This window comes from Astatotilapia calliptera, chromosome 7, assembly GCF_900246225.1.
Source record: "Astatotilapia calliptera chromosome 7, fAstCal1.2, whole genome shotgun sequence".
NCBI classification, from domain to species: Eukaryota; Metazoa; Chordata; class Actinopteri; order Cichliformes; family Cichlidae; genus Astatotilapia; species Astatotilapia calliptera.
Genome location: NC_039308.1, coordinates 39,965,383 through 40,082,359, shown reverse-complemented (window position 1 = coordinate 40,082,359; position 116,977 = coordinate 39,965,383). Strand labels below are relative to the sequence as shown.

Sequence of the window (116,977 nt, the reverse complement as noted above, 5' to 3'; positions counted from 1 at the left end):
GTTTGATTTATTTTCTTAAAGGGTCTTTATGCTTATCAATTACACCGCTACACCATATGCCAGAGTTTTTCTCTGTTGAGCTCTACGGAGTCCTGTGAGAAAAACATTTAAAAATCATAATGTTTATCTTTTGTGCGTAAAAGGTTTTTTTGGGTTTTTTTGTAGCCTGTTTTTTTTGGACTGGCACATCAACTCCATTCATCATCCTGTCCCCCGATTTTGAATCTAAGCGGGTTTGGGCATTTTTCCTGTGGTGTCTGACATTGGTTAAGCGTGGAGTGTGAATCCTCCCACAGCTAGCTCCTTCTCTGCGCGCGTCTCATCGGTGCGATTTGAATGAAGAGCCCATCAACTTGGACCACATCTCAGAGGTGCGGAGCTCCGGTCTGGACACGGGCCAAACCCGTCTGATGTCAAACCAGCCTGAACAGATACTCTCAGACATCTCGTTTCTTCACCTCATTCCTGAGACGGGACTCTGCCCACTCCTTGTGTAAAGCAATCTGAACCTGATAGCACAGCATCCGCGTATCTCCCCTGAGAATCTGCTCTGGACTATTAAGACAGTCGCTCTTAACCTTTTCTTCAGAAGCGCTTTGCCACTGTGCAGAATCCCAGCCAGCCATGACTTTTACGAGCAAACCGTCTGTCCTCCGACTGTCTTGTAATACATTTTTAAAGCGAGTTTAACTCGGCGATTCAACTTTCAGCTTCTGTTTTATTAATTTTTTCCTGTCATCTGTGGAAATGCTCCGTCCAGACCCATAAAGAAACAGAGTTTGGTTAATATGCACTTATTGCCAAGCGGAATATGTTTTTATTTATCTGTAGCAATCTGCTGGCTCACAGCTGAGATCGATGCGTCCTGGTGGTAAGTATTATTATTATTTAACATTTACATATTTGTTTAAATGAACGCTAGTGTAAGACTTTGTGCACGTGGGTTATGTGCTATTATAATAATCTTTCAAATGTGTTGTCTTATTCTGTCATCGGTAAATTATTGGTTTAAAAAAACAGTTCCATATGCACCCTTTTATCTTAACAAAAATGTTCCCACAGTGAGTGACTAAATTCCCCCCATGGCTTGCATAATTATTTTTGCAGCTTGTTGAATATTTGGACAGATTAGTTTCCAGGCTGAAGTCATTTGATATAATTTAATTTCTCTTTATTTGCTATCCTTCTCTTGAATCTCTAATTAATATTTGCAAAGCTCCTGTTTCCAAATTCCTTACTTCGTACCCTGTGATACTGAGATGGTATTTGAAGAGATAATTCCTTTTTTGTTGCTGCTGCTTTGTGTCTTTAATCTTCAGTGCAGCCCATCAGTCTTTCATCATCTTGTTCTGCAGGTAAAAGGGAGTGTGGACTTGTTAGGAGTGATTCCAACAGATACCTCTGAAGAATACACCCTCTAGCATTCTTATTTTATGCATTAATATAAAGTAAAGGTCTTCAATTACCTTACAAAGCTTTAAAATATCCACAGCTGCCTTTACACACGTTGGGTTACATACAAAATTATTCGATTTTATCCTTTACTAAAGTGATCCAGAAACATCCCTGCAAGTACTCATCTGTCTTGACATTTACCCTCCCACTCTACAGGTACATGGGCACCCTGGGCTCCCAGGTGATGTGCGACAACATCCCTGGACTGGTGAATAAGCAGCGCCAGCTGTGCCGCCAGTACCCCAAAGTGATGCAGGCCATCGGGGCTGGGATGAAGGACTGGATCTCAGAGTGCCAGTACCAGTTCCGCAACCACCGCTGGAACTGCAACACCACAGCCAGGGACCACAATCTCTTTGGACGTCTGCTGCTACGCAGTGAGTTTCAGGAGTGTTAAAGCCAAAATACAGTAGGACCTTCATTCTACCTTAACATGAAAAAAGTAACATTTACATTTAAAAAAAAAAGTTTCGATATAAAGTTCAAAGAAGGTCCAGGGGTTCTGCCATGAAAATGAAGGTTACATGTTGATTAGACGGCTGAGAAATTAAAAATAAACTCACAGTTTAGTCTGTTTGGACCCACTTTAAAAAAAAGTCTTGTCTATTTCTCTTTGTGCTACTGAATCCATCAGGTGAAAGTTAAATAAAGCTGTGAACTAAATAGTTTATCCAATGTGGATAAAAGCATAATGTTGGTCACAGATGTGATTTTTTTGAATAATTATTTCTTCTTTTTAAAAATATGATTATCTTCTTACTATATATATATATATATATATATATATATATATATATATATATATATATATATGCTCATCCTTATATTAATCATTATAAGATACAGTGAAGAGGGTACAGAGAGTTTTTATAGAGTATCAGTCTGACGGGCTGTCTTTCCCGTAATCGCTGCATAGGTAAGAACACTGAAGCAGAGTGCCTGCTATAGCACATGCAGGCTTACATTACCAGGTCTGCTGGCACTCCCTGAAGATGAATCGCTGCATGATCGTGTGTTACATCGAAAACATGTTTGACATATGTCTTTAAATTAAAGTGACAAATCTGCACAAACAAAAGTTTTTAGAGTGTCGGGCAGATTTACTGCCACTCAGAAGATTTCTGGAAAACTGATAGTTGCTCTGCAGACATGCTCCTTTTTGTCGACAGAGGTGGATTGCATTCCACACCTCGTCTCACTTTACAATCGTGCATTTCTCACGTCACTGCAGCCAACTGGTTTCTCCCTCATTTTCTTGTGTTGGGTTGCTATCGTGTTACTCAGTATTTTGTTTAAGGCCGGTGGACAAATGTCCTACTAAAACAATTTGCCATGGCTGGAGAAATGTATCCGTAATAATTCTGATATAATAATTCAAATAATTTATTCAACAAAAATGTCACCCAGTAACTGATGAGAGAGAAACTCCAGCTTTTATCTCATTTGATTGGAATTTTAATTGTTAGGTGTGTGGTTTTTTTATTTATTTATTTAGTATACAAGATTAATCAGTAATAACTAATTAACTTGTTACAGTGTTATGCAGATTTCAGTGTCTGTAGAGTCAGTGACTTCATGACTGATTTGGTGTCATCACAGTGTTTTGGTGTCCCTTCGATTCCCTTGGGCTGCTGTCTGAGCAGAGCTAATTACTCTCCGCTCAGCTCGTTCAAATGACAAACTGCAGAAATTTTAGACTTTTTTGAAATAGAAGTAATCCCACCACTTTCAAGAGCTACTTCAGTTTATTAGCACTGTTTATCCTCTCTGGTGATTTGCTGGAGAAGACACTTGATTTATTGAGAGTTTCAGAAATCCAGAGAGGACACAGGCAGTTTTTCCTCTTCATGTATTTCTGGTGAGAGTGGTGGGTGTGGGGAGTATTACAAATGACTCTTCCAAAGCAATAAAGTGTGAACAGCGTCGGAAACCAAGCGGTGAGTATCAGTAAGCTGCCTGTCACTGTTTGTTACAGATTGGAGTCTGAACAAAAGCGTCCCGTCCAATTTGTCATGTGATGGCAAATCTCAGCAGCTAAAATCAGTCTGTACCTCCAACGAGGGCAAGCTGAAACATCTTCTTTCTTGTTTTTTTTTAAATATATTGCCTGTGGAGGATCATCAGGACCTGGCGACCTGATGTTCCTCTCCCATGCCCCGAGATTTAACCTGTGATGCGGATCCTACGACTTAGTTTTATGTCTGGGCCTCTAATCAGCCATGTGGTATTTGGACCTCCCAGCCAGGCGCCGGCCATGTCACACAGCATTATCATGGCACACTGAGGCCCCGTCTGAAGCGCCTTCTTGTCAGTGTCAGTAGGCTAATTTCAAACAATTACACAGGAGCTCTCCCTCCCTGTTGTCGTGTTCTCTCAGCGTCCTCCTTATTAACTTTGTTAGGCACGCTCAACTTATCTGCTGGACCCAGACACCCACATACTGATATCACAGTGTGTGCTTGGCAGAGCTGGGAGCTTCTTCTTTTTTTCTAGTGCTACTGTGATACTTGAGTTTCATTAGTCTTACTGACTTTGTTTTAACACATTTAACGTATTTAGAGGAATCCCTTATAGGTTAAATTAATTAGAATTTTCATAAGTGAATGAATTAATTCATTGCCATCAATGATATAATATAAAATATGATAACATATCTAACATTGTGTTGTTAACCCACACAGGCAGAAAAGGAGCTTGAAACAATGTCAAGAATGCTTTTTTAAAAATGTAATTTATCAGATGAAAACATCAAGTTTGCTTCTTTACATTACATTTTTTAATAGGGGGGGAAATAAATTGTCTTTATTTTAACAGCTGTGTACCTGAATGCTGTTTCCTATATTTATTTCTCTTACGTAGCAGAAATGTACTATCTTAGATGGAGCTTGAAGGCTGTTTTTAAATATTTATTTGAAGTGCACACTGATGGCTCTAAATGATTATACATTTTAAGTGGCTTGTTCTTGTAAAAATAGGCTTTCATATATTTAGTTTGGCCCTGATTTCTGTCTGCAGGTGTTCCTCTCAGCTGTGATGCTGAGATCATCCTGCATTTAATTCAGCAGGTGAAAAGTGTTTCTTTTGACTTTGAGGTAAAAGCATCAGGGTTGACCTCTTAACATTTAGGAAACTTAAGCTTATGGATGTGATCAGTAGTTGCAGTTCTAAACACGTCACAAGTCCTTCTTTTGTGAGAATCACTGTGAGAGCATTCATGTGGGGCGATCGTGGCTTAACAGTTGGCAGTTCGTCTTTTAATTGGAAGGTTGCCGGTTCGAGCCCCGGCTCGGACAGTCTCGTCGTTGTGTCCTTGGGCAAGACACTTCACCCATTGTCTACTGGTAGTGGTCAGAGGGTCCGGTGGCGCCAGTGTCCGGCAGCCTCGCCTCTGTCAGTGCGCCCCAGGGTGGCTGTGGCTACAATGTAGCTTGCCATCACCAGTGTGTGAATGACTGAATGTAGTGTAAAGCACTTTGGGGTCCTTAGGGACTAAGTAAAGCGCTATACAAATACAGGCCATTTACCATGTGTGTTACAAGTCCTTGGCAGGGGTTAGATGCAACACACACCCTTTCCCCACCTGAGCCTTTGATCCTGCTCGGATCTTTCATCAGATACATGCAGAAGGAGATAAGAGCTCCTTATCAGGGCACTGCTGGTAAATGTTAGCTGTTTATCCATCTTGGAGATGACGTATTTTTTTCATGCTTTGAATAAAAGCCTATAGCAGACAGCAACAGACACGGGTGTAACAGGTAGCAGTGGCAGCCAAACATTTAAAGGGTTTTTAGATTTGTTACTGTAACTGTGGCATCAGTGAGGTTTATTAGGAATGGAGAGAAGCATATCTGCAACTTTTTTTTAATGCTGGTCTTTTGACCCTGTCAGGATTAATTGCTATCCTACCATCTGCAGTTTCTGGGAAAATACATAGAAATTTTGGTGCATGTGGATTGATCATGTATCGTATATATCGTACCGTATATGCAGTAGGCGGCTGACTGATCCACTCTCAACAATGGGGAAAAATAACAATTCTCAATTATAAATGATGTTACTGAATGCATTTGTGGCAGATGTGTAAATGTCAATCGTTTTAGGGGCTAAAAAATAAAAAAATAAAGCTGATGCAGAAGTGTCAAAAATGCAGTCTGAGGATTCCCCACAGACTGTAATATGAAAATTCTGAGATTTAAAGAGTAAAAATATTTACAGCCCAGTGCAAAAAAAAGGAAATTTAATTAAAGATATGCAGAGAAATTTTTAAAATAAACTCAACTCTTCAAATTGTATTGAGAATAAAGGGCATTTCTAGTATTACTCATCTTTGACAGGTGTTTACTTGTTTGTGCTGAGCATTTGATTATATTAAAGGAAACTAAGGACAATTTCATTTTCACCAATCAGTAAATTTTATTTTACAGTAAGCCTGTTTTTCCACTAGCCAATATTGGCGTCTTATTTGCTATTACAGTGAATTACAGCTGTACCTTGCTAAACTAGCTAGTTTACCAGCACTAGTGTTAACTGACAAATGAGAGACTCCCACAAATAGCTGAAATCAACAAGGTTTTTGGCTCCTGTTTACCGGTATTTGGGTAAAAACTGAGTAATTAAACTTTTTTTTTTTTTTTGCATAATAAAAAAATAATTCTCTCTGTGAAGGTAGCCGTGAGGTGGCCTTTGTCTACGCTATCTCCTCAGCTGGAGTGGTTTACACACTGGCCCAAGCCTGCAGCCAAGGTGAGTTGGATTCTTGCTCCTGTGATCCCACCAAGAAGGGCTCATCACAGGATGCCAAAGGCTCCTTCAACTGGGGAGGCTGTAGTGACCATGTGGAGCATGCCATACGCTTCAGCCAAGCCTTCGTGGATGCCAAGGAGAGGAAGGAGAGGGATGCCCGTGCACTCATGAACCTGCACAACAACAGAGCTGGCAGGAAGGTGAGGAAGCACTGAATGGATAACTGACTTTAAAGTCCTTCAGTTTTGCCGGAGACACTAAAATTACATAACTTTTACATTTTCATCCAACATTTTAAGAATCTCAGAAATAGAAACACATTGATAAAACGCTGAAAATGAATTTGACTGTTTTTAGATCTACATAACATCATTACATTTGTATCTTGGGCTTTAAAATCTTAAATTAGTACCATTCACTCACCAGTTCTACTAAATCTGTTTACTGTTGTGCTCCCCAGGCTGTGAAGCGCTTCATGACACTGGAGTGTAAATGTCATGGTGTCAGTGGGTCATGCAGCATCAGGACCTGCTGGTTGGCCATGGCTGACTTCCGCCGCACAGGTGACCATCTACGGAAAAGGTACAACGGTGCCGTGCAGGTTGCAGTGAATCAGTATGGCACAGGCTTTACGGCCGCTCACACACACTTCAAACGTCCCAGCAAGAATGACCTCGTCTACTTGGAGGACTCACCAGACTACTGCATACGGGACCACGAGTCAGGTAAACACTGACCTTTACCATTTGGATCTGTTGGATCCCAGTAAGCAGTGAGTGGAAAACGTACCTGTCAAAGACACATAAACATCCAGTTCAGACCATTTAGAGGTTTGTTTAATCACTTCCAAATTACATGCTGAAAAATGTTGATTTGTAATCTGGTCAAACAAGCCTAAATGCTCTAATTTACTCAATTTAATAAACCAGAGTAAATACTCTGGAACTTAAGTGCATCACTTGAACAGCACAGCTGGTTGGTATCCTTAAAAGAGGAGGTGGTGTGAACAGATTTTCATATGCTTGATTTCAAGAAGCTGATTGAACTGCATCTCTAAAACACTTCCACTTTGCTGGCATCTCAAACATGTCCATCTTCTACTTTTACTGTCACCATTGTGTACCAGAACGTGTTAAAGTGGGTTTTTTTGTTTTGTTTTGGGGTTTTTTCCCATGACTTTTCTGGGACCAAAGCACGCACACCTAACAAACCCACCTCCACCCGCACCTGTAGTCCCAGTGGACCACTGTTCACACCATCACACTGATCACACTGGATCGAATGGTGCATTTGATCCAGTTGGAAGTTAGAAATTTGAAAGCTGGCAATTCCAGCTTTCAGAATGCGTGAAACATGCGTTACTCACACTGCCAAGTCTAAACAGTCCACACTGGTGAGTGTGAAAAAGCACTCTTCTTTTGGCAGGCAACTTCTTGCCATGTCAGCAGTACCATACATGTACTGACAAAAACACACTTTGAGTCTTTCATACACAATATACAGCCGAGGACTGTTAAGCATCACGTGTTTCATAGACCCGCTGTCTGTGTCAAGCAGTCACTGGGATGTCAACCATTGGTTTCGAAATCTGCTTCAGTGTTAGGTTTTTGGCTACTGCCATGTTAACCGCTAACTCTAATTAGTACACTGAGTAACAGACTAGCAGTTTTCCATAATTGTAGTGTAACTTGCTACAACTGAAAACAGATTTCTTGGGTGGGCTGCACCGCACGGCAGACCTTATTATTTGTCAGATAATTCCATTACAAATACTCCAGAATGAGCCTCTTCACCGTGTTAGTGCTCCAAAGGCACAAACGGGCTGTAAACATGTTTATTTCTGTTGGTCATTTTAACACGGCGAGTCTATGAGCACGGATTACTTTTGGAGCCAGATTCAGAGGATCTTCTGTTTTTTGCAGTTTAGGAATATTTTTCAGCCACCGAGGCTGTTAGTGAATGTTTCAAAGTGCAAAAATGTTATTTTGCTGTCCTGTTTCTCAAAACTTCAAGGAAGCAAAAAATGTTTTTTCCTTTGCCGTTCAGATTTGAAGAAGCATCCACACTGAAAACTGATCTTTAACTTTAGATGACATAAAATGTAGTTGTGTTTCAGCAACTACGGTGGCTCTGGGTGTGTGTGTGATAAGCGTGTTCGTGTGAGGGCAATGTAAAGCTACAACAGCAGAGCAAGCGTGAGAAAGAAAATGTTTGCGTTTGAAAAGCTTATGAGAGAATGAAGATAAAGGCCATGAGAGAGTGTCTTGAGGTGGAGGTGAATGCCTGACAGGCGGCAGATGATCCGTGGCGATCGGGTGTCAGCCAGTTTAAGACCCATTACACACTTCTGTAGGCTGAAATCTTAGAGGACTACACATCATTATAAATCACCAGTGCTGGAGAAACACACGCACGCACGCACACACACACACACACACACACACACACACACACACACACACACACACACACACACACACCTGAGGGCATGATTGGCCTGCAAAATGGGAGAGATTTCAGTGGCAGAGCACCAAACACACACATTTTAGAGGTGTGTGTGTGTGTGTGTGTGTGTGTGTGTGTGTGTGTGTGTGTGTGTGTGTGTGTGTGTGTGTGTGTGTGTGTGTGTGTGTGTGCCCCGAAACACTCCACCCAGACATAATTTCTTTCTTTTTTACAATTTAATCATTCATTGAGAAATTTAGAAGTGAGAGACTTCCTGGGAGGTAGGAGCAGTGAATATTCTCATGAGCAAAAACATAATTTTTTAATCTCACTAAATCGTGAAAGTTTTTTTTTCTGTTATTTTTGTTGTGTTATTTGTTTTGGGTTTTTTTGCTTTCTGTTAGTGACTGATGTTAGCTGTAACTTTCACCACCATGTGGCACTGTTTTTGAATGAGTGCTGTTGTTTTATCCATTTCCTCAGAAAGCTTGGCCTTTGCTGCCGCTGTAAATACGAGAGTGTTTTTGTTAACTTGGGCGGCTGAATCTCTCCACTATTGGTGGACAAATTGGTGTTACACAAATGTCCAGCCGTGCTGTAGTGATTATTGTAAAACAGCTCAGTACATCTGTGTGCTGTATTTCAGCCCAGTGGTATTTTTGAAAGTTTTAAGCTTTTTAAGATTTTCACTCAATTCACATGAAACCACCCAACCTAGAAAAATAAAACAATAGTAATAAAAACAGTTTTGTGATGCTTTAGCACAGTGACATACCTATTCCATTATTATTTCTGACTAATGGGATCTGCCATTACAGATTTTTGCAGATTCCAAAGAACTATAATTGACAGCATATACTAAGAAAAATGAACTTTTATCATAAAATATAATTTCTGCCCTCAGAGAAATAATTAAACTGCTGTACATCACATGATCGTCTCTCTTAAATAACTGAAAATAAAGAATAATGAGTTTTACCACAGCAAACAAAAGCAGGTGCAGCAGATTTAGAGAATAAAACAAATGCAAGTGGATGGATGTGACAAACATCTTATTTAAATACATACATGCACAAAATGTTATGAATAAATTATTATTGCATTCTGTCAGTACTTTATATGAACCTGTTATCACTGAAAATCATTCAGAAACTGCTGTCGGATCGCACAGTTTTTGGCTGGTGGGAATTCAGAGAACATGGCACATGTGCGGTTAATTTCTCTCCAGTAGCATACAACACAATAATAACTGCAGCTCATTAACAGCTGTGCAGTCTATCAAGTTTTAAGTTCAGTTTTGGCTTCACAGCTGTTAATAGTACAAGGTAACTGAGTTTCGTATCTCAGTGATGCTTTTGATTTATGTCTGCCTCTCTCTAACAGATCAAACTCACCCTCGGCTGGGCTGTGATAGTTTTTGTTCACAAGAAGTAAAAAATGAAAACTATGAAGTTGTTCTTCAGAAGATTAGATTTCCTATTGATGCTTATGTGAAACACACAAAAACCTTAGATGGTCTGTAGAACTGTAGATCCTCTGACTGTGCACAGGATCTTCTAGGAATGGTGATTCTGTTTTCCAGAGAATTGATGGGTCAGTGGTTTTGAACATGTTGATATCTTCTCTCAAATATAAGATACTCTTATTAGATCTGTAGTAAAAGTTACAGTGGCAGGGTACTCAAACAAGGCATGAACCACTTTCCTGACACTGAAAACTCAGGTTTAAATCTGAAGTTACTGCACTAAGCACCTAATCCTGCTTTGTCTAAAGCCCCCTGGAGGTCTTATGCCCTGCTTTTGGGAACAAGTTGAGGCATTACAGCAGACATGGAAGTTTTATGGGATGTGTACATGTAAGCAGGGTGAGGTTACACACACACACACACACACACACACACACACACACACACACACACACACACACACACACACACAGTGGGCCTCTCATGAGAACGTAACATACGCCTTCTTTAAAGACCAACTCCCATGAGACAACCACAGACTTACAAACTCGCTCTCAATCATAACATGTACTGTATGTAGAGTCACCTGCTCCCTCTTTTTGGTTGCACAACCATGAAAAGTAATCAGCCTTTCTCCCAACACACACACACACACACACACACACACACACACACACAGACAGTGGGCCTCTCATGAGAACGTAACATACGCCTTCTTTAAAGACCAACTCCCATGAGACAACCACAGACTTACAAACTCGCTCTCAATCATAACATGTACTGTATGTAGAGTCACCTGCTCCCTCTTTTTGGTTGCACAACCATGAAAAGTAATCAGCCTTTCTCCCAACACACACACACACAGACACACACACGTGCACGCGCTCTGAAAGACATGCAAACTCGCCTTCACTCATGGAAAGAAACAGACTAAATCTGTTCTCACACACAAACCACAAACAGGCTCGGGGCCCACAGAGATAGCGAGACGGCCCCTCTGTGCCTCTTTAAAGTGTGAAATCAATTTCCCTCAGCCCTGAGGCTCAGGTGCTAAACTCATCTCTCGGCGCCCCCTCATCTTAATTCAATAAGCAGACGCAGGGCGATCGAGGGCTGTGAGGAAGACTCTGGCCGTGATGTCACCCCTAGCAGTGCTGCATACTTTGGATGACGGGCGGGCACGCTGCCAGAGAGGGGAGGGCTTCGGGTCATGTCCAGACATATTACCTGGCGAGGGAATGGTGCAGAAGGAGCGTACACGCAGAGCGAAGCAGAATGTAAACACGAGCAAATTCCAGAACAATGTTTGAGATGGTACTTGAAGCCAATTTTTTCTAAACCTTTATTTATACAGGAGAAGTCAGCAGAACACACACATGCATTCTTTTTCAGTAACACTTGTGCTTTACAGTCAGACAGTAACAGTCACACCTGCCCAGCAGAGCAGCAGTCCTCTGCTGGCTGAACATCTGCAGCTCAACAGCACTAAAGTTCAGATGTTTCACAGCAGCTTTATCAAGATGTTGAAGTGAAAAGGCTGTGAGATTAAAAGCAACGAACGACTGCAGCGTTATCGGTTACACCAGAACTACTTTGATCATAAAAAGCTTTTTCTCAAGCCTCACATCAACAAAATCTAGATTGTGGAAACGATCTTTTTTTTTTTAAAACCACCAGTAAATGGATCAAACATAAACAATTTCAAAAACAAAAAAGTAAAGTAAATAAAGACTTAAATGCAAGCTGTTTGAACTAGCAAATATATGAGCACCATGTTCTTCAAGGACTTAGTCATCAGTTTGTTGTCACTCTGGCAGACGAGGGTCCTCAGGACGATGTTACTGCCATGCAAAGGTGCACATCCCCTAATGGCTGTGACCTCTTTCAGCACATACGGTAGCTTATTGTTATAACAGTCTTTTCTACTGTAATATGATCCATCAGGTGCATGTGTATAAATAACCAGTCCAAGATATCTAATATCCCCAGGTTCAGCTCCTGCCAGGACATGGCTCATTCCATATAAAATCAGTCAAATCTGAAAAGATTCATTCATGACTCTCTCAGAATATGCTCTTCATTCTGCTAATAATTAGAATAATCGACACATTTGAAGAAGTCACACAATATTTTAGCCTCTGTCCTGTAGACCTCTGTCAACCTGCATAGGGCTGGGTTGAAATTTGGTACTTTTTCCACTTGATTTTTTCCAGCTTTTTTGATTTTTTTTAATATTCTCAAGTAGTGTGTCTTTTGTGCTGTCTCCATCCCTTTTAGTTTATTCAAAGGGGGGGACAGGTGGGGGGCAGGCAGTGATTTTCCATGGAATGACCTACGTGTCCAAGACGACTCAGCTAAGAGGCATCTGGGAGGCATCGTGGTCAGATGGCTAAACAACCTCATCGGGCTCCTTTCGATGCTTCGACGCTGAGGAGCAGCAGCTTCACTCAGTCTCTCCTGAATGACAGTCGTTCAACTCATAAAATGAAGAAAAGATGTGAATGAGAATTCAGAAGGAAAGGCTGATTGCACTTTCACTAATGTGTGTAATTATGCAACAAGATATTGAACAGAATTGTAGAGAAGAGTTGTAAACTGCACATATCTGACAGATATATGGATGCAGCTTCTTCTTGGTAAAGTTTGGGGGGAAGAAAGGCAAAAAACAATATTGTTACACAGAAACATAAATATCTCAGTCAAAAAGAGAGATGAAGTCTTTCTCTCAATACAATACTCAATACTCCCGAACTCCGCAAATCCTAAATGATGTTATTTGGATATTTTGAATAGCATTACCAGCTCTGTGATGACTCATTAAAAAGTCGATATTTTATAAAAGCCAGGCCGTGAGAACCTTGTTACAATTTAGCGCTCTGAAGGCTTCCTGGACGTCTGCTGAGCATGAAATCAAAAACCGTGAAAGAGTATGACTTCAGCGCAGATTGTGTCACAAAAGCGTCCATTCCCATGTGTTTTATTTTGGCTGAAATCATAGGGATGATCCTTTCCCACACCCGGCGCATCTGTGTTTGTTGTGCTGCTATCAAAGAGAAGTTATCTGGAGATCTAGACACTATAACCCAAACGCTCTGCTCACAGCGGTTAGATAGAAACGTGTGAGATTCTGTTGGGCTTGATCATCCAAAGCAGACTGAAAACACTCCTGTTGCTCATGTTTAACATCAGTGGATCAAAGCTGCTGAAACTGCTAAATAAAAGTCCCTCTAAAAACTCCTGTGGATGGTTTTGAGTCGAATCTGCAGGCCTACACAGCTTCATCATAAATTGAGCTCCAGCTATTCCTTCTGCATACAAAGCTCGGGTACGCTAACTGTGTTTGTGGCGACGTAAAGTGTGTGTGTGGGTAACCGGAGTTGGGATTCAGGAGAAAGTGAGTGTGTACAGTATCTCTGTGTGTGTGTGTGTGTGGGCGATGGATGTCTCCTGTAAAATGAACAGCTGATGAAGTGTGGGAGTGCAGGCTGATGGCTCCTATCATCAATCTCTCATCTCACTTTCGTTCATCTTACTTATCCCCCCCCCAAATCTCATCTTCACCGTACTGGCATTATACTCTGCTCCTATTGGCTTCTAAAAACTAATAGAACCGTTCTAATTGGCCAAATTGTGGCTCAACTGCTGCCAAGTCACATTCCACGATGCTATAGTCCATTTTTTAAGCATCAGTACCATTACCTTCATGAACACTTTTCCTTTATTCCTTTAGGACGTCCCAGTTATTTCCCAGCAGGGTTGTCACTTCTTAAACTAGAAATCACAGGCAGTGTAGGTGTTAAACTGTTCCATCAGTAAATCTCCTTTTGGAAGGAAACTACTGAAACATGTTTTTGCTTTTAGTGAGTATAAATGTCATTCAGTGGAAAAACTGCAGTAGGAAGTGATCAGAAAGGCAGATCCTTCTACTGTAGTATGATAGATTAATATACTGGTGAGAAAAACACTTTTCAAGGTAAATACAGACTTTTCCTCATTTTTTTAAGAACCTTTAATTACGAAGTAGACTTAAACTTGGCATTTTACACTATGTAGCGATAAAGCAGAATAAAGTTTACATCTAATGATTATAATTTTGATCATGTCCATGTTTTTAGTTTCAGCGCTCGGGAGCAGCTCCTTGTCTTTCTCTTGACTTATAAGATCACATTTTGTGGTCAACTTGAAAGAAAGGCTGATGTGTAATATAGAAGTGAGGTCAGAGGTCAAATGTGACATTTTAAATCTTTATGCCATTCTTTCTATACGTTGACACAGCACACTTGTAAGAATCATAGTTTCTACAGCTTTTTGTCAGTTTTCTACCAATAAATCATTGAGTTCACCTTGAAGACTTTGGTGGAAGTATTGTTAACATGTCCCCAGTCTACCTCCCCTAAAAAGTATCAGAGTTGTCAGAATTAATTTAAAACTTTTTTAGCTATCGTGTTTACAGACAGAGTGACATGCACACACTACGCATGCTGTCAGAACGTCCTGTCCGTCGAGGCGTGGACTCCGCTCTTGCCAGGTGGGGCCTCGATGTATCAGACTTGGGTGTCCGGATGAGACAGATGAGATCTGAGAAATTTGGAGGCTATGTCAACACCTCATACTCATTGTTGTGCTCCCCAAACCATTCCTGAAACACTGTTAAATGACCGAGGATGCATTATCCTGCTGAAAGAAGTCACAGCCATTAGGGGGGGGGATACCATCATCTGCAACCATGCTTAGGCAGGTGGTGTAAGACCCACATGGATGGGAGGACCCAAGGTTTTACAGCAGAACATAGCCCAGAGCGTCACACTGCCGCCACAAGCTTGCCTTCTTCCCATAGTGCATCCTGGTAGCAAGTGTTTCCCAGGTAAGTGACGCATATGGACCCGGCCATTCACATGATGCAAGAGAAAAACCTGAATCATCAGACCGGCAGCCCATCACCCTTTCTCTAGTTTGCCAAAGTTCCTTCCTTGGACCAGTTTTGGTAGATACTGACCACTGCAGACCAGGAACACCCCACCAGAGCCGCAGTTTTGGAGATGTTGTGACCCAGTCGTCTACCCATCACAATTTGACCCCAATACTTTTTCCTACCTCTAACACGTTAGCTTGGAAGACAAAGTGTTTGCACTCTCTACTAAACTAGTGTTCAGTGTTTATGTTCCTTTGATACATTGTCTAGGTTTTGATTTTCCACTGTTAATAACTTATGTTCTCACCATTAGGGTGGGTCCCACAGATCAAAAACTCGTTTTAAATTAATAGTCATACTGTGCTAAATTTATTCTCACTGACCGCGTCTCATTTGCTCTCTCTCCAGGGTCGATGGGGACAGGTGGGCGGGTCTGCAACCGGACATCCCGAGGTGTAGATGGCTGCGAAGTGATGTGCTGTGGCCGTGGCTACGACACGTCTCGCATCAGCCGCACAACCAAGTGCGAGTGCAAGTTCCAGTGGTGCTGTGCAGTCCACTGCCGTGACTGCCACCAGCAGGTCGACGTGCACACCTGTAAGGGCCAGACGTGACCTCGCCACCACTAAACTTGACTGACGCCTCATATCGGGCATCCAGAGTCCCCCCCGTTCCTCCTCAGCTCTACCTGATGTCTTGTTACGACAATCTAACTGATAATCTCGAGTCTGCCTTTAGTTCCGAGCCCTCTGAAGGTCTGTTAGGTTTTCAGACACTTTTTTCTTTTCCTCACCAAAAAAATTCACATCTTTTTCTTCTTTTGGATGCTACGTGGAAAGAACTTCCAGACTCAGAGACATTTAAAGCCTGACTGCTGAATGTCTGTAGCTGTTACTTTGAGAATGTATCAGTCAAATCATGCTTCAGATTCCTGCTGAACCAACACAAAAAAATACTATTGAGACTAACAGGCTAGCATTTGATCTGCTGGCTCCAGTTGTGATGGTTTGGAGATGAACTGTTGCTTAAACAGGCCCCAAGGACTGACCAAGTATATACTGAAATATAACTTAAATTATGTGTAATATCTTTTATAGTTTTGTTGAATCAACATGCATGGAGGTTTTTGGTCTGCTCCTGTGAAGCCTTCAACACCTCTAGTTTAACACATAGCAGCTCTCCACACAGTTTATCAGCTTGTTGTTTAGATTTGTTCTCGTGGCACCTTACACTTGTCAGCAAACCATTTACAACATAAAGTACGACCAGCGTTCTTTTCCCCTGCGTGCTTTCAGTGTAAGCTGTTGTCACGCCAGTCTCATTCAACATAGCGTATCACAAGCTTCTCTCTCGCTTTCTGTCTGCTCATTAGAGGCTTTCTGCTCCAGAGGTACCACCATATGCACAGAACATGGTCCTTCAGCTGTTTTCTCTCTCCATCATTAAATCTCCTTACTTAGTAGAAAACAGCAGCTGGAAAATGAGTGGACACTGTCATTTGACTCAGAAACAGTGCAAAATTAATGCGGGCAGGACCTACAGCAATTTCACTGATGTCCTACATTAGTGCCATCTTCTCCAAGTCTTTTAAAAAGGCTAGAAGTAAACCATAATGTTGATAACAGACATAGCATCTTACTGTATTTATGAGGAAAGTTTTACATTTATGACCTTATATTTTTAAGTATCTACAGGGATTCTGTTTGAATGATCATTTTCTTTTGGGTGCTCCCTTTAGAAGTCCTAACAGAAGATCAGCATCATCTCACCCTAACTCTATCATTCTCTTCTGCAACCATATCCTCCTTCACTACATCCATGAATCTTCTCTGTGCTCCATAGTCAACATTCTTCATCCAGTATATCCACCATCTCTCCTCTGCCCATGTCCAAACCATCTCAACCCTGCCTCTCTAACTTTGTCTCCAAAATGCTCAACCCTCTGATATAATCGTTTAATCCTGTTCATCCTGGTCATTCACAATGGAAAATATTTCAACTCAACCTCATTCAGTTTTACCTCCTTTCTTGTTAGTCCCACCATCTCCAAACTGCATCGTAGTAGGTCTCACTACCTCCTTGTAAGCCTGGGTGATTTGTATCCCTGTGTTACAAATCACCCAACACTTATCTCCACCCTGCCTGCACTCTCTTCTTTTGCACTCTATTGCTTTGCAGGCTATTTAAAGCAGCTTCACTGCTCTACCAGTTCCCTTTTCTTCCACACACTTGGATTCTGTCTACTGACTTTCATCCCTCTTCTCTCCAGCGCATACCTCCACCTGTTCCCTACTTTCACTACAGATCAGTGCCATCTGTCAACCTCTCCATCATCACTGCAAACAAGAAAGGGTTCAGTCAATCCCTGACCTTGAACCTATCTGGCACTCTTACAGTCCTCCTACGTCCTTCACCAGCTTCACATAATCCTCTGACACTCCTCGTGCAGTACCACAGTGCCTCTCTTGGGCCCTTATATCCTTCTCTAGGTCCACAAAGACGCAGTGCTACTCCCTTCGACCTCTATACTTCTGTCAACACTCTCAAAGCAAACATATTTGTAGTGCGCTCTCTCAGCAGAATGCTGCTCACTCATCATTACCTCTCTTCATAACTTAGCTTTAACAACTCTTTCCCATTGCTTTGAGATATAATTCATCAGCTTTATCCCTCTGTGTTACAGCTCTGCACATCAGCCTTGTTCTGGAAAATCACTATAAGTAACTGATCATTAAGATAGTCTAAGGGGTATTGTAGTCAACATCTTGTTAAAATAAATGCTTGAAAACAGTTAAAATATCTAGAACTAGAAAAAAATAATCAGAAATGCTTTTTCTTGTAGTTAAAATGCGCATTTTGTCATTGTTTCTTAGAAATGTGTTAATAACTAGGACCTCTGTTTACATTTCACTGTTATTGTGCCTGCTACCAATATTAGATTAAGGAGCAATATTCAAGCAGGACTCTGTGAAATCAAACATCATCAGTGACAAACAGGAGAGGCGGCGGCCTGAGCAGTCATTATACACTGAGGAATACAAGTAAAGCAAACTAGCAGCTGTTCTCACCAGTTGCTTCATTAGATGTAATACATGTCCTGTCTGTAAATTGCACATCTGCTGTGTAAGATTAAAATATAAGCCTTACAACTGAACTCTACAGAATAAATGGTTTAAACTTACACTGTGTCCAGATTTAAAGAGTCTCATGAACAAAAACACATGAATAGATTCTGATTTCTCTGACTAGTGTTCTGTTAACTGGACAAACTTCTCAAGCAGCTTGTTTAGCTAGATTAATGCACCCTGGTGATGAGGTCTGAGTCACAGTTCATCATTAAGATGCATTGCTTTGGCACCTTGTGGAAGCTGGTACACATCCAGACATGCTTGAGCATTGCTTAGGTCGTTTCTGTGGGAAGGAAATCGCAGTGGAGACAATCTGCATAACTAATGACGTCACCAACCCTAAGGGACCAGCAAATCCTTGAATGGTGCAAATATGCAGAACCAGTTCAGGACTGGGCACTGGGTTAGTGGGAAAGGACCTGAGTTGTTGACTTGTATTCAGAGCTATATCTGGGATGTCTAAGTCAGACAGCACATGCAAGCTTGGTTAGCAAGCAGTTACTATTAAACATATCACTTCACAATACCTGCAACACAAACTTTTTACACCACACTGAAAGCCACAACAACTGTCTGATAATTCCATCAAAACGCTCCAACAGTCACCAACAGTGAGTGGACTGCAAATGGAAGCAGGCTTGCACAACAGCTTAAGCTTCGCTGTATAAAAGTTGTGGGATCCCACAACTTTTATAAACTATAGAGAAATAAAACTGTTTGTTGTACCAGGCTGTGAATGTGTCTTCTAATGCTGTTTAGTTGAGCATTTTACCATCAAACTCGATGACGATGGACTTGCAATAAGCTGACGTGGAGCTTCAGCAGTTGCAGGAACAACTTTTCCACTGTGGAGTGAGCTTTTAGTTTGAGAATGAACGCTCCAAATATGTGATGGATCCTGCAGAGAAACAAAACCCAGCCGGTTGTATCTGGTGGTGCTGGTATCAAGGTCAGCTGATTTCACAGTATGTGGGACAGCCAGTAAAAACACTGCATTTTTGCAGCAATACACAAAAAGTCCTTTATTGTATTTTTTTTCCTTTTCACCTTTTTAATGATGGCAATTGATCATCTCTTTTTGTACAACAAAAGAACAGCTTTAAATGACTGATAACCCAAAGAAATGCAAACATATCAAATAAAGTCAAAACCAATTTTGGGTGTTGTTTAGCATTTTTGTTTCGCGCCTCTCCTCGGATTCCCATCTGCTCTCGGTTTGGTTTGAACTTGGCACAGAGGCGCGTCAGTCTAGTCCACTGCAGTGTTCTGGATTTCAGTTCAGCTGTTTCTGTCCAGATAGAGGTCTGCTCTTGGTGCTGGTCCTGGGTCTGATTCCTGGTCCGGTCGGCCCTTCTGTCGGTCGGGGTCAGATGCGGGTGAGCTGGTGCCAGAGGCTGGATGGCAGGATGCTTTCCACCTTCTCCATGATAAAGTTCAGAGGAGCAAACAGTGTGCTGAGGAACTACAAAGAGAGACAAATACAGTCACACAAACAGAATGTTAACAGGGCAGCCAGCATCTTTTCCCTGAAATACACCACGCTGCATTCTGGCTGCAATGTGGCCACAGGAACTGACTGCATCCAATTCTACCAGATGGAACAAAACTGTATCGGAGACACGCAGCAGTGTATCGAGCCACCACTTTAAGCGCTTTTTTTGTTATCTAATAAAAGCAATTTTACATAGGTGCTGCATCCCTCACAGAGCTGTGGTGTGTAGATGGAGTCAGGTTCATACTATCTGATAACATGTCTCCCTGACTGCTGTTTATAAATGGACAACTGATAGCAAGACTCCCAAATTAATTTATATTAATATTTGGTTTGTAGACAATGTGCTATTTATCTGGATGGTTAATATAAACTTTGAACTGACATTTAAAAAACAAAAAACATTTTAAAGAGTGCCTAAGCCGGCAGGATAGGGTGGTGGCTGTGTATATCACCTGTACATAAAAGATGAACACTGCTTCTCAATGTTGCAGTACTGTCTAACAGTCAGCAGGGGGCACTCCCTTAACTTGTGACATCAACAAACACTTTCTTGATGACTTCCTGGTTTCAACTGGGGGTTTCAGTACAAGCTGAGCAAAACATGGAGGTAATTTTGTAAAATATGGACCACATTTGATAAAGACGGGAAAGGTCAGCAGCTGTCGATGGCAGGTCAAACTTTGACAAATAAGAAAAAGGCTGCATAACCGTGTGTCTGAATTATCTGAAGGTTTGGGGGATTTTCCTTTATTTTCAGCTGTGAGAACAAATAAACTTTCCACTTCTGCAGCATGAATCCTCCATCAGTGCAATTCAGGCCTCATTCTCAGATTGGCAGTCTGACAACAACTAGCAAGGAGGAGGTGAGGGGTGATAGGGGCTCCACCTGAGCAGCTCACGGAAGTTCCTACTGTCTTAGATGTCAGATAAAGGTCACGAAGAGGGTTTTTTTTTTTTTGGGCGGGGGGGGGGGCAGAAAGAGACTCCACCTGCATGTGTGAGCTGGGCAGCTGGTGGTTTGAGGATTGCTTCACACATCAGATCTCACATCTCCATTTTAGCTTCAAAGAGCACTTCAAAGTAAATGTGTGTAGTAGTGTTTGAACAGTGTGGGCGGCAGGGAGAGACCTGTCCAAGACACCATGTTAGCATGAAGTTTTATTGGTCTAGGGAATCACTGGTGACTTATACGTTTAGCAGCTCTTGTGCTGCTTTTACATTCAGTCACAGTGGGAACCCGACTTATTTACCCAAGCAAGTTGATGTACTGATCATTTCATCTATTCAGATATTAAAATGAATCATTGAACAAATGTGGAATTTAAATATCGATCTATGAGATCAAAAAGTAAACGTAGCCAGTAGCTATGTATTCTCCTTGGAAGCCACCTGTTAAGTTTTTCTGGAGTCAACTTTAGTCGGAAAACATTCCAAAAACTGTTAGAAAGGCCTCATCTGTCCATTCAAGGTTCCCCATAAAACATCAAGTCTGCAGTAACCACCAGCATCTGTGATTAGCATTACTGTGATCTGGTATGTCTTAGTGTTTGAGCAGCATACGTTTTAAAATACTTTTTATTTATGATTTCAATAAATGATTTAAACTAACATAAGCAGGTATGTAATTATTCCTGGTTTCAGACTCACTGATAAATACATGCAATGTGTTCCTTGCAATGATCTACCTCTCAGCAGGTAGATGGTATCTGCTGATAGTGTCACATCAGGGTGGAGAGATGAGCTCACCCACATTCCAGGGGAGCAGCACAGAGCTGCAGGCTTAAAGGAGGAGGCAGAGGGTGGGCAGCGCCCTCCACTGGCTGCTCATATAAAAGATGGATGTGTGAAGGTTGCTCCAGAACAACAACAATTGAAAAAAAGTACATGGGGGAAGATGTTTGGCTACTATAGGTGTTTCTATCAGTTGGATCCTGTTGATACTTTCACATAAAAGAGACCGATGAGGTGAGCATGTGAATCAGATGAGGGGCAGAGTAAGTCTGATTCCAGGGTGCTAAGGCTGGCTACTAGGACACTGAACTTCACCTCCCTGGTGGAGTCTGGTGAGGTTGAGAGATACTGGCTCGATATACAGTAGCAGGGATCACCTCAATCCATGGGTGGAATGAGCTCTGTCTAAAAGCGAAGCTGACGATTCACCGGTCAATCGATGTCTCTGCCCTGACCGTTGCTCACAAGCTCTGAATAATGACTGAAATAACAGAAATGAGTTTTCTCTGAAGGGTAGCTGTGTTTAGCTGTAGAGGTTGGGTGAGAAGTTGAGTCATTCAGGAGGAACTTCCTCACCCTGGCCATTTCCTCCAGCTGGATGGATGGATGGATGGATGGATGGGGCAACTGCTGGCAGTGTGTTTGAAACTAGTTGCAAGACAACACTTGTGGAGGAGAGCTCAAAACTGTGAGTAATTCTCCCACGTTTGTGATTAAAAATAGATCCAAGAGAACAGTAAAATGCACATTGTTTTTAGGAGCATGTGCAAATAACACATAATATGTGAGCATGGTGAAGTTATCACATGTATAGCTGTTGGTGGAGCTGAAGCATGTTTCCTCTGATGGACATGCAAGAGCTGACACCAGAAGTGTGTTACAAACCACATGTGTTTAAAAGCCTGTAAGAGTCATTTGTCATGCTACCTTTTCCAGTGTGGTTTGAAGCGCTCTCTTTTCACTCACAGCTAAAACACAAACTGCCTGTGTGCACAGAAACTGTTTGTTTACTCCATGACCTTTACATCTTTCAGATTTCTACTCTGTTTTGCTGCAGGCTGACAGCCATTGCTGCCCCTTCCTGTCACTGTGATACCTGTAGCACCCAAGGATGAGTCCAAACAGGAACCACAGGGTGTAGTCCACGACGTTTATTTTTATTATTTTGCACATCATATTAAAGTTTCATATAATCTACTAATAAATTGTGCTATAATGTCCTAGCTTAAGCTACCAAGCACTACACAGTCATGGGATTTATTGTCTCCTCTAGCCAGTACAGTCCTTACCCCATTGGTCCACGACACCCATTTAACCATTGAACTGTGTGACTTCAACAGATTCTTTCTATGTTTCTATCTGTGATAAAAGCCTGCACGTCTAACTCACTGTCAAAAAGAATGCAGCCGCTGAGGGTAGCACAAGCAAAAAGGTCAGAAGTCATCCAGTATGTTATTTCACCCGGTAATTTGTTTTTTTAATGAAAATAAAGCTATGGAGAAAAGGTCAAAGGTCACCGAGTTATTCTCTGAAGACTCTTCACAGAGAAGGACACAGTAATCTGGACATTATCTGTGAAATTCAAGTTTTCTCCTCATTTTTTCCCCCTGTGTGTGTGTGTGTGTGTGTGTATACACTTACAGCTTTAGCAAACACTCCCATAAGTTCAGGGAACTGGTGTGTGAGCAGAGCCAGCATGGCAGTGAAGGAGCAGAGACCAGCTGTGAAGAGGATGAAGAAGGGCAGCTCCTTCTTCGGGTAGACCGACACCTCGTGAAACACTGCTTCCACGCAGGACGGACACACAGAAACACAATATTAGTTCAGAGTACGACATTTACATCTCTTACTCCTCAACACAACCTTCACTGGGGGCTGATTTGTTTATTTTCAAAATCAACAGTAACACTCTCTTGTGGTAGACATCCACCAGCATCTTCGAGGATCGCGTCAGTTCTCAGCACTAGATGCTTCATGACTAAGCTACCAAACGCTGCTTATTTTAAGTTTCAAAGGAGCTCATTAAGTGTCCTACGCTTCAACTTTATCCAAGACGTGGCAGCCCTGACACTAAAAATGAAATGTAGCTATATCAAATGTGCACATGTGGTTACGAACCCTTAAAAGGAGCAGACAGTATGGGCATGTACCAGTCAGACTTACAGTCCTCCCATCACATTACAATCGGTATCACAACTCTCCATGATGTTCTCAACCAAATCATTTTTTCTAAAAGCAAAGTTCATCTTTCTGGCTTTTACTGGGTAACTATCAACAAGATGGCAAATTTGAGGGCAGGTATTCTAAAGAAAAACAACGAAGGCAACCTTTTCTGTTGAGGAAGTTTAACAAGGTCAAACATCTCACAAAGTCTAACACATAGCATGCTGTCATGTTTGGCACATTGATTCACAATTTAATTTCTTATTTATGTTCAATTTTAATTAGCTGAAATAAACATGCATGTCTTTTCAGAGACACAGACAGACCACTGTGCTGCTTCTCGTGGCTGTAGGCCAGCTCAATCAATGAAGGGTTTGTGAGTGAAGACAGACAAGCTTCTGGGCAGACATCAAGACAACACTCACAATCAACCTCCCACACACACACACACACACACACTCTGTGAGCCAAATTCTCAAATTAAAGTGTAACTTTAAAAAAACAAAACAGCTTTTTCAGCACAGATGTTTGACATGAAGCATTTTTTTCTTCAAAGTTTACAAACTCCCAAAATTAATTAAAGGGATTTAAACACAGAAATTTACAACAAGTTCCCTAAAAAATATATATAATATAACATTTTTGCCCTGACTGCATTGCACAGTGTGCGCGTGCATGTCAGAGCGTCTCTTACTGGGTAGCAGCTCTCTGTCTGCCGTCTCTGTACAGATGGGGTAAGGATAGAACAGGTGACCCTTCTCCAGAGGATATGGGATCATTCTGAAAGCTACAAACACACAAAAACACGAACAATTAATAATTAACAACGAGCTCCAGAATCATTCGTGTTCAGAAATAATCACCACTAAAATTTTAATACTGTCAGTTTACAGTATTTGTGTGTTAGCATGTACTTACTGCCCTCCCAGGTGCAGTGCAGAAGGTTGAGTGCCCCCTCCACCCTTTTCCAGTGCTGTAGGTGGAAGAAGGCGTAGGCAATGGCCTCGCTGTCGCCTCTTTTCAGAATGTGTTCTGGAGGAAGAATCAGACTCTTCATCTCAAGCAGGTACTGATGGGAACAAGGAGCAGGAGGAGAGAGGAACAAAGGAAGACAAGGAGAGAGAACAAAGAAGACATCTGAATGAGAAAGGAAATGAATTAAAAGTATCTCAGCATATCCATGAATAAAGTTCAATACTCACATTCAGCCCACAACAAAGCATGACACAGTTACATTATTACAATTCAATGCACCAAGTGTGAACACCAAGCTGTTTGACTGGGGCCAGCATACTTCCTGCTCCAACATCATTCTGAGACGGGGGTTGCTATTAGCTTGTGTTTGCTGTGTGTTTACAGCACTGGATCCTCATTTATGACCTGGGATCACTTTACATGCACATTTATTTATTTTTTCCCCCAGTTATAACATAACACAAGGAATAACGTTTTACATGGACTTGGTCCACCTCTTTTAAGTGAATGTATAAATTAAAGCACTGGCAGTAGCAAAGAGATCACAGCACCCACCAGAAGTGCCTCATAGGTGAACTACATTTGGACAAACTGTCAGTAAAGGAAGTCAATCCTGGAAGAGAAGATATGCTCAACATATCCCACTTTAAGATTCATCCCACCAAGCTTAACTTCTCATTATGTATTGCTTGAATTTGGTTCTTTCGTTTTTTATGCTGAATGTTGTTTTGTGTGACTCACACAGGGGCTACACGTGTAAATGAGCAGTTCTGCTATGAGCTGGCATATTTACATCTTTCTTATCGACACATCTCTGTTTAACACAAACAATCTGCGTGCAAGTGTGTGTGTGGTAATCTCAACTCACTTTGGGGACATGAGGATTGAACTCGACCGCTCTGTGGATGGCTTCTACTGCGTTCATCTCTGCTGTGCTCAGCCCTCTCCTGGATGCGGCCTCTGGAGAGAACCTGCACGTGCACGCAGACGGTCGTGATTCTACATCATGAGGTTACTTTGATCCATACCTCTCATGAATAGATATAGTAACAAGCAAGAACCAACATTTTACGAAGTGTTAAAAACAAACTAAATTTAAGCAGCTGCAGCATTTATTATACATGCCACACCCTGAACAATCAGGCAGAAAACTCACTTGTCACAGTAACAGCGCTCAAACCTTGGGGTGTCTCACTCTTTCTACATCATCGCCATTCTCTCATTGATACTGAGCACCTCCCTGGAGCCATTTTCAACCCTATCTTAAACTAAATAGCAGTACAGGAATGTCAGATCCCTGAAGAACTGTATGTGATGAAAAGCAATACTCACTTGTCCGATACCGCCCTGGCTTTGAGCAAGGCTGCTGTGTAGCATATTGTTGCAGATTTAGGTAAGCTAATATCTGTGGAGGAGACAAAAAGACAGACAGAGACAGAAAGGACAGGGTGGAGTTTAATGAATGTGGTAAAAGTTTGGAATTACAGGTAACAGTTCGAGGGGAGGCCTGTATTTAAGAATACTGCAGATGCCCACAGGGGGTTGTGAATGAACTTAATGAGTTTGGGTTTCACCTGTGTTTTGTTATCACATCTTAAACTTTCTCTAAGTGTGATTTGCTCTCTTTTTCCAGTTGTGTCATATAAATATCTATAGACAGGAGTAAAAATGTAGTTTCAGAACATGCTGGGCATCCTCAGATAACCCCATGCATACTTCCTGTGTGCGTCTGTGCTCTAACGAAGGCAGAAAAATGATCTTATAAACAACACCTGGCCAAATGCCTGTAGATGGTGTAACACCTGCTTTACAGAATACATCTTAACAGATGCAATTTTTACTTGCAAATAATAATTACATTTTCGCCTGTATGGATTCGGCCCTGCTGTATAAGATATGTGGTCAGAAATGGCCCCGCTCTGGCATTTTAGTTGTTAAAATAACTCGGGCTGCTTGAGGAACAACAAACACTCGACAGGGAATGTGGCGTCTGTACTCGGCTACCTTCAAGTAACTAAATACAGCTTTGTTAGTACAGTTACTGAGCTGCTCACAGGTGGCTGAGTGTCGCTCACCGTCATACTTGGCCAGAACGGCCTGGACGTCGGCGTAGTTCTGGAGCTCTAGTAGCGACTCCAGCAGGTTTTCGTGGATGTTGAACATACTGAGGAGAGGGAACTCCTTCATTAACTGGAAAACACACAACTGTTGTTACATGTAATACCAGACAGGGGGAGACACATGCACAATCAGCAGACATGAGCTTTGGGTCATCACTGTATTACCTCAAAATACTCTGTGACTGTTTATACTGAACCCATTCAGAAATGAATGCACAACACTGTGTGTGTTTCGGTTTGTGTGGGTTTTCTTCTGGCAGGTTGTGTACTTACATCTCTCATCATTTTAACTGCTTCTCTTGTTCGGCCGAGCTTTCTGGAGCACATGGCCAGCCTCCTCTTTATATACACCAACACATTGGTGTCCCTTCCTGCAAAAACAGAACTTAGCTCAATCAGATCACGCTTACCGTCCTTTTTATTAAAATGCAACAGAGGCTGAGATGGACCAGGACTACCATTCATACTGTCGCTTGATTATTACTGGCTTAGGAAAAGTGTTAAAGCATGGATTACACTCACTGTGCTGGGCTTCATATTGTGTACCATGATGTTGGAGCTGTTGGCTGCGGCGGTAGCAGCCCTCTCCAGCTTTTAGCGCCTGTTTAAATAACCGCTCAGCCTCCATGATGGTGGTGGCCTCCTCCTCTGCCAGCAAGATGTACGCTGTTGCACAGCTGTAGATGGGGATGAGAAGAAGTCAGGGAGTAATAACTAACCTGCTGCATAGCCTCTTATACACTCATTAATTCATTTACCGCCTCTCAGCGGGGTTCCTCGTTTGCCGACAAAGCGCAGCTTCTTTGAGACATAAAAATGCTCCTGAGCCTTGTGTGCTTGTCAGCAGCGTCTGACAGATCACTGATCAAAGAAGTTTTCCTCTGAGTCAACCTGCAGTCACGGCCTTGATACAAGCTGGGAGCAACATGTAGTGCTGACACAGTTCCTCTGCACTGTCTTGGTTGTCACAAATGCTCCTAAAAATAAACCTGAATTTCATGAAAAGAACTAAAGCTGCCTTCCTCTGAATGATGGAAGCACCCGGAAGGCCAGTCTGTGATGAGAAGCTTCAGATCCGCCCTTGACACAAACAAAACCTGCAGTTTACAGTTTTCCAATTTATTACAAACTGATGTGTGTGGACCTAAAAGCAACAGTAGTGTTTGGGACTTGGGGTCTGATTCATGTTTGTGAGCTACTTTTTTGGTAGAAGTTCATAGTATTAGTTTTGCAAAAGCATATTTGGTTGTACGGCATCTAGATGGGATTATGTAAATACTAAATATTAAAAGATACGATCAGCTCTTAGTTTTGATTTTCAGCTTCCTAACTGGAGTCAGCATAAAGCCATTATCAGTGATTACAAGTTAGAAAAATAAAAAATAAAAATGTATTTTTACCGACATTTCATGGTTTGAGCTCGCAGGCCATTGTGTGCACACCAACACTATTGCTACTCATAATCCTTCTACTTCCTCACTGCACCTTCATCCTCTTCCCCAAACTGAAATTCAAATTAAAGGGTCACAATTCTGGGTGGAGATCCAGAATCCAACACAGATGCTTGACTGAAAGTGGTCACAGTGAAACTTCCAGGGAGAGATGTATAAATAGCAGCCGCGCTGGAAGCATCACAGTGGTGCCCCAAGACACACTGCTGAAGAGAAGACTGGCCAAACTCAAATCAGATGTAGTACTTATGGTCTGCTCATTTGTTATTATTTTTTATATAAAGGTTCCTTTGATTTCATCTGGTATGTGCACAACATATGTTTGGAACAACCATCAGAAAAGCACCAGTTAAATACAGCTGGTCAAATTGACCAAACTCAATTTGATGATAAGAGATTTAATTTGGAAAATTCTTTTGACTAAATTTCTAGCTCTGACAAATATAGGTAAAATATCAAAAAGCCTTCTGAAGGAATGAAACTGAATTTGTCAAAGTCTTGTCATATGTTCCAAGGATGGCCTGATACATTTCCAACAGAGCAGCAGAGCACTGCAGTGCTAAAGATACCCTTCCCCTGCTGCTTTGTTGTTAAATGTATGTAATGTCTCTAACTGATTTCTTCTTTGTTGTGGTTGTATTTATTTAACACTGTCCACGGACATAAAATGAATTTCCAGAAGGATCATAAACTAAATCGAAAGAGAGCGGACCAACAGTCAAATCAGGGGAGATCGGGCTGTTGAGCCAATCCTGTTGTTGCAGTTGTAAAGTCAAGGTTAATGAGAGATTCAGTTTCATGGTGCTGATTGTGGTAAAATGTAGGTTGCTGCTTTCTTTGCTAGACCGTATCCTGTTTTCAGTGCTCTGTGTGGATGAGATTAACATACTTATAATTTCTGGAATCAATACTGAGTTGTTAAAAAAATATAATGTTCTTAAACTGTGTGCATCCACAGTAGAAATACAACTTGTGGAGAAAAAAACCCCTTTTTGAGCGACTTATTAGATTTTACGAGTAATTCTACACATTAGTTTTGTTTTAGTCTTTATTTTCCCTCTTCTGTCTTGTATGATTTAGTTTTATTTCTAGTGGTTTGCCTTTATCAGTCTATACTGTGTGCCATTCTTGTTTTGTTCTTTTTTAATGACTACTGATATACAGACCATGGCTCTCTCCAAATTCATTCAGACATGGATCTCAGAAAACTGCCTTAATATCTACCAAGAGGGCTGCAGAGTAGCTAGACTCTCTTTAGGATTATTAGAATTTGCTTTTATTAATACCTTCAACCCATGACATAATTTTAAACTCACTCTTCAAGCTCCAGAGCTTCATGTGCTGCAGAGATGCGAGCCTGTGGGTTCCTTTCTCTCCACGCCTTCTGCATGACTGCCACCACACAGAGAAACACATTAACATATTAATATGTCAAAGGGGTCACATTACGCCCTCCGCACTTAAATCAAATCACATGGTTATAAACACAGCATATGTATGAATGTGTGTTTGCTTACTGGCATCAGCAGGCCGGAGGTGGTCTGAGTCACAGGTGAAGAAGGTTTGATGATCTTGTGCTGACAGGTTCATGTCATAATATGTCAGCGGCTCTCGACCTGTTACCCAAGTATACCTGGACACCAGCACAGACAGAACGACACGCTTTAATAATAAGCTACTGACTGGCACATTTTTGACAAAACACAGAAAATGAATGACGCGTCTCTGCTAAAGCTCAAACAGAAAACAATTCTGAGTTTACAGCTGAAGAGAAAAACTGGATAATTACAACATGAGGAATCAAAAAGTGGGGGATGACTCAACAGAAGGAACACAGGCAAAGACATCAAAAAGATAACAAAAGAAGAATGGCACATAGAGACAGACAAATCAGTAGGGGGAAAGACATAAAAATAAAATCACACAAAGGCACAAGAGAGAAAATAAAGACCAAAACAAATCTGATGACACTCAAGAGGCAGGAAAGTTGACACGAGAAAGACCTGAAAGACTGGAAAAGCAAACAAGAGAAGACACAGATGAGAAAGAACGATGGAAAAGTCAGAGGAAAACTGACTCCAAGTGAGCTGGACTTCAGATGCAGGTTGCTTTGCTGTTGTCACTCACCGGTTATATTCGGCTCCGCGGAATAAATTCAGTGGATTTCTCCATACTTTACATTCTGCAGAAGGGAGACACAAAGAGCACAACAGTAGTGATGAGCGTCAAGGGCAAAGTTGGCACTGAGCTTACTCGGCACACTTCAAAGGGTTCGCCTGCGCATTCTGCCATCTCTACCCTGCAGCTCCATGACTGGCACGTGGATCTATGTGAGAGCATGGCTGACAGAGGAAAGGCCTTCTAACTCCTCAGTGACCAAACAGGTTCCTGCACAAACCTACACTGCTGGCAAGCCTGTGTTTGAGCTGATGGCACTGAACACATCGATGTTGGTACAGGGCTTAACTATATGGGTTTTTATAATATGTATGCACCAATAAGATGTGTGGCTTACAGTGCGCTGATATCAAACATCAACATGACAAGTGCTGCTCAACCAACTAAAAGAGCTCTGCGTGAGCTGAGACGTCCCCTCACTGTGTCACTCAGGATTCAGTTTTGAGAAAATTATGAGAGCAAAAGTTTCAAATGTGCAGTAATCCCTGGAAGCCTAAAGCTCAGACTGCAGACTGACTGCTTCTGCCTACTTTTGGATCTTTATGATGTCAAGATATGAGAGGAGATATCACTAACATGGTCATCTCAAGCACAAACGCTTAAAAAGTAAAGAGAAAATGTCTTCTTTCACATAGTGGATGACCTGCACCAAGGCCCAGCAGAAGATAAATACAGATTATTTTGAATTTTGAGTTATGCAAAGCTCCTCTTGTAGAGTTTAAGAATAAAATAAATTAAGCTGGAAATCAGAATAAGGAGCTCACTTAAATTATTTGATTGCCTTTTTTAAAGAAGATGCATAAAATATCCATGAAAACCCAACACACATCGCAAAACTCATATTCTATTACTAACGACTTAAACAGAGAAAATTATTTCTTATGTGTTTATTCACTGATTTTTGTACTAACTGAATAACAAACTGTCCTGCCTAAACAAACAAAAGCCTCTCACTGACAATAAAACCGAATTTCAAAGTCAAATTAGAAATAAATCAATACTACGCGCACAAAATTCACGCTTTGCCACATTCAATTCCAGAACCATGACTAATCAATCACGGGTCTTCACTGAAAACCCATCTGTGACAAAGACAAATATTAAGCTGCGACATCCATCTCTGAATTGAGCTGAGCGATTTTCACAGAGCAGATTATTAGCCAGCAAACGGAGGATTAGTACACTTGAGCACACATAATCCTATTTCACTCAAAGTTGTTTGGCTGAAAACAAAAGCGGCTGCATCACGTCTCCACAAAGAGTTCAATGACCGAACGCTCGAAAACACGCCGTTAAACTGACTGGGTGAGCTCATTTAACCAAACTGTCACTGCAACTCGTATTTGGTTCTGATTCTTTAATAGACAGAGGCTGTCTGGACTAAAGCAGGCTGGGACTCATGCTGCATTATGTATATGCTTATGTAGCATAAACGTTTTCCCTTATCACTGGCAAAGGAACCAAGGGAATTATTCAGCAGAGACATTTTCCTCTTTTGAAATGAAAGACTTCACAGACGAGCAAATATACATTCAACAGATTAACCAAGATCAAAGCATCACTAATGGAGAAGTCAAGACGCTCACACAGCTCACTCTGGCTGTGGAAGATGCTTCTAGACAAGCTTTAATTTCTTAGACTGCCTTGTACTGCTTACAGTTCTAACAGTACATTTATTTAAAGAATTGTATTTTTCCAGATCTTAATGCATCTACAAACAAATCCATTTTCTGCTGTTTTTCCAGGTTAGTGGAGCAGCAGTCTAAGCAGATGCATCCAGGCATCCCTCTCCTCCACCCCGCTCTTTCGGTGGGAGACCCAGTCACCTTTTTGCAATCTTTTTCTATAAGCAGATCACAAATGTAGCTCTTACCAGACACACTTTGCCGACTGGAGTCAGCCTCCCCATTACTGGCGTTTGAGTTACTGGGAGAGCTGCTGTCCACTCCTCCCAGCAGGGGGCGCAGGTGGCTCACAGACACCTGCTCTATGAAGGAGGTCCCATATTTTCTGAAATACCACCACTCGAAGATCTGAAAGAAAGAAAGACAGAAAGAAACTCATTCACTTAACTGCTCATTCAATGAAGATGATACATTCAAGTGTTCACATTTTTTGTTCACATTCTTCTTAAATTAGCACCTCTTAAAATAATTCTCTCTTTAACCTGCTTAAAATGGGAGTAAATCTACTTTCAATGCCAGCCACACGATTTTTAATCAGAACAAAGTAAAGACAATTACTAGCTAGTAAAGCTGAGACCTCCAGCAGCTAGCTTAAATAGTCGCTATTCTCCATCTGTTTTAACACATCTTTATTACAGTAATCTGAGTGTGGGCTGATTAACACTGTATCAATGGGAGTCAAGCTTGTGCCACAGAGGCCCCGGTATACTTCACCAATTACCACCTTAGGCCAAAGGAGAGGATCCAATCAGTGAAACCTGCTCTTTGATTGGATGGAATTTAGCAGACAAAACATGGAACTCAATAATAAAATAAATTTAAAAAAAATAACATCGATTGGAAAATTTAAATTTAACTTGAGTAGTGATTCTGTACACACAGTTGTGTTCCAGTGACTAACGACCAACTCAGTTTAGATCATTCAAAATAACTCAAACAAGTGCCTGAAGGCATTTCCATATGGTGAGATTTGCTTCTAGAAGGACTCCAGTATTGATATCTAAACGTGATTATTTTACGAGTTGTACAGACTGCCGACTGCTAAAGCTGATGTACTGTGGAGCTTCTGCTTGAAGGAGGAAATGACAAATTTTGATGGGGCTCCTACAGGAATCTTGGAAAACGAGCAAATTGGAACATCTCTCCCACTTACAGAGAAACGAACACTATTGCTTCGATGAAACCAACTGGCGTCCACATTTCTAAATAATTTCACAGAGCATGTGCAGAGCTCAACACCATTTCCAAGCAGCCTACGCACACTGGCCAATCGCCCGCAGGGGAAGAGAGAGTGAGTTAATTAAGAGAGGGGCTATTTTAAACTGCGCACCAACCACTGTTACACAGTTTGCCGTCTCTGTGAAGAACCTGAAAAAGAAATGAAATACTTGGAGCGTCTTTTGTTTAATGCACAGCAATAGAGAGTTCTATTCTTATCTTTTTCCACATCCCAAACAAAACAACCCAGCACGTGTTCTCGGTAATTTAAAAAGCACAAAAACATTCAGTGTGTTGCATTCTGATGCACCAGGCAGCAGAATAAACACTGATAGTGCAGGGAGATAATCTCATGGAGGACCAAATGAGGTTTGATATCCTTTCATTTCAGCTTTATATGACCTGTGAATGTGTGATTAAAGCCCTAACAAATTATATCCCAGGCTCAAAATCACCAGGGGGCCACCTCTGAAAATTAATTTTCTCCTTTTAACATGGAAGAGAATGTCAAGTAAAAGCACACAGTGATTAAGTTAGATTCATCAAGGATGTGATTTTTGCTTTAAAAAAAATAGATCCATTTCACAGCAGGAGGTTTCAACACCATTTATATTTGATATTTGTATGCTTAAGTATAAACAGGGCAGCCAACTTAAACATTCACACTTTGCAAATAAAAATTACTGCTTTATTTATAATAAATTTAAACCAGTATCAGCTTCAACAATCAACAAATATAAAGAATGAAGCACATCTTACCAATATGAGTCCTGATATGAGGGAGGAAGTACCTGTCAGGGCCACGTAGAACTTGGGCGTCAGGGTGTTGAGAAACATGCTTACTACAAGGAAGACACAGAAAGAATAAAGACAGATTAAAAAAAGGCCTCCTCTACATCACAGGGGAGGTACTTTTGAAAATATATCTTTGAAATGTTGAATATTCATAAAAAATAGGTCATGTCTATAGAGAAGAAGAATAAAGACGGTAAAGACAGACATTAAAAAGACTTAGACATTTATGGTTCCAGCACATGTCATCCACATGCGGTGTTTGGCATTTCCCAGAGAACCCTGCTGCTCACACTTGAAATTACACAACACTATGAAACCCAGGTAGAGTTTAACTTCAGGGAAACGGAAACAAAACTGAGCTCAACTGACAGCCTTAACAGAAATACCATATTTTGAAGCATTTTGCAAAGCTTTGCCACGGAAATGTTATTTATAGCACAAAAATGGAACCCTGGATGATGTCTAAATAACTGTTAACAAGGTTAATATAGTAGAAACAGAGATCGATTTTCTCAGTGTGGTCATAAACTCTGGCTATAGATTCTTAAAGCCTACATTTTAGTCAGACTGACAGAGCTGATTATAGGTTGAGATTCTAGCGAGAGTGCACTGCTGGAAGCAGTCCAAGTGGATTTATTTCAAAGTGAATAGTTATAAATTTTTTACAGATTAAAAATGCTGTACAGTTTACAAAGCTAAGCCTTTACAAATCAAATGACATTCCTCCATTTACTATAAAGAAACTGTCAGAGGTGCATACAGAAGCCTTCATTTATCCAATATTTATTTTTAGTGCCTGGGAAATGCCTCTACTCTGAATCGCGACATTTAAAAGCAAAAAATAAATAAAATCAATCAGTGTTTGCTCTTATTCCACTATCACACAGAGCCCTTCACACAGCGATGGCCTGAAACAACCTGAAATATTTTACTAAAATTTGCAGTTGAAGCATCTGTGGATACTCCAATTACTGTGATTAAATATGGGAAAGTTCAGTTCAGTTCAGTTCAGTTCATTTTTATTTCAAACATTTCAAACATGTGCCTTCACAATCATTACAAAATATCATTCCATTATTTGTTTGAAAAGGAGTAGGCTGAAGTATTTACTTATTTGTCCCTACCCCCTCGAAAGGGGAATGGCTAGAACCGCATGCACCATAGTTTTCTACTAGCAGCAGATTTGGAAGGAATCTTCAACTACCTTACCGAAAAGATCAGCAGCGTGACCTCTGTGCAACTTCAAATGCCTGATGATCTTCTCTGATTCTTTTAAATGTTTGGCCAGAACACTGACTCGAGAAAGCAACAGAGAGCTGTCTGCAGAGCTCAGAAAGAAGCATCTACATTAAAATGATAAAGGCTATTATGTTATTCTTACAAATATAAGGTTCATGGGACTGGGTCAACCTCCTATGATGTGGAAATGGAAAGAAACCATCCAAAACCATTCAAGCTGAACTCCAAGGTCAACATACGTCATTTCTGATCACACCATCCATCACATTTTAAACTACACTTGGTCTCCACTACTGACAGAAAAGACACAAGAGCAAAATGCATGTTGACAAGCCCCAAAGTCCTTTGGACTGATGACACAAAACTGGAGCTTTTTGGCCACTCAGATCAGTTCTATGTTTACAGGTGGAAAAATGATGCTTTAAAAGAAAATAACACCTCACTGTTGAAAGGGCTGGGGGTGGTGGGTTTGGGGCATCTGGCACAGTGAACCTGTGCAGGGCACAATGAACGGCCAAGGCTACCAAGGTGAAAAATACTGCAATGGGATAATGGTCCAAAACCAAAAAAGCTAACAGCACTCAAGAAAGGCTGAGAAATAAACACTGGACTATTCTTAAATGGCCCTCCACGAGCCGGGATCTGAGAATTGCAGTGTGGAGACACTGTCCCTCAAAAGAGCACTTGACAGTTACTCAGGAAGAGTGAGCCGTGTGAGCAAATGCAGACGAGTCATTGTGAAATACAGAGATCATTGTACTGGAGATCACTGTGGTCTGATTTGTGGAAGGGTATCAACAGCTTTGTCCATGTCTGTATATTTGGGGTGCACTGTATACAGTAAGTCATTTCAGATTCACTGTGTGTAGCACTGATTTTCAGACACAGTTTCGTTCACATAAATCCCTCAGTCAGTCCACAAACAAGTGTTAGCAGCCATCAAGCAAAACAACACACCCTGATTACGGTTTAACAAGACAATGGCCACACTGCCTGAATCCTGATAGCCTCCAGTAATATTAGTTTGTTTTTAACTATAGTTAAAAACTATAGTTAAAAACGAACTAACAAAAACCAACTGAATTTTGTTCTTACTCTTACATCTACAAATCTTTTCTAGCCTCTTCTCTCATGAAATGACAGCTCAATGGGATAAGAATATGGGCTCAAAATGTGGTCATAAATATTTTGTACTTGTAAAAAAGATTTGTATGTGTAAAAAAGATTTGTGTGCGTAAAAAAGATTTGTGTGTGTAAAAAAAGATTTGTGTGTGTAAAAAAAGATTTGTGTGTGCGTAAAAAAGATTTGTGTGTGCGTAAAAAAGATTTGTGTGTGCGTAAAAAAGATTTGTGTGTGCGTAAAAAAGATTTGTGTGAGCGTAAAAAGATTTGTGTGTGGACTTAGAAAAAAAAAAACCTGCAAGTTACAAGTACGGATTTTTGACCCTATTTTTCTTCCCTTCATCTGATTGGTCAATGTCATGTCAATCACAAATGTAACAATCCAATCAGAGAACAGATGGGTTTGGCTGTCGGAGGGGCGCTGTTTTGAACTGCAGGTCCTTGAAGGGTGATACCGTTTGAAGCTGGAGGATCGCTATATAAATATCTGATAGCAGCTAGGTCCCCTAACTTTCAGTAGCTGTTGAAAGGATAAAGTTGTGGTATATCAGTGGTTAGAAATAACATTATTACTTTAGGATTAGTTTAACACAAAGTCAGGGCTGACCCAGGACCATTGCTGTGAGTCACAGTGCGCAGCATAAAAGTCCTTTCACATTGGACGCAGGATACGCTGCTAATGCTAACTGCTAACTAAAAGCAAAGGATCCAGAATTTGTTGCGCTGGCTGCTGAGCTCTGTGGGTTTTTGCAGCAGCTCTACCTGTACTAGATACACCTGCTCCTTGTCTTTTCTATCTCTGACTTTATGTCCTCTACAAGAGTTTGGTTTTTTTGCTAGTTCTTCAAATGTTCAATAAAAACATGTATGCCAATTCATAACGAAGAAAGCTTTGTAATGAAGACTGTCATTTCCAAAACACTGCCCGCCCCCACCCCGCGGTCCGCAGCGCTGTTGAAAAGGCTGTGGAAGTCCCTGTATTAAACACGTAGACCTGTGACACAAAAATCACCAAACTCGGACGACCACAGACTGTTTTCCTTCGTGGTGATGAAGGAAAACGCTGGGTTGGCATGTAAAAGGGCATTTATTCCCTTCAAAGACCTGCAGTTCAAAAAAAGCGCCCCTCGACAGCCAAACCCATCTGTTCTCTGATTGGATTGTTACATTTGTGATTGACATGACATTGACCAATCAGATGAAGGGAAGAAAAATAGGGTCAAAAAGCCGTACTTGTAACTTGCAGGGTTTTTTTTTTCTAAGTCCACACACAAATCTTTTTTACGCACACACAAATTCTTTTTACACATACAAATCTTTTTTACAAGTACAAAATATTTATGACCACATTTTGAGCCCATATAAGAAGGCTCGATTTAAAAAGAAAAAATTGAAGAAGAGAAACATTAGAAAGCAATATTTAATCATGTGTTTCGCCTGTATCTTACAGCACAGCTTTCCACCATCAAACTGACTGCACATAAAAACTAAACTAACCATTACAGCTGTACCACTTTAGGATTGGGCTCAAAGAAACAGTGTGTTTTGTGCTGCAGATTTCAGCTGAGCCACTCTTGATGCCTCTGCGCTCTGTCTGAAACTTTGCTTTTACTGGTGTTTGAATTGAAACTTCAAAATGACAACACAAATTTTGTTCTTTGAAAATAGATGTTGTCTCATGGGCAAATGGGAGGTCTCACAACTCCGCTGAAACCATCTACCTTCAGTATAAACTTTTCTTTCTGGTGTGTTCTGTGTTAGCTTGTTAGTTTGCAGGTGCTGTCGAGTGTAACCGCAAAAATGGAACCAAATATAGAACCTAAAGGGAAAAGCAAGCTGAATTTTAAATTTTAAAGGGTTAGGATTGGTCAACGAAAAACCCTAAGAGTCCTCTGCCTTCTGTTTGCAATTTTGTTCTGAGAACGGTGTTACAGTACAAAAGCGACAGCTGGTATTGTGAACTGTGACATTTCTACTCACTCATAATCCTTAATTATTTTCACTGGGCCTTCGTTTAGCTCTTCAGGTCATCTACAGGCTAAAACAACCCTTTTAGCTCCAATCCCTTAATAAGCTACCTTGAATTTAAGGCAGCTTCCTTTTTATATGCTGCCCCTCACAAACAAAAGACAAACACGAGGTAGGAGGACCTCCATACTTCAGATGATCATATCAAGTTTCTACACAGACTGTCAGAAACTGAGCAATTACTGCAGACTGAAGCTTGGGCTCCTGGATCTTGGAGAATACTTGTACTGAACTCATTATTTCTGGCCATGTTTAATATGAGCTTCCACCATTGTAATGGTTTATATATGACAGCGCAGAGGAAAATAAAAAGGCAAATTTGAGCTGGATCATTGCAAAAATGAACTCAATGGAAAAAAAAATATTGAACTATTTAAGGAAATAAGTGCTAACTGGGTGATGCTCACAAAATGGTAGCGAGTTAACACCCCTTAATTAAAAATCTAGCACCTTTAATTAAGGAGCAAAAAAGCCAGAGGCCTCGGCTATGTGTGAAAAAGGTTTTTTTGGTTAAAAATTAAATCCAAGAAAAGGAAACAGCACTAGCCTCAAGCCAACGTTTCAGACATAAAATAATGATTCACTACGGAGTGGCTGAAGATTATAGGTAAAGTCTTTCCACACAATCAGCTGCTGACTTGCTCTTTGTACAGCCACTCTGCACGCATACTGAAGTTGATGATTAAACAACATAACAGAAGAATTAAAAAAAATAAATAAATAAATCATATCTCAATTATTCTGTTTGATACTGCGATCATGGATACTCATAGAATTTGGAAAAATTGTGCACAACTTAAGAAAAGATTGTCATTTAATTATTTATTTCCACAAACTTGCATAATGATAAATGATAAATCACTCCCTGCCGCAGCCTGGCAGGGAGTGATCGTGGACTTTAGCTAAAACTAAAGGGAAATGGCAAAACCCGGGGACTTACTACAAAACAAAAATTATTTAAAGATCGATCACCATGTTGATTATCTGTAAATAGTTGGTAGAAGTCAAGGCTGTAATTAAACACTGAATGGCAAATTTTCCAATACCATCCTGTTTTCTGGCGACAAAGCAGGACATCTCCCTCGTGCATTTGGTGTAAAGTTTAGAGATCTTATTAGCTGACGTAAACAATGCCATACTGGCAAGGTACTGTATTTTGGTTGGGTTGTCATGTTAATTTCCTGTGAATCACACGGAGGATAAGAAAGGCAGACAAAAGATTCAGAAACCCAGCCTCATTTGCACTCAGAAACACACACGTGCATAAATTAAGTGCAGCTGGACAGCTATTCATTGCAGTGAAGTGGAGGCTCTCATCCCAGCAGAGAAGCTCTTTCAGTTAGGTCTATGGAAAAACAGGCTTAGCAGCTGCTGTAAGTCTGCAGTGTCTGGTCTCTCAACCACTGCTGTCTGGCTGGAAAAGCACTCTTCATCCAGCCAATAAATCTAGCCATAACTAATATACAGTGTTAGTATATTCATAATCCAAATGTCACACATTCAAACTCCCAAAACAATTAAAGCTTGACATCAGAATACAACATTTATTTATCCCTGTTTTACATCATTCTGGATTTGGATTTATTGGCTGTCAGAAACGTGAAATGGTTTTTGTTACCGGTAACTAAAGGGTAGATCTATTTTTAGTTTGTACAAAAACTCCCCAACTTTTCATAAACAGTAAAAACATATATAGTTCATATCGTCTAAAGGGCTTTAAGTGGCCTAGAAAAGCATTATGTAAATGCTGGTATATTTTGATTTACCAAAGTCTAAAATGATGAGATCAGTGCATTTACAAGTAATCCTAAGTGTGCACTCTGTAAGGGAGCAGATAAGAGTCAGAGTCCACGACCACCTGCTGTTTAACCTTTTAGTTTGTGAGGGGCGGCGAATCACAAGAAGTTCATTTAAAGGGAAAGGTGCTGAAACAACTTATTTCAGACAGAGGATGACCTGAGGGTTATAGGAAGCTGCTGTAGTCAAGTCAAAGAACAAAAAGCTGAGACAGAAAAGAGCTTTTACTCCTCAGAAAATGTAAGAGTTATTGTGACACTGATTTCAGCTAGCCAGACTCACATTGCCTCTGTTTTAACAGCTATTTAATTTGATATGCAGAACAAGGTTCTCTCATTTACATGGCTCTGCAACTAACTACAATCATGAAGCTTGACTGAAATCATGCTTAGTTCACCAGTCCATGCGCTCCACGTCCTGCTGGGAGTAAGCGCCACATTATTCCAAATTCATGTTACTGAATTGAATTTACAATGAAAAATGGCTTTGAGAACCTACCATGTTTGACAAACTTTATTAATCATCAAAATCCTGCATACTTAAACTAATGGTTCAATCTAACGTCAATGTGAGGAGACAATTCTTCCACACACTAATTTTATTTGTTACATTGCCATGACCCAACCTGGTGACACTTCATGCTCTAACTGCACTTTCCTTTAGCCTCGTTGGCTGCTACAATTACTACCAAGAGTTAATACTAGCCAGAAAATAGCGAGAGAGTCGGGTTTGAGAGTAAGAAGATGAATTGGAGAGACAAATTCTATCAGGCAGATTCAGGACTAAATGTCACTGGAGACAACAAAAGATGTGACCTTTACTGAAGAGGGGGGACAGTCGGCAGACTGCTGGCCTGACTTGAATGATAAAAGACATGACGTGAGACACACGTGAACACACCTATTCAGACATACACGCAGTCTTCTATCTCATATACGCACATACACAAAGTGTGTCCATCAGTTACAAGAAAAGAAAAAGTAAGACGTCAGTTAATTTGTGTTTTAAATAAAAATCACTGATCCTTTTTGAAGGATGATAATAAAGAACCACTTCCAAATGGTCAAATACATTATAAGCCTCCAAGTTTGATGAGCACTGTTCATCAAAGTGCAGCTTTTGCAGCACCTTAATCTCATGCAAATATTTTTGTTCTCTCCATAGTGGTTTGTCTGTAGCCAAACAAGTTACCATTTATTTAAGTTAATGAAATGTTTCATTTTTTTAATTGATCCAGATCCAGGAAGTAGGAGGTATTACGTCTCAGATCACCTTTACTTTCTGTGCTCCTAGTGAACTATAAAAATCATAATGTACACTACACAGTCTGATCATGACATCAATAAGGAAATTGATTCAGATCGGCGCATACAATCTTATCAATATTCTGTCCTTTTAAAATACTTTCAAAACAGCATGGCTGATCCCTGTGTCGACAGATAGCTCTAATCCCATTCTGATTCTTTGAGTAATGCATTTATTTATGACATACAACATACATTGCACTAGGAATTTTAATTTCAACAATATCTTTTCTTCCAATAATTTTTATTTGAATAAAAAATTTGAAAATTATGCAAAATTTGAAAATTATTTGAAATTTGAATTTGAAAATTTAATTTTTAAAGCAATATCAAGATAAAACTGTCATGTTTTTAATGTATTTTTGTGTACAAAGCTCTCAAGTTGTCTTCTCTTATCTTTGCATCATAAATCAAGAACTCCTATTTCCTCTACAATGCTGGCTCTTTTCTCAAAGACGCAATTTAGTTCAGCTTGATGACAAAAAGAACTTTTGGTCAACAAAAATACTCCAGTAAAAGTTGAAGTATTGAAGCAACTTTACTCAAGTAAAAGTGAAAACATACAGGATTTACACAACTGAATTTAACAAGACGTTTTGTAAGCCATCCTGGCTGCTGTCCATCCCCTACACTGACACTATACTGTTTATACTGTCTTTAACTAGACAGTATACAGTTGGTATAAAGGTGGAATTCAGTGAATGAGTCTGAGCATCATCAGCTTAAATTCAAGTTCATTTCTGCTACACTTGACATAGCCTAGCATAACCATGAGGACCACACCCACTGTGCATCAGTCCAAGACAATGCTTCAAACTCACCACAGTATGACAAGCTGTGCAATCCAGCACTAAACTACACAGTAGTTTTGACATTTGAGTAACGCAAAGTTAGTATAGCTTACTTTGTTTACAGGACATTTCACAATATTGAAACTACATCATACAAACTTCACTGTTCAGTCCTTTAAATCTAACCTTGCTTCTCACTCCCCTGTCCTGTCTAACGTCTTACATCGTTTGTCTTTGTGACTAAAGTTAGCTTGAATTCTTTTCTCTCCCTGAAACATACAGCTCCGCACCTTCACACAACACAGCGTGCAACAAGCTTTGTTGAGCTGATTGAAATGTTAACTTAAAAAAGCACTATTTAGGTTCTGAAGTACTTAAACCACAACCTAGAGTAACGAGCCTGTTTGTAGATGTAAGTAGAAAATAATTTTTAATATGTAGAAGTAGAAAGTACAGCTTTTTGTGTAAAAATGTAGGAAGTAAAAGTAAAAAGTTATCTGTGGTATAATAAGTAGAGAACAGATACCTGAAAAATTCTATGTAAATGCAATAGCATTGTATTTGTACTCTGGTCAAAAAAATCTTAAATCACCAGCTATTTCATCAGGTACACCTTGCTAATATTAGATGGACGCTCCTTTTTGTAAATAAATAAAGAAGTGGCAAGTTTCTTGGGGACAAGCTTTACTGCTCACATATGGAGCTGAACTGTATCCTACGAGTTTCTTCTTTCATGTTGTTGAACTGCTGATTACATTTAAAACGTTTAAAGAGCTTGGAAGGGGTTAAGGCGCACAAATGCATATTGGATTAGCACTGGGAATAAAAAAAAGCAATACAGACACATTTTCAGATAGTTTAGTTGACTTAATCTACAAACAGAGCTGTAACTTTCAGCACTGGGAATAGGTTGCTGTAACAGGGTGATGGCTGTGCTTAAAGACGTGCATTAATCTCGTGTTTTCTTGTAAGAAGCAGTTTGCGGGTGGCATGAGACAAAGCTAGGAGGGTCTTGGAGGCTGCCTGCATCCCAATGTATGTTGTAAGTCACTGCAGCTCAGCTGTTCATGCTTGAAATGCTAGTTGGCAGTGCTGATTAGGCAGGGCCTCATAGCCTGGCTCATATTGCAGGCCCTTGCTGATTGGGAAGGAGAGCCTGTCTTGGTCCGACTACCTCTGCTGACCTTTTACTAAGATGGACATCTCTCACCGCAGCAAAAGTGCATGTGTAACAGGGTCCATGGTTTTGAGATTTTGGCTTTACCTTCGTGTAAATGTGCAGGGTTGACAACATGCCTTTAATGCAGAAAAAAAAAATTCCAGGCTATATGAATAGCTCAGAGCTTATTTAGTGTTATTTCTAACAAGGCTCTGTTACTTATTGCCAAGAGAAATGTTCACAGTAGCTACCATTTGCGCACACATGTTAGATTATTATCAGCACTGAAAAATTAATGATCTTCAAACTTAAGAACTGTGTTAACCGAGGACAGAGACAGTTAAAGTAACTCATCTAAACATACGAGGAATTTATTTTGGGTATCTATGGAAACAGTTGAAACAAAGAACGTAGAGCCAAAATGGTACTTTTCCCTTGCGCGGAAAAAAGATCTAACAGCTAAGTCTCTATTAATCAGAAGACAGACTGTATCCATATTTGTATTGTATAATGCTCAACATCCAAACATAAATATAGAACCCGTTCCAGGACAAAAACTGAGAGTCTTCTGCAATTAAGGTGCCACTTAAACACAGCAGCCCAAAAATATTCATCTAATTTACAAGTGTGTAATCATAATATCAAAAAAGCCAATAATTTTAAATCAGAGAAAGCATAATTTACACGAAGACTAGAAAGTAAAACAATAAAAACTTCCAGAGAGATGCCAGCAGAAAATCTGCTTTTTAAGTGTCTTTTTAAGCACCTAGAAGATCATTGTTTTACAAGATTTGTTATCTTCATTTAAAAAAAGATTTAAAATAAAATGCAACATACAAAACTGCTTTGGGGAGGCCTTAAATGCATTGGCATTAACATTGCGTTCCGTTCATGTCAATAAAGCAACTGGAAAAAAGGAGAATAACTGATGGACAAGGCAATTGCTGTTGTAATCTTACAACAACTGGGATTTTGTGCAGGAGCTTTGTAGATGCTGATACAATCAAAATAACCCTTCTTCCCCATTTAAAATATCTTTTTTAATATCATTAGAGAATAAAAGCAATACATGAAAAACAAGCACAGGTGGCAGAAAGAAAAAACACACAAAAGCAAAAAACACCAAACAAGGCTTATTAAGCCATCCACAACAGGCCACTTTGTAAACACAGATATCAGCAACAGCTCGCATATTCCTAACACACAAGCACACACAGATACACAACTAAAACATAACACACACACACACAAAATCAGCAGGCCTTCACCCACGCGCTGAGCAAACAGTCCACTTCATGAATATCAATACGAAATGTACAGGACCACCTGCTATACAATATAAAGGCCGTGTGCAAAGAAAAAGATCAGAAACACGGCTGCCATACAGTTCCTGACTACACATAGCCCGTCAGCTGCACACCAAATAAAGCAGCACCAGATAACTTACCCTCCATTCCACTGACATATCCACTGGAGCCACCAGCACACTAACATTTGCTACTTCAAAAAAGTAAAAAAATATATATATATTTTTGGTTAAACCTGATGTTTTGTTGCTCTTTCAAAAAGAAAAGGAACAAAAACCAAAGCCTTTGGGAGTCCATATCAATACCCACATCTAATCAGAAGCTAGTCAACTTTCATAGAGCACATTTATTAGTGAGGGCTCTGGTTTGGTCACGTTTTCTTGATTGGGGCCCGTCTTTGAATGACAGCAGGGCAACACAACTGTGAGCCAGTTCTGTCCTCCTCTTCCTCTAGTAAACCAGCAGAATAAGTACAAAGGGGAGTCTGAAGATGCCAGTCCAGCCAATCAATAACATGGATTTTAATAAAGGGAGGTGGGGGAGGTTTGCTACTTAGTCTCCTCCTGCAGAGGTAACCATGACAACCCCAAATGACCCTACAGGAAAATGGATGAAGCAATCTTTTAGAGATACGGAAGACCCTTCAAATCTGTTAATAATACAAAAGAAATTATTATTTTCTGTTAACCTTTATTTAATACAAATTAATTTAAGCAGCAGCCTCTTTGACACACACACACACACACACACACCCTTTTACTTTTAGCCTCAGCCAAGTATCATGTCATTTATCAAAATGTCCACTGACCCATTTTAAATGGAGAAAACTCAGGTTTAAATATTTTTGTCCCCACAAAGCTGTTGAGGGGACGGTTTAACATTATCATCAGCTCACGTCAGAGGCATAATTTCTCACTTGATCAATTTATTAGATTCAATAACATTCGGGTCATGAGGCACTTCCTTTCTTCTTTCAGCCTGCTGAAACACTAGAGTGATGATGTGGAAAGCAATGGAAAATTAAAAGGCTGACAAGATTAGCTGCAATATCACGTTTATGGTTGAACAAGATGATGACAAATGCAGCAATTTCCTCTACAAGATGCTGCTGAGCCAATTCAATTATTACTGTGCTTCCTTGAGGATCCACAGAGAGGAATGATTAAAAAAACAAAAAACAAAAACAAAAGATAGCAACCGCCAATGATTTAGTAACGCACTGCTCCTTTACAAAACACGAGCAACAAACACTACTAAGCGTAATGAGAGTCTGATTAATAGTAAATGGACTAGTACTTGTACAACGCCTTTCCACTCAGTTTTGAGCACTTAAAGTGCTTTCACTACAAGTCTCATTTACTCAGTCACACACATTCATACAGTGCTTTTATATATACACACCTAAGCATTTTTATGTAATATTCACACACACTCACATGGATGAATTGGAAGGCCGTATAGCTTATGGCCATACTACCCTGATGATAAAGAGGATGGAAATACTAATTTTACCACAATTCTGAGAAAGAAAGAAAAAGCTCCACAAAATCCCAAATGTTTGGGAATGACAGCAACTAAGCCATAAAGTGGTAGGCTACATAAAATCACAGAGCAGGGTCAGTGGACGCTGAGGCGCATAGTCCACAGAGTCAATCAGTACTGACCTCCAAACTTCACGTGGCCCTCATGTTATCATGCTTCTCTGTCTGGCAATGCAACAAATGTGTCTGGGTTTGGCGGTTGCCATGAGAATGGTACTTATCTGTTTGGTGGGGGGTGAGGGGATTATAGTGTGTGGTTGTTTTTCAGGAGTTGGACTCGGCCCCTTATTTCTAGTGAAAAGAACTCTTAATGCTTCAGCAAGACATTTTGGACGATTTCATGCTCCCAACTTTGTTTGTTTGGGAATGGGCCCTTCCTGTTTCAACATGGCTGTGCATCAGTGCAAAAAGCAAGGTCCATAAAGAAATGGATGAGGGAGTTTGGTGTGGAAGAACTTCACTGGCCTGCACAGAGTCCTGACCTCAAACTGATAGAACACCTTTGGGACTAAGGACACTGTGAGCCAGGCCTTCGCCTCCAACATCAGTGTCCATCTCAGAAATGTATTTCTCAAAGAAGAGTTGAAGCTGTTATAGCTTCGACTCTGTCAGGGTGGGCTGACATATTATTAAACTCTATGAATTACGTATGAGATTTCACTCAAGTTCATACATGTGTTCCTGCCTAGCTCTGGAAACCCTGGGTTAATTTAGTGAGTTGATAACCAGCTTCTCGTGACCGCTTATCCTGACTGGCAATGTTAAGGTAATTAAATAGAGATAAGGTAAGTTAAAGGATACCCCGGTACGTTGTGAGTCTGTTCTTTTAGTGGCAGACAGCAAAGCTCCACCATGTTTACCTGCCCCTTAAGTGAACTGGTAAATACTCTTCACACAGACTGGTATGAGATTCTGTCCATATCATTGTGCTTCAAGCCTTATTCCCATTAAAGCTCATTCTGGTAACCTAAAAATACTTTTCATCAGCAGCCAAGCACACATAATAATTATGGAGGAGGGTGAACACCAAAAACAGTCATGTTATAATGCGTCATCTCACCCACCAACAGCATAGGGACCAGCTTATCTCATTAAATTGACTCTGCTTACACTGAACCTGCTTGGTTTTTGAGGTTAGTTGCATCCTTCGGAGTTCTCTTGGAGTAATTACAGGTGAACGTTATCCAGACAAGCAGGGATTTGGAGGGATAAGAAGCTTTCAATTGGATGATCACCATGGGAATTTGAACGCCAGTACTAACACTGATAGTGTATGTCAATGTTCAGAATATTTTATGCTTTAAACAATTCAACTCTTAACAACTTATAACAAAGAAATACATCACCACTTAAAATTAATATCAAGGATACTCTTAAATTATCCACCAACTGTAATTTAAGCCACAAATGCACCAGCAACTACCTATCTTGTGACTCTGGTGGGAATCAAATTTGCTGACATACCAGAGATGAAGGCACTTTAAGCAGGTTTAAATATTTAAACCTGCTTAAAGAAAACATGAAAACAAACATAGTTAAGTACTCAAATAAATTCAGCAATATGCAAAAGAGAGCAGGGTGAGAATAAACTAAAGAGATGCAGAATTACCTCACCGCTACTGGTTCTTGCCAAGTCTCTGATTATTAAAGCTCAGGATATTCAGCTGTGTTTCTGTTGGCACAGGCTATGCAATGCTGAAGTTAAGGATGGCAACAGCAAATGGCCCGGGAGCTGGTCCTGTCTGTTGAATACATTCACAACCAGCCTTAAATCCATATACAGATATTTAGTAATGTGATAAGGTTGGTAACATAACAATAGATGATGTATCTAACAATATCTTGGATTTAGAGAGGACCGTAAAAATAGCCAAGACTGTTCTCCGTGTATTTTAAATTTAAAAAGCACAATAACTGTCAGGGAATAGGAAGTTCTGACATTGGAGGGTTAATAGAAGTATTTGCTGTTGTGGAGATTTTCCATAATACTGATTTTCCTTTATTTCTTTGTTTGCCTTGATTTGTCTGCAAATGTACATTTTGTACAAGGCAGAGAGAGAAAAAATAAAGCAGCTATTAAAACAGCAAGGTTAACACTACTGAGGAAGGCCAGCTTGAAAAAAAAAAAAAGAATGGTTAAATTAATGCAATTAAATGGGCTTTTTACACAATTTCACGCACCACGTAGTCAAATCGTTTAACAATAGACTGTGGTCATTTAAACTTAGTGGCTCAGATATATGTTTCTGACAAAGCATAGAAGTGTACCAAATGGCAGTTCTATATTCTAATTCGTCAACTGGAGACATGTGTGCTGAATATGACCTGGAAGTCCAGAGGTCAAAATGGCGAGACAGAAGATGGCCCCTAGGGAGGTTGAGAACGACCAAGCTAAGATCCTGTGGGACTTCTACATATAGATGGACAAACTGGTGATGGCTAACCAACTGGACATATTAGTGGTGGACAAGCAGAGGAAGACGGCCATAGTGATATATGTAGCTATACCGACTGATAGCAACATCAGGAAGAAGGAACACGAAAGCTCAACAGAGAAGGCAACAGTGATCCTAGTGGTAATCGGAGCACTCAATGCAGTGACTCCTGAGCAAGGCAATGGCAAATGGATCCAGCAGATCCCAGGAACAACATCAGAGTTCTCTGTCCAGAAAAGCACAGGTCTAGAAACAGCAGATATACTGCGCAGGACCCTCAAGCTCCCAGGCCTCTGGTAGAGGACCCAAGCTTGAAGGATAATCACCGCCTGCAGGGGCGAGAGGGGAATTTTTTTTATTTTGTTTTGGGTTTTGTTTAATAAAAAAGATAACTGGATGTCTGGTTCTAATTTCCCAGTGTGGCCTTTAGAGATACAATCTCTGACACCCCTGGGTTAAGTCTTTAGTATGGGGTCTCTATGGCAGTACTGGATAATCCCTCTTTTGTAGTGCTGGCTGTACAACAGTAGGCAATAGTTTACCACTGGGCCTTGCACCTATTTAGTAAGGATTTAGGGTCAGAGGTCATGATCCAATCAAATACATTAGTGTTGCTTTCATGGTATATAAGACCTTACTGAAAGCCCATTAACTACAATAAGCCTCATTTTTAGCTCTCTTGACTTCCAGCCACTATATAAGCTCAGAAGACCAAAATAGCAGTAGTCAGCAGTTACCACAGAAACCTGATCACTCTGCCGTCTTGCTGTTCTTACGGGGGTTACCACAGCAACAGAGACAGCTGGTTGCCGTCAGAGTGCTTTCATCAAATGGCCATCTTCAGTAAGCACCTTATTCTGCTCTTGGGCACGGACAATAGAACAGCAAATACAATACACAACCTGAAGTTTCCTGAGGTTAAAGGCCATTGGTGGCTCATCCCTGCACTGAAAGATAAAGTGACCCTCTCACGCAAACAGCCAAAGCAATATCCAGCTTTAAAAAAAAAGTATTCCAAAATTACCACTGATGAAAGAACATACACTGATGGATTGGTTTGACTAAGGTATGGCCCAAAGCAATCCTCCCACAATGAAAACATACCTACATATGCCAGCTGCATTCCCATGAGCTCATCCTTATTAGTAGGGATATTGTTGGCAATTTAACATTAAGCTTCCAAAGAAATGCCATAGACCATGCTGATCAGGGCTTTAAAATCCTACTCAGTGTTTTTGCTGCATGCTGAAAAATACTGCTGCCCCTTAAAAAGCAACAGACTTAACTACACATGGAACAGTTATCCTCATGTGGGGTGTGCTGCATTACACTCCAAAGCCAGGGAAAAATAAGAAACAACAACAAGAAATCTGTGATTGTTCTGTTCTATCAGCACAATACTAAGAATGAGACATATGTTTATATGTTGACAATGTTTACTTAAAGCCAATGAATTATGTTCATCAATTACAACTGGCTCAATTATTCACTGTTGTACCCTTCTGTTGGTATAGGATGTCTTAATTTTGCTTCATGGTAAATGTTAGAAACAAACATTCCAATGAAGAGAGGAAGTAGTGAGATTTGAAATACAAAACACATTTGCTGTTTTGTAATGTACCAGTCGCTGGCAATTGCCGGGGTGCCAAGCAGACTCTCACTCTGACAAATATATTTGTTTTGTTCTATTACCAGCCACCCTACAAAAGTACTAGTTCTTCAAATGTCTACACAGAGTCAAATAATCAGTCTTGATCAGGTTATTTGAAACAGCTCTCAGAGTAGAAAATTCTGATAATTTTCTGGCCCTTGATTTTACTTGGGGGGTAAACTCTCTCACCAATAGAGGATCATTGTTAAAAAGTTTAGTGGCTGCTTCCTGGACTAATCAGTTGGGTGGTTTCCAGGATTTGGGTATAGTGAGGGAAAATCTTCAGAATGCAAAATGAGAGCAAATGCAAAGCTAAATATTCGTGGACTTAATGACACGCTGTCCTGATAGGCTGGTGACGGGCACTGGCCACTTCCTGATGCGAGTCGCACAGGCAAGGCTACACCATTTCTTTTCATAGGCTAGTGATTAGGTGACGTTGAATGTTATAACATATGGGATAAGGATGGTTTCCCCACAATAAAAATACTGGTGGCCAGCAGTACTATCCCCCAGCCTCCTAGCAAATGGGATTAATTTGAAAATCCGAGGTGATATTCTTCTTGAGTTACTGCATTCATAAGATTTTCAGAAAATTTGATCTCTGACCTTGACCTTGAGGTCGAAGTCACTGAAACTCGTCCAAGATTTTTAGCAGATGGTATGAATTTCAAAAATGCTACATGGTCTTGTTCCCGAGTTATTGCCTCTACATACTTGGGTGTCCATGGTGTCCACGCTGTCCGCCCAACAGGATGACAACAATACTCCATCAGCGTTTTATATGGCTGAGGGGTAAAAAGAAAAAGAAAAAGAAAAGAAAAGAAAAGAAAAAGAAAGAAGCTATTTCCAGAGTCCATAACAAACATAGGATTATGTTTGGGTGGATAGCACTACATAAAACAAAGGATCGACGCTCCATTGACAATGTGACCCAAATTATTACTGATAAGTACATAAACAGAGAAGATTCATATACGTGGCTGCTTGCTCTGCAAAGCTGTCAGCTGGGCTACTTGCCTAAAAGAACAGTTACAAGTCATTATTACTATACAGAAGTTGGTTGGAGGAGAAATACAATCAGTGCAGAGAGAGACTCAGAAGCTAAAGTCAGTGCAGAACAGGAAATCAAACAGTTAAACTTACATTAATAAATATTTTGTGAATATAAAGTAACACTGTCTGCTGGCTTTTCATTCATAAAAGTATCCGTATCTTAATAGATGGGTTACTATGCTATTTAAATTGCTGCACAGGCCTGTCCTCAGATGTCTTGACTGACAGAGAGCCAGTGTACTTCATTAATATCCACTGATGGATGCAGGAGCAGTCATGAGGGAAGCTATTATGTTTCTGCGACACCACATTGACTAGAAAACAGAGAAATTTCAACAAACAACAGAAATACTCCAACAGATTTTACTTCTTGGTATCATAACTTCTTGATCCCAAATGTATCTGAAGTCCAGGTGATGATTATTGATTTCAGGCAAAGCAGGCATGTGGCCAAAGAGTGCATTATGCATTATGAAGGGGTAGAAATGGTTACACAGCACAAATATTTTGGTAGAGATTTTAATGATTAGCTTCAATTTTATAGAAACACTGAGGTATTTGTGAAGTGGTAGCAACACAAAATTCACATTTTCCCTTCGTGCCAGTCTTTTATCAGTGTTTTATACAGAGGCTCATGTGTTTGTCCTTTATCTGCTGGTTTCACAGGCTTCCTTTAAAAGATAAAAACTGTCTGAACAGAACTTTTAAAGAAATACTGGTTTGAAACCAGCAAATCAGCATTTTGTGGTCATCTATTTGAGGGTGAAATTATTCAGCTGGCATCAGTGTGTCCTTAATAAATTAAAAAAAATGCTCATGCCTTCTGCAATTCAGCTACCATAACACTTCAAGCCATTTTTCCCCCATTTGTTTTTTTCTGTAAGTCATCATGTCTAATGGTTATCCCTGTGTTTTATGTTGAAGAAATGCTCCAAACAAACAGCTGCCAAGGTTCACAATTCACCCTGAAAGTATTTATCACATATGAACTTAGATCGATAAACAATCAATTAACCTGGGAGAAAATCTTTGCAGGCTTAATATGTTCTTACAGTTAGCATTGCATGTATGCTACTTATGCGAGACACAAGGTAACGTTACAAATGTTCGAAACATAGGAAAAAAGATATCTGAGCATCTGAACAAAAAAAAAAATATATCAAGAGGGAAAAAGTTATCTATACTGTGTCATAGTTACTTATAAGCATATCCTACATCTACATGTTTGCTTGGTTTTTTTGTTACATTCACTGTAATATTGACCAAAAGAATGCCCAAATCGCTCTTCTGCACACGCCGTAATGGAGCGAACACTCTTTTGAAAAGGACCCAGAGTCTCTCGTCTACATCAACACAAGACAGCCAGTGTTAGTTTATCTACACTCCTGTTTCCAACAGTTTGTTCCTTACATACCGTCACAGTAACATACCAGAAATGTCACTGTGAAAGCTAGCTATAATTGGTGTAGTCTGTCAACTGTCTCTCCAAGTCAGTGATGGTGAGCACAATACTCCATATGGACATCCATGGAGATTTAAAAAAAAAAGTTGTAAACAAGAATCACTGTTTGTCCATGGTTTCTGTGTCCACAGAAAAGTAAGTCTCAAGACATTTAAGAAGTAAGAAGTAAATCAGAATCTGATTCTGATTTACTTCTTACTTCTTAAATCCAAGGACTATTAAAGTAATAATAACGCCAATAGAAACAGTCCTATGCCACTGTTGATTTCTTCGAGTTCACATCCATGATAAGATCATCATGTCCTCCTAAGACAGTTTAACACCATACAATAATTAGTCTCAAGGCTACTGAACGAAGTGATACAATCTAGAAAGCTGTACGTACTGACCTCAATTCTGATCAAGTATAGACTGACTGTAGAACTACTGAACCACTTCCTCACAGCACCCTACAACAAACAGGCCAAAATGAGAGCAAAAAAGGAAGGCACAACACAGTTACATTTACCTAAAACCTACTTTGCTGAAAAGAAGGGGACAGGAAGGTAACAGCTATTGAGGTCAAACGTATGTACAAATGAGTCCCATCTGTGTGTGTGTTTATGACTGTGACACAAGGTAACTGTTCACAGAAGTGTGCAAAGTGTGCAAAGTTTAGAAATCCAGGTGGATGTTGAAAACTGAGAGGAATTGCCAGTATATTTCAACACTTCCATAACACCTTTGGGAAAATTTAATTCATGATATCAAAATATTAGTCTGGTTAAACAGAATTCTGCTGCATTAGCACATATTTTATCTGTATTTGTTCACCTCTTATAAAGTCACATTCCTTTTGCTCAACTGTAAAAATAAATAAAGAAAAGAAAATTGTTCAATAAGCAGATACAGAAAAATTACAGCTGTCACATCCATATACTATCCTACATGTACTGCCAAATTAGTTCTACTTTATATAACAAGAATCAATAAATATGGTGCACATTTATCTTTTGCTGTACTGAAGAGGACAAACATGTTGGAAGTGACTTCCCAGGCTTTTCTCTCCTGCTACCATCTGTCCTTATTAGAAAGAGAGAACAGATTTTAGAGCCAGAAAGCAATTCGGCACATTTCCCACCAAACCTGAACACCGACCTACAATGTCAATGCTGCACAGAGCTCAAAATAGACTAGTCACTCTAACTGCGATGTCTCAAAATATAGCTCATTTTAAAACAGTAAAACACTGCAAAAAACAAACAAACAAACAAACAAAAAAAGGATAAAGCCATTTACATTTGAGCTCTAAATTAGGATTATCTAGAAGTTTTTGTTCCTCTTACCTTCTACACCTACTTGAGAGGAGATGATCTTCTGAACAATACGCAAATCAGACACCCCTGAGTTCTTTCTCACAGCCACACAGTCTGCTGCGAAAGCTTAGCAGGACTTGACGAGCCTTATGAAAGCTTCATCTAGCCCCAAAAATAAGAGATAAAGTAAGATATTCCATGTATAGCAGGATGGTTTCCTATAAAAATTATCTTACACAAAGGATTTCCAGAGACGATTTTAGTGTTTCGAATAAACACTAAAAATTGCCATGGTTTGTTTCCTGTTGCAGTGTTTGTTGGACCCAAGCCGTTTTCACAACAAAGCTATTTCAAAGGATAGCCTATAAAAATGGGTCCCGCTTAACCATGTCAACAAACACTGTTGAGTTTATTACTTAAACCTAAAGAGCCAAATGAACGTTGTGTTTTTGTAGTCTGTCTGTGCTTATTGTCAGGAAACACCCAAGAAGTCACGAATGACTTCCTGCAAAGATGTGCGGAAATAAGAATATCCACATCCAACATTACATATACACTGTGTTGGTGAGAGTATTGCTCAAACAAGAATCAGTGGGATTGGCCAAATTTTGCATGATAGTACTTCCAGTTTAATTTGCCAGGTGGCCGAGTATGATGACCACAAGGAAAGCACAACAGTTAGTAAATGTGTTTGTTCAAGGCATGTTTACGATCGCGAGCTCTGACTTGTAATTTTAAAAACGTCAGTCAAATAAGTGTACATCCTTTCATAAAGAAATGCAAACACTGTGCTCACGATCTCCTATAATCATATCCTGTGAACTGATCAGAACTATACTCATACTTGACCTCCTCTCGTCTGTGTTATGGATTTGCTGTAGATTTAATGCAGCATTATGTCCTTTGAGTTGCTGTTTAATAACAAACAAAAACAAACAAACAAAAAAACCACGCAGTAATTCTTTAATAACCGACCTGTATCAAACTGCAGACATGACAAAATGGAAAGACTGGCAGGCCTGTGTCAAAATGGGACAGAACTCAGAATAGCGGGCAGCGAGGAGAAGCTGCCAAATAAAGGTCACAGGTACCATCTCTGCTACAGCCAAGTAGAATGGTGTCCATAAACAACTGTGCATCTGATATAAAATTATTATATCTAATGAAAAAGTAATGAAGCACAGAAATACAAATTACTATCTAAAGCGGGAGTTAGCTACAACACCATTTAATTTGAAATCAGACAGTACTACTGCACTACAGGGCTTTTCCCTGGATGGAAATGCACCATCAGGAGTTGACTATGCACTAAAGCATGACTGGTCTGTACATCTTTAAAGCAATGACTAGAGTGTTATCTTATTTATTAACTTTTTTTCCCTCCACTGGAAAATAAGTGTATTTTCCATTTTCATAACCCCATTTTGGATGCACCACTTACTTCCTCAGAGGATTGTTGCCAGTTAAAGACGTATTGCCATTGTAACCTGGAGTCATTTCAGATGAACCAAGCACTGATAGTCATGTTTGTATTATTTATTTAAGTGGAAATGCAGATGTTGGAGTACGCAAGATGTCTATGCTTGCATGCACTAACATTTCCATTAATATGTTTCCTTGGAAATGGCGTGCATGTTCAAAGGTAGGTCAGACATGTTAAGCATCTAAGCACACTTTAAACTATTAGCAGGAGTTGTATATTTTACACAAGTTTCATCTAAGTTGTTATTGCTTCTTTTCTGATTCATAAAATGACTGCCTGCAATTGTAAATCTAAAGATCTCCACTTTTAATTTCTTTAAAAAATAAATAAATAAAACTCCACCAACAACAACATTAAGCCATTACAAGATATTGCACAGTGTCATCCAATCAGCTGCACATTTCATAAACAAAGATTAGGCTCTAAACCACTCCTGGTGCAATTGCCGGTGTGCATGCTAGCTATGATCCCACATCAAAACAAGTTAGTTTTAGCCTCGACTGTGCAATCAAGACAGGATCAATGACATAAGCTCAGGCCTTCTGAAAACAATGAGCAGGTAGTAGAGTGAGCCATCACAGTATTGATCTAAGCAAAAAGGATTCCTGTAATGGGAGAAACAAGTACACTGGCTCACCTTAACGTCAACACTAGTAACACTTCAGAGGGAGGTGAGGGGCTGATTGGTGTCCAAAGACACACGTGCATACATATAGAAGAGCAGTGTGCTATGCTTGATTCAGTAGCATTTAAGACAGGAAATGCTAAGCTCACACCTCGCAGCGATCTGACTGAGCCGTAAGAAAGAAGCAGAGCGCAGACTGATGCTTCTGGAGACGATGCAACTCTGGTCAAAGCATCCATCTTCTGACATGCTCACTCACATAAACATGCACAAGAACACATGTTCATTCAAAGAGCAAGCTATTACTATGAAGAGGACAGAAAATGCATAGAGACGGGAGGTCCTTTTTTTGTGGTAATTTGAAATGCACACACGGTAAGGCTCAGAGAGAATACAGGGTAGGCGGTTCAGTCAGCATGTCCAGCTAGCTTGTAGTGCCGACCCTCTGTGCTAAAATGGTAGATCCCAGATTTCTCCCCATGCAATCTGCCACCAGCAACCATGGAGGCAAAACAGGAAGAAGACAAGAGAGGAGAGGGAGATGAGGAAAGATGGAACGCAACAGAAGAGGAAAGCTAGCATATTCCCTTTCCTCCTCATCCTCAGAGAAAACACACACACAAGAATATAAAAGGTCCATAAACAAAGACAAACACAGGGCAGACGGAAGGATGGTGATGGTACTTACATGAGGACTCAGTGCCGAACATGGCTGGGCCGGGAGCTGTGATGGAGAGAGAGGAGGAGGAGGAGAAAAGAGAGGAGAGAGAAAGGGGAGGGTGAGAGAGAAAGAGAGAGAAGGGAGGTTGATGAGCAGGCAGCTACACAGCGGGGGTCATCAAAGCAACACAATGCAGCCAGCCGGCCGTCGCTGCCTCCCAGACAGCCAGATGCCCCAGCTCCGCTATCCGTTGCTGCTTTAAAAGCCCTCCTCCAAACACACACAAACACACACAGCTAGTGCAGCTGCCAAAAAAAGGAGGCTTTTGGAGGATTAAATCAAGTACTAAATAAACATAAAATAAAAACTGGCAGAAATCCTTCACAGCCGCAGCAAATCCAGACACAGAGAAGTGGTTGTGGCTAGCTACTGCATCTCTGCTTTTCTGCAGTCTATATCCTCCTCCTCCTTATCCTCTCCATCACTCTCTCACTTCTCATTCCACTGTACGATTTACTAATGAAGAGAGAGACCGTGAGATTGTGGGGGAGAGGGAGAGTTTTTCCTGGGGAGAGGAGAGCTAAAAGGAGGGAGTGAAAAAAGAAAATCTGGCAAGGAAGCTCCTGCCACTGTTACTGCAGCCGTTGTAAGACAATAGCTATGCAAACAGAGAGTGACGTCAGGACAGAGGAGGGAGAGAGAGAAAGCTGTCAAAGACTGACTGACAACTACTGCTAGATGGAGAGAGAGAGGAAAGGAGGAAAAGAAAGGGGGGGGGGGGAGAAAGAAGGAGAAACACAAGCAGACTGGATGCAATAAAAGAGCAGATGAGAAAAAGATAACAGAGGAAAATATGAGAATGGACGAGAAACGGGAAAGCAAGGGGGAAGCATATTTAGATGATAAAAAAGAGAAAGAGAGAAAAGGCAGAGGTAGGGCTACAGATACAAACAGGACACACACACACACACAATGAAGCAGCGAAGGGGGCTGGGGGCTTTCATCTGTTAGTTCGACAAATTGAAACAAGTATGAAGCAGAGCATTGGAGACTACTGTGTATTTACTTGCTATTGACACACACACACACACACACACACACACACACACACACACACACACGCACACACACACACACGGCCATCAGCGAGCCAGAACAAAAATGTTCTGCCATGATCACAACATCATCAATCAAACTTGCACAGAAGACTTTAAGATTAAATCGCAATATTATCAATAATGTGAATTATTTTAGCAATAATAATAACAATAATAATAGCAACAACACACAGTAGATAGTTATGTAAGATTACAATTAAACAGAGCAACTGCAAGTGGAAATTATATAGAAGACAGAAAGAAACTTAATGGTAGCGTTACTCACCTGCTGTCATGAGACTGCTGTACAGTGGCATAAATATTGGTGTTTGCTCTGTTTGACAGTTATAGGTAAGCACGTATCTAAAGCACTATAAAAATTCATAAAAAAATTTTTAAATAAACAAAAACCTGCATTGTACCAAGAAACCGTTTAGTCAGTGTATTCAGGACACCATGATCCGCCTCTTTTAGGACACACATATACCCTGAGGTGCCAGTTATTGCACACTGTAACACCTTAATGAAGACTGGTACTAAATGTAATAAAATAAACACAAAACCCAGCAACTGTGCAGCGGCAATCTGCCCTAAACCTGCTTTAGGGAAATGAATAGATACAGTCTGCACAACAGCTTCTGTCCAACCAGCCTACAAACCTAAATATATAAATGGTCATCCAGCCGGACACTTTAATGGCCCCCACTGTGAATACGATGAAGACAGCTAGCATGTGGATTAGCTCAGCTGCTGAAGAGACGAGCGTGTACTGTTGGAGGCCTCTCATCTTTTGTGTCTCATACACCCACCTCCTCCTCCTCCTCCTCCACCACGTCTTTGTTCTTCAACCACAGGCAAGAGACCCCTTCTCTAACCCTGCTACTAAGTTAAAATATGTGAAATCAGCAGTACTGAGTCAAAACATAGTTTTCTTATAAGGAAAATCTGGTGTTAGGTTAGGATAATAAAAAAATATTTTAAGATTTACATCTTATATGAAATATAGCTACATATTTACATCTTAATCTATCATTTCCATGAACCCTAGCCACACGCTTACCTCTGGGCCCACCTACCTACTAATGGAAGAACATAGCGCATGTGCCCGTTCTTAGCACACAGAGTTTAGCCACATATCACTATGCTATTTTTACATGTTAAAAATCACTGCTATCCTGTTACACTCTACAATCTACGTCCCACATAAAAAACACACTTATCAAAATGAAACTCCTGTGAAAAATGTGCTACCTCGAGTACCAACTGCCTCCTGGTGTTCTACGGAGAAAAGCCATTGACCATTAAAACTCCAACTACCATTCAATAGTCATAAGTGATAGGGTGCTTATTGTGTTACTCTTAGTTAATATCTAACATCCTAAACATGTTTAAATCAGGGCTGTTCTCCTTGGCAGGTGTACTGTATATAGAAAGCATAAAACACCAGAAAATGCTTAATGTAATTGGCCTCCACAGTTTACTCTTCCACACTAACATGCTAATACTGCTGCTCCACCATCACCACTTGTCTCAAAGTTGCACAGCATATGCTCTGCTGACCTACTAAACCCACCCGCCCCCAAGAGACTGTCCATGCTTTCTTCCTGTTGAATGCCAGATTGAAATTTCAGTTTTCTGTTGTGCCCATATTAACACATACTTTTTCTATTATCAATAGTCTCATATATGTGCATGTCTTCCAGCCCAATTGACATTTAAAAAAAAACCAACCTCCCTAAATCCCATTGTTTTAGATAATTGCAGACCCATTTCCAAACTGCCATTCTTTTTAAAAAGCCTTGAGAAAGTTGTCATTCATCACCTCTTTCAGTTGGTGAAGAGAAACAATGTCTTTGATAAATTCTGGTTACCGATGAAACCACAGCACTAAAACTCTATTACTGAATATATAAAAGGAATGTTTACTGTTCCTCCACTACCTCAACTCATCATCACAAAACCTTATTATTATGTTACATTGTGTTTTGCTTTTTTTTGTCACACTGTCACTTGCTGCTCTTGTTTGCACATTTGCATGTGCACTTTGTTGTCTGCTGTCTGATAACAAAAAAAAAAAAAAGTCTTCCTTAGATAGTTAGATAGTTTTTTGTTAATTTATGTTGTAATTTATGTTAGGTCAGTCTGTCTTGTCTCTGCTAGCCAGCTAACTAGGCCTCTTAGTTAGCTAGTTTAGAGTTTTCTGTTAATTTATGTTGTAAATTTATGTTGCATGTAGCACCTTGGTTCCTGGAGGAACGTTGTTTCGCCTCACTGTGTACTGTTAAACTGTATATGGTTGAAGTGACAATAAAGCCAACTTGACTTGACTTGACTTGACTTGACTTGACTACTAATGGCAGTCTTATACACTCGGATAGAGGTGAATATTCTTTTAGTCCTACTAGACATCTCTGACCATGCCACTATATTAACAACAGTATTTTCTCATTCAGTGCCTCACTCAAATTCCCTCCATCTCAATTCTGGCCTAAAACTGTGGTTCTTAGCAACTTGGTAGCAACTTCTTCAGAGAGGTCAGTCATTACATCAGCTCACTCACTAGCGATATCAAAACATATCAGAATCAGAATATGCCAAGAACATTGGCATCATTTTGGACATATCACACCTTGCTTCCAGCAAAATTCAGAAGTCACTTTAAAATTCTATTATTAACATATAAAGCTCTACATGGTCAGACTCCTGTTTATATAGCAGAGCTACTGAGACATTATTACAGCAGACAGCCCCTCAGATTATCTGATCAACATCTCTGTTTAGGGCTGAACGATATATCGCATTTGCGATAATATCGCGACATGATCAAGTGCAATTTTCTAACCGCAAAGGCTGCGATTATACTCTGGACATGTCCAAATTCATGGGCTGCATCCTCCTGAGGCCGCATTTGTAGACCGATTACGTCACAGCGACGCGCCGAAGGCTGTCCAAATTCGTAGACTCCTCCGAATGTAGCCGACAAATGCGTCCTCCTTTTCCCCGAATTTGAAGGATGGGTCGGGTGTGTCCTTCGTGGCCTACCATATCCCAGAATTCATAGCGCGGCCCAGCCAAACTCCAGTTTCCAGCAATGGCGGCCGCTACTAAGTTTTAAAATTACTCATACTAATCTTTCTGGGTCACAAAATAAACTTTTAACATATTTTCAGGCGAGAAAGTAGTTGTGTAAACATCAAATATCTGCTCGGTTTATCAAGATATCCCATATTTGCAAAAGTGCTTTGACGTTTTCAGAGGCGTCTGCTACCCACCAGCTCGACAGCTAGCCGGGAGCTCGAGGGTTACTGATGCGGCCGAGAACGGCACAACTCCCGGCACATCATTTTCAGATCACCGCGGAGTTTCGCTGCTCGGGTTAAACGTAATATATAAGTCACTTAGACGACCTAAAAATGTTATTGTTGGGTTTTTTTCAGTGTTTTGTTTGTTCGTGAGTAAATCGGTTTGGCTGAGATTAAAGTTATTAGATTAGATAAAATAAAACTTTATTAATCCCCCGGGTGGGTTCCTCCTTGGTTTTCACACAGCTGACTAAACGTCAAACAGAAAACTTATTAAACAGAAGTATGAGACAGTCGAGAATTTACTCCAGTGTCTGGTTATATTTTAGATAGCAAGAAGCAGACGGCCGAGTTTATTAAACTCCACCGAGACAGCGGTGACGCTAATCAGAAGGCTAGACCGTCCAATTTCACGCCTTTAAATTTTAAAGGCGTGTTTGTGTGTGTGTTTATACAATTGCTATTATGTTTGCACTTTATGTGTAATGTTACTGACTGCAGAGATCAGTAAGATGTGTGTATTTTTTATTTATTCGTTTTATTTATTTAATATTATTTTTTAATTGAATGACTGTCTAGTAGTTCACAGATGTCGAAAAACTGAGTGTGGTAAAGCCACTGATTTTTTTTATGTATATTTCTGCAATCTGCACATTGTACTGACTTTCATTTTAATGTTTACACCAGGGTTCCTTGTCAGCACTTTATGCTCAGATGTTTGTAAGCTAAAAATAAACTATTGTGTATGTTCAAATATACTGTTGTGATTGAAGAAGTTAAATAAAAATGTCAGTCATCAATTCATGCATCACCTCATGTCATCATAACAGAGGTCTGTCTTCCAGGAAAGAACAGTTTAAAATTAATGTAATATCTCTGGCCATACTATATGATGTATTGCTTGTCTTTGTTTAATAATACAGAAGACAAAGACCTTAAAAAATAATCGCATATCGCATCGCAATCGCAATATTGGGGCAAAAAAATCGCAATTAGATTATTTTCCATAATCGTTCAGCCCTATCTCTGTTCCATCCTCTTATTTTAAAACCAGAAGACACTCTTGGGGTTGTAGCACCAATATCCTGAAATAGCCTTCCTCAGTCCAGCCAGTCCAGCTGAATCTCTAGTTTGTTTTAAATGACTGCTGAAAAATCATTTTATAGGTTAGCTTTACTTTAATCATTCTCCCATTACTTGTTGGTCATAGGTTTAACTATGTCTGGTGGAACATCTATAATTATCTTTAATGAGTGGCTTCTATTCAAACTGTAAAACACTTTACACTTTAAAAAAAGTTCCGCGACCCTAGGCAATGATCATCAGGTGCCTGATTGGTGTCTGATTAGCATCTTTGAGCATGGACCCTGCAACAGCATTGCAACAGCATGCCACGTTTGACTGATCTGACACAGCTGTAAATGACTCTCATACTGAGCTAAAATGAGAATAGTGAACAACCCCAGTACGTTTTTTCCCCTCGAAGAAAATCGAATAATCATATACAGTAAGCTCTATGTTATATTGAAATATTAAAAGTTTTGAGAAACAGAGTAGACTTGATAAGATGAACAAGCTTTGCAGTGCACTGACAATCCTTCCACTCTTAATAAAGACTCCTGAGATTCTGTTAATTACACAAGGGGCAGCTTGAGAGAGCTGCCCCTTGTGTAATTGGAGAGGTGAGGGGAAGCAAGCTGGGACTTTACAACATGCAGCGTGCTCTGCTCTTATGTCAGATCAGCAAGGTCTGGTATTAGCATGCTAAACAAACATTCTTTGTTTTTACATTCATCATGTCCCAATCAGCCCAAATAGCAAAGAGAAGGAGTTTGGGTGTTAGGAGGTTAAAGAATTTAGATTTCAAGAAATGGAGAACAAAGCAAAAACTTACTGAAGTGACTTGAGGTTCTTTCCATACGGAAGTGTTGCAGCTGGGCTTTTACATTAACATTTTGTGTGCCTTACTGTTTCCTCTCAGCTCCCATTTTTGTTTCATTTAGTGTGGATGCTGATTAAGCATCCACAGTATTGTTCTTCCACTTTTCATCTTACCTATGTTTTTTGTACGCCATCTCCTTCAACACTGTTCAACCACTGTTAGATTCCTCTTCTTTTAGACATGTGTGCTTGTATTTTTCTCATTTTTAACTTTTATATTTTTTAAATTTTCAACAAACATTTACAATGTATTTCAATGGGAGAATCTTCAAATTCTCATTCAACTTACTCCTCTTTCAACTCTAACTACTTCCACATACACTGACCGACAGACACCATTCAAACTGTAAAATGAAGCCACAACATTGAACTATTCAGCTTGTATTTGTCTTTTTAATATCTTTTATACTTTTTCTTCAGGTCCAGTTTAAGTTTCGTGCTTTTTTTCACCCGTTTCAGAGTTTATAATGGGTGTGTATGGGACAGAATGTTAATGTGAGTGAGACAGGTCAACTGCTTGAGTGGGAGCAAGGGAAAAATTTATCTTAAAATCTTCTCTTTAAACTGCTGCGTTGTCCACAGCGTTTGGTCTACAACCATCATTTTACCCTCAAAATATCGGCACCATTGCCCTCTTTCATCCAATGTTATTGTTATTGTAAAGGATGTTATGGTTCTTTCATAAATGCCACCAATGCACAGTCTCCTCCATGAAACTTTTCCATAGAGTCCAATGTTAAAATGGCTCCCAAAATTCGTCTGAAAATCAGAAGTACGGGCTGCCTTTACACTGTCACCACGTCCATATAATAAATTCGACAGACATGAGAACTGAGAATTCTGTAGACTGGACATTGCTGGTGCTCGCAGTGAAAGAATTTTGTCAATACTACTTGTAGTTTTCTGTTGGGAAGTAGGCCTGTGCGATATGACCAAAATCTCATATCCCGATATAAGAATTCTATCGTCCCGATAACGATATAAATCACAAAAATGTAACATTTTCTGTAAATTCTGTGAATCTCGGGCAGCTCGTCTTGCGGGAAGTGTTTCCAGCTGCGCGTCCTGTAGCTGGAGTCGAGTGTTTTAACAGATGCATGAAACTATACATTTTTAGACATAAGTTGTAAAGGCCGCCGTTTTCTTTGTGAGTATTTATTACACGGTGTGCTGCGGGGAAAAGCCTGTTCTAACGTTTGAGTCTAAGGTTTGTTTTTTAGCACCTGGCGGCTCTTTTTTAATTCTCATCCGTAAAAAATCTGCTCTTTCATCCGTCTGTAGTGTGGTTATATTAAATATAAGAGAAAGAGAGAACTTTAAGAAATTAATATAGCCACCACAGTGACCATCAAAACGATGAAAAAATATTGCCGTAAACAGTTTATTTTGCGACACCACGAAACAAACGATAGTGTAAAATGAAACGATAGACGTTTTTATATCGTCATCCGATATATATCGTTATATTGAACAGCCCTATTGGGAAGCATTTGTTTCGGAGTTACTTTTCTGTTTATTTAAACCAGCAGCAGGCAGGCACGTGTTTGTGTGGGGTGCCATTGGCTGGAGTGGCACCCCACCCCAGGTGGCTCACACCTGCCTGCTTAATGAGCTCTGTCTGTCACTGCCAAGATTCATCTTAAAAACTTATTTTTCAACTGCCACTGTGTGCACAGTGCTTGCTCTACAGCAGGCATCGAGGGCCGGTGTCCTGCAAGTTTTAGATATCACACTGGGTCATCACACCTGAATCAAATGATGAGTTCGTTACCAGGCCTCTGAAGAACTTCAAGACATGTTGAGGAGGTAATTTAGCCATTTAAACAGCTGTGTTGGATCAACGAGGCCTGGAGTTCGACACCTGTGCTCTACAGCCATCATTTCACCCTCAAAACGTAGACATCATTGTTCTCTTTCCAACAGGCTGTCTTTCAAAGCCCAAAGATGTAAACTATTTGAACTGTGTGGATCCAAGTGATGGGAGTATGTTCTAAGTAATCCATAGAGATGCGTTTTATTTTCAGATGTATTTTGGGAGCTTTGTCTGACTCCAAATGTTGTTTTGTCATCATTCAGCTTTTTCTCATCTACATTTTAAACATGTTCAGCTACTTTTCAACTTCTTCTGTGTGAATGTCAGCTTTCAACATTTCTACACTTTTGTTTTCAGGTGAAAATTTCTTTATTTTTCAGCTCATTCAATATTTTTAATTTAACATTTAGCAATTATTTCATTTCAGCTCAAAACAGTCAGCTATCATCAGCATTCCCACTGCAGTTTGTTGAGAAAATGCATTTTCTAGTTTTAGTGTTCTAATGAAAACTACACATTTTGTAATAAACTGCCATGTCTCCAACAGCTTTAATTGAGTCGCACTCATTGGGGAGACTTTATTACACTTGCAGTGAAGTAGAGTGGTGTTGTCAACATGAAAAAACTTCATATTCCTTTCACTTTCCTCTGTTTTCTGTGCAAGTGAAACAGACATAAATGGTGGTAGTGAAACAGAACAGAGAGAAGTGAAACTAGCACAGCTGTAAATGACAGTAAAAGGCAGGGGGACTCTTGTACTAAGAACAAATGAAACAAGTGCATATGAATAATGACAAAAACATATGAATTGTTTTCTTTCATTTAGTTGATTTATTTGACAGTGGCCTAGCTCACCCAACCAATGGTAATTCGAACACTTGTCAGGCATTGACTAAAGGAACAATGACATCTTTCAATGAATGCTTTACTTTAAATAGTGCTCCACACGGCCTCTCTTCAGTGGAACTGCATTCATGAGCGATTAATTCCTGAACAGTACACACCTCACCTCGCCTCCGGTTCCACCACAAAGTATCACCCCAAAAAAGCATCTCCTTCTGGTTGCTAAGCAACTGAAATAAGCGTGAGAGGAGTGTGGCCATCCTTCGGCAAGAGAAAAATGAGGAGAAGCATAAAAGGAGGAGAAGGATGCTCCAGTAGAGTTGAATGTGTTGATAATGAGGTGAAAAAAAGTATGAGCTTCACAAGACAAATATTAGAAAGAACCAAAACATTAGAACAATGTCACCTGAGTCTCATATGCTATATGCCATCCCACCAATATACCATTTTTTAAAAATTACAAGCAGAACTAATTATAAAAAGAATTAGGTACATATCCCAAAAGTGTCTGAGACAGAATTGGGGCAGATAAGCCTTGTTAGGTCAATGCATCTAACACCTATTAGAATTCACCCCCTCTTTTAGCTTAGCAGACTTTAGGACGAGACCAAGACCTTCCAACCATGGCTGGTGTCATTTCAATGTTTCTACACTAGAGCAGGGCGATATGACCAAAAATATTTATCACGATATACATTTGAAAATTCGCGATAACGATATAACTGACACTAGACAAAATACTTTACAACTCCACAACTTTATTATTGCAAAAAAAAAAAAAAAAAAAAAACACATCAATGTGTTTTCACTTAAACAAGGAGCTGTTTTTTTTATGTGCATTAAAGTTATATAAAAAATTATCAGTGCAAATGCAAATTCCTTGCTGACAGTTTAACCAAAAGACATTTCCACGTTCCACGGCCGACATATCCTCAGCATAACCATGTATAATATCCACAAAACTTAGAAAGTTATGTTGAAGCACAGTATGTATCACTCCGCGAGGCTCCTGCCTACAATAGCCGCAATCCTACGACAATCCATCAAGCGGTGCGGCTTCGTAGCTTACCAAAGTCGTACTAAAACATTTGACAGATTTTCGAGCGCCGTGTACCACATAAAATCGTTTTGAGGTCAGTAAACACAACCAGAATTCATACATAAGGCGCACGGGATTATAAGGGGCACTGTCGATTTTCAGAAAAATCAAAGGATTGATTTTAAGTGTGCCATATTTTCCAAAAAACACGGTAATAATGACGGCCCGCTAGCATGCGCTACCAAAAATAGTGCTTTGTTGTGTATCTGACGGACGAAAGCTAAACCAGTTCCACACCACTGAAGTTGCAGCATTTTTGCAAACCAGTTCTGGTTCGTCTGTTTCATTCCACGATCCACTTTCGCCCTTCTCATTCTCCGTCACCGCCATGCTTTTTCCGGCATGTGCGTATGAAAACAAAGGCACTGCGCATGCACTTTTACCCATATTCTATCGCGATATTTCATTTTCTTATCATTGCCCAACATTATACTGGTATTACCGTGAACGGTATGATATGGCCCAGCCCTAGTTGACACACCATCAATCCAGCATATCAAATTTACCATTTGAATGACAAGTTGAATAGAAAGTGTTGGGTTTTTCTGGCCTAATGAGAATTAATTTAGAGCACTTCAAGTTAGCTAGTATGAGATATGGACTGTGCCCACTGGCTCAAACACACAACAACAGAGTCTTTTTTTTTTTTTTTAAACAACCATGTCCCCAGCTACTACTACCAGATGCTCACACGGGACAGGAAGGACGGACAGTGTAGTTTTCATTACCTACACATGGTCACTGTTCAAATGCAGTGATATGTTTAGCTAACTGGGTCAGAAATACTTTGTGTGACCTGATCTAAAGTCAGGACCATCCTTGCCTTATAACGAGCACTGATAAATGAAACTGGAAGGTCAACAGGACATTGAGACTCAAAGAAGTCTTAGCTATCTTCACAACAGAAAAATGAAAGACATTTTTATGATACTGAAGACACAAAATAATTATTACAAGATGCATTGGATGCATTGCATTGGTTGATTCGCGCCCTGCTGCAAAATCATGCATTCACTTTTATGCCCGCCAATAAGGAGTAGCAGTATTCTCATGACTGATAGCTGTCACCAGATACTATCGCCACATCAGCACTGATACTGAAAGAGACAAAACACAGTGCCTGATGCCCCCCCCATCTCTCAGATGGTTGTGTTTAGTTTTACACAGAGTCTTGCTAATTTTAATCAGTTTGCATAGATTCAAATACATGCAAGAAGTAAAACCTTAACAGCATTTAAATACACACCACATGCCATGTCATTCATCAAACTGTCTCTGTATGTAAAATAGGAAGTCAGAAAGAGGAACAGAGGGTGGGGAAATAATCACTTGCTTCATGTTGTCGTACTGTGGCTGTTAGTCTTCTCTGACGAACGTCTGCCTTTGGCATGTAGCAAATAGTAGTATAATAAAAAATAAATAAATAAAATAGTTTATTTAACATTTAGATGCTGGACCCAAATCATGAATTCAGTGCTCTTGTTCTTATGTTTCATTATTCAGCCAGCTATGCTGAGAAAATGCACAAATCAACCAAACCAACCACAAATACAAGTGGTTAATATGTCAGCATCTTCTGTATGTATTATCTGTTTGTATGTAGTATCTTTATCACACCACTACATCCTGTATACAGAGAAGCTAGTTTCTTGAACTGCTGCAAACACCATCTGCTGCACAAATGTGCCAGTATAACATGATTGTGGCCACAGTTGATTAAGTGGTGTATTTTATAAGGCTGGTATCTTAAAATCTAAACAGTCCAACTTCCATTTTACATACTGATATCAAAAAATATGAAAAGACTTCCGTCTACTGAGCTACAGCAAGTTCAGGAGATGGAGTCCATATTCCAACTTTGGGAAGAAAAACAAAAAACAAACACTTTTTAGCTTCTATGACTCTCTTTACCCTCCCTACATCTTTCATCACACCCTTTCCTTCATGACTGCTATAAATTCTTTGAGTAGATTCATACAGGACAATGGATTTTACCTGCATTTCCCTCATCAGTGTAAAGGCAGTGTACCTACACAACAGTCCAAAAGACTTTTCTCATTTGGCCGGGGCAGTTATAGACATGGAAGGTCAGATATTAACCAACCAGCTGTTAGGCTCTGAAGTGTTCTTCTCAAATAACCCTTCAGTCTAAAGGGTGATCAAGGGTTTCTGATGTGAAAGTTCTCCCTGTGTATAGCTCTGTGCAGAAAACCACTCAGCCTGTGGACCTTTTCAGGCAGGGCGGAGCTGTATGCTCTGTCAAAGGTAGAGCTAACTTTTCTGGCTGAGATCATGTTACCAGTGTGCTGCACAGGTTCTAAATAAAGGTTTCTGACCAGTCTGATCTGGCTTTGTGGTGAATGTGTGCTGTGGTTGCCAGTGTCACGTCGCACAGCTGACTCAGAGCATTTCTTATATTCTTCATTCAATCTGAGACAACTTGATTTTATGCTGTAGTGTTTAGTGTGTTTAGTAGAATGGAGGTGTGTGTGTTTAATTTCTCACTACACATGTCCAAATAAATAAACATATGTAAGAGCATATTTGATGTATTTTTGTTGGTATCAGAGTTGTGGACCTTCCTCTCAGTACAGAATCATCATTTCTCTATCCCAGGCTGACATTTTTGAAACATTTTCACAGTAGGAAAAAAAATTCAGTCTTCAAAGAGATTTTATTTCTGATGCATTTATTATTTCTCTGGGGAATATGAAGCTTGGGAAAAATGCCCTGAAGAATGTGTCTGAATCCAAACACAATTTATCACATTATCAGCCTGCAAGTATTCCCCACACAAATTGTTCAATTATAGCTCTGCTGCATTGGTTAGTAAGCAATGTTACACAATCAAAAAAATGGTATGTAAATCTTCCCTTTAAACTTCAATTTCTTATACTCTGACATTTTGAGTATTATAGCTGTGCATCAAAATGACGGTGCCCATTCTGGAGGTCAAGGCAGTTTCAACAGCTTACTGTTGAGGGCGGTCCTCATTACCATTGTTTTTACACTGTGGATTGGTTAGTAATCAACAACAAAAAAGGCATGTGTCCATCAGTCTATATTTTAGGTGACTTTATTTTACCACTAGTCTAAGTTTTTTCTTCCCTACCGCGGATGTACCCAGTGAATGCGCCAAGCAATCTATGAAACCATCAACTCTGGAGATTTCTGGAAGAATCAGGTTGGATATTCCCTTTCTCACACATGGAAAACAACAGAAAATTGCCCACTTCAGACACCTCTGGAAACACCAATCATTGGTTTAGGTGAGGGAACTGACACGACCCCCACTCATTAGCTGTAAAAGACCTGACTATTATTTTCCGCTGTCACAGTCTGAGATCACACATACTCTGTAAAAAGAAGCTGGCAGAGCCTCCATTGGGTCCAGATAGAGTGAGAGCTGCTGCGTGTGCGTGAAAAGACTCAAGTGGTTGGATAAATTATCATTAATGAACCAGATACTCAGCACAAAGCCGTCTGCATAAGCAAATCACGAGCTTGTTGAAAGCAGACAATAGTGTAGTTTTGCCATCTAATACACACAGTGAGGAGAAGGCCAACATGAGCTTCAATTCAGTGTAATCTGCATTAAAATATGCCTCAATAGACAGTTTGGTATACTATATGAGACGCAGGTTTTACTTTTGCTTAACAGAGCAATTTATTACCACCATATTTCGTCATCACGAAAAAAAAATGAGAACATGCATCTTATACTGTGAGACAATTCTGCATAATGTTGCTATAAAGTCATAGTAACATTTGTTGACCTTCTCAGGAAAGTCAAGCAGCAGAGCTGATTAGTGTGCCCTGCATATTTACCAAGCTACCAAGTTTGAAAGAGTTGAATATGCATTAAAAATAAAATTGGTAGAAACTTTGTCAGGAGGTTTTGTTTTTGTTCACAGAAGATTTCCTGGCTTCATCCAAACAGAGGATTTAGTCACAGCAAAATCAGCAGCACTGTAATAAAATATTTCTCTAATAAGTTTATAATTAGGGTTTATTCCACTGTATACAACATGTTTTGTAAGCAGTCATGCAGTTTTGTTTTTTTTTATATTCAAGCGAACACTATAATGAAATAAGATGCCCTTTATCAAAACATAGAGCAACTACATAACATGTTGTCTCGCTTTCCTACCCACAAAAGGGATTTGTTGTAAAGTTATTGCTAATCACTTTTATCACCTAAGGAAGATGCAAAAGGACAGGTTTAATGAGGAGTGACGGCTAACTAAATGGAGATTAGATGAAGTACCTTGGCCAGTTTTAAGGGAGGGAATCCCACAAGCTCTTATTTCTCATTGTAAAGGAGGAAATAAGAAGAAATATTATAAGCATATACTGGTGTCAGCCAGGAAGAGGAAGTGAAACTGTGTTATCAATTCAACACCTTGCATGATGTGTCCCATAAGATCAACTGTAAGAAAAGGTCAAGCATGACAAGCTGTTGTGTGTTATCATCTCTAACTGACTGCAGAATTTTTTTTATTTCAAACTCAGATATGTAACAGCACGATGGCGAGGGCACATCGTAGCTGTGGGGTTTCAGTTCCATTCAACGTCCCCACTGTGAAATTTAATGAAATAATATTTACAGCCAGCTGAGACTGTATGTATGCCATTAGTTAAATCTAATACAATGAGGATATGCCGAAAAGATACAAAACCCATGTTCAGATATCCAGTTTGGCTTGACATGATTTTTTTTTTCTTTGACCACATTTAGAAGACACCAATGTCTGACTCACTGAGAATTTTATACATGCTTTTCATAATCTATTGATTGTTCACTTCAAAACTTGCTTACATGTTCTGCAAACGAAGACATTTTTCAGCTACCAAAAACTCAAATCACTTTGATTAAGACAATAAAGGTGACATAATTATTATTATATCCAACTGTTTTCTTCCTAGCTTTGCATGATTTACATTTCAAACTAATCCTTTGTAGCAGACAATTCGTTAATTTCCTGTCTGAAACGAACCATTTTAGCTACTCTACCTTTAAGCCAACTTTCTTCTGACTGGCTGACTCTGGCAAAGAGGAGGTTTAAACCACAGACTGTATATAAAGAAGGGATATAGTTTCAGGGTTTGCAAAGGAAGCCAACACAGATGTGCTTTAAACCTGCATTTCTTCCCTTACAGATAGAAGAAACCAGCAACTCTGGAAGGAAGTAATGGTCAGAACTTCAATAAATGGTGGATGGAAATTACTGATGTAGATAAGTAGACTAGGATATAAGCAGCTGCTTAAAAAGCTCGAACCAAGATTTAACATCCCAGGGCTAAAATTATTTTCCAATTTCAATTTCATTATACACAATATTGTGAAGCTAGTGAAAAGTGACCTGGCTAAGTCATTTTATCTACTGTTAAACTGAAATGCTAAGTAGTAATTTTACAATTTTACTAAAACACTGTAATTTTGTGCTTATATTTGACTTACTGTTATGGGGGTTTTTCTAACACATATATAATTGCAAAGTTTCTTGAAGTATCATGGCATAATTTTTGGGGCTACATTGCACACCCCTAATGCCCAGCTGTATAGAAGTCTTTGGGGAAAAACAGCCCTTTACTTATTTCTTTTTTGATGCCACTTTGATGCTGCAGACAAAGTAGCAAAAGTAGTGAAAGTAAAAGCGTAGTATGAAAAGCATTTCATGAATATGTGTATCCTTGAATGCTTTGGTTAGTAAGACTAGAAAAAAGTTACTCTAGCTCAACCCATCTTCAGATGCTGATAAAAGTGCTGATTGTGCAATTTAACAGACTTGCTAGTGTTACAGTTGTATTATGAATTGTGTAAGACAGCGGTCGTTATCGTTAACTCGGTTTTCCTGGGTCTTTTCACGTGTGTTATGAATAAATATTCTTTTTTTCGGTACCGGTACTAGTTTTATTTTGTTGTATTTATCCGCGACACCTTAAAGGCCGGTCCGTGAAAATAATGTCGGGCATAAACCGGTCCGTGGCGCAAGAAAGGTTGGGGGCCGCTGGTGTAAGACATTTTAGCCTTATTATTTCATTTGGAGCCCCGGTAATGTTTAACTGTCCTGACAGCAAGTAAAGAATAAAATACCAAAACGGTATTCAAATGTCTGCTTAGCCTAATTACAAATATTATACCGTATTTTCCGCACTATAAGGCGCACTTAAAATCCTTTAATTTTCCTCAAAAATCAACAGTGTGCCTTATAATCTGGTGCACCTTATGTATGAGTTTTGGTTGTGCTTACTGACCTCGAACGGATTTTATATGTGGTACATGGCGCTCAAAAATCTGTCAAAAAATGTTTTAGTACGACTTTGGTAAGCTACGAAGCCGACCACTTGATGGATTGTCGGAGCATTATGGCTACCATAGTCAGGAGCCTGAGTAATCTGGGTCTGAAGCTCTGTCCGCGTCAGGTCCTAAAGTCAAACAAACACTGCGGCATCACTGAGAGTTAAAAACTGTCTAAATTCTTTCATCTGTAATAAAATGATCAGTGTTGCTGCTTTATTAGGTGTAACAATTAAGTTTAACATCCAGGCATCCATGAAAACAGAATTTATTAAATTTAACAGAGTTAGAAGTTAGCAGGAAGTTAGCGCACTAGTTTCCAGCTAAACATGATATAGCATGTTCTAACTGAGAGATTTCTGAAAAAATTAAACCGTACAGCTCTGCTGTCACTTCCAAGATAAATGGAGAGAGAAAACTAAACAGCAGGGACGTTTGTAGGGTTACTGAAGTTGGACTAGCTGGTAGGGCTGGGCCATATTATACCGTTCACGGTAATACCGGTATAATTTTAGGCAACGATAGGAAAATGAAATATCGCGATAGAATATGAGTAAAATGCGCATGCGCAGAGCCTTTGTTTTCATACGCACATGGCCGACTGTTGAGTGAAACAGATGAACTAGAATTGGTTTGTAAAAATGGTGCAACTTCAGTGATGTGGAACTGGTTTGGTGTTTGTCCGTCAGATACACGACAAAGCACATTTTTTTGCAGAACATGCAAGCGGCCGTCGTTATTGTCGTATTTGTCGGACTAAGATGCTCTTAAATCTGCGAGTAATCTGGGTCCTAAACTCCGTATATTTCAGGTCAAACGAACACTGCAGCATCACTGAGAGTTAAAAACTGTCTAAATTCTTTCATCTTTAATAAAACGATCAGCATTGCTGCTTAACCAGGTGTAACTATGAAGTTTAACTTCCAGGCATGCATGAAAACAAAATGTATTACATTTAACGGAGTTAGAAGTTAGCAGGAAGCTAGCGGAAGTTAGCTCGCTAGTTACCTAAGCATGATATTGCATGTTCTGACTGAGAGATTTCTGAAAAAATTCAAACGTACAGCTCTGCTATCACGTCCAACATAAATGAAGAGAGGAAACTAAACAGCAGTGACGTTTGTAGGGTTACTGAAGTTGGGCTAGCTGGTATATAATTATGTGCTACCTGATCGCTAGCGACACAGCTATGTTAGCATAACATAAACAGTGAAGCTGGAGGACGAACACTAACACTTTTCCACTTATAAAAGTTAACGTTAAGGTTCCTGATAGTTAGAGACAAATGCAATCGCATGGCAGGATGCTGTAAACGGACCAAACTTCAGTCAGGAGAACAACTGAGATAATCCATCCACAATACGAGGTTAGTCATTAATATACTGCAACAACATGGGAATAGAGCCGCTGCCAGAGAATTCAACATTGATTCATCAATGGTACAGAAGTGGAGGAAGCAAGAAGAATGAGTTTAATAAAGTTTGATTTATCTGACTGCTTTGTTTCGATTAATGTGCCTTATAATCCTGTGCACCTTATGGTCCGAAAAATACATACTGCACACTGCAGTTTAATGTTGCAAAGCACCTCTTTTTAACTTCAGTGGATATTATACATGGTTATGCTCAGGATATGTCAGCCCATTTCTACTGGAAATGCCTTTTGGTTAAACTTTCAGCAAGGAATTTGCATTTGCACTGTTACATTTTTATAAAGCTTTAATGTACATAAAAACCAGCTTCTTGTTTAAGTGAAAATAAATGGAAGGTTGTCTTTTTGCGCTAGTAATGTTGTGGAGTTGTATTTTGTCTCGCATCAATTATATCGTCAGTTATATCGTTATCGTAAATTTTCATATATATCGTGATAAATATTTTTGGCCATATCGCCCTGCTCTACTAGCTGGTGCATAATGATGTGCTACGTGATCGCTAGCAACACAGCTATGTTAGCATAACATAAACACTGTGAAGCTGAAGGATGAATGCTAACTTTTTTCCAATTGATAAAAATTAAAGTGAGGGTTCCCAACGGTTAGGGACAAATGCAATCACATGGCAGGATGCTGTAAACGGACCAAACTTCAGTCAGGAGAACAACTGAGATAATCCATCCACAATAGAGGTTAGTCATTAATGTGCTGCAACAACATGGGAATAGAGCAGCTGCCAGAGAATTCAACATTAATGAATCAATGGTACAGAAGTGGAGGAAGCAAGAAGAATGAGTTGAGTAAAGTTTGACTTATCTGACTGTTTTGCTTAATGCGCCTTGTAATCCCGTGCACCTTATGTATGAAAACAGACCTGTTCATCGACAGTGCGCCTTATAATCCAGTGCACCTTATGGTCCGAATACTACGGTATAAGATCAACAGGTACAAGTACTAGGTGTCCTGCTTGAGAATTATATATTAAAAGGTTTTAGAACACTAAAACAATTTTAAAATTACTTGCAGCCAATTGAGAAAATAATAATGATAATTTAAAAAATAACCGAAATACAGTTGCTTTTTAATCATAATTATTATTAATAATATTTTAGGATTTTTGTTGTTGTTAAGGATTCCCTAATTTTTCACTCATTTTAAACCTTTTTTTAATTTTATGAGACATTGAAGTATTTTTCTTTTATTTCCTGCTATACAATCTGTCATGTGTTGTTGCACTTTCTTGATGGGAAGTATGTTTTATCATAAGGTAAAATACACCCATCATTAGCGATACTGTTACAAAACCATAGGTTAGTGTTCTAGGGTTAACAAACGTTCGACACCAATACTATCCAGACATTGAGATACGAATGATCTTCCAGAAAAGTTGATTCAATTTCCCGTCTATAGACACCACATCAGTGACTCATACAGGAGGTCACAAAAGATTTCCCCCCCCCCCAAAAAAAACATCTAAAGAACTGCAGGCCTCATTTAAGGTTGCTTTTCATAATTTAACAATAAAAAAATAAAAAAAAGAGTGGACAAAAATGGGATCAATAGGAGAGATCCAAGGTGGAAAACCCCCCCACTCCTGACCATAAAAGAACACAAAGGCTTCACATGTACCAAAAATACATCTTGTTGATCTTGCCGGGGGTGGAGGGGGGGGGGGGGGGGGTTACTGGCCACCCTCTGCCAAAAAAAATTAATCAATAAATAAAAATTGCTCCCCCTACCAAAATTTGCTTATGATTTGGTTTTCTTATGTACCAATTTTCAATGATGTTAACTTTAACAGCAGGAAATGAACTATGCATATAATTCTTTTCTATAATTCTTGCCATATTTTTCAGCTAACCTGTATTTGACAGCAGCATAATAAAACTGGAAATTCTGTTTTTGGTGTGCCACCCCAATATTTTTTAGTGCCCCACATATGCCCACCACTATGAAAAAATTCTGGAGGCGCCCCTGTGTGGATGTGTGTCAAAGCAAGACACAAAACACTTTGTATAAATGTGTGTGAACAGGTGAAGGCAAGTTGTATGAAATGCCTTCAGTCCTCAAGTAGATCAGAATGGGTTATGGTTAATTATAAGGACCCAGTTACTTTCTCCACATAGGGCCAGGGAGGTTTGGCTAACTTCTATCCATCCATCCATCTTCTTCTTCTGCTGCTGCTTATCCGGGGCCCGGTTGCGGGGGCAGCAGCCCAAGCAGAGAAGCCCAGACCTCCCTCTCTCCAGCCACCTCCTCCAGCTTGTCCATGGGAACACCAAGGCATTCCCAGGCCAGCCGAGAGATATAATCTCTCCAGCGTGTCCTGGGTCTGCCCCGGGGCCTCTTCCCAGTGGGACATGCCCAGAACACCTCACCCAGGAGGCATCCTTGTCAGATGCCTGAACCACCTCAACTGGCTCTTTTCGATGTGAAGGAGCAGCAGCTCTACTCTGAGCCCCTCCTGGATGGCCAAACTTCTCACCCTATCTCTAAGGGAGAGGCCAGCTGACTTTCTTCCATTAATAAATAAAATCACAATTTAAAAATGGATCTTGTATTTACTCAAGTTTCTCATACCCCATATCCTGCTTTAGAGTACAGAGCGCTGGAATTACTAGCTCAGACAGTCATCATGGTAAAAGGAAGATGGAATTCCCGAAAGATGCTGTGGATGTTTCTATCGTGATTTCGGTCTAGGTTTAAGGACTGCTACATCCCTACTTAAGAGAATAATCTTTGATGCCTTTCCAGACTTCTCAGGGAGGATTACGGTTTGTCAGGCAGCCAATTCAGCAGCAGCATTAACACCTTTCATTGCAAGAACAGAATAGAATAATAACCCTTTATTGTACAACGAAAAGCAGTGGGAAGGTGAGAGCCAGCTGCCGGCATGCCGTATTGAACCTGTCAAACTAACCTTTTACGCCCATGCTTTTTGTCATGACTATTCAGTTTATATACGAACACACGCACGAATTCTTCAACCAGCTTATTTGTGCCTAAAGGCTCTCTTGCCCTCTCTAGCCGGGGCCAGCTGGCTTTCTGAAAGAGCACATTCTTCCATCTGCTGCTCAGCTCTCAGTCACAGGAGACGAATCCACCGGCTGCTGTGAAGGCACGGAGACACAACATGCCAACTACAACCCTGAGCTCGCTGCGAGTGCCCAGCAGAGGTGAACACCTCAGGTCCGCAAGACTAAGCTTAACATTTCTTAAAAACAAACAAACAAACAAAACAAAAGCAACACAAAGTTCGCTTCAAGAGCATCCCTGACAGAGGCGACTCCTGAAGTTAAAGGAAGAGGAAACTTGGCAAACGGTCGCTCTGAACTCTGGAATCACCGTTAACACTGACTCATGATGGAGACCATTAAAAGCAATACACTGCTCCCCGCCTTATGCCGCTTGCCAGGACAAACTCATTCCACGGCAGCTCGGGAGCATCCTGTTCACTCTCCCCTGTGCATTAAACATCAGTCACGCGTGTGAGCGCTTCCATTTAAACTGGGCTCAGTGAGTCGTAGCCACTAACTCAACCTGCTAGCTAACTGCTAACAAGAGCTGCTGGCTAACGTTGGCAAAAACTTTAGAAAGAAAAAAAAAGAGAGAAGTGGAAGCGTTGTGGATGACAGCGTTGACAGGGATCATGTGAGACATCTTACCTCAATTTGCGTATGTAAAGAAACTGGTGAAAGACCTCTTCGTAGCTAGCATTTCTCCTGCCAGCAGTCCAGCATGTGTCTGAGTATCCAGCAGCAGACACTGTGTATGTGTGGACGTGTCTGCAAACGGGGCTGGAAGGCTAACCTTAAAGCTAACAGTTACCAGTTAGCCACCGGCTCGCTAACCTGGACAGTTAGCCCCAGCGGCCTCAAGGTGTCGCTGATTCACCTACAGCGAGCTGCAGAAAACACCGTTGAATAAATCCTGTATGTTGGCGATTTCGAGTTTTTAAATAAATATAGCCAGCAAACACTTTTTTGGAAAGATTTAAGCTCAATATGAATCATTCCTGTGATTTTTATAGTCATAACAATTTGTCATTTATTTTCCCAGTGTAAAAAACAAATAAAAAACTATTATGTATCATAACACTTTGCTTCATGACACCTTGTTTGTAGTTTTAACCTGTTATACACTTATCAACCACCCTGCCTTAGGAATAAAATCAGCAGTCTGTCAGCCGTCAAATCTAATTGGAAAAATTCCTCATACTGCACATGCAGCTGTTATTCCCCACAGCCATATTGGGATCTCTGCCTGCTGCCAAATTTCGGTGCAACATTTTTTTTCTTTATTATTCCTGTTTTGTCTAAAATAATAAAAAGGCAAAATTTTAATATTGGGGTAAAAACAACCACACATGTGCATCACTGATTTAACTTAAGGACAGATTTTTAATATGCAATTAATCAGTAAGTCTGGTTTTTTGGGGTTTTTTTCCATATTCCATCAGTCTGCTGCCATTAAAGATTAAAATCTTTACATCACAAGTGATCTACAAAAGAAAACTGAATTGGTACTTGGTGCCCAATTTTTGTTTTTCTGTATATGGATAAAAACATTTCCATCATAAATGGATGCAGAAAAGGTATAAAAAACTGCCATAAATTAAATGTCTAAAGTTCAAAATTTCCTTGGAGTGGGTCCCAAATCTTCAAATGAAATGTAAAACAAAAATTGGGCACCAAGTACCAATTCAGTTTTCTTTTGTAGATCACTTGTGATGTAAAGATTTTAATCTTTAATGGCAGCAGACTGATGGAATATGGAAAAAAAACAACAATTAATTGCATATTAAAAATCTGTCCTTAAGTTAAATCAGTGATGCACATGTGTGGTTGTTTATCTGTTTTACCCCAATATTATAATTTTCTTCCCCATTTATGTCACAATAAATAGCATCAGAAATTATGACTGAGTCAGTAAATAGAAAATTTGTCATTTAATGCAACATAATTGTGACTGAATTACAATTAATCTCATGGAAACAAATCACCAAACTGACAGACAGGATGTTTCATACAGGTATATATTACAATGTGCCTTGTTATATAATACAGTCAGGTTCTGTTTTTAATAAAAATAAGCACTGGAGGAGAAAGTGATACTTTTTTTTTAAATTTTATTGTAAATTGGACATTATGCAAATTACTTTTGCGACTGATGACTTGTTAATTAAGCTTGTTAAGTGGTCACAGAACTCCCTGCACTGAGTGAGAGTTCAGACGATATCAAGTCAAAAGGTAGCCAGGAGTGCTGCAAGCTGGAGAGCGCACACACAGGACAAAGGGTGAGGGGGAAGTACCAGAATGAGAGAACAAGAACATTGAGTGGCTGACAGTGGTGGCTGCTTGTGCCAAATATATCAGTCAATGAACACAAAACTTCTTTTTTTTGGGTGGTGGTGGGGGCACGAGGGGTGTGGGGTGGGGAGTTGTTCGTTTCAGCCATAGTAACTGACTTCCTCTGTAAATGCAGACAAAAATTCTCCCAGAAATGAATTTGTTTTCACCATTATTGCAAATTCTAACAGATTTTCCAAACAAAAAGGTGTGGTCTCACTGATGCAATACTTACTGCACACATGATATTTTATTTCATAAGGGTGTTTATGCAAACAAGTGTCCACCCTGTGTCCTATGACTCGCAAAGTTTCCTCAAGATAGATTTTACCAAATACGATCACAAATTCAGTATACAGGAGAGTGTCTGTATAAAATCAAAACAGTCATCCAATGTGACGTCTGTGAGACCAAACCTTTCTTTGCCCCCGTTTTCTCTAATTGTTTGTACAAAGACGATACAACTATCCAGTCATGCAACATTTTTTTGGATGGGGATGGAGGGGCTGGGGGCGGGGAGTGGGGATCTGACTGTTATCTTTGCGGTTTTTAAGCATTCTGCATCTCTTTGCCGATCTTGTAGCTCAAGATCTTGTTCCAGTCGATCTTGGTACGTGTCACAGGAAGCTGGCGGCGTAAGGCTTTGAAGGTAGTGTCCGACATGGTCTGGTAATTCTCGTTGATGGCCGTCTACAAGGAATGAAATAAGGATGAAGACAGAGAGGGGACTGGATTTAAAAAAAAAAAAAAAATACTCAAATAAATCTAAATTTTCCCCAGGTCTGAAGAAGTCTGTGTGGTGTAGGAAAATGGAGTTTTATAACCACATTAGGGTATGTCAGAGTTTTCTCCAGGCCTTGTTGTGAAAGTCCAGCTTTCTCTAAAAAATGTCCAGCTTCATCCAAGTGACTCAGCTTTCTATTCATTGTCACTCTAAAACTTGACTTCCTGTGCTGCGAGTTTGCGAACGTGTAAAATGTTTTCATTATCTCCTGAATTGAGTAACACAAACTCCTCACAACTAAAAGTAACAGATTATCACACAAAACTAAAGCCAAACAACAAAAGATTTTAGTGTGGCAGTAAGTGCTGGAGTCATAACTGTAAAATGTTTCCATCATTTGTGAGGACTTCTGATCTAAGGTGAAAGTTCAGGTTCAACGAAATCTCCTGACATACCTGATAGTCATTCTCTGCAGCCTCCATGATCTTAACAAACTCCTTTGCAGTTGCAGCCTCATTCTGAAAACATGACATTCTTTTGAAGAGGGGAGAGGACAAGGCATCCAACAAAAAAGAAACTTTAAAACCTACACTGCAACTACAGAGCAGAAAACCTCCCCTGGTAGCTGGTACCAGGTCAAAACTTAATTACTAACATAAAATTACAAGTAATCACCCTAAATACATACAAATGTAAAAGTATGGGGAATGATCGTTGCAGCTTCTGCTTGGACTTCACAGAAATACTCACAGAAATTGACATGGACTCCTGAACCTCTTTGTGGCTCACCAGCTGGACATTTCCATCCTCATAGTAATGAACCTAGAAATACATATGGAAATATATAGTGTATTTCTAACCAAAATTTCTTCTGTGCCATGAAATGATTGGAGCTGTAAAAAAAAAAAAATCAAAGAGCTGTGTGCCAACAAACAAATCTCAAGAGGTCTAACAAACCACTCCCCCCCCCAAAAAAAGGGGGGGGGGAGTGAAGGAAACGACAACAAAAACCAAGAACACAAAATTTTAGTACTGAGCTTATGGGAAAAAGTAGACAAGGGTGCAACAGAAATTAACTGAACTTTGTGATAAATAAACAAAACACGGTAAAAAAAAAAGAGAAAAAAGAAAGAAAGATGACAAAGGAAGAAAAAAGAAACTGAATTTGATTAAAGTCTACATGCAAATGTTGTCAGTAAACGTGAGTTTGAGTATGCGTGCTGACATGCATAACACAACACAGTGTGTCCGTTTTACGTCAAAGATTGTTGTTCAGATAACATACCTGGATTTTCATGATTCCTGCCACTTGGGTGGTGGAGGGGGAGATGGTAAATTTCCATTCTGACCTCCAGCGTCCATTCCTAAACAACGAGAAGGAAAGATAAACACACTTCAGTCACTTTTACTTGACTCAGCTAACTGTCCAGTACATTGGCTCAACTGTCATCGCCTATACTGAAAAATAAACAGAAAAGGTATATGACTTTGTGTTTTTGGTCAACAACAGTGGCAATACAGATAGTAAGAAAGGTATTCACAGTATGAAGTATAGCATCACATTTAAAAACCAGTTAATGTGCGCCTTCATTTAAAGCAATGTAAGAGTTTCTTGAGTTAAGATGACATAGAAGAGTTTTGTTAAGATCCATAAAGATGTAACGTGTTACATCTTGTTCACAGAGTTGCTCTGTGTTATGTCAGTAAAAGCATTACTAATGATGGACCAACAGCTATTTACGTCAGTGAACCATCTCCTAATATGTAGTGAACAGACATGGAAATTAGTTTGGACACTCTACTGCCAATTTTCTTCATTTGACTAAAATTTGCATACTACATTGAAGTTCTGGCTTATTACAAAGTGCTCTGATCAAATATGCGGTCTTGAGGTCAGAACCGACCTCCCATCCAATTCGGCCAACTGGGTGACCCTTTGCAGGGTGAAAATCGCAGTGTCCAATTTTTCAATAAAACGCACTTCTATTTTAGTGTGGGGGTGCAAGCATTACAGAAGAGTGAAAAATGATATTTACAGATTTTGACAAATTTTTGAATCATTAAGTTCTAATATGTCTTTTTCATTAGATACAAAATCTCCATGTGAAAGTTTTGATCCTTTTCACTGTGATTTGCAAATCAAAAAATAAATAAATAAAATTTATTTCACTTTCAAACCATTACAGCAGTCACGTACAGTAGTTTTGGGATTACTACACCCAACACTTATAAGACCAATAAGACCCAGCAGCAAAGAGGATTGGTGCAGTTCTTATCCAATTAGATTAACCTGATCAAAATCAACAGAGTCTAACAGTCCAGAGTTATGTGCCAATTACTGCAATGTCCTTAAACACTTCAAGAAACATTTGAGGATTTCAATGGTTTTATTGTATTTAACATGTAGTTGTTGTTAAGGTTAAAAATCATCTGCCTAAATACTAGTATTGGAAAAAAAGATTCATCTGAAAGCAGAAAGGGAGGAGACACAAGAAATATCAGAAAATATAAGGGAGGGAAAATATCACACTAATGTTTTGACTGTTTTACACATACCAGAAGTTTTTTGGTTGAAACTGATGGCACTCAATGCACACGATGATAGTTTGATGTCCATCAATGGTTTTCGCATAAATCTGAAGTCAAAAGACAAAAAAGACACTTTCAGATTTCACATGCAACTCAAGGCCACTTTCACTGCTCAACGTGTGCAGAATTGACACCACACGGTGGTTTTATAGTCAAAACTTAAATTATATACCTGACCCTGTCATGGTACTTAGAGGATGTCATATATACACAACACATTTAATAAGTAGGACAACAGCTGTTTTGCAAAGTAAAAGACAGGCTTATCTAAATACTGGCCTGCTACTGCTTCCTGCTTGAAACTGATTAAATTTGACTGTACATGTTGTATTTGATCACTAATAACATTAGGCTACTTTTAGCTGCTAATTTGTTGCAAGGGATTAAAAAATAAAAATAAATAGATACCCTTCCTGTTCCAATCCCCAAGGGTTAAACGAATGTATAAAACAAAATATTAATCTTGAAATGCAAGTGGAAACAAAATGAAGGCCACTAAAGTTCTAATTTAATAGAAAACAGATCTCCGAATGAAGAGGATCACTATGCAAAGGCAAGAGATTTTGGTCCTAAAAGCTCTGGTTTATGTTTGTATTCTGAGCAGTTCTGTTGAATTGTGTGTGACTTTTAAATGTATCTGTTTTTATAAGCCTGTAGGAAAACACCAGAGAACAGTGAGCTTCAGTCCCAATTATCAGTCATCTATATTACACACAAGCCTCTGCTGTTAAGTTTAGAGCAATGTGTAATAGTTGTAACGTGTGTTTTGAACTCCAGAGTCAGATCCTGTGGGAGAACTCCCTCTTGCTTGATGTTTTCATAAACTAATAGCTTTAAACACACAATGAAAAAATGAACTTTCTGAGGTGAGCAGTTCAGGCTTGAACATACGGTGCAGACACCGCTCGGATAGTGCTCCTTGACATAGGCCCTGACAGCAGAGTCCAAGGCACTCCTCCAGCCTTCCAGGGAGCTGTCAACATCATGGGGCCGTGGGTCACTGGCCTCCTTCCTCAGGTGGTCAAACTTGAAGGAGATCTTATTCTTGGGGTCCAAGACCCTGCCATTCCCAAGATCACCATGCTCTGTGATTAAGACCTGAAATATAAAGCGGGGGGGGGTAAAGGAATGAGAAAGAGAGCTGTGGGAAGGCCAAGAAATAGAAAATGAAAGAGCACTGGAAAAATAAGTAAAACATGTAAGAAAGAAAAATTAATAAATAATCCGACAAGAACATGTATGGAAAGAGAACAGCACAATAAAGAAGTAGAGCTGTGGTAAATTATCTAAGGAGACAGGAGAGATGAAGAGGAAACAAAAGGATGAAAAGAGGAGGACGGAGAACAATAGGAACCACAGGCATCAGCCTGAACTTTCCATCTTCTGCCTTTCACCTCAACACTTAGCTCAGTTAGCTGGGCACCAGACAGGGGAATTTCAGCCCAGCATATGGGAACAGAGGGACATGATGACATCTTTACATAAGACAGTGCAATCATTACTAAAGCCAACACAGCCACATTCATTCAGCAGTGTTCAACCTTCACACAAATGCACAGCAAGCAAACAGTGACATTTAAATAAAAGTGGCTATGTGATCCTGTTTTGCAGGAACTAAAGGAGAAGATTCAGACTTGTTTGATCTTTCATCCAATTTTATTTGTCTCTTTTAATGCCAATGATACAATTATACTATGTTTTGCATCACTTAAACCATAATATATTTGGAGGCTACCATCTCTCTTCTAACCCTGAAGTCCAAGAAAAGTGTCACTTTTTTATTTCTGATGATAGTCTTGGCTGGATGAGCTAAAGAAACAGATCTCTATAAAACTGTGCTTTTACATTACAGGAACGTCACACTTGTGACTGCCTGGTCCACATGGAAAAAGTTTATGAACTGAGTCACTCATTCTTCTGATGTGCATCAACTATAGCAGTATCTAACTGTGCGTTGGAGCTATAAAGTGACTAATGCCAAAAGTAATAAAAGTCCTGTTCTTTAGCTTCTGTATTGCTACCATAACCTCAGGGTCAAAAAGCAAAGCATGAGCTCACCTGTTCTTCGTAGCCCTCGATTTTCACGGGGGTAAACTGGTCCAAGTTGTACTGTGCAAATGCACTACGGAGAGAGATACCAAGTTAGTTAGATCGCAAACACAGGAGTCCCGCCTTGCTGGTTATTAAAACTTTTCAATCTTAATATATGTTGATTAACTTGTAACTATTCAGCATGTCCAGGTCTAGAACTCTTAGATGTAAACTGAATGGTTTCTTCTTGCTGTTAACGTGTTGGACAGGGGAGAAATGGTCAGGTGTAAAAACCTAAGCAACTAAAACTAGTCTGGTCTGTGAATCTCAAGTTGTATTCCTCTTTCATCTTCAGTTGTTGCAATGCAAATCTGTATTTTCCGTCTAACATCTGAAATTTTTTAATTGTGGAAATAGCACAAGGGAAGACTTACTGCGCTGCACCTTCCCTGAGCAGATTGTCATTGTTGAGCAGCAATCGCACATCTAAGAGGAAAAATTGTCATATTATTATTATTAATGGTGGCAGAAGAGGAAAGAATACAGGAACAGCAGATCATCTCCATGACACGCACACAAACACTAAAGTCACAGCTGCCAGCAGTCAGTGTTTGCAGCATCTATGCCAGGGGAGTGAAGCAGACATGGTAAATTAGCTCAGTGGAAAAGGCTATAATCACATAGAGATGAAAGGGGGAAAAGTTGCAACAGGGGACTGTTTTTAGTGTGTGCATATGAGTGTGTGTGGCTGACAGGCTGTGATAAGCGGTAAACAGACAACCCCAAAGGCGTTCCTCTGAGGTGACGACATGTACCGGGCCAGGATGAGTCGTTAACAAAGCCAAGACACACATACACACTGTCTCGAGGGGCACTACTGTGACAGTGTGGTGTCAACTCTGGTGCTGCAGGGCGAGACACATTTTGAGCAAAACATCACAGTCTCAATTTAATTTCCTGGTGGCCATAAAATCCAAATAATGGATTCTATTTTAGGTCCTCTGTATTAACTGAAACCAAAACTATTTTAGTGTGAGAAACCTACACAAAGACACAAAACAGTGCTGCACTGACACAGTACTGTAATGTACATTAATGGTGTGTACATGACTTGCTCTCCAATGATGGTTGAACGGGTGGCCATGTATAGACTCCCTTTTGTACTATTTATTTCAATGTAGCCAGCTATACTGTATGTAAAAGGGTTAGGGCATACACAACAGAAACACAAATACAGCATTCTGTAACTCCTGAGCAGTTCACACTTCATTGATGCCTCCTGGCTCTGATGTTGACAAAAGCTGTCAGACTAAAAATAAAAACTTACTAAAACAAGTCTCTAATTGTTTACTTAGAACATAGTTGGCACGGCTTTAAACCATGTACCAAAGGCTGCTTTACGGTCTTGGAGCACCTGTGACCAAATCATTTCCTCTAGGACTGACAAAGTATTCAGATTTTTTTTGTATTTACACCAGGCAGTATTTTAAAAATGTCAGCACCGCTGACATTTTTGATATTTTTCCCAGCTAACCACAATTCCTCAAGAGGCGCTTGCTTTTTCCAGGGGGCCAGAGAATGAGAATATACGCTCAATGATTTGGCCACTTAAATAAAGGTGACTCATTACACCATCTGATGGTGCAAAATGGTATAATACCAAAGTACATCTAGGTTCTAACACAAGTTGAAGTTAATATCTCTTCAACAAAAGACACGGATGATAAAAAATGTAAACATTACCCATATAATTATTTATATCACATTTTCACTGTTTGCCTTTCATGTTTTCATTTCCCTCACTTTTACATTTAACAATAGTTTTTGTCAATACAGAGTTACTGGAAACTGTAACAAAACAGAATTTGCTGCAGACAGTCTCTTTATACATAAGTCAAGCTATTCAAATACACTTTTATGTATTTATGTTTGGTGATTGCAGACTCATACATTGCATTAAACTACAAGTTCTGAGCAATGTAATCATTGTTAATCTTATGAAAGAATATACAGAGGAACAAGAACAGAAAGCTCACCATTGAAAACTTCATTAAATTCTCCTGGTGGGGCGTGGATGACAAAGTTAGCCGCTATGCGCACCTAAAACCAAAGATAGAAGGCAGAGGTTACATGTCAGTGGTCTGATATAAACAGCAGAAATATCAGCGTGTTGCCTGCATTTTAAATAGGGGCTAAAATGTGACATTCATATTTAGCTCAAATTCACAGTGTAAACATGTGTACACAGTGCCACCAACAGAGGGTGTAACATGACTGTCTCACTGGTTTGGAGGGTGGAGTGAGGTTTTTCTGACATTTCAGTCTCCAGAATATCTGAGCAGCATCGAACAGTCTTTTTTTTTTTTAACCTCCTATACTTCTCTTCTTCTGCTATACCACAGCACTTCCTGTTTCCAGGTCACATGTCAAACTGACAGCCAGCTGACAGCCCCTCCCTCTCTTGCTTGCTTTACAACCATATAAGGAAATAAAAATGTGCTGAGCACTACTACACACACGGTCTCTTGCCCTACCCCTATACATTTCTACCTCACTCTATCATTGGCAGGGGACGGCAACTCAGCCAGGTTCCCTCTCATCTCACAAGCTGGTATATCAGAGAAAGTGTGCATATGAGAGAGAATGTGTGTGCACGTGTGGGTCCTATGGGTTCTTATTAGTGAGTGTATATACACTACTGCTAGGCACTCACAGAGAGCAGCAGATTGATTTTTGCTAATGAGCAATGCTCAGAGAAAGGAAGGCACTTGGGAAACAACGTGTGTCTCTCTGTTATGCTGAGATCAAAGTTTATCTGCATTAGTCTAATCTGTCATGAGATCATCATGACCCAGTTACATTAAACAACAAAAAAATTCATGTGCATTTGAGCACATAACAGATAAACACAGTCTTTGCTAAACAGATGGCCGAAAACTGTTTGTGTGTGTTTATGACTTGAAATCCCTGCGGGAAGACTAATTTGCATTGGGTTTCCCTCATTACACTGGACGGCAGTGTAAACAGACTGCATCACACACACACACACACACACACACACACACACACACACACACACACACACACACACACACACACACACACACACACTTTTTCTAAGAACCAGGTTTACATGTTATTTAGTCTAGTTATATCAGCTAAGTAGAAAAACAAAGCCATCACATATCCATGTTCTTAATTGTATTAAAATGCAGTCACTGTCATCTAAAACAGGAGCACTTACAGGGTGAAACATGTAAGCACTGGATATGCGTGCGATTAGTTAAACTGGATGTTTATTTGTTGCTGCCCTTGCTAATCAGCAACAGAAATACCAGTCAGTTAAGCTAATTATTCATCCATTAAAGTACAAATCCAGTCAACTGCTGAGATGTCATAGGATCAGCAATGCATATAAGGCAAAAATTGCTTGTTATTCAAGACCAACAGGTGTTTTACCTCGAGACAGAATCATTTGCGCTACAAGGTTTGGAGGGGGATGAGTTGGGTTTCTTTAAAGCTGGAATTAGAGCTGAGCTGGACGCGTTTGTGGGGTTTCCAAAATATTTTAGGGAACTTAATTAAAAGAGCTGTCATGTTGCTGACTGGGCACTTATAATTTTAGCTACTGGACACTTCTCCTGTAGTTAAATCAGAATTGACCCAATTTTGAGTAGTAAATGTGTTTAGGGTGGATTTTTGATCTGCACTGCTGGAAGTACGACTATATTCACAGATTAATAATGAAAAAGCACACACACACACACACACACACACACACACACACACACACACACACACATATTAATTACTACCAAAGACAATCTGTAAGCACATTAACTAGTTCAAATATCTGACATCAAACTGAACTCCTTTCAGCCTGATCTGGTTTCAATAAAGTCTATTAATAGTGCTTAAGTTCAGCAGGAGCTGTAATTACAGCTGGACATTAGATATACCATCTCAGTGTCAGAAAAATTGTTATTCTACATTATTTTCATGTGGTGTCTTGCAGTTTTACTGTAATGTGATACGGTAATATCCATAAATCTTTGTGAATGTGTTATTCATGGTGACACACGGGGGCCAGTGGGCTTCCCAGTACGCCACTGACAAGAAGCAGGGAACACACACACACACACACACACACACACACACACACACACACACACACACACACACACACACACACACACACACACACACACACACACACACACACACACACACACACACACACACACACACCTGAATAGAAAACTATTTGAATATTTACTATAAAAACAGATTTCCAAGCACTCAACAGCTGAAACAGTACTTCAAGTAACACTGATTGCAGATAATTGAATCTTACTGTGTGAACTTAACACAATTAACTGTGAAGCACCTACAGCTAGTGAGAGGGATGGGGATGGTTTTACAATTAAATCATGCTAAAAACCACATTTTAAGGAAATGGAGATGAAAGTCTAAGACCAAGGGAGAATACTGTGGTTTAAAATGATTCACTAGCAGGAGAATGGAGACGCTCTATTAGTTTACAAGTAAAGGTATTGACTTTTAAAAGCTTGTTACATCACCTCTTTCTTCCTCCGAGTACCTCAAACTTGATTTACTATTGCACTGAGTCTCCACCACCCGAGCAACACTGCCTGCAGCGCATGTAGCAGAGCATCATCAAACATGCATAGCATGCAAGGCTCTGGTATGGTCACTAAGAGAATTTTTCAAGCTCAGTGCTGGCCTTTTGGGTTTATTTGGGTGGGGGGAAAACGTTGACATGGATACATTTTGTTCAGACAAGCAATAAGGATCTATTTATGAGTCATTTACCAAGTACCATGACAGATCACAATCATTTAAGAGCAGTTTAGCATGGTGGGTGATCTTCAAAGAACCATTGCATAGTTCCCAGTAAATGTTGACTACTACTTTTGCTTGAAATGCCCAACTCTACTACATACCAAACTTGAAACTGATTCTGCTTCTGAAATCAAACAAACAGTACCACAAACATAACCTCTTCAGGGCTCTAGAGTGCGACCAATTTGGTCGCATTTGCGACCAAATTTTTCAGTGGTGCGACTAAAAAAAAAAAATTTGGTTGCACCTGTGCGACCAACTGTTCGGGTAGCAAAAAAAAAATCTGCAACCTTCCCTTTGGTCAACAACAGACACACATTATGCCCCTATCGTGGACTAAACCAATCAGAGATAGTAAGGGGCGGGACCTCTCTGATTGGCCGTGGTCCAGTTGAAAGTGCAGGTGGAAGTGGGAGGTGAGTAGCTTGAATAAAGCGATATCAATTCGTTAAATCCTGAATCGACTTTTAAATATAACTGTGTTTGGCCAGAAACGCCAGATTCTCAGATTAAAGCTCACAAAACCATTTCAACAACAACCAAACAGCAAATGAGAGCAGGTACACGGACTCCACACAAAGACGTAAACACAGAGTGGACCGACGCATCAGAATCAACTTTGTCTTTCTCGGGCGGCCCGTAGACGGACACGCTGTCGGAGCTCGGCGATTCTGCGTCGGGTCCGCTGTGATTACGTCTTTTTGCGCTGATTCTGAGCTGCAGGTTTTGTCTCTCTCCAACCAAAATTCGCCGAGCCAGCAGCAAAAGAAGCAGCAAACTGCGCTTCACATTTGATCAATGTCGTCATGAATTTTGCTGTTTTGCTTCCACGACTATTAAAATCACACTTCATGCACAGCTAGCTCTCTCTCTCTCTATACTTCAAGAACAGTTTCCCGTCTCCAATCTCTGTTTTCTGTATTATTCATTCACTTATTACCCACCAGTCTACCGTTGTTTACAGCGCTGTCGGCTGCTGTCTTTTTCTTTTCTTTTTTTCACTTAAATGACCTCGGACAAGAAAGCCTATTTTTTCTGTTGTTCAATACTGAAGAAATTTAAACTTTATATGCAGAACATTGTAGAATATTTTTAAGGTTATCTGCTATAAAAAGCCAGACCAGGAAAATCTCCTTCATGTTTTTCTGTGTTTTATTCTCAGTTACTTTCACACAAAGGCACCTGCTGTGATGTTCACAATTCTGATGAAGTCAGTACTGATAAATGATCAGAATTATAATATTTCTGACTGAGGCTAAGTTGAATCGAATCGGGACTTTGAAAACCAGAATCGAATGGATTATAGAAATCAGTGATGATACCCAGCCCTAGTGAGCAGCCTAGGCACGACAGAGGTGGATGTAGTAATAGGAAGTAATAGTAATAGGAAAAGAACTATTGCTAACTTTTCTGTTAAGTTAAGGCCTGATCCTTCTGAAATTCATAGCCAGTGCTCTGACACGGTGTCATCAATCTTTGAATGCTGAAAAAGCACAGTGTATCCAGAAAAACACATTATATTATATTATATAAATTATTATAAAATTTGTGTGCGCCTAACTTTAAAAAGTTAGGCATACCGGTACGCCCATGGCAAAAAGTTAGTCTAGAGCCCTGCTCTTTGATCGAGGTAATTACGTATTGTAATTACCTTACACTTAACATTGCGTCAACAATAAAATTTTGTTGTAGACGCAATGTTAAGTGTTCTCTCAGTGCGTTACACCGGGGCACAGATATGCTGGGACACTTTAGGGCTCTGAGACCTATTTTCATCATTGAGCACTGACTGCTACTGTGCCACAATGGGCAGCACTCAAGTAAAAAAAAATCTCTACAGGGAATTATATTAACAACTCCCAGGCATTAGTGCATGAACTCTGATACACTGCTGTGCAACTAGTTGAATTCATGCTAATTTATTGTATACCTTGTGCATATCTTGGCTTGGGGTATTCTGCTTATACCAAGTCACGTCAGGCTCAACTTAAATGCTGGTTTCCTTATTTTATTGTAAAATAAAATATAGCAATTAAATATTAGGGGTGCAACGATACACAAAATTCACGGTTCGGTTCGGTTCGATACTTTGGTGTCACGGTTCGATATTTTTTCGATACAAAAAAATGTTCATGCCTTTTTAATTTGTCATTTATTAAAATTATAAATATATATTTTAACTCAAAAGTACAGTTTTTAAATTTAACCCTAACCCTTGTGCGCGTTTTTTATTTTGACAGCGAATGCGCACCTGCGGACCACTTATGTGCACCCCTGGTTATTTAGCTCGTCATATTGCAGCCACAGAAATTCTTTTGTCCATGAAACCATAAAGCTGCACTTTCTTTTTGCCTTATAGTCTCATTTGTCATAACTTCTCCGTTTTGTGGTAAGCTTTTCTTTGGCTGTCACTTCTTCACCCTGACCTGTCTTATTTGGCTCAGCAGAACTAAAATATATATACTGCTGCTTTTACACACGGACTCACATAAGCTCAGCGATTCTCTGCGCGATCAACCTCTCACATGTTTAAGCTTGCTGCGGGAGATTTCACTTGTCATGTTTGCATAGTAAGCTAACGATTAATAAGACGATGTCAGAGGAATTGGTGCACAAATTATCATCACTCACAGATCAGTGCTGTCGCTCTCTATACACAGTTCGCACGATTGCAAAGTGAAAGCAAAAAAACAAGCGCAAATTCAAACGCGACTTCAATATGTCACATATTGACAGTGGCTCACCGATGCCAATGACATAATTACCCAGCTACATTTCTGAAAGAATGCAAAAGCATTGACATATATTTTTCCTTCCTACAATAGCCCGACGGGCAGGGTAGCCCGTCTGAAAAAAATCGCTAGCCCCAGGACGTCGGGCTAGCGATTTTGTGAGCCCTGTATCTGATTGAGGAATCACTCATCTTTGGAAAAGAGAGTTTATTACAGAGAAATGTCTCTTTCCAAAATAAAAGCTATACTATCCGCTTCTTCTGGGCTATATTCTCAGCAGCATAAGGAGAATCATGTGCTAACAGCTGTCTAAATGACTCGGCTAAAGTTAGTAGCATGCTTGTTGTTTTTGTCTTTGCACTAGGATGATGTCGGCGTAAATGTGCAGTCATATTCGTTGTGTTCCCACTAGTGCTTTCAGGTTAATCTCGTTGAAATGACCTTAACGCCACAACACGGCAAATCTCCGTTAACGAGCTACCGCCGATCGCCCCGTGCATGGGGCTAGACGGCCAACACGTTAACGAGCTAACTGCGCTAACACACTAGTTCCCACCCATGTAATTAAGCATTGCGTGGCACATCCAACATACTGTTTTACTTTAGTCCATGACTCGCTTACCTTCAGGGTCATACGTCACATGAAAACCAAAATAATTCCAAACGCCAGATCTCAATGAGAGTGGGGGAGGTCCATCTTGCAAGGAGAGCTTAACTTCTGTCTTGCTAGCTTGCCCTGCGCTCTTCCTTCTGACGATGCTGTCTGTGTTGAGCGCTCAGTGGATCTGCGCTCGACAGTGCAGCCTAGGCGGAGTAGTCGAACGCAGATTCACTGAGCGCTCAACACAGACAGCTTCGTCAGAAGGAAAGTTGATAAAATAAATTACAAATGTTGTATTGTTCGATACATATGCGTACCGAACCGAAAGCACTGTATCGAACGGTTCAATATCGATACGAATATCGTTGCACCCCTATTAAATATGTCTAATAATATAAATGTAATGATTTATTAGTAGAATAATAAGTGACAGACACAAGATAAATAAAATAATTGATAAAGTATATGGGTGTTGTTTATCTAATTTCTTTGCACCAGTGACAGTCATACTGCAAACTGTTGTCATTCACAGTTGCACCTGAACCAAGGTTCTTGTAGATTGTACCCTATTTAATGTCTGTGACCAGACACAATAAGTTAAAATAAATGAGTTTCCAAGTAGAGGGAAAAGCCAAAGCACCATCTACTCTGAGCTTAAGTCATATCAATGCATTTCACAACAGTTTCTGATTAAGTGAAATACTTATGCAAGCATTAAAAAAGAAAAAAAAACTGTTAGTGTAAGAGGTGTGAAATACAAATGCGGTCGCTCTGCTTTGACCCAACTCTGTGCTACATTAGCTAAACCACTAGCTGCTGCATGGTGACATAAACTCAAACAACACAGAACTGAAAATAAATAGATCAGCCCATTACCACAGATACCCGTTCCATCTTTTTGAGTTAAATAAATGTTGGATCAGTGCATCCCTATTATTACATATCTCCACAGCTTAGGATAAATCACTTTCTAATTCATATCCAACTTTTTAATGCTTACTGCAGTTAAAAGAAAAAAGCAGCATGATTGGATCACAGTCTGATTACAACCCAAACTTTTTTTCAGTGCAAAAAAGGGCTTTTTAAAATACTCCTTAACAGTTTTATCACTTATCTTTCTAATGGCTCTTAGAGGGTGCAGCATGAGAAGCTGTTGTACAGGCACAAGCTAACCAAAAAGCTGGAACAATAATACTGGAGCTTCTCATACACACAAAGAATGAGGAGCACAGGCACCCCCTGTGGTGTGGGATTCTTGTGTCTTTGTACTCTCTTGGTCCAGACACCAGCTGGTGTCCTTTCTTTCAACTTGCTCACTGTATATTCATCCTCATAATACCACCCAACAACCCCGCTTTTTTACAACAGACACTCTCATCCTGCACCCTCTTAGTAAGAGCCTTTTCTTTAATCCCAAATGACACCCACTAACATTGAAACCACACTTGTCCTAATCATTATCACGCAATTCCAGATGCATTAAACTAATGACAATAACATAGAAAAGCAGGAATAAACTGTGGCAATATATTTACCAATGCCTTTTTTAAGCTCTACAGTGTCCGTGAATTTGATTCCCTTACTTGGCATGCAGCCATTTCAATATCCCAGATTTAAAAGGAAAAGAAATCTGTGGCGCTTTAAATGCTACAGAACAGACAACCCAATCTGTCAGGGGCAAATGCTGGGGGCCTGGATGATCAAAATTTATGGATAATGAGAACACAGCAGGATGCAAGAAAGATGAGGAAGACTGTCAGGTAGCCGCAGGCTAAACAGAAATGTCCCACTGCTGATCAAAATAAGAAGGTGGTGGCTGGTCGACACAAGATTAGGCTGAACCAACAAGACCTAACATCTGTGATGATGGAGATAAATACTATCAGAGGCAGACAGGCAAGAGATTATGACTTTTTAAAGTAATTATGATGTATGTGAATTATGAACTATGTGCTCTCTTTTTCATATCTGTCACCTGCTCTAGTCCTTTTGTTCAGGGTTACACTACTGACTTTCATTCATTCACATTCATTGCATTACAAGAAATGCAGTTTTAAAAAAATCTTAGTTAACTCTTAATCCATTAAATTTGAAAACAATGAAATCATTTTTTTATCTCCACTAATGAATGTGAAAGTTTTCCTTTCTTCCCACTGGTGCCTTTCACAGCATTTCTTTGGACTTCATCCATCACCTGTGCTAGAAAATTGCAACCCTGATGGCAAACTAAAAGTGTACATCATTAAAGGCATCTACACCCTCACTTTTTTTCTTTTTTCTTTCCTTTATAAAAAAAATACAGTGGGGCAAAAAAGTATTTAGTCAGCCACCGATTGTGCAAGTTCCCCCACCTAAAATGATGACAGAGGTCAGTAATTTGCACCAGAGGTACACTTCAACTGTGAGAGACAGAATGTGAAAAAAAAAAAAAATCCATGAATTCACATGGTAGGATTTGTAAAGAATTTATTCGTAAATTAGGGTGGAAAATAAGTATTTGGTCAACTCAAACAAGGAAAATCTCTGGCTCTCACAGACCTGTAACGTCTTCTGTAAGAAGCTTTTCTGTCCCCCACTCGTTACCTGTATGAATGGCACCTGTTTGAACTCATCATCTGTATAAAAGACACCTGTCCACAGCCTCAAACAGTCAGACTCCAAACTCCGCCATGGCCAAGACCAAAGAGCTTTCGAAGGACACCAGGAAAAGTATTGTAGACCTGCACCAGACTGGGAAGAGTGAATCTACAATAGGCAAGCAGCTTGGTGTGAAAAAATCAACTGTGGGAGCAATCATCAGAAAATGGAAGACATACAAGACCACTGATAATCTCCCTCGATCTGGGGCTCCACGCAAGATCTCATCCCGTGGGGTCAAAATGATCATGAGAACGGTGAGCAAAGATCCCAGAACCACACGGGGGGACCTGGTGAATGACCTGCAGAGAGCTGGGACCAAAGTAACAAAGGTCACCATCAGTAACACACTACAACGGCAGGGAATCAAATCCCGCAGTGCCAGACGTGTTCCGCTGCTGAAGCCAGTGCATGTCCAGGCCCGTCTGAAGTTTGCCAGAGAGCACATGGATGATACAGCAGAGGATTGGGAGAATGTCATGTGGTCAGATGAAACCAAAGTAGAACTTTTTGGTATAAACTCAACTCGTCGTGTTTGGAGGAAGGAGAATACTGAGTTGCATCCCAAGAACACCATACCTACTGTGAAGCATGGGGGTGGAAACATCATGCTATGGGGCTGTTTTTCTGCCAAGGGGACAGGACGACTGATCCGTGTTAAGGACAGAATGAATGGGGCCATGTATCGTGAGATTTTGAGCCAAAACCTCCTTCCATCAGTGAGAACTTTGAAGATGAAACGAGGCTGGGTCTTCCAACATGACAATGATCCAAAACACACCGCCCGGGCAACAAAGGAGTGGCTCCGTAAGAAGCATTTGAAAGTCCTGGAGTGGCCTAGCCAGTCTCCAGACCTCAACCCCATAGAAAATCTGTGGCGGGAGTTGAAAGTCCGTGTTGCTCGGCGACAGCCCCAAAACATCACTGCTCTCGAGAAGATCTGCATGGAGGAATGGGCCAAAATACCAGCTACTGTGTGTGCAAACCTGGTAAAGACCTATAGTAAACGTTTGACCTCTGTTATTGCCAACAAAGGTTATGTTACAAAGTATTGAGTTGTATTTTTGTTATTGACCAAATACTTATTTTCCACCCTGATTTACGAATAAATTCTTTACAAATCCTACCATGTGGATTCATGGATTTTTTTTTTCACATTCTGTCTCTCACAGTTGAAGTGTACCTCTGGTGCAAATTACTGACCTCTGTCATCATTTTAGGTGGGGGAACTTGCACAATCGGTGGCTGACTAAATACTTTTTTGCCCCACTGTACATATGCTGAATACTATGGCAAGAAGCAAACTTCTGGTCGCAGTTAGCGAGTAAACCTTTAACTGTACTAATAGTGAATAGGCAGCTTTGTCTACTGCAGATTATGTCACCTTTGCTCACAACAGGAATAGGATCATTTTACTCCAAGTAGCCAACTATGTGACACATTTAGTACCAGCAGCTTGCATTACAACTTCCAGACAGCAGACCTACCAGGGTAAAGCTACTCCTTTCTGTATAGCTGCCTTAACCAGTTTGATGTGAGACAACGGTATAAATGTGAAGCCACACAACTATACATGAGTTCTCTTTCCACATCTCCACATTCATTCTGCTACAGCCACATACAGACAGGACTCCTGAATTTGTCTGTTAAAAATGGAAAAACCACCAAGTTCTGGCCGTTAGTTATGTATTCCCCATGGTCTAAGACAGCTGTTCAAAGCCAAGCTCAGGGACACATCTGGGACTGTTGGGACTTTCAAATGAAATGAAGGGTGATTTATTTTCACTCTTAGTTTATTGATGATAATGACCTTATTTAAGGTTTCTTTATAGCTCTTTTTACTCAAGTTTGGAAAAACAAAAGAACAAACAAACAACAACAACAACAAAAAAACCCCAAATGAGTTACTGTGATCTCAAGAGAAAATCTGAGTAATGCATCTCCCAGAAGAGGAAGAACTCTGCAAGCATCTTGTTCTCTGTAATTTATTGTAAAATGTAAATTACTGTAATATCTAAATATTTTCTGACACAGTTTTTTCTGCCATTCTAATCTTTATTGAGATCCAGCCAGACAAATGCCCCCCCCCCCAAAAAAAAAAAAAAAAATCACAACAGGCTTTATCCTATACACAGGATTTGGTGCATAATTTTAACCATAATGGCTTTCTGCACCGTCACAACATGGATCATTTACACTGATGCCCCAGGTAGGAATCAAGCAACTATCCTTTTTCTGTCTTCCCTGACAATTAAACATGTTAACTTTACCTAACTTTACCATTTATCAGCCATGACAGTCCAGTTCTCTTGTTACACAAAATCGAAACTAATTCTGCTTTAAAATGTTTCATTCGATTTTTGTGGTGCTCCTTTCACATTTATGGTCGCATCACCATCAAAACATAAATCTGCATTGTTATTCATCCTCTATGGCTCCCATCAGTCTGGATCATCATTCTGCTTCAAGGAGTGCTGTGTCCCTTTAGTGGGCAAAAGGGGGAACTATAACATTTGCTTAGCTTCTTTGTTTGCTTTTGCTCACCAGCACGGGTGCGTCATGTGTACTTGCTGACAACTGAAACACTTGTAAACCTCAAAAAAAAAAACAAACAAAAAAAAAAAAAAAAAACACCAACAGCTATTTTCACAGTGTATAAAGCTATTTCTTCCCAACTTACAAGAGGAAGAACTAAATACCGAAACTCAAAAATGCTGAAACTACCATGTGATGCTTTCAACTATTGAGTGATTGTATCCGATTAATACTTCCAGTTACTCCTCAACTCTAACCCCCAAAAATTCAGCTGGTCCCAGCTTCTCAAGTGTACTGATCTGCTTTCCATTATCATATTTTAATAGAAACTGAATATCTTGGACTACTAATTGAACAAAAAAGGGTCAATGAACAAAATATAATAAAAACTTTGCAACCCTATATAAATGGCATTCGACAGTACTGCCTCAGCTGTGAAGTTTGTCACAGCCGATTATACAGCTTAATTCTCTTTCTTGAAACAGGAACCAAAGCACCGAAAGTCAGACTACTCTTACAAATATCTTTTCCATTTACCATAGTCCTACGACAAAGTCAAGGTAAGTACATGTTATTAGGTAAACGGGTTGGCTGGCCTGTGAATTAATTTACTGTGTACTAGATCGTCATCCTAACTGCTGTTAAAAAATAAAAATAATAATATGTCGAACAACTTGATTGGCTGGCCACATGGGTCCCCAACAGCACAAATCACTTGAGAAAAAAAACATGATAACTAATTTTTTTTCTTATCTTTTCTTTTGAAACCAGTGTTTATAGCAACAACTTTATAACAGCAAAACCTACCGCATGCACAAAGGAGTCTAACATGTAAAGCTTCAGTCACCAATTGTTTTGTTAATTCAAACTATTAATTTGAAAAATAAACCTGCTAATAATTCATACTGTTATTAAAGATTAAGCACTATATGAAAGTAATTAAATGAGCTTTTTTCCTGTACTGATAGAAGTCTGATTTACTAGCCAGGGGTTGAGTGAGGATGTTGTGTTGAGCAATAAGCAAAACCATAAAGTTGACTGATCATAGAGTTGACTGCTTTTTTTTTAACACTTAAGACACCCAGACACTTAAACTCAGGCAACAGAACTGACTGCTAACAGATTGTGCAACAACAGTTTCCTGTAATACTGTGTGTTCTTTCTGTACTGATATCAGGAAGCTTGCAGGCTGGTGCCCAAATGACTCAAGAAGTCTCACAGCAGTGCTTGGTAACTGTGGAAGAGATGACTCTTCTTGCTGTTAAATCATTTACAAATGGCAGAGTCTCTTTATTAATTTTCAAACAGGGAGCTCCAGCTTTTTTCCTTTTTCTTTTTTATGAATACCAAAATGAGGCTAACGGCCACAACACAAGCAGGACAGAAATTCTTCAATCTCCAGGGAGACATTTAACAAGTATTTTCCCAGAGCAAAACTCCAAATTCTTTACTGTATATGACAAAGTTCCAGACCTATCAAAAATAATACTGCAACTCCTTCCACCACAACTTAAAACAGTCATCTCACTAACATCACATCAGAGTAAGTGCGGAGTCCCACAAAAGCAAATAGGGAGATTTCTCACTTAAGAGTTTGGAAAGTACCATTGGTTGTCACTTTTACTCACTGTTAGAGTTTCTGGCAGGTCACCAACACTCACGTGGATGAGTTGCTTTTATTCAACAAATCATGACTGGACAGTAAAAGGGATATACACACTAAATCATAAATTATAGAAACTATTCCCCACTGTCACTGTGTCAAGCAGAAGAAAATGTTCATTTCCTCCCTCAAGTTTTTTTCCCCTCAGTGTTTTACAAAACAGGGCTAAGGGCCCAGAGCAGATGGCTGACTGCTCGGAGCGAATGCACCGGAGACGGCCCTTTAAAGTACACTACGATTTTAATGGAACGCACCCACCATGAATAGATGCATAATGCATCTTGGCCTCATACCACTTGTATTCGGAGAAGGAAATGAGCAATTTCCCCCCAGGTAAACACTGCATAACACTGGTTTCGTGTCTGGTGTCACTACCAGTCAGCCTGGCATGAAGCCAATCATCATTCTTTCAGCTCTGCAAAAATCAAACTGTCTGGTCAAAGTATGAAAGTGGCTTAACAATTGTCAAAACCAGTGTGGTTACAAGATTAAAGGAGCTCCCATCCTCTTCGCAAAACCAAAATCCAATGCTGTCAATGAGTTTACCACAGCTTCATGTTGTGTGAACACACCTGAAAAAAAAAAAAAAAACATTTCGGGTGGTCCTGAAATGTAATGTAGTACATGGCCAAAGAAAAAGAAAAACAAAACAAAACCATACAGTCACTTATAAATTCGAAGCTTGGTTAATGGCAGATGCTTGTGAGTTGTAAAGTGTAACACATTTATACAAATGCAGCTGCTAAATTGCTAAAAAGAACTCTGGAAACTTTTATAGTTTGATGTGGAACAGGGCGATGTGGAACAGGGCAAAATGAAACAAACCCTTCTTCTGTTCTTACTCTGAACAGTGTGTTACGTAACTCACAGGATGGAAACAGAAGAGTTATTAAAGATTTATTTTTAATGGCTAACTGCGATATTAACAAGGTTAATGGGAAGAACTACATGTTTATGAGGAGAGCCTTAACACAGGTTACCAGTTACACATTTATATACACCGTTCTGTATGTTAACCTCCAACTATGGCTTCTTCGTACTATCTATTCATTGCTGAGGCATTTATGCATTTAAATCGTGAAGTCCGGCAAGTAAATAAACACTAGAAACAATGTTAAATACATTTTAAATGTTTACAATAAACATTTGCAAACTTTTATAGTTTAATACCTTACAATATAATAAATAAATTATAAGGCTGACAATTAATTAATAAATACCCTGCATAAAAGTTGCCATATTAATTTGCTCGTCGCTAACTGCTGGCTTTGTTAACAAAGCCTATAATGAATATAGCGACGAAAAAATGCATTTAGCAGTCCAACAAGGATTCGTGCAAACCCCTTAGCTGAGGCACACGTCCTGTCAGCTATGCATGTCCTCTTATAAGGAAATGAGAAAAACCTGCAGCACTCTTGCATGGGCGTCACTGGTGTAAATCCTGCTTAAATTATGAGTCAGTTTTCTGCTACAGTTTTAGAAACAACACTGGTTGCTATGAGGCTTTCACAGCGGTAGAAACAGACTTTCAAACGACAGGACAGAATATAAAAGCAGTTTTTAATTTCTAGCATATCCTTCAGGGGATCTCGTAGTTCCCTCACCTTTCTCTGCTACTTCTTAGAGGGGCGAGAGTTATCAAACTAGCTAGACTATAGCATACGGTTGCTGATTTTACAGTTTGCTCTTCATAAAATGACCCGGCACTCTACCGCTTCCAATATTTTAACTTCTAAAGACATAAAAGGGGCACCCAACAGGCGAAAGGGCGTGTTAGTAAGTCTGGCTGTCTGTTAGCAGGCTGCGGCTATGCTACCCTAACTAACCTAGCTAGCGGATCCATGGTGCATGAAAACTTCCATAACACAAGTAAGCAGAGACCCGTGAGTGAAATGGCATGTCCACCGGGTGAAAAGAGAACGGGTGGTGAGCATAGGTGAGTGTATAAGACGTTCACGGTTCCTATTTTGAGTCAGGACCGTACAAGGAGCCTCCGTTTGAAATTCGCAAATGAGCGGAAGTTGAGCTAAAAATAAGAGCAGAAGCAGCAGAGGTTGTGCTGAGGCCTGGGTTTTCCCCAAATTTCATAATGCCGGTCGACGCCAGGATGCACCGAGAGCCAGGACCATATGCAACTCAGATTTTGGATGTTACCGTTTCACGCTGTGAGGTTTAACCTAGAATTAAATCGGCATCTTACCTTTTCCTCGTCGGATAGCTGCTCCTCATGATCCGCCATCTTTTCTTCCGGCACCACCAGCTTGTCAGAGCCCAGTGACGTCACGGGATGGGTGGTTCCCACGTCGGTTCGGTTTTGATTGATGCTCCGTCGAAGTTTGCTGTACTGACTGTGAAAGAGGAAGCTCCAAGCCACTGCTTAGTTCAGTGGTTAATTCCAAAAAAGGTTTCAACTCAGAGTGAACTAATTCACTATCAATTTGCAAACGTACTCTACATAACTTTTAAATTATATGATATTTGCAATATTTTTACTACTCATTCAAATAATACATACTGTTTCTGGGGATCAATAGCATATTAAAGTTTTTAATGCTGTAGAGTGAGTATATCTGAGGCTCTTTTCAGCAACCACACCACCAAGGTCTCCACCTTGACCCACAAAGGACTAGACCCCAATAGGAGTAATTCATTGGGGCAGAATCCAGCCGAGTCCCATGGTCGACATAACCATCATCTTCCCCGGGCCTGAGTGGAGGGTGGGATTCCTGGCATCCTCATCTGGGAAAGGGTTTTGGGGTCCTGGTTCTCATCACATTTGGCTAGTTATCACATAGCATGGCCCAGAGTAGAACTGCTGCTCATCCACAGTGAAAGGAACCAGCTGACAGAGTTTGGGCATCAGGACTACTGTTTCAGGTACAGTATATCCAGATGGGAGACACAGGGGACCTCGTGTCTCTCAGCTTACCTGGCAAAACCTCTCTCTCCCCCAAGAAGAGCTGGAGGTAGCTTGCTGGGCATCTCTGCTCATACTATTGCCTCTGCAACAGCATGAGCAGAGATGATAAGTGGCAGAACATGGATGGATGGATATTTGCTTTATATTTGCAGAAGCCAGTAAATATTAAGTTGTATTAAAAGAACATATTTGAGAACATATTTGTGTTTTTTTCATGTACACAGAGGACTAATTTCTTTAGTGGGCAAAAAACCCGGTAACAGAGAGGGAAGGACTCTGCTTGTAACTGTGGGACTGTGGAGTTCAGCCTTAATATTACAGTTTAAGGTAAACTAATAATGTTGATGATTACACCGATTTAGAAATCCCCAATGATTACAAAGAGATTCTGTCACACTGTGTATGCTGCACATTTCCCCACTAGATGGTGTGCTAACACTGTTCTTTAAAGTTTACAAAGTCGCTCTCTGAATCATCTGCTTGCACATGGAACGCAAACAAAGATAATGTTACTTATTACAGAACCCCCAGGGAAACACAGGCAGGGTCTGAAAGTGACAGAAACACAGAGGTCTGTTTAATGTTACTACGGAAACTTGAATCATTCTTATATCATTTGGTTGCTTAAATAATTGAGTGTACTCGTCAAACAATAGAAACCTTTATAAATTCGTCTTTGTGTTTTCTTTTAGTCACTGAAGTCTTGATCATTGAATCTTCCCATTCTATGTAATAATTTATTTGGGACCACACAAACCTACTACCAGTGTGAGGTTTTTTAAGGACAGTAATAACTTAGACATCCTCTGTAATTAACCCGAGCAGTCATTACCAAATTGGGGGAAAGAAAGATCACATTAGCATCACCATAAGAACAAGATGTGACCATGAAATAAATAGTTTACCTTGTGGGGACATTATTTTGGTCCCCAGATGGAAACAGAGTAAAAATGACTCTCATCAACAGAATGTAATCATACATTCATCTGCACACACACACACACACACACACACACACACACACACACACACACACACACACACACACACACACACACACACACACACACACACACACTTAAACATATGGATGCCATTTGTATCAAGAAATAAGATGTACAACATCTGGCAGTTGTGGGGAAGTTATTACTTTTAAATTATAAAGCTTCAACCTGTTAGCAATTCATCGAGTCAGTATTTTTGGAAACTGCAGCTAAAGTTGGATGTTATCAGTATTTTATATCAAACTGAAACACTCAAGATATTCATCTATTTACTTCAGTTACAGAGTACTTTAATGGGCCAACATTTCTAGCTAATCTAATCAGCTGTCCTAAATACTGAAAGTAACTTTTAGCAGAGGTGAATCTCCTAAAGTTGCACTATTTTGGAGCACAGACTGTGACCTAAGCACAAGACAGTGCTGTGTAAAACAGTAACTTATTTTGATTGAAAGCTATCCACGTCTGCTGTAAGGTAACTGAAATGTCTGTGGCTCCACACAACAATTTTTTTAAAGATATGATTTTATAATAAAATCGTTGCTCAGATGTGCACTTAGAGCTCCTGCTAAGTCTCTGAATTTGAGCTTTGCACGAAATTGCTGCCTAACAGCTAAGTTCTCATCTTTTCTCTCTACCTCCAAACTGTAATTTATCTGTCTGTTGAAAAGATTGAGTGTTCATGCCAACATTGCTGCTCTCTGTTTGTTTAGGTGGGGTCACTTTGGTATTCAAGTTGAAACTGTATTCTGACACTATTATAGAGCAACAGCGGTGACTTGATAATGGTAATCCATGTCTTTCAACAAGCCTGAGTTTGTCCATCCCTTATGCTCCTTCATCCATGACTCCACTGTAAGAGAACAGTAATGTTCTCTAATGCACATTACTATATCTGCCATCAATCATCAGCAGCCCTCAGTTTCACTCTAAAACCATGACTTTTTTTGTTTGATTAATTTCTTTATTTGTTTTTTAAAATTCATTTTGTGCAAAACCCTCAAAAAAGAGTTTTGCGACTTATATTTACAAACGTAACTTATGGATGACTGCTATAATCAGTAAGTCAGTATCTTCTTCCAATAAGGCCTTGTCATCAGGACAAGTGGCTCAATAATTGTGCAGGATCATACTGGGAGCTTTTAAAAACCCTGTAATCTGCACAGGAGTTGAATGGCCTGCAGTGCAGCCATTGTGTCGACACTGGAGCTACTCATCACCTCCGGGGACCAAAGGGAGCACTGAGAACACAGTTTCTCTGCATGTGAAAAGAAGGCTGCTTTATGAATCACCCCAGTCACTGGTTAGTCACCTTAGATACTCATTACACTGTTCACATTTAGACAATAGCCACCCAGAAGAGTCAAAAACGGTGAGGCATTAGATGTACTGAAGGATGAACCGTTGTATAAAAAAGAAGCACAACTTTTGTGTACAAGTATCATTTTGGTTATACCATGCTGAGTGATGGTGTCCCTCTCCATTCTCTTGCCATCTTAATATCAATGTGAAAAATGCTCTCTTGGCAGGTCATCAAAGAGCTGCAGACTGTATTTCTGCACCTCCTGACAGTATCTAGTACTCTGTTTTCGTGAGAGTTCAAAAGCTGCTGTGTTGAAATGAGGACAGCAGCAGCACAGATGGATGAGAGTGTGCACTGCTGAACTAAAACTGAGGCTTAATCCTGAAGGTTAGAGACCTCTGGGTGAAATGAGGATATGGTTTTTGGCAAATATTAAAAAAACAAAACACATATATGCAAACTGCTTTTTTGTGCACACTGAATGGGGGTGGCATTTTTTTTTCTTTTTCTTTTTCGTTGTTATTCCGCTAGTGGACCCAAATATCTCAACAACAGTCAGGTGAATTCTTGTTCCCCACCAGACTAATCTAATGACTATTTCCACATGAGGTTGATTTCAAGGTTCAAGGTTCTTTATTTGTCACATGCATAGTTATACAAGTATAACACACAGTGAAATGTAGCCTGACACGCTCCTCGACATGTGCAAAAATTGGGGGGGCTGTAGAGGAAGAACATTATATATATATATATATATATATATATATATATATATATATATATATATATATATAGTATATAATATGTTATGTTTTAGTGATCTGTCTCAACAGCTGTTTGACTGATTGCCTGAAAGTTGTTTTTTGACATGTGGTAGCCTGAAGAAAAATCTCAAAAGACTTGTTTGGTAATCACTTGACTCCTCACCCATTGCAGTTATAACAGCTTCGACTCTTCTGGGGCTGCTTTCCACAAAACTTTGGCGTGTGTTCATGGGAATTTCTGACCATTTTTCTAGAAGCACATTTGTGAGGTCACCCACTGATGTTGGATGAGAAGGCCTGGCTCACAGTCTCTACTCTAATTAATCCCAAAGATGTTCTGTCAGGTTGAGGTCAGGACTCTGTGCAGGTCAGTCAAGTTCTTCTACACCAAACTTGCTCATCCGTGTCTTTATGGACCTTTCCTTGTGCACAGGTGTGTAGTCATGTTCGAACAGGAAGGGGCCATCCCCAGACCTTTCCCAAAAAGTTTCAATTGAACTAAGAGGCTGAACTCAACTGAAAAACAACCACACACCAAAATCCCCCCTCCACCATACTTTACACTTGACATAATGCAGTCAGATAAGTACTGTTCTCCTAGCAACCGCCAAACTTAGACTCATCCATCAGACTGCCAGAAGGAGAAGTGTGGTTTGTCACTCCAGAGAACACGTCTTCACTGCTCAAGAGTCCAGCATGCTTTACATCACAGCACCTGACGCTTTGGATCACGCTTGGTGATGTAAAGTTTCAATGGGGCTGCTTGGCCACTGAAACCTATTCCATGCAGGTCTCTGTGCATTGTTCTTAATCTGACAGATAAGGTTTGGAGGTCTGAAGTTATTGACTTTGCAGAAAGTTGGTGACCCATTATGGACCTCAGCATATGCTGAGCCCGCTCTGTGATTTTACATGTGATTTTATATGTGTGACCACTTCGTGGCTGAGGTGCTGTTATTTCTAATTGCTTCCACTGGACTGGACTTTGCACAGGTGGCATCCTTTGACAGTACCGAGCTGGAATTCACTGAGCTCCAGAAAACAACCCATTCTTTTACAAATGTTTGTAGAAGCAGTCTGCATTACTAGGTGCTTGATTTTATAAATCTGTGGCCATGAAAGTGGTTGGAACACCTAAATTCAATTATTTAGATGGGCAAGTGAATACCATTGCCAATATAGTGTAAGTCCAGCCCTAGAAGTCTAGAAGAAGGAAAAACATCTCTTCAGCTCTCTTGATCTGTGACCTTTACATGATCTCAAGCCCTAGTTTCAAGTCTTGGTGAATATTCTCAATTATGGCCCCTAGAAAGGAAAGTAAAGCAACATAGTATATTAAGACAGGCCTACTGTTTATAGTTGCCAACCTGTAAATGTGAACTTGGGGATGACTGTATATGATGACTGTATATAGTAGTAGAGATAATCAAGTCAGACTATGCACCATAAAAACTGGTGGTAGTCCCTCTATATGCTCTAACAAAGTTCTCTTCATCTTTATTGCTATTTTTGTGAAGGCTTAATATAAATGTGAGTGCTGGCCTCAAAGCACTGGCTTGCAAACATACTACCAAGGCACTTAATTTGCTTAAGAAAATCTTTGTTTGATCTTTGGGAATATTTTGGTAACTTCCCCAAATGGCACTTTTGCATACGTTGCATCAAAGCAGCTTGAGCTTTTGTAGTTGGATCATTGGTATATTCATAACAGCCCTGATTTTGTAACTGCTAAAATCTTTTCTTTTATTCACATTGCCCATTTGCTTTCCTTGTCATGTTCTGATACGTAAGAAGTTAAACATTTTTCTGGCTTAAATGTGGAGAGCTACTGTTTTTTTAAAACACCACTCTCACTGCTCACTCTCTACATGGCCTTCTGGGACTCTGGTGCGCTGCTAAGCCACAGATATGGGCTTTCAACACCAGTCTGGCTGTGATTGCACCCCCTTGGAATTCCTTGGTACGAGTTCACTCCCAGTCCTGATTATCAGCTCATTTCACAGTGATTACATTTTTGTGTGAGTGATTGTAGAGTTATTCTAGTGAGGAGTCAATTTGAGCAATATATTCCTAGCCAAGCTGGGATATAAAGCTGCTGCCTCATTAACTGTTTTTAAATTGTTACAGTATTTCTAATATTCATGATTCAGGTGGTATTATCCTTTATTTTGTTGATTTAAAAAACATTTTTTGCCGTCATCCTCAGTTCTTGTTTCCCCCCTTTGTATTACATTGTTTTATGCACGAGATTGGCCTTAGTCCTTCTTTCAGTCTACTTCCTATCTGGTTTTAAAGTTGAGCTCCTTATGTGATTTTCTGTGCTCTTTTATTCTTTTCCTACCTTCATCAGTATTGTATTAAGTTCACCTGTTCCTTATTACTTTACCCTTCTTGTGTTTAGTTGGCTGCTGTAGCTCGAGTCTTTATCAGGTCATCATTTTTGTATACCTCGTCATTTCTCTTTGTTTTCCTGAATTAATTTTTTGCTCATATAAGGTGTTTTTTCTGCCACCACTCTCCAGCTTTTCCCATCATTTCCTGTCTACTTTTTTTCTCCACTGAGCAATATATCTCAACCTGACATCCAACAACCAACCTGAAAGTCAGTTTTTTTTTAAAGTGAATATCAACTGCCTTTCTTACCTTTGAAGCAGTGAAAAACTCTTGAAACAGCTCTGAAAACAGGTCACAGCAGGTTAAAAAGAAATGTTTTTAAGATTAAGATACAGTAAATAAGGACTATTTGAGGCAGGAGTAAAAATCTTCAGCTGTAAACTATCACGTTTCTGACTTGGACCTGGACTCAAAGGACACAAAGGTATAAAAGTTTCACAGGTTTATTGATGGGTTGGGGGTAAACGAAATTTTCTGCAAGATTTCTCGCCAAAGGAAAAATTCACAGATGGCTTCTTACAGAATTCTCCGTCAGGGAAGCTCAGAAATAAATATGTCTGCACAAAAGCCAAAACTATCACAGCATGTCCAACAGCGTAGCATCAGCTGAGAACTTTCTTCATCCTCAAGTAAAAAGAGGTAACAGTCAATTTCACACAGGTGAGCTAATTGACAACAGTTTCCATGTGCGTCATCCAGGAGCGCAGGGACACATGGAGGAAACCTCACCCTGAAACAAACTTGCAGAGAAAATTCATGCACACTCACACACACAAGTGCACGTGCACATACAGACAGGAGAGAAAGACAAAACAAAGAGAAGAATCAGATAGAAAATGGCATGTCATTACAGGAGGACCAGAGGACCTTGACAAAAAGCATGCCGGTCTGATTTTAAGATGTTCTCAGTAAAGTACACTGGCTGGGCCACATGCTGAATTATGGATTTAGGCCTCACTCAGCTCGCAGCTGAATGTGAAAAACGACAAGGAGCTCACATTTTAGGCGCTGAAGCCAGAGTGGTTTTGATAAATTGAGTCTAGTAATAATTGTATTTTCCAAAGTAAGGTGCTCTTCAATTTGAAAAACACCCTGTGAAAAATGTCCATATGTTTCACAGGCAATAAGGGTGTTGTAAATAATGCAAAAAACGCTCAAGTAATGTATTCGAGGTTTAACAAGAGAATTACATGCTTTAATGGAGGCATTGGTCATGCTCACAAAAAACTCCATACTTCTCTTTTCGGTTCACATACAACAGCTCTTGTGATTTTTTAGCAGTTTGTTTCAGAGTAGCATCAGCCTGAAGTGTTAATATAGTGCCCATATTATGATCTCGGTTTCCATTTCACAATAATTCCTCCATCATTTTAATAAATGACAGCAGACATTGTGGGCTGCTGGCTTTATCCCAGTGTAATCATGTTCTGAAATACCATGAAAGGTGACTCATCTGCTGTAATACTTTTTCAGTTGCTCAGAGCTCCAGGTTTGGAGCATGTTACAGACAGGTTTAGTGTCTCTGTGTGATGTGCTTGGAAAGAAGTGGTTCCTAAAATGGTAAGCCTGTCATAAATCTGACCTCTATAAAGCTCAAAATGCAAACCTTTTATGAAGGTGTTACGGGACACAGAGGTGCTGATGCTGTTCTTTGAGCTTCTTGGCATTTAGAACGTATTCTGCTGGGAGTCGCTCTGCTTTTTCTTTTGTTGCTGATGTTACCTGTGCAGTCCTGATTTAGAGCAGGTTCCTCCTGAGACCAGAGAGACTGAGTCATATAATTTGTGTTCCTGCAGATCACTAATATGGGCAGATGGGGGGGTAAAAAAAGACAAAGCAGATACTTCTGATACAAAATTAAAAAGCAGAGGGAAGAGGGAGCAATAATTTATTTATTTTACCACAACAAAGCAATGTATGTAAACCTTTCTGTTCTACACTGATTTTTGCCTCTTTGAAACTGTAAGTTGTCCCATGCTGTTTTATGAACCCACATATTCAGTCAAGCACTAATAGTAGTTTAAAACCAGTAAGTGCTGCAGGTTGGCTGCCCTTCTATGACTTGCTGCTGCAGCTGGATGCGTAACAAATACATCAAAGGTAACATGTTTCTCTTTCATGTGGTGTTCTCATTATTTTACCCAGTGCCTATGTAAAAGAATCCATGCAAAAACAATGGACTATCAACAGGGGGCGCCAACAACCTAACAACAAGACCCTCTGCTCTGGAGTTAAGTTTTTTTTTTACATCGTACAAATGAAATACAGTAAGTTATCAATGTATACAATGAGAAATCTTTGCATCCATGGTATTTGTGTGTTTTAAGGGGTGGTGGGTTTACTTTATTGGCCCATGCTATCAGCCTCCCTGGTTTCATTTCAAGCCAAACTCATTAAAGACTTTTAATGAGTGTGAGCTGACTCAGCAGGTCAGAATGGCACCGCATGACTTTGGTGATAAGAATGAGTGTATGTGTGTGTTTTTGTGTTACAGTGATACTCACCTAAGAACTTTCAAGTATCATACACTCATCCTCTGCAGGCCTGACAGAAGACCTTTAAACAGGCACTTTTTGTCACAGAGCATTTAGCTGACTATACCAAACCAATGTACTTTAAATATCAAAACATTTATAATGACATTAAAGAAATTTGAACTAGTGTAACTGTTAAGCAGTCGACAGATTTTAAACATTTTAGTGGTTTGTGTTCTTTTTTTAACACTAGTGACAAAAAAGTGCATATTTTTATTTATTTTTGATTAATTTGGAGTACTGTTTATTCAAGGTGTCTCAAATCTGGATTTGCTGCAGTAACTGAGCTAAAACGTAGTGGAGTACAAACATGTTACTATTTACTCAAATTACACCTAAATGATAAAGGTTTCATTTAGAATTTTGTACAATGCTAATTCTACCTTTAAATATTCTAAATCAGTGTTTGAGGTGGTGTATAAATTTGTGCATGTGTGCACAATTTACTTTTTTACACAGATGAAATCAAAGTGCCAAATCTTTAACTTGAGGACGTTTTCATCAATATTAAAAGAACTACAGAACTGCTCTTTTACTACAAGTGTTTAGTTGGACACTCCATACAGAGGTGTAGAGAGAAAAACAACAGCCTATGAGCCATATCGCCACATCTTCCAAGCATGGCAGTGCATCTGCTATGGTTTAGTCACTGATATTCTCTAATGATTTCACTGTCGACGGAAACAACAGGACGTGCAGCTATATGAGTGAAGAGAAAGAAGATGATTATCACCCAGTCTCTGCGAAAGACACAGATCCCCCCTCACATTAGGTGGTTGCAGTGAACTGAAGTCTGTGTGTCCAAAGTCCAACCAAAAATTTCAAGCGTGAGGCTTTAGTTTGACCGGCTCATCACATCTGCATCTGTCCAATTACTTTTGAGTACCAAACCACTCTCACTATTACTTCTTTTATACTCAAGCAGTGATGATTCTGGTGCTCAATACAGAACCTTCTATACATTTCCACTGCATGTTTCTATTACCAGCTTTTTCACAGAAGCACAGCACAAGATATTTGTTAAGCTCACAGTTTTTTGGGGTTTTTTTGGAATCCCTGTTGTTAGTGATTTTGGGAAGGGCTGCCACCCAGCAATGATTTACAGATGTAGCCTGGGGATGCTGTTCTTTCCACGCAAATTGCCTAACTTTTACTACATAATGGTGTATGCTTGATTCTTAAGGCTGTCTCAAGAATGTGTGCTGTTTAAAGCACCAAGGCAGATCTGGCTCCTCAGCAGAAGCAGATAGCAGATAAACGCTATCTGAGATGCATCTGCCCCTTTGAGCTGTTCCATCTACTGTTCACTGAAACCTCATTAGAAGTATTCTCAATGAAAAAGGGGCTGTCAAGAAGCCATCTTTAAGCAAGGGAGAAAAAGCTGATATATGCCAAATTACACAAGAAATACAACAATAATCAGCGGAAACAGTGATGAATCTAAATGAGAAAATATTAGTTCAGTGTGCACAGAGGATTCAGGAGAGAGGTACAACAATGAGTGTCCACAGCCATCGGTAAAACATGGTCGAGGCTCTGGCGTTGGGGTGCATGGGAGCTTAATGTTGGGAAATTGATGGAATTTTGATGGCAACAGCTTTACTTTCAGCATGACAATCACCCAAAAAAAACGCTGCCAATGCATTAAATGCATCCCTGGGTAGAAAAGCACATTAGGGAACACTATAAGTTATGGATTAGCCTCCCCAGAACCAGGACCTCCACGTTGTTGAAGCAGTGTGGAATCATCTTGACAGAGAACGGAGCAAAAGAAGTAACATTTAAAGAATAACTTCACTATATGTAAGTGGAGAAATGTCGTACGGCACAGCAGCGTATCTAACAGGGAATGAACACACAAGTCTGAGATGTGTGTGTTTGAGATCAGTGGTGTCCCCTACATTCCTGTGCTTCTGACTCACTTAATGACTCTAGCAGGAAAAACATGCACCATTTACCTTTTTACTGTGATCCTATCAACAGTCCCACCTGTCCCCTTTTTGAACATGTGTGTGGCCGTGATTCACTTACAAGAGGAGACAGGCGAACATATACAGACACAAATACCAGGAAGGGCATCCAGTACAAACACACGAGTAAAAGAGGGTTTAAATTAGCCTGCTGTTGACTTTAGATGGGATTAATAAGAAGGAGTGGACAAGTTGACTTACAGATTAGGGATAATGTGTTTGTTACCATGTAGGTAATTCTCAGATTTGTGTTTTAGAAAAAATATTAATAGCAGTTGGCAGCTGTGAAAGGTCGTTGGTTCGATTCCAGTTGGAGACACAAAACTCTGCAGAATTGTTTCAGGAAGGGCATCCAGTGGAAAACTCTGCAAAGTCAAAATATGTAGAGCTTCGCCCCTGGTGAAAAAGGGTGCATATACTTAAAAGCATGCTTTTAAGCCAATAAATGTCTTTCAATCAGTCGGTTAACATGCATTCATTTGGGAAGGCTTACACACAGAGAAAAGCACGGCCTCAGTCAGAAAAACCCAGTGGCATTAAAGGCAGCAGAGTGAGAGACTGAGTGAACAGGGATGAAAGACAAGACAAGCCTGGTGCAGCAGGAGTGAGATGAATGCTTAGAGTGAGATGCAGAGGCAGACATATGTCATGCTTGCATTAGCTGGGGATTAACATGGCTTTTTATTAGGATAATTTAAAGCCTTAGGGAAAAGAAAATAGAACAAGCCAGCTAGGATACCTGCATCACGTCCATGTTCTCCTGGTGTCTTGGAAATTTCCACCATAGCTGTCTTCCTCTTTGTCTATATCGACTTTTAGGTTTGAGAAAAAAAAAACAAACGGTGGTCTTATAACTGAAATAGGTAAAAAAAGACAGTTATACCATCCTAGTATAGACTGACTTAATGGGACTCAGTGAAATGTATCAACATTTATACACATTTAACATTGTATAACTTTGATGATTTTCAACTTGTCCTTATTAAACGATGATTTCTAATTATAGGCTAGAGCAGGGGTCGGCAACCCTAGGCACGCGTGCCACAGCTGGCACGCGAAGGGTTAACTGATGGCACGACCATAGCTGGACTGGCCATCGGGCATACCGGGCATTTGCTCGGTGACTTTTTTTTCTTTGTAACGGTATAAACAATGAAAGGTGGTGGATTGGCCAGATGCTGGCCGGTGTGTAAAAATAACTCGGTTGTTTGGTGGTGGCTATGGCAGCTTCCACAGATTCAGTACCATTAGCAAGTGGTGGAGGCCAGCAGGTGGATGAGAGAAAGGGGAGGCAGGAGGAGGAGAGACCCGAGGCGGCCGCCAGTCCGAGTGTCAGGTGAACTGAACTTCAGGTAAGAAGTTATGACCTGCAGTCTATCTGTGTCAGATATGAACCAAGTTTAGGTGGAGTTTATTTTCGTTGTGCTGACTTTTTACAGTCTGTTACAATAACTCGTACTGCCTGAGCTAGCATGACGGAGTTTCTATACAGCTGTTCAGTTGCTATGATGTTACTGATAGTGAACTTTATTTTATTCATAAGGTTAGTTAGTAGAGTTGTCAACCGTCCCGTAAAAACACGGAATCGTCCCGCATTAAGAGAAAATATTACTTGTTTCGTGTTGAGGTGAAAAGGAACAGTTTGTCCCGGACTTCAGCTAGAATGGAAAAAGACACAAAGCTGGATTGATCCTGTCTCTTTAGCTGCACAGCTACTTCTTCTTCTCTCATTCTCTCTCTCTCCCTCTCCTGTTGCTACTTCAGTCATGAAACTGATCAATGATCAGCTGATCGGCTTTTCTCTCTTGTTTGTTTATCGCCCACTTTGCGCCAGAAAGAGGAAACTGCCGGATGCTAAACAACAGCAGCATGTTTAAGCTTGATCAGCTGTTGCTAGAATTTATTTAATATTCATTTCTAGTATCAGCTGATGTTTGCTGGAGCCACAGCTGTAAAAGCTGCTGGTCATGATATCGGTTTGGATATGTGGTGAGAGGGAAACATGAGGATGAAACCAGGAGATGTCCTTACTGAATCATCAGAGCTGAACAGGTGATGGAGAAACAGGTTTACCTTTTAGGTGACATGAATGAGTTGAAGGGAAGTAATGAACTGTTTTGCCAGGGGGGCAGGTAGGGCATTAACAGGGAAAGGGGGGCACAAAGAAATACTTTCTTATTCTCATTTAAAATCTCTCACTTTTAATAAATAATTATCTGAAGCTTACAACCAAAGTTTTTATCTGACGTAAAATGTATAGAAATCATACATATAACATCGAAGCAGCTGGAATCCACAGCTGTGCGTGTTCATGGAGCTGCATTTTCACCTGCTGGACATCACTACCTGACAAGTTTAACTGTCTTCAGAACATTGCAGAGGCCTTATTGACAGTACTTGGCTCTACATGTCTGTGTGAGCAGATTTTCTCTCACATGAGTGTCCTCAGGTAACCGTCTGAATGCTGGACACTTGGAGACATGTGTCTCTGAGTGGGAGACCAGAGATCAGAGTGTATTAACAAACATGCCATTTTGACCCAGTTTATTTTTCTTATCATTGTTGTGAGGAGACCATAAATAGCATTCATATTTTCTGTTGTACAGTTCATTTGCTGTTATGGAGTTCTTGTTATGTCTGTTGTGTCTTTTTTTGTTGCAAAACAGCTGATAACTATTCGCTGATAGCTGCCAACATCTGCGAACAAATATAATTCTATAAAGTTGTCCTATATAGTGTGTAACTGTTAATATAGAGCGTTATTAAATGTATTGCTAATGCAATCATATGGCACATTGACTTCTGAGGAAATTTTAAATGGCACTCGCCATCAGAAAGGTTGCCGACCCCTGGGCTAGATAAAGAAAAACCCAAAACTTTACAACATGTAAGCTGTTAAGCAAACGTAGGTCCTGCTGTTTCTGTATAATTGATAGATGGTCATAATAATACTATTAAATCAGTGATTTAAGCTATAATCTTATCCCCGATTTCAACAAACATGAAATGCATAAACACACAATAGGACTAAACTGCTTACGAGGTAAAAATCCACAGTGGCATATTACAACAGATTGTGTGACTCATCTTACTAAAGAAAAACTTTAAACCACACCTTCTACCTTGTTGCTGTAGGCCTTAAAAAGTCGCACATATTACTTTCAACAAGTACGTTTGTTTGAAACAAATTAATCAAAGTTTCACCATCAAGCCCACACAGTGTCACTGAGTGCATTCAGTGCAGTAAAGACCCTGAAGGCCACGGCACCTTAATGTATCTTGCAAAGATGAAGGAATGCTTTTCTTTTGTTTTTCTTCACACTGTAACACATTGTGTTTGTGCGCGTGGGCCACCATGTTCTTATTCATTTACACCGTTGCATCCTAGCATTTTCAATGCAGCATTATAAATACTGTAGTCACAATATTGCATATATACAATAAAAAGTTAATGTTTTGTAAGAAAAATACGCTTTTTTTTTTTTTTGCAAAAGAAAATGGTTAGGTTTGATCAATAACATAATTTTTGGGGCACAAGTAGTATTTTCAAATGACATTTGCAAAGGTATCTAAAGACATCCCAAAAAGTTGGTTCTGTTCATCTGGAGGTAGCGTTTTTAGTTGG

At 39.9% G+C, this 116,977-nt stretch overlaps 3 protein-coding genes across 9 annotated transcripts; 1 reads left to right on the top strand and 2 right to left on the bottom strand.

Annotated features, from left to right (window-relative positions):
* Positions 1 to 358: 358 nt before the first annotated feature.
* wnt2 (wingless-type MMTV integration site family member 2) lies at positions 359 to 17,034 on the top strand. Its single transcript, XM_026174717.1, has 5 exons — positions 359 to 871; positions 1,612 to 1,832; positions 6,121 to 6,398; positions 6,659 to 6,923; positions 15,429 to 17,034. Exons 1-5 carry the CDS (start codon positions 789 to 791, stop codon positions 15,632 to 15,634), a joined length of 1,053 nt encoding a protein of 350 aa, XP_026030502.1. The 5' UTR covers positions 359 to 788; the 3' UTR covers positions 15,635 to 17,034.
* A 2,121-nt stretch (positions 17,035 to 19,155) lies between these two features.
* On the bottom strand, positions 19,156 to 78,652 carry LOC113026206 (suppressor of tumorigenicity 7 protein homolog). Of its 7 annotated transcripts, none has more exons than XM_026174714.1 (16): positions 78,409 to 78,652; positions 56,943 to 56,978; positions 33,924 to 34,006; positions 32,135 to 32,294; positions 30,211 to 30,265; positions 29,601 to 29,716; positions 29,400 to 29,475; positions 27,155 to 27,309; positions 26,906 to 27,003; positions 26,588 to 26,717; positions 25,845 to 25,917; positions 25,381 to 25,483; positions 24,456 to 24,606; positions 24,232 to 24,324; positions 23,016 to 23,158; positions 19,156 to 19,610 (listed from the first exon to the last, which is right to left on the bottom strand). In XM_026174714.1, exons 2-16 carry the CDS (start codon positions 56,962 to 56,964, stop codon positions 19,515 to 19,517), a joined length of 1,554 nt encoding a protein of 517 aa, XP_026030499.1. In that variant the 5' UTR covers positions 56,965 to 56,978; positions 78,409 to 78,652; the 3' UTR covers positions 19,156 to 19,514. The 7 variants fall into 7 exon arrangements, with proteins under 7 accessions (XP_026030499.1, XP_026030495.1, XP_026030496.1 ...); XM_026174710.1 differs by lacking the exon at positions 78,409 to 78,652 and adding an exon at positions 63,209 to 63,248; XM_026174711.1 differs by lacking the exon at positions 78,409 to 78,652 and adding an exon at positions 63,209 to 63,248 and having other exon boundaries at positions 23,016 to 23,155.
* A 1,020-nt stretch (positions 78,653 to 79,672) lies between these two features.
* Positions 79,673 to 104,304, bottom strand: LOC113024932 (F-actin-capping protein subunit alpha-2). The gene is made up of 11 exons (XM_026172236.1): positions 104,292 to 104,304; positions 102,667 to 102,842; positions 87,472 to 87,535; positions 85,870 to 85,921; positions 85,463 to 85,526; positions 84,296 to 84,502; positions 83,372 to 83,451; positions 82,101 to 82,179; positions 81,566 to 81,637; positions 81,271 to 81,333; positions 79,673 to 80,781 (listed from the first exon to the last, which is right to left on the bottom strand). Exons 1-11 carry the CDS (start codon positions 104,302 to 104,304, stop codon positions 80,641 to 80,643), a joined length of 1,011 nt encoding a protein of 336 aa, XP_026028021.1. The 3' UTR covers positions 79,673 to 80,640.
* Positions 104,305 to 116,977: the final 12,673 nt, after the last annotated feature.

Bases quoted from the DNA above. Each gene is read 5' to 3' on its own strand.
- LOC113024932 (XM_026172236.1), bottom strand. The intron at 85,922-87,471 runs GTGAGCTTTCTG...TTTTCCTCTTAG, and splicing joins ATTTAATGAAGTTTTCAATG to ATGTGCGATTGCTGCTCAAC. The intron at 81,334-81,565 runs GTGAGTATTTCT...TCATGTTTTCAG, and splicing joins AGGAGTCCATGTCAATTTCT to AATGAGGCTGCAACTGCAAA.
- wnt2 (XM_026174717.1), top strand. From the start codon at position 789: ATGCACTTATTGCCAAGCGGAATATGTTTTTATTTATCTGTAGCAATC. The intron at 872-1,611 runs GTAAGTATTATT...CCCACTCTACAG, and splicing joins GAGATCGATGCGTCCTGGTG to GTACATGGGCACCCTGGGCT. The intron at 6,399-6,658 runs GTGAGGAAGCAC...TGTGCTCCCCAG, and splicing joins ACAACAGAGCTGGCAGGAAG to GCTGTGAAGCGCTTCATGAC.
- LOC113026206 (XM_026174710.1), bottom strand. From the start codon at position 63,233: ATGGAAAGAACCTCAAGTCACTTCA. The intron at 25,918-26,587 runs GTGAGCGACACT...TCTCCTCCACAG, and splicing joins CGTTCTGGCCAAGTATGACG to ATATTAGCTTACCTAAATCT. The intron at 25,484-25,844 runs GTGAGTATTGCT...GTGCACGTGCAG, and splicing joins GCCAGGGCGGTATCGGACAA to GTTCTCTCCAGAGGCCGCAT.